This window comes from Dama dama, chromosome 24 (assembly GCF_033118175.1).
Source record: "Dama dama isolate Ldn47 chromosome 24, ASM3311817v1, whole genome shotgun sequence".
Classification (NCBI taxonomy): Eukaryota; Metazoa; Chordata; class Mammalia; order Artiodactyla; family Cervidae; genus Dama; species Dama dama.
Window position 1 is genome coordinate 23,043,544 of NC_083704.1, and position 144,179 is coordinate 23,187,722.

At 39.8% G+C, this 144,179-nt stretch overlaps 1 protein-coding gene across 1 annotated transcript; it reads left to right on the forward strand.

Annotated features, from left to right (window-relative positions):
* The first annotated feature begins 264 nt into the window (after positions 1-264).
* Positions 265-99,151, forward strand: RAD18 (RAD18 E3 ubiquitin protein ligase). The gene is made up of 13 exons (XM_061128038.1): positions 265-400; positions 4,140-4,221; positions 10,276-10,337; positions 11,963-12,033; positions 20,013-20,350; positions 25,625-25,724; positions 31,143-31,327; positions 39,311-39,387; positions 40,666-40,726; positions 61,912-62,049; positions 66,688-66,865; positions 90,738-90,800; positions 98,302-99,151. Exons 1-13 carry the CDS (start codon positions 350-352, stop codon positions 98,402-98,404), a joined length of 1,509 nt encoding a protein of 502 aa, XP_060984021.1. The 5' UTR covers positions 265-349; the 3' UTR covers positions 98,405-99,151.
* The last annotated feature ends 45,028 nt before the right edge of the window (positions 99,152-144,179 follow it).

Below are 144,179 nucleotides of genomic sequence, written 5' to 3' on the forward strand. Positions count from 1 at the left end.
GCCTAGACTTGGAAAGGTTTGACAAGGCCTGGATACGGTTTGATTCTAGGCTGTCTTTTTCTAAAATTCAACAGGCATTCATTTAGTAAGGGTACAGTACAAAACCCGCCTGTGAGCTTTTTAACCACACAGGTGCGCACAGACGTGTTGCCGGAGCCTGGCGCTTGAACAATAAGAGCATCTTTGGCTGCGCTCCGCCCACGTACTGCAACTCCCAGCATGCTCTGCAAACGTGTCGGGCGCGTCGCGGACTGATGACGTAGCTCTGTAGCGCGGGGAATTTCGAGTGGCCGAGGAGCGCCGGAGACCAGCGGGTAGCGGACCCCCCCTAGTTTCTTTAGAGGAGACCATGGATTCCCTGGTCGAGTCCCGGTGGCCTCCGGCCTTGGCAGTCATGAAGGTGAGTGCCTTGGGGAGTTCAGGGCCGTCTGGGCGACCTCGGGAGGCCAGCCCCACCTTGAGGAGGAGAAAGAACCGGGCGCCAGCGGCGAGCTGCGCCAGGGTACCCGGCTCTGCCCCGCTGCTTGCCAGCGCGTGACTCTGGGCCCTAGTTTCCTCCTCTGGCAAGTGCCGGGAACAGGCCTCGGTCACTGATGGTGAGCCGAGATTGGCCGTCGTATGGAACGGGATATTCTGCGGCTCAGCCACAACAACAACAATGATCTTGAGAGAAACATTACTCCAAACAGTGGAAATGACAGGGACACCTAGTCTTTTCTTAGGGCTCACTGCGTGTCAGGCATTGTGTAAACTCTCCCAGTACGTTAGTGGAGAATCTCCCACAGTGACACCGGACAGAGTTTGGCTGGATCTTGCATCAAAAAACATTTATTTAATCACCTAGCAAAGCAGGTAGTCTCCTTTACATTTTCTTTCATTTCTTTTAATTACGCTCAAGAAGCCTAGTGCTAATTTGCGTTAAGTCCTCCCTGACTGTGTTCTCTTAACTCTTGTGCATCTCTCTCTCAGACAAATCTGGATTCTCGCTTAGACCAGCCTTTCATTTTATTGAAGTCTGTTACTATTAAATAACATTGATTTTTGCTCCATGGACAATAGTGGTGAGTCCTGGATTCCTATAGTGTTTGATCAAGAGCGAATACACTGTGCTGTACCAGCTAAGAATCAGTTGCCTGGTTTTTCTCCTTGTTCTGTGATTATTTCAGGGTGTGATTGAGTAGGATCACGTTCTCCTTCTGTTGCTCCGTTTTGTTAACTAGGAATTACGCTGTCTGCCCCACTCACTCATAAGATGACTTTGAGGATTAAGTGAAGGGACTTGGAAGAGGTTAATATCTGCTGTCAGCGGTGTCATCTGAAGTGCTTGGTGACTTGAGATCTCCCCATAGTGAAAAGCTGACATCGTGGGAGGATTTTGGAAAGCTGTGGTTCTGCGTTTGTGGTGGCCTTGCCACCAGTGTACAGTGGAGAAGAGCATATATTGAGTTCTAGTGGTTCTGTGTTAGTCTTTGCCTCCTATTTAACTGTGTGACCTTGATTCAGTTACTTAACTTTTCTGAGCCTGAATTTCTTCAACTATAAACTGAAGACAGAAATAGTTCATACAGTTGGTTAAATGAGTTGATGTGTGTGGGTGGGGATCCTGTTTGGTTTATTCACAGTGCCTAACACAATGCCTGGCACATAGCAGGTGCTCAAAAATTATTTGCTTATCGATTGAAGGTTTTTTTGCTGTTTAGTCGCTAATTCGTGTCCGACTCTTTTGTGACCCCATGAGCTGTAGCCAGTCAGGCTCCTCTGTCCATGGGATTTCCCAGGGAAGAATACTGGAGTGGATTGTTACTTCCTTCTCCAGGGGATCGTCCCAACCCAGGAATTGAGCCCGCGCCTCCTACATTGGCAGGTGGATTCTTTTACCACTGAGCCATCTGGAAAGACCATCTAGAAGGTAGTAAGCATTAAATTAATATATCTTTATTATTATTATCAACACACAATGTGTTATTTCTCCCTCTGCTTTTTATTTGTTGTCATAAAGATTATAAATTGAATAAGGGAAGTGAAAGGTCTGTAACTTGTAAAGCTACCTGCTTTGTAGATTTAAGCGTATTTTATGTATTCCTACAAACTTCCCCAGTGTCCTTTAGTGGCGGGTTCCATGTCTCTGGGTTGGCTGTCGCATGACAGCCTGAGTGTAGGATTCAGCACCAGAGTGTTCAGTGGGGTAACTGACTGAGCCCATATTAGAATCATGGAATCTGCAGGGTGAAAAGCCAGCCCCCACCACTATTCTAGTTCCTTTTACAGTGTGTCCACCCATTTCTCTTCTGGTGTTTGCTTGAACTCCTCTAGGGACAAAGTATTAGCTGTTTCCAGAAGTAGCTCTATTTGGAGTTCTTTCTTATAATGAATAGAAATCAGACCCCAAATCCATAATTCCTAACTGAGGATCCATGGAAAAGTTTTGGTGTTTGGAATTACTGATATATTGTTTTCTGTATGTATGTTTTTTTTAAGAAGAGAATTCACAATTTTCATTTATTTTTCAAAGGGATCTGTGATCCCTAAAACTTAAGAACCATTGCTTGAATGATTCAGTCCTCTCACCTGTTCTGTACTTTCCCCTTCTACTTTCTGTAAGTTGAGGAAATCTTAGGGCATCCACTGAACTGGACGTTTGTACGGGAATGTTACAGCTCATCGCATGCGGTGTCACCTTCCCCGGATCTTGCTCAGCACATCTGGCAGAATCTGCCTCTCGGAGAGGATGGCAATCGTGAAAGAAGCAAATAGACCAGGTGCCAGGTCTTTGGCTTCTGATTCTGCCTCTGCTCTTCATTGATTTTCAGCACAGTCCTCTAGCTTTTTGCATCAGGGGTAGATTACCACTCAAATAATTGTAGATTTGGGCATTTGAATGTTTATTTCCCTGGTTTTACTGTACCAGAAATTTGTTTTTGACAGATTATAGGTGGATGTTTGTAGATAGTAGAAAAAATTAAAATTTAGAGTAGGATAAAGGAGAAAAAGTTACATAGCATCCTACTATCCAGAGAGAACCGCTGTTTAATGTTTGCTCTTATTGTCCTTCAGTTTTTCTCATATCTGCTTATGCACACACATACCCACAGTGTGTATCTGTATTTAAAATTTGGAATCACCGTGGAGTCAACTTCTTGGATTTGACTCTATTTGTAATCTCTATAGGTTTTATCTGTAAAATTGGCATACAGATGCTACAGACCTCCTAAGAAAATTAAACTACATAGTTCTGTTGCTATGTATTATTGTTGTAGATTTGTTCTCTGATTAGTCTTGTGGTCGGTACTTTTAAATTTGGGCTTTCCAGGTGGTAAAGAATCCACCTGCTAAGCAGGAGAAGCGGGTTTGATCGTTGGGTCGGGAAGATCCCTTGGAGAAGGAAATGGCAAGCCACTCCAGTATTCTTTTTTTTTTTTTTTTTGCACTCCAGTATTCTTGTCTGGGAAATCCCATGGACAGAGGAGCCTGGTGGGCTACAGTTCATGGGGTCACAAAGAAATGGACATGAATCAGCAACTAACAACAACTTTTAAATTTAGGTCAGACACTCACATGTTTCAAAAAGTATGTGAAATAGCACCTTGCCTGGTGGTGGAGCAGTTGAGACTCCGGGTAGTGCCATGCAGAAAGGCCTGGACTGACGGGCGGCAGGGAAGCCGGAAATTTCGTCCTGGTTGACCGATGGGCACTCTGCAGTAGCCCGCTCTAGATACATGTTTAATCGTTTGTGAAGCAAGGGTCTTAGTTGGATACTTTCTGATGTTTGTCTGTAGTATTCCTTGATTTGGGCACCTTTCACCCAGCAGTGACTGTAGGCCAGGGAGGGGGGTCTGAAGAGGAGAAGGCTGGGATAGAAGCTGGAAACACGTGGCAAGTGGAACAATAGAGTAGGCCTCTTTTTTGTGAAGGGCTGGCAATATGGAGTGGAAATCTGAATAAGTCATATGGGGGAGGTTTTTCTCTACCTTGCAGTTTACGTGGACTTAACTTTTAAATTTATATCTATGACACAGAAGTAGTATTAAATTATTTTTTTTTAGGGGATGGAGAAAGAATTCTGTGGCAGATGCTCCAATTGGCAGATGTTCCCATCTTGGTGACTTTCTGATAGGTATATATGTATTTTTATATTTCAGACAGTAGATGATTTGCTGCGGTGTGGAATTTGCTTTGAATATTTCAACATTGCAATGATGATTCCTCAGTGTTCACATAACTGTAAGTATGCATTGTTTCTCTGAGTTAGAAAAATGTGATTTTTACATAATGTGTTAATTTGACACCAAAGGTAAGTACACATATTTATTTATACCTTTAGCCCCTCTCTCTTGAGGTTTTTGGAAGGTCTTTCCACTGTCTCCCTCTTGGATACGTTTATGCCTTTTATAACATTTATGGGAATGAAGATTTTGATCACTATATATGGTTATTTGTCCAGCACTTTTTAGATTTTAAATTTCATAATTTTTGTTTTTGACAGGGTAAGAGATAGGTGGTTCAACCAACTAGTCCTTGGTGTAGAATTTTAAAGTTTAAAAATCCTCGTGGATGAGTTCTCCCACTGAAGACTATTACAGACAGTTTTATCACTTAACTTGCTTTGTGATGGTAGAAAGACTCACATATTGAAATGTGTCTGTACTTCACTTTGTGAGTCCAGTATGTATGCATTTTTATACTGTAGTTTGACGTATTTAGTACACAGGGGTGCACCTGTCCTTGTTCAGTATCTGGCTGTCCAGTTTATGGCTTATCTAGGCTTATGATCTTTCTCATTCTCTATCTTTGAGTTGATTTGTGTTGGAAAGTTAAAAAAAAAAATTAGGCTTAAAAATGGCTTTAGTGGGTAGTAGTAGCTTTGGTGGAAAAGTTTCCATAAAGAAGACATATAGTAGCAACATGGGCATGAGAGATAAGCTAAGATTGACATAGCTCTTCACTTACTAGGTGGGTGAGTTTGCAAAGGCCCATCATTTCTTCAAATGTGAAATTCTAGAGAGTAGTTTCTGCCTTAGGAGATGGTTGGGAGAGTCAGATGTAGCGAGTCAAAGGTCTGGCACGTTATAGGGCGTGAGTAAGTCTTAGTTTCCTTCTAGGGTAGATTCATATTAGGAACCAACAGAAGTTTTGGGGATTGTTTCTAAATCTGTGTTAAAAGCTTCTTGATTTAGATATAATTTACATGTAACGAAAGGCATCCATTTCAAGCAGCAGTAAAGTGTACAAGTGTCAGTAAGTTTCAACAAATGTTTATACCATATAACAATTATGGTTAAGCTTGAACATTTCTATCACTGGATAGAGTTCTCTCCATGTCAGTCAGTATGGCCCCAGGGAATTTACATATGGGTCTGTTTCTGGATTCTCCTCTGTTCTGTTGTTCTTTATGTCTATATCCTTCACACTGTCTTAATTATTGTAGCCTTTTTAGTAAGTCTTCAAGTCAGGTTTTGTTGCTACTCCAACTTTGTTTTTCTTTATCAACATTGTTTTGGTTCTTTTAGGATCTTTGCATTTTGTATGCATTTTCATATAAATTTTAGAATCAGTTTGTCAGTTTCTTTCCAAGAAAAAGCCTGCTGGGATGTTTACTGGGATTGTGCTAAATCTAGAGATCAGTTTGAGGATAATTAACATCTTAACAGTGTTGTCTTCAATATATAATCTTTTGCTTCTGATATCTGTGGTACTGCACAACCTCTGGAACTGCAGCAAACTGCCCAGCTGTCTTTTGTTCCTCGTGGCCCCCAGGCACCCGTCAGCACTCTGAGTCCGGCAGAGCAGAAGCAGTCCCTCAGCTTCTGGAGAGGCTGAGATACTGGTTGCTTCCTTCTCTCTTCTCTTTCTCGCCAAAGGAGAAGCTGCTGAGCTGTACGTGCCTCCATCTGTACTGCGGGTCCTCTGGAGCAGCGGTCCTGTTCTTTTCTGTTCTCGTTAGTCTCCCAGCTTCTAGAGTGAGTCTGTTCAGTGCTATGGGTTGGGTGAGATAGAAACAAGTCTCTTAGGCAGCCTGCTGAAAAGTGGGAATGTTGAATGCATGTTCTTCCCTAAAGAGAAGCTAAGAGGTGGGCATTCTCCTGTTTACTCCCAGGGGAGGAGTGATGGTGAGTGATTGGGTCCTCATCCAAACCTTTGTTCTCAGTGACTCCGACCTGGTTCCTTTTCTTATCAGTGCTTTGATTCAGGCATGGTGCCCCAGGCATGTTCAGTTCCTGGGGCAGCCCCATGAGAAGTCTGAACTTTTCATCTGTGATTGAGTCTTCTGTCTTTCCTTCCCCTGGGAAAAGCTGGGAGTTATGAGTCTCTCTCTGATTATGTGGTGCTGAGCCAGGGATAGGAACTCTGGCAAGCGAGGGCCACATATTTCCTCCCAACTTTGATGTGGCTGATTTTGTGCTTGTGTTGGGGTATGTGAGCATCTGAACTGGTATCCGTATTTCTCACAAAGGGAGTTGGTTCGTGTCTTGTTGATTTGTGTTACCGTGGGGAAAGCCCCAGCTGGCTTCCTGTTCTGCCATCTTTGTGACATCACCCACTCACTCTGGCTAATACACTGTCATACTAAGGTATGGTGCCCTGGGGTGTCTACTCAATGCCCAAGTGTTTAGTAAGGTTTCTCCAAACCGGCTGCTAGAAATTTTATGAACTCTTGGCCCTTTGTTACCACTCCAGTTTTGGTTCTTTCCCTGGAAGTTGCTCTTTATCTGGCCTCATGGATCCTATATATGTGCAGATTTAAGTTCAGTCATAGAATTGAGTAGATACTTATGCATGTTTCTGGAGGTCTTCGCATATGTGGAGCTTCTTTCTTTTTGGTACTCTGCTGTGTGAATTATAGCTGCGTGGATTGCCCTGAACTCTGATCTTTGTTTTCTCAACTAGCAAGACTGATGGGCCTTTGGCTTTCCTTCCTGTGCTGTGGTCAAGAAATTGCATATGGGCAGGTATCCTGGGCTGTGGTAGAACTTCTCTCATTTCTATAGTTGTCCAAAGTCTGAAAATAGAGAGTTTTTTCATATTTCCCCCCAGTGTTTTAGTTGTTTGTAGGAGAGTAACTTTGAATATTGGTTACTTTCTCTTGGACAAACATGGAAGTCTACTCTGTAGATTTTAATTATGTCATTTTAGGGAAGAAAGATGACTTTTTAAATTAATTTCGTGAACCCTACTTAGCTGAAAAATTGGTCTTTACTTCCATTCTCTTTTTTTCTTGTTTCTTTGTCACATACAGTTATCACTGATGTCATTATTTATCTAAGAAGTTGGTGGAGAGTACTTCCAATAATGATAATTTATTTTACGAGTGGCTATTTTTCGTATTCTACCTGTCATGATTCAGTATGCTTTTCTACTAATCACCCATTGTCACAGGTTCCCTCAAGACTAAAAGTTGCTCTGGGTCTATAACTGTGTTAATGACACAGAAGCCCCCAGAGCTTAGTAGGAGCGAGACTTAGCTGTCATACTCTTCTGTCATCCTGGATTGACTGGAATTAGTGACCCAGAATCCTAGCCACTTTGCTGGTCCTTAAACATTTCAGGATTTGTCTTTTTACATTCCTTCATTCTGTTTTCCTATGTTTAGATTTTTCAGTATGGGTAACAAACACTACATTTGCATATCTGCTGCTATTAAGGTTTGAGTGAGGTGCAGTGGCAGAATGTGAGGCAATTAAATTGATCCAAATTCATGTTGTTAAAGGCTACTTTTGTGGGGAGAGGGCCTGAGCTTACTCCCATCCATAAAACACCATTAAGTGAGAAATGTTCTCACTAATAGATTGATCTGCTCAAGTGCCAGTTTGCTTTGCATTTGCGCGGTTTTTCTGACTAGATAGAGGGAGATGCTCAAATATTTACTGCTAGATGAAATTATTGGCTTTTAGGTACTGTTGAATTACCACTATTTTAGAGATGAACCAGCAGTCATTTTTCTTTTCCTTTTGTGAATTTTGACCACTAAATTAATTGAGGCTTATGCTAGAATAAAAAGTAATTTAATTTTACTAAAAAAAAAAAAGAAATGTGAAGTGTTCCATTTATTGATGTTTGCTCAACTAACAGGCAGTGTAATATTCTTTCAGACAAATAATCAGTGTTATTCTTCTTTTTCATTCTTATGAGGCAGCATTGTGAAACAAGACAGGGAAGAAGAGAGAGTTATTATATACGGAAAGAACATGCAAATACGCACAACCGCACTTACAGAAATGCTGGAGTGCTGAAAGGAGGTTATTCTCTTACTAGCTCACTGGTCACTTAACACTGGAATTGGAGGCAGAGGCCAGCTTTCCTCAGCTTTGAAAGGATCTCCTATTCCTTTCAAACTTGGAACTGGATTTTCTCTATTTTAATTGGACCCTTCAGAATTATTTTTGAGATGGTTTATTTTCTCATAAAATCCTTAAGATCACATGCCAAAAGGTTTGGTTTAAGTTTTAGCAACTTGATTTTTACTGTGAGGATGCTACGCTCTTCTGATACATAAAAGCCAGTAGATGGCTGTATCCTGTTGGAGATGAGAAATACCTCCTTCCCTGGGCTTGCTTGTTTCTATGAAGCTACCCTTTATTTCATGGTTTTACTCTTCCTTCCCCCACCCTATACACATGGCTCACAGTTGAGCTTTGGGGGTGGAAAAACAAACTTCACAGGTGATTTAAATAAAGCCACGTAGGAATACATGGTTCGAAGGTCTTCCGCTGCTCTACTTTGAAATATGGTTGCTCACTGGAAAATAAATTATGCTGGTCTGCAGTTCACCAGCACATATTTGGTAGTAGGCTGGGAAGTTGAAAGTAAGCCAAGGGCTTGATCTGCTTTGGACTAGTGTCTGGTCTCCGTATTTCAGAAGAAAACACAGGTGAGATTATGCAGACGAGAAAGCAGTGGCCTCATTTTACATACCCTAGTACGTGTGGAGGTACTGATTAGATACTAGAAGTATGTTAAAAGCATGAACTCTGGTACTTCCCTTTGCCACCTATTAACTCCACGATCACGGGCAAGTTGACTAAGCTCTATGCTGTGTTTTCCTTCTCATAAAATGGGATTCAGAGCTGCTATAAGGATTGAAAGTGTTCATACATCTACCATGCTTAACACAGAGCACACAGTAAGTGCACAATATTATGTTAATGAAATTGCAATATTTGTCTTTTTTTTTTTTGACTTACCATAAAGTTTCTTATGGTTCAACCTAGTAACAAAAACATATTAATTAAAAAAAATAATTGTTATTCAATCAGAATCACTTATTATGGTTGTGATTTATTGGTCACAGTTCATTGGTTCAGTATGACTGGGGGTAGAGTCTGTTAGACCACTTCACTAAGGTGTGTGTGTGTTAGTCACTCAGGCATGCCTGACTCTTTGCAACTCCATGGACTGTAGCCCGCCAGGCTCCTCTGTCCATGGGATTTTCGAGGCAAGAATACGGGAGTGGGTTGCCATTCCCTTCTCTAAGGGATCTTCCCGACCCAGGGATCGAACCTGGGTGTCGTGCATTGCAGGCAGATTCTTTACTGTCTGAGCCACTGTGGATCCCCTTCACTAAAGTGAATTTGTGCTAATAGCGCATTAGCTACTAGTACAGTACCATTCTATTTGTCAGGTTTTAGGAGACCATTTTACACTGCCTTGGGTGTGCAGAATTTAGTTCATGCCAATTTCTACTTATTGTTAAAACTTAGTACATTGTCCTTAATACACTGAATTATATGTAATTGCCTCACTGCTTTCCTTGAGGTCAAGAACCTTTCCTTATAACAGCGCTTGCTACAAAAGTATTTGTTAAATGCAGGACGGAAGGATGTTATTTACAGAGTTAGGATGTAGAAATCCCTAATTTGATAATCTGGTATATATTATTTCTTAACACACATATAGATCTTGTTTCAAAATTTATATTTTAGAATGCTTGGCAGTGGAGAGATCTGACGTGTTTATATAAAACTATCCTAGTTCTTACTTTATGTTTCCTTCATTTTACAGATGGAAGATACAGAGAAAGATACATATTGCTTATAGAGTTGTGATGTGCTAGGGACTCAGGATTACTATTATTTGATACGTATCGCTTTCCTAAGAATGCTACTAAGTCATATTTGCAACTGTGTATAGTTAGAGTCCATGTACTAGAATTTTAAGATTATAATGATAGACCTTAGAGGGTGGAAATATTCTAGGGCTTAAAATAACTTGTTAGAAGTTAGGTTCCAATATTATTATACAGCTTAACTAATTGATTATGTTGCATTTGTGTTTTTGCAGACTGTTCTCTTTGTATAAGAAAATTTCTGTCCTATAAAACACAATGTCCAACTTGTTGTGTGGTGAGTTTTTTTCTTTTCCTTTTTTCCTTTAAAGCTAACTAATTGGTGCAGATATTTCTGCTTTATGTATGCACATAAGCCATGGGAAGATGCATGATTATTGAATTAAGCTATATAAAAAATATTTTCAGAAAAGACTTCTAAAATACATATATGGAGAACTGGGCTTTGTTCAACTGTTCATTAAGATTTCTGATAACCTAAATATTTCTTAGGAAGAAAAAGCTAATGTTAAGATCAGGATATAGCACACTTTAAATCTTATGAACTATGTTTGTTTTTTTTGTTTTTTTTTGTCTTTGATGGCCTTTTTTTATTATTATTATTATTATTTTTAAAACACTCTAAGTCTCCACATCAATTTAGCTATTCATGGGCGAGAAAGGGCTCAGAGAAGAGACCTCTAACAGTACAATGTCTTCTGTACCACGCACCTTCATGCTCAGAGTATCTGGTGATGGATAGAGAGAGGGTGAGGCACACGGAGCGCAGGGCTTGTTCCTGGCAGGGGATCACCGGCAGAGTCCTGGCCCCCGCTTTCCAGAGGCCTGTTAGCAGCCGAGGTGTCTATGGCCCTGATGCCAGAGGAGTTATCTGTTTTCAGGATAAGCAGAGACTGGCTGGCTGCTGGAGACTGAGTTGGGGACCTTTGACCAGTGCCTGCCTGTATTCAGAATAGCATCATGAGTGATGAACATTTTAAAAAATTTCTCAACTTGGGTAGAAAATCTGACGGAAGGATCATTTATTTGCAAAGGATTAATATTTTAGTATTTGTGCAGCAGGCAAAGATTCAGTTTAACTGGCCCCTTACCTCTTGCTCAAATGGGACCTTCAGGGGAAACACCAGAAAATTTGTTAAAGTTTTCAAAATATTTCATGTAGTTGAAATAGGTGAAAAGGTAGGTAAAAAGGGAAAGGAAATGGAGGAAGTAAAGAAAGAAAAAGAAGTGGTAGGGTCTGGTGGAAAGGACACTGGGGCTAGTTAAAGGGTTTCGGTTCTAGTTTGGTAGGTTGTTGGTGTCAGGATGTCATTGAGTTCACTCTGCTTTCAAGTCTAAGTTCTACAATAACTAGGGATGCTGCTGTCCTCAAGGTGGTATCATCACAGAGATTAACTGTATGCAAAATATTCATGCTGTTCATTCTTCATGCTATTCATTCTTCATGCTAAATAACTACCAGCTTTATTGCTTTCCTCTTGCATTCCTGAACACCGGTCTTGTTTTTAAAGTTGCTTTGAGCATCTCAGGCTCTTCCCGCATTACTGCTTAAAAGAGCATCTCTGTTCTTTGAAGGAGAAATTTTGAGGGAAACTTGTGTGCTGCCATTTTGAAGAAGGATTCTTGCTCATATTAGGTTTTATTTTAGGCTGTACAAAGGGCATATGTTTTTACCAAATGCTTTGGAGAGTTTTGAATCAGACTTCCAGTCAGCAGATAGTGATTCACTGTTTTAAAATTCCATATTAGTATGAGATAAATGAACTTTATTTTGAGGCTTTCCTGGAAGACTTAGTGGGATGGGGAGTCTCAGGAGGATGGGGCACACATTTTCAAAAATGAGGTTATGACAAGTTAATTATTGTTGCTGACCTTTTTCCATCTGTTGTTTTTCTTTTCTAGACAGTCACAGAGCCAGACCTGAAAAATAACCGTGTTTTAGATGAACTGGTAAAAAGCTTGAATTTTGCACGGTATGATTTAATTTTGTGGCTAATCCCTAACTGCTTTTGCCTTTGATATGTGTTCCCCCCTTTACTCTTTGAACTTTTAAGGGTTAGGGAATGCAGTGTTGCATATTTGGGGTAAAAGAAAGGATGCGACCACAGGCGTTAATCACATGAGAACAATCTGATCATAATAAGAGTCTTTTCCTTTACTTAACAGAAAATCTCCTGTATGAAAAACAAGTTAGAATGTAAATTTGGGAACTTTTGAGTAGTTCAGAAATAGTTCAGCTTCATCTTTTGTTTTTCCTGCCCAGCATTAGAATCAGCCATGTTCCCAAGGAGCCCTGGTTCCTTTCATTGGGGAATGGTATTTAGAAATCAGGATCTGGAGCTGGGGATGCTCATTATTACTGGGGTGTCATTGCTTCTAAACCCTCTCAGTGGACAGAGCTGGGTCGCACATGCATGTGTATGTGTACACACATATGTATTACGGTTTCTGTGTCTGTTATATATTAATCCACTAATTCTTACTCTGATTTGCTCAGCATGTATAAAATGATGTGTAACGTGAAATATGTAATTGCTGGTGCTTTATGACGTGTAGTTTTACTTCTTAACTGTCAAGTGCGTGATGGTATTAAGTGAGCGAGCAGTCACCCAGAGGGATTTAAAAAGATATGTTCTATCAGACAATATGTTGACTTATTTTTAGTTTTAATCATGCAAGCCAAGCAAGAATTTTTAGTAGGAATGTACTGTGTTTAGTTAATGGCTAGGTGGCTACATACTTAAGTGCAGTGACTTCCAAGCTTGTTGGAATATTCTTAGAGGTACATTACATTGCTCCCAAAACTGTAAAGAAAGTTCTTCCGATAGAATTGCAAGTTTATTCACTGGTTTGCATCCTAAAGATGATCAGATTTACTCCTTTGAACTTGCCTAATGTGGCATTCTAGAAATTGATTGGTTATTCCCTTAAGCAAAGTTACGAGAAGGTGGTATACTTTCCTAGATTAAGACACTCTGAGAGTCTCTGATGCTCATAATTAAAGTGACAGCTTTTCTCCTTTTTATTTATTTATCTTTAGCTGTGCTGGGTCTTCGTTGCTGCACGGGCTTTCTCTAGTTGTGATGAGTGGGGGCTGCTCTCTAGGTGCAGTGCGGGGGCTTCTCATCGTGATGGCTTCTCTTGTTGTGGAGTCTTTAGCAGTTGTGGCACATGAGCTTAATAATTGCAGTTCCGGGACTCTAGAGCACAGGTTTACTAGTTGTGGTGCATGGGCTTAGTTGCTCCACAGCATGTGGGATCTTCCTGGACCAAGAACTGAACTCATGTCTCCTGTGTTGGCAGTCAGATTCTTTATCACTGAGCCATCCAGGAAGTCCTGCTTTTCTTATTTCAGAGTCCTTCATCAGTTAGATTTTGAAGTCCATGAGAAAAGATGGAGCTGTATATTTAGAAAGGAACTGATTGGGGATTAAAAAAAAAAAGGAACTGATGGACTCTTTGCTTTTCTCTGATATGGTGAAACTGTATCTCATGGCTGCTTTTTTTCCTCAGCTGGTATTGAAAGCTTAACAACCTGCCTGCTAGGAAACAAGGAGTGTTACAAAGAACAGCATCTGTTTGTTGAAGAGAAGTTATCGGTATCTTTGGGTTCATAGATCCTTTGGTAACTTAAAGGGAAGCCTTGGAATGATTGCAGTCTCTTCTCTCCTCCCCGAAGAAACAGGGTATTTAAGTATTCTTTATAGTGGGTTTGGTGAGGTAGGAAGCCTTGTCTGTAGATTTGGGATGGATTTTATAATTTGCTTCTCCGTCTGCCTTGGAATTGCCTCATGGTGAACATTTCTTGGCTATTTGTCATATCTAAAGTGCTGTGGTACTTCATTTGCAAAAGTAATAGAGATAAAATTCAAGCTATTCAGTTTCATTACTTTTTTGAAATCTGGATTAAGATCAGTGAGGGAGGAAGTTTAATTTTATGAATAAAATATAAGATATTTATAGTTTGTTAATTTTATTTCTTCCTCTCTTTCCCATCTGTCATTGCCATTTTATGATATTATGATTTTTTAAAATGTAATCTTCTAAACCAAATACCGAAAGAGCATTGGAAATAATTCCAGAGGTTTTTGGGAACAGGGCTGACATGCAGATCTTATATTTTCTTCTTTCACCTTTTATTTTCAAGGAACAAGTTTGTCACCGCCCCCCCCCCCAATCAGTTTTATTTAAAATAATGTTCTTAAGAAACTGTTGTGTTTATATATAACATTTAGAATATATTTATTAGATTTTTAAATACAGATTTAGAATGTATTTATTTGGAAATTTATTTAGAATGTTGTTGTCTAAGTGGAACTTTATTCTTGACCTAAGTAAGAAAATGTTGTTTTTGTATTTTTGCATAGTAGCCAGTTTGCATGTGTATTATAATTTTTACAGCTTCAGCATGTAGAGCATCATTTATTGCTTTGGTTTATACATTGATGAGGTATGAATTTTTCTCCAGGTGCTTATTTCAAGTTTAAAAATTTAAACAAAGAGGATGTAGAATATAATTTCACCTTCCCTTATAGCACAGTCTAATGCAGACTGGGTTTGGGTTCAGGCAGAACTAGGTTTCCATCTTGACCCTACTTGATTTTTTTTTTTTTTAATTTTATTTTTAACTGGAGGGTAGTTACAATATTATGATGGTTGCACAGACTTCAGACCCTACTGTTTTTGATACGAGTGCGATCAAGATATTAATCCTTTTAAGCTTCTTTTCCACATTGAAAGACGGGAATAATATTGTGGACACTTTGAGGAATTGCTGTAAGGATTAGACATGAAGAGATATATTAAAGATACCCAGCATAGTACTGTATCTGGAATAGAGGATCCTAAGAAAATGTTCCTATCATTACTACCCTATATATTTTATGTATTGATATTGTGTTGCTCTGATACATGTATGTGCATGCCCTGTGGAGCTGACGAGAACTTGTGCTTGGTGGGCCTCTGCCTGTTTAACCAGATGGTCCCAGGTTGCATGTCCTGGGTTATAACAAGTATTTGCAGGGACTTTGACTAGTTACCAAAGTTCATGGACTTGATTGCATGGGTTTTATGACTGCCCATGTTTACCCAGAGACCTGTTTTCACTTTTGATTCTTAGCCACATTTTGAAAAGGTGAAGTTATTGTATAGTTAACGAACGGGCAAGATTTTCCTATATTTTATTGAGTCACAATTATTTTGAAAGTCCAGTTCATGCAGTTTGAATGTCTGATGAATGCTGTGAGGTGTTGTAATGCCAACTCAATTTAATATATAGCAGTGATGGAAATTGAAGGAAAGATTAGCAATTCAACTTTAAGTGTCAGTTTTGTAGTTAATATTTTCACACAGCTCATTTTTAAGTTATGTAAATTGCCATAAACAGTCTCATGGTTATACATACCAATTATTACATTCATGGCTTCCAGATTTATGGCTGGAAGCAATGAATGGCTTCTCAGCTAGATCTCTTTCCAAGATATCAGCCTTATGTATCCAACTGCTTGTCTCACTTACCTCTGCTTGGACCTCTTAAAACCAAAACTAAACTCTGGTTCCCTCTGCTGCACCCTCAAACCCCACTCCCAATCTGCTGCTCTGCGGTCTTCCTTTACTTAGTAAATGGCAGCTCCCTCCTTTCATTTGCTCAGGCCAAAAACCTTAAAGTCATTTTTGCCCCCTCTCTTTCGCACTCACTCTGTTGTTCCATCAGTAAATCCCATTGGTTCTATCTTTGCTGTCCCTGCAGAATCTGACAAGGGCAGCAACCTGAGTGATCCTTGAAAATAAAAAGTAGGTCATACTGCATGTTGTTCAGAGGTGGTTTCCTGTCTCATTGGAGTGAAACCCCTGTTTGTCTCTGTGGGAGTCCTCCCAGCCCTGCAGAGCAAGCTCCCTGACTTCTTCACCTGCTTCTTCTCCTTGGGTCATTCTGCTCCAGGCACAGTGACCTCTCTCTGCTTCTCAAACTGCTAATCACACTCTGATCTTACAGACTTTGTACTTACAAAGTGAAACAGTGTTTCCCTAGATGTTCACATCGTTTAATTCTCCACTTTCTTTGGACTCTGTTTTTCATAGGCATCTTCTCTGTGAGATCTGTGACCATCCTGTAAAGAGTATCTCCCCCCCCTTCATTGTTCGCTTCCTCCCCCCTCATAGTACTTTTTACCTATGTTGAGAGTGTCTATTCTCTGTTCCTTTACCATGGTGTAAGATTCATAAGGATAGAAACTGTTCTGTTCTCTGTGATATTTCCACTGCTGAAATTAGCAGGAACAGGGAAAAGTTAATGAATATTGACTTTAACATGAGGCACAACGTTATTATTGCCATGGTGCCACTCTCTGCCACGTTCTTTTTTGGCATGTGTTGAAGTAAGAGAGCAAATTGGAAGAGGAAGATGCATCTGAATTGTGAATAAAAATAAAAAGGAGTTCTCTCTAGGATAGACACTTTGCTGAAAGGTGTACCCTTGTAGTAGCTTGGAACTGATTTATCAATGACAGCTTTATCCAGCAATTGAATAGTGTGCCTTTTACTTTGTTATAATGAGATGAAAGCTTTTCTGAGAACCTTCTTTGAACCAAACCCAGATCCTAGAAGAGAAAGACTTGTAACGATTGCCGTTCTTTATTTTTACTTTATTTCTGTTTCCTCACAAAGATGTATTTTCTTTGTAGGAAAGTTTTTAATTACATCTGAATCTCTTTAATATGTAATACTACTCTTCAAGTTTCTGTTTTTCCTTTGTTGGCTTTGATGAGTAGTTTTTTTCAAAGAATTTGTCCATTTCATCTAAAATTATAACTTTATTGGTATAAAGTATCTATAATATCCTCTTATTATCTTTGAATTTCTGTGAGGATTTTAGTGATATCTCCTTTTACCTCTTTCTGTGTTTTGTATTTTCACTCATCTTTCTTGCTTGTTCTTGGTAGGGCTTTCCTGATTTTGTTCATTTTTTCACAGAACCAGCTCTTGGCTTTACTAATTTTCTTTTGTATGTTTACTTTTTCACTAGTATCTGTTATTACTATCTTCTTTGGGTGTAATTTGCTGTTAATTTCCTAACCTTTTATATGGAAATTTAGGACATTGATTTTCAGTTTTTCTATTAACTTCTAAATTGTTCACTAATGAACTGTTTTGGTGAACCCCAAAGCTGTTGTTCAATTCAGAATATTTTCTGATCTTCATTGTTGTTTGACTTAGGGAATTATTTAGAAGTGTGGTGCTTCATTTCTGAACATTTGGAGATTTTCTAGTTATTTTTCCATTATTGAGTTTCATGTGAATTCACAGTGGTCACAGAAGATATACTGAATTATTTCCTTCCTTGTAAATTTCTTGAGACATTTCCTACTTTATGGCCCAGAACATGGTCTGTGCTAATGAATATGCCATGTATACTTGAAAATATTGTATATTCTCCATTGGTGAGATGTGATGTTTTTAATTTGTTAATTGTATCAATTTGGTTAATTGGATTGGTTCAGATCTTCTGTATTCTTACTGATTCTTATCTGCTTTGTTAGAGTGGTGTGTTTAAATGCATATTCACTTTTATTTAAACCAACAATTATTGTGAACTGGCTATATCTCTTTTTAGTTCTGTCAATTTTTGCTTTATACATTTGAAACTATGCTATGAAATGAATAAAGTTTATGATTTTATGGCTTCTAATTAAATTTATCATTTTGTCAGAGTGAGATGCACCTCTTTCTCAATGCTTTTGCCTTAAGATCTGTTTTGTCTGTTGTTAGTGTTGTCACATTGACTTTCTTTTGGTTTGTATTTATTTACGTGGTATGTCTTTTCTCATCCTTTCTCCCCTAATCTTTCTGCATCTTTATAAAATGGTTTCTTTTAAATAGCATATAGTTGCATTTTATTTTATTTTTTAATCTAGTCTGACAAGTTTTGTCTTTCAGTTAGAGTATGTATCATTGTATTTAATTGGTTACAGTAATATTTTTGCATTATTTAATTCCTCTTTTTTACTGTTTTGAGTTATTTTACTTCCATATATGTTATAAATTCCCTAAGACATTGCTAGGGATGTCAATACTGTTGTATTTAGCCACATACTTTCTTCTTCTGGGGTTGTTGATTCTTGTTGATACTTTATATGCTTCTATCTATAATCATTTTCTCTACACTCAAGAACAGTTGTTACAGTATTTCTTGTCTGCTGATGAGGAATTCTTATAGTTTTTGTTTGCTTGAGAATGTATTTTGCATTCATTCTGGAAGAATATTTTCAATAGGAATAGGATTCAGTTTGTTTTTTTACCTGTACTTTTAAGATGTCATTCTGTTATCTTCTTTCTTCTATAGTCTTTGCTGACAAGTCAGTGGTATTTCTTACTGTTACTTCCTTAGAGCCATTGTTCTTAAGTGGGTGTGGTTTTGCTTTCTTTACCTCCTTCTCCAGGAAACATTTGGTGATGTCTGAACATGTTTTGGTTGTCCTAGTGTGAGGTTAGGGGTATTATGCTGTTGACATTTCTGTAAGGCACAGAACAGTCTCTACAGCAAAATATTATTCGACTCAGTGTTGGTAATGCCACGGTTGAGGAACTGTGCCTTAGAGGTAGTATATCTTATTTTACTCTGGTTGTTTAAAAAGATTTTCTCTGTCCATGGCTGATTCATGTCAATGTATGACAAAAACCACTACAATATTGTAAAGTAATTAGCCTCCAACTAATAAAAATAAATGAAAAAAAAAAAGATTTTCTCTGTATTTTTTTCAGTAGTTTGGTTATGTTTTGCCTAGATTTCATTTTCTTTGTTTATCCTTTGGGGATGGATTTTAATTCCCTCTTAAGTATACATTATTTTATTTATTTGTCTATTTTTTTTTTTTTTCATTAACGTATTGGTCATAGTTCTTTTGAAATTCTTCTAATGCTACTCAGATCACTTCTGGATCTGCTTCTAATGACTTTTTTGTCTCTTGATTAATGGCTAATGTCTTCTTTGCATGCCTAGTGATTTTTAAATGTGTGTTGAATATTATGAATGAAATGTTATAGAGGCTGTGAATTGTCTTCCTTTGAAAGATGTTGAATTTTGTTCTGACAGGCAGTTAAATTCCTAGCTCCTCACTTATTCCGTCAAGGCCTGGTTTGATTTCTGTTAGATTTGCTCTGCTTCACTTTTGTTTCTTTTTCTAGAGGAGGATCCTTCTTAAGGTGTAGCCTTTGTGGGGTTTCAGCTGAGTGTCTAGAATCTTTACTAGATCCTCTCAACTTTGGCCAGGCTCATGTTCCAACAGTTTCCCTGCACTGACCTTTAGACTCTCAGCTTCACAACATCTGCTTCCTGTCCGGTGTTCTGTGACTTTGTCTTAGGCCTCTGCAGCCCCGGAGATGACCAGTCATTGAGGAGCATTTCTCAGCAGATTTTTAGGGTGTTTGTGGCTACTCCCTGCTCAGCACCCTGTGCCTCCAGTCCTCGCAGCCTTTGCCCAGAGCTCTAATCTCTGTTCTCTCTACCCAGAGAGATCACTGGTCCCTGTTGACTTTAATGCCCCACTCCCAGAGCACGCTTCCATGGGAGATTCTTGTGGAAATGTTGGATCACCTCAAGTTTCCCTTCTGTCTCAGGGATAGTTGCCTTGTGTTGATTATAGATCATGCTTATAAATGGTTTTGTATGTTTTGTTGAGATTTTAAAGTTATTTGTGGTTGGAGAGTAAGTCTCATATAAGCTATTCTCCATGGCCAGAATCTCAGGTCCCTTTGTTATCTTTTATAGACAGATTAGCTGCTTTTAAAGTCAGATATATTGCTTTGTATTTTATTCTAGAAGAAACACTGGTTGCCATTGTGCAGTAAGTTCTGTATTTCACAGAAACAAATGTTAATTGAGAAAATAGCTTATGTCAGTTGTGTATATGTAAGCCGACATCTTTATTATCTGTTGTGTTTTCTGTGCTTCAAGGAATCATCTGTTGCAGTTTGCCTTAGAGTCACCACCCACATCTGCTGCTTCCTCCTCTTCAAAGAATCTGGCTATCAAAACACACACCGCTGTAGCCTTCAGACATTCATTAAAACAAGGAAGCAAGTTAATGGAGAATTTCTTGATCAGAGAAACTGGTGGTTCTGCGTCAGAGTTGTTGATAAAAGAGAATGAAAGCAAATCCAGCCCTCAGAACAAGCTGAGCTCTCCTGCGAAGACCAGAGGGATACCTTCTGCAGAAAAGTCAGCTCCAGGTTCCTCAGAGGATTATGTTCCTGAGACACCCTCTACATCAGCCTTGAAACAAGTTACTAAAGGTAGGAAATTATCTTCACGTGTTTTGTTTTCTTAGTGGAAGCCTTCTCATCCCACATGACATAATAAATAAGGAGGATTTTTGCGGGGAAAGGATGGGAAAGGGTAGACCAGCTCTTACCTCGTAACAGCCTCGCATGTGGATGGAGGCAGTGCTTCCAAATACATTCTCTTTCTCCTCATAGAATAGGAATTCAGGCTGATGGCAGGAAAAACTGAGCATTTTTAGTTGGTTTATGGTTCACATATGGCACAGCTTTCTGTTTTTCAGCTTTTCTTCTCCCCCTCATCCTTCATATCAGCTCCAGTTTAATATTGAAGAGCTCTTTCTGTCTTATTATATCATCATTTGAATACTTCCAAGCTGTTTTGACTGGCATTTACAGCCTTGGACAGTTTGACTGCTACCCTACCTGTCCATCCTTGTTTCTCATCTCTCCCGCTCAAAAATCCTTCTGCTCTAGCCAAGCTTTCTCCCCTTTATTCCTTGAAAACGCTCAGGGATTAAAAACCTATAGCCTGTCACCTGTTTTTATAAACAAGGCCTCACTGGAACACAACCATGCCCATTTGTTTACCTGTCGTCTACAGCTGCTTTCATCTTAATGACTTAGTTTGTTGATTGTGACAGAGGCCATCTGGCCCCCAAAAGCCTGAAATCTTTGTTACCTGAGCCTTAACTGAACATGTCGCCAACCCCATTCCACCTTTCCAGACTCTATCTAGGTCTAACCATTCTTCAGTTATGTTGTATAGTATCGGTCTCTCACATCACTAAAGCGTGGCAGCACTTGTTTTCTGGACAGTTTGCTTAGCTTTTTGATGACTAGGTCAACTTGTTCAACCTCTTGTTTCCATATCTTATTGCCAGTGAATTTCAGAACACCTTTTAGGCAGAAACTCTATCTTAGACATCTTTGGTATGCCCCACACCACACGTAGTGCAGGGCCATTAGTGGTTACTAAACTTAGGTTGGAATTAGTTCGTTATTACTTGCGTGTTTGCATTTCATATAGATATGTGAATTTTTCTCTTGTATTTCCTAGCATATCTTATCTTTGGTCAGTTTTTGATCAATTGACAGTTTTTATTGTACTGTTTTTAAGCGGATAACATTTTTCCCTGAGCAGAACCTGAAATTTTGCAATGAACCCATAGCATGTAAATTAGATAAAATTTGCTTTGCTCCATTAAAGTGGAGATGGAGGGCCTCACCTCCCCCATCCATGGTGGTCTCTAGGTCCTGAGGCACCTCCAAAGGTCCCTGGAACTGTATCAGTTTCAGAATGATTGTGTTTCTGCTTTTTAATGCTACACTTATATAGGCGTACCTTGGAGAAATTGTGGGTTCGGTTCTGCAGTAGGACAGATAGCACAGTAAAGTGAGTCATTTGAACTTTCTTGTTTCCCAGTGTGTATAAATGTTATTTTTATGCTATAGTTTGTTATGTATGCAGTAGCATTATGTCTAAAAAAAAAATGTACACACCCTAATTAAAAAATGCTTTATTGCTTAAAAATGCTGACCATCTCACTCTTCACCAAAGAAGGCAAGAGTAGGGGAAAAGACAGTCTCTTCAGCAAGTAGTGTTGGGATAGCTGGACAGCCACATGTAAATCAGTGAAATTAGAACACACCCTCACACTGTACACAAGAGTAATTTCAAAATGTTTTGAAGGCTTAAATATGAAACACAACACCATAAAACTCCTAGAAGAGAACGTAGGTAAAATGTACTGGTTTTCTTAAGTCAGTCTCCCAAGGCAGTAGAAATAAAAGCAAAGATAAACAAATGGGACTAATCAAACTTATGAGCTTTTGCACAGCAAGGGAAACCATAAACAAAGCAGACAGACAGCCTACAGACTAGGAGAAAATATTTCTGGGTGATGCAACCAATAAGAGCTTAATTTCCAACATCTACAAACTGCTCATAAAACTCAATAACAAAAAACAAACAACTGGATCAATAAATGGGCTGCTGCTGCTGCTAAGTCACTCCTGTCGCGTCCGACTCTGTGCGACCCCATAGACGGCAGCCCACCAGGCTCCCCCGTCCCTGGGATTCTCCAGGCAAGAACACTGGAGTGGCTTGCCATTTCCTTCTCCAGCGCATGAAAGTGAAAAGTGAAAGTGAAGCCGCTCAGTTGTGTCCGACTCTTAGCGACCTCGTGGACTGCAGTCTACCAGGCTCCTCTGTCCATGGGATTTTCCAGGCAAGAGTACTGGAGTGGGGTGCCATTGCTTTCTCCACAATAAATGGGCAGAAGAGCTAAATAGACATTTCCCTGAAGACATACAGATGGCCAATAGGCACGTGAAAAGATGTTCAAAATGGTTGATCACTCAGTTCAGTTCAGTCGCTCAGTCGTGTCCAACTCTTTGGGACCCCATGGACTGCAGCACGCCAGGCTTCCCTGTCTATCACCAACTCCCAGAGCTTGCTCAGATTCATGTCCGTTGAGTCAGTGATGCCATCCAACCATCTCATCCTCTGTCATCCCCTTCTCCTCCTGCCCCCAATCCCTCCCAGCATCAGGGTCTTTTCAGATGAGTCAGTTCTTCATATCAGGTGGCCAGAGTATTGGAGTTTCAACTGCAGCATCAGTCCTTCCAATGCATATTTAAGACTGATTTCCTTTAGGATGGACTGGTTGGATCTCCTTGGAGTCGAAGGGGCTCTCAAGAGTCTTCTCCAACACCATAGTTCAAAAGAATCAATTCTTTGACACTCAGCTTTCTTTATGGTCCAACTCTCACATCCATATATGACTGCTGGAAAAACGATAGCTTTGACTCTACAGACCTTTGTTGACAAAGTTAATGTCTCTGCTTTTTAATATGCTGTCTAGGTTGGTCATAATTTTTCTTCCAAGGAGCAAGCGTCTTTTAATTTCATGGCTGCAGTCACCATCTGCAGTGATTTTGGAGCCCAAGAAAATAAAGTCTCTCACTGTTTCCATTGTTTCCCCATCTATTTGCCATGAAGTGATGGGATGGGATGCCATGATCTTAGTTTTCTTAATGTTGAGTTTTAAGGCAACTTTTTCACTCTCCTTTTTCAGTTTCATCAAAAGGCTCTTTAGCTTTTCTTTGCTTTCTGCTGTAAGTGTGGTGTCATTTGTTTATCTGAGGTTATTGATATTTCTCCTGGCAGTCTTGATTCCAGCTTGTGCTTCATCCCGTCCAGCGTTTCTTATGATGTGCTCTGCATATAAGTTAAATAATCAGGGTGGTAATATACAGCCTTGATGTACTCCTTTCCTGATTTGGAACCAGTCTGCTGTTCCATGTCCAGTTCTAACTGTTGCTTCTTGACCTGCATACAGATTTCTCAGGAGGCAGGTCAGTTGGTCTGGTATTCCCATCTTTTTCAGAATTTTTCACAGTTGTGATCCATGCAGTCAAAGGCTTTGATGTAGTTAATAAAGCAGAAGTAAATATTTTTCTGGTCTTGTCTTGCTTTTTCAATGATCCCGCGGATGTTGGCAATTTGATCTCTGGGTCCTCTGCCTTTTCTAAATCCAGTTTGAACATCTGGAAATTCACGGTTCACATACTGATGAAGCCTGGCTCGGAGAATTTTCAGCATTACTTTGCTAGTGTGTAAGATGAGTGCAATTGTGCAGTAGTTTGAGCATTCTTTGGCATTGCCTTTCTTTGGGATTGGAATGAAAACAGACCTTTTCCAGTCCTGTGGCCACTGCTGAGTTTTCCAAATTTTCTGGCATATTGAGTGCAGCACTTTAATAGCATCATCTTTTAGGACTTAGGATTCTAGGCTGATTATTAGAGAAATAGAAATCAAAACTAGGATGAGGTACCACCTGACACCAATCAGAATGGCCATCATTAAAAAGTCTACAAATAACAAATGGTGGAAAGCGTGTGTAGAAAAGTGAACCCTCCTACACTGTTTGTGGGGAGTAAATTGGTGCAACTGCTATGGAAAACAGTATGGAGTTTCCTTAAACAAAAAATAAAGAGTTGTCATATGATCCAGGAATCCTACTCCTGGACATATATCTAGAGAACACTCTTACTCAAAAAGGTACATGCACCCCTATGTTCATATCAGCACTATTCATAATAACCATGAACATGGAAGACATGGAAGCAACTTAAATGTCCATTGACAGATAAATCGATAAGGAAGATATAGTACATGTATGCAATGGAATATTACACAGCCATAAAAAAGAATGAAATAATGTCATTTGCAGCAACATGATTGGACCTAGAGATTATCATACTAAGTCAAGTACATCAGAACAAGAAAGACAAATGCCCTATAATATAGTTTATATGTAGAATCTAAAATATGACACAAGTGAACTTATTTCCAAGACTCACAGATATAGAAAGCAAACATGGTTACCAAAGGGTGAAGGGAGTGAGGTAGGGATAAATTAGGAGTTTGGGATTAGTAGATACGAACTATTAAATATAAAAAAGATAAAGAACAAAGTCCTACTATATTGCACAGGGAACTATATTCAATATCCTGTAACAAACCATAATGGAAAGGAACATTAAAAAGAGTATGTGTGACTGAACACAACTGATACCCCTCAATCACTGTGCTGTATACCAGGAACTGACAACACTGCAAACCAACTGTGCTTAAATTGAAAAAAAATGCTGATCATCATCTGGCAATGCAGGGTTGCCACAAATCTTTAATTTGTTAAAAAATTTAAAAAATGCAGTATCTGCAAAGTGCAATAAAGTGAAGTACAATAAAATGAGGTATGCCTTTCATTACAAATGAGGGCTAAATGAACGAATTTGTAGTCCTTAATAATTTGAACGTAGTTGGTCCAACCGATTCATGTTTCTACATACCCTTCCCCCACTCTGTTCCCCTGGCAAATATTTTTATCTTACTCAGGTTGTTATGACTGCTTCAGTGCTACACATGAGTGGTTCCTAAGACTTGGTATAAACTCAAGATTAGTTTTATAGCTTGGTCATGCCTTGGTAGAAAAGATTTAACTAAAGCACTTTCTAATAAAACTAATTCCAGACGACTTTGAAATCTCTTCTTCGAGGCCAGGATTCTGATTATGTGATTTTCCACAGTGTAGCCCTTGCTCAGTAAGCAGTCTGTTCCACTCCTGCTGCCCTGAGATGTCCTTTTTCTCTTCTGCTTTTCTAAGTGCATGTTAAGGTTGGATTTCATTCTTTAATGTTAGTTGTTGAAAGATACCTGGTTATATTATTTTTACTCTTTCTACAAATAATAAAATCTTTTTCTCTTTTTGAAAAATACAGTGGATTGTCCTGTTTGTGGGGTTAATATTCCAGAAAATCACATTAATAAGCACTTAGACAGCTGTTTATCACGTGAGGAGAAGAAAGAAAGCCTCAGAAGGTAAGAAAGTGAAGCATAATTGTTGAGCCACTTTAGCCACTTTAGCTTGTGCTTTTAAAAATGTTAGCCGACTGTCCATCCTCTTTCCTTGCCAAATATAATTAACTTTACTATATGCTAATCAAATTTGACTTAATAAGAAATTTGATTTAAAATTCAGTTCTTTTTAGGCTTTTTTTCTTCTTTTGGAATTTTAGAACTACCATAAAGCCCTTGGCCCAAGAAAGCAAGGCTAGACTCTGAATATAGAACGCATCAAATCTTTTTTTGGTTCTTAGGAATCTTAGAAGTTTAAATTAGTAAAATCTAGCTTTTTCAAAAATTCTGAATAATTACTATATACACATGATATACTGTATACACGTGACATTAAATAGTACAGAAGGGTTTTTTTTTTTTTTTCCAGAAAATACAGAATCATTTATTCATTCAACAAATACTTATTAAGCACATAACCATGTACCAGGCTCTGTTAAGCATTGGTGAATGAAAATGAGATGCTCTTTCCTTAATATCCATTTTTTCCTGGAAGGATGCAACCAGTAGGCTTGCATTTTGAAGGCAGTGATTTTCTCTGGTGATTGCATATGTATAAACTTGAAGTTGTATACTTTGTCTGTGGGGCAGATTCAAAAGGGAATGTGTGAAATATAGTTTGTGTGTGTATGTGTGTGTGCGTGCCTATGTCTATGTGTATGTCCCCTGCCAACTACCCAAGTGAGATAATTTCATGCTACTTTGCCTCCCTTATGTATCAAAATATATATCAAATATATATATATATCAAAATAGGTTATTAAACTTGATCAATATTGTTACACATGTAAGTTAAGAATCAAATTTTAGTCAAAGTTACATTGCAAGGTGTTATAGAATTTGTGGTAATGAAGATAATAAGGAAGCTGAAGCCACAAATTAGATGAGTCTGATGATGAAGGGAGACGTGAGATGAGATGGAAGTTTGGGGAAGGAATAAGGAGCAAGATCAGGGAAGATTTCATTTTTTTAGAATGGAAATTATACAAGCCTTTAGCCTCCTTCTTTATACTATCTCCGGGGAGAGGGCAGATGATACAAGGAGCAAGAGGGCAAAAGTCCAGTAATGAAGTGTCTTTAACATGCAGAAAGAGCTTTTCTTCTGAAACAGGATGGAAAGAGGAGGGAATAGGTGATAATTCAGAGATCTAGGAAGGAGAGGGAGGAAATCGAAGAAATTAATGGGAGGTGGGAATGAACAGAATGATTGGTTCTCACGTCTGGTTTGTTTGGAAGAAGTTGGAAGAGTATTTGCAAGAAACCATGCTGATGAGGCAGGACTGTTTTATTGGGTTTTGCGCGCGCGCGCGTGTGTGTGTGATTAAAGATAAAATGGTGTCACTTAGATTTTATGAGTAAATCAGCAGTGAATGCAAGTTCCGAGGGACAAACTCTTGCTGTTATGATTTACAAAAGCTGACATATAATGCACAGCAGCGCTTTATTGATTTACAGTGAGGGGCATCAATTGACAGTTCTTACTGTAGTGTTTTTAGCATGATAGTTAACCTTTTTCCTCTGAGTAGAACCTTTTTTTCAAGTGAAAATGTACAGTGAACCGTAACAGATAAAACAGATAAAATTGGCCCTATCCATTAAAGTGGAGATGGAGGATTGTGCTGTCCCCATCCCCCATCTCTCCCTGCGTCCCTGTCTGATAGCCACTGTAGTCCTCAGCTCCCTGCGGCAGATGTATGTGAGGTCTTGCATGCACAGTACTCACCCCTAGTGGGTAAGTTTGTTGATGAGAATAGATTTTTAGGCTGCCTAGTTGAGATTTGGGATAAAGAAACTGGATCATTACAAGGATTATTTCCCATAAGCAGTGAGAATCTAATGGTCTAATGAAGAATATTTCATTCTAATTCATTTAATCTAATTAATCTTTTAATTTCTAATTTCTTTAGAAATTTTTTTCCCCCTAAAGACTGAGATGGGAATATAGAAGCTGGGCATTTTCTCTTTGAAGAGTAGGGAATCAGCACTGATAATTTTGCTTGGACTGCCCTTTTTCTAGATGCATCCATCATATTTCTTCTCACGCACTTAGCTCATCAGTTTATCCAAAGGTATACCCATCCATGTATAATTAAGTTCAAGTTCCAGTTGTGGTTCTGAGGAGCTCTGTGGAATTACTATAATCCTGCCAGTTACTCTAGCACAATTTAGGAGCACTGTTTTCTGTTTCTTTCTCTCTCTTAGAGGAAGATTCACTATATGAGTTAGTGTGTTGAAGTCTTTGAGAATTCCTACATCAAACATAAGTGTTGGATTTTGTTTAATCCCGTAATTCCTAAATTTTTTTAACCCTAAAATGTTTTTGTTCTCATAACTCATTTTGCAAAGTTCGCATTTGTGAAGGTACACTTAGGGAGACATTGAACCACCTTTCTCTTTAGTGACATCCTGATCTTGGACTCTGGTCACATAAAAGAGTATATGATATTTAAAAATATTTCTCCACAACATCCCAACAGGCCGTTTCTTAGTGTGGATGACAGCCCTTAACCCATCCTTTGTAGATTCATATTGGAGGTAATCAAAGAATACTTTTCCTTTTGCTGTCCTCAGATTTTGAGGACCCTTAGATGCATTACTGTTTCACCAAATCGTAGAAGAAAGATCAGTGTCATTTTCATGTTTTAGGAAACATTTATCAGACTTCATATTTAAAAAAATTTTTTTAACTTTTTATTTTATATTGGCGTATAGTTGATTACCAGTGTTGTGATAGTTTCTGGTGTATAGCAAAGTGATTCAGTTATGTATATACATGTATCTGTTCTTTCTCAAATTCTTTTCCCATTTAGGTTGTTACATAACAACTGAGCAGAGTTCCCTGTGCTACACAGTAGGTCCTTGTTGGTTATCCATTTTATTTATTTATTTATTTTTTGGTTATCCATTTTAAATACAGCAGTGTGTACATCATATTTTAAAATTCTTGACAGAAATTGTTGATTTCTGCTGGTGCTTTTCAATGTAAATGCCAGTGAACAAGTTGTTTTCCATTAGAATTTCACAGTCATAAGTTTAATCATGTATCCTTAATAAAATACATGTTTTAGGTACAGACTTAATGAATTGTCCTTTACAATATTCTTGTATAAACTCCTTCAAAATGTTTTCCAGGACTTGCTACCTCGTGTGATTTTTTACTCCGCTATAACGCGGTAAAGAATATGCCTGCAGTGCAGGAGACCTGGTTTGGTCTCTGGGTTGGGAACGTGTCCTGGAGAAGGGCATGACACCCGACGCCAGTATTTCTGCCTGCCCGAGGAGCCTGGCGCGCTGTCGTCCACGGGGTCCCACAGAGCCGGACGCGGCTGCGACCTGCACTGTCACCGTAGTCAGTGTCACAGAGTCCAGCAGGCAGGCTCATTATAGAAGAACACGCTTCAGAAAAGTGTCATCTCTTGAGGGTTTTCAGGGTTTTCTGCAATTAAACAGTTATTTCTGACTTTTAGTCTTCATTGATGGAGCATAAAAGAACTAATCTTGCCGGGAAATGGTGGTATTGGTTAATGGAGAAATGTTTGGTTGTCTTCAGTCTGTATTCGGCTGTTTTCTCTCGTATGGTCACTGGACCATTTGTATTAGATTTCCGTGTGGAACCTTGTTAGTAGAGATTTTAGATCTCCACTTAAGAGCTGAGCTGAGTCAGAATTGGTAGTTGCTGTGGCAAAGTGATTGAAAATTGCATTTTTAATAAACTCTCCAGATGGTTCTGAGATGCCTTAAAGTTTGAGCAGCATGGCCTTGTGCCCACTAGGTATATGCAAGTCCTTTGTAAAATCTTGTGGTTTTTTTGGATAAGCATATTATTTTCAAGTTTCTTTTAATTGTTACCTGAAATTTTGGTATTTCATTTAAAATGATTGCAGTTGTAGTGTCTACATTGAATACATATTTATTAAGCACCTAATTGCCGTAGCATTGAGCCAGGTGACGTACTCAGCTAGGTTATAATCAGATTAGATTGATTAAAATTTATCAGGGAGTTCCTGTCTATCAGATTTTCTCAAGTTATTAATATGCTTGACTTCTGCATATTCCATTGAAAGAAGTAATGTTTATTAATTGGTTTTTTGGAGGGTGTAGAAGAAAGTCATTTGATTGGGCTTTGTTATATTTATAATTGCAGCTTAGTGCTTATCATTGTGTTCATCATGAAAATACAATGAAGAGCCAGGTGGCAATTTAAAAAAATATATATTTATGGATTTTTTATTTGGCTGTGCTGGATCTTAGTTGCAGCATGCAGGATCTAGTTCCCTGACCAGGAGTCAAACCTGGGCCCCCTGCATTGAGAGAGCAGAGTCTTAGCCACTGGACTGCCAGGGAAGTCCCCAGGTGGTGATTTTGCTAAAACACTTATTCTTTTCTCTTTTTATTTTTTAATTGAAGGAAAAATTGCTTTACAGTGTTGTAGTGGCTTCTGCCATATAACTCGAATCAGCCATAATTATACATTTATCCCCTCCCTTTTGAGCCTCACTGCTGTCCCCCATCCCTGCTCTGCGTTGTCACAGAGCATCAGCCTGGGCTCCCTGTGTTACCTCTGCTAATACACTTTTTATAATGCCTATGTATTTGTTAATGTAACTAATTGAAGTTGAAAAAAAAGAAAACACTGCTCTGTTTCTTGCTGTTGTTTTCAGTTGTCTTCTTTTGAAGATGATCCCACAAGAATACTACGCACACATCAACTCTCTGAATTCTCTCTTTCATTGACATAATAAGTTTAGTAAACCTAACTATCCCATCAGGTCTTCTTTTATTTCATCTAGTGCTTTTGCAAAATGATTGATTGCCTTGGGCTTAAGAAGGCAGTTTTGCCTATGCATCAGAATTTTTTCTAAGAAAGTTGTGTATGATAATATTCTAAAATCTATAGCCTGACCCTTGATAGCATTTGTACTCTTAATTACCTGAGATAGCTAGCTTTTTATGGAGATTTTCTCTGGAAACCATGGGCAGATTTTAGGGAAAACATGTTTTAAAGAGGTGAAGAATTGAATGATTTCACATAAGTGTGATCCTACGTTCTCATAGCATTTAGTCCATAGCCTTCTGCATGAGTCCCAAGTCTGCATCTTTAGGCCTGATCTCTGTCTGAGACCTGATTCTCCACGTATTGGCTGCCACCTAGACCGTTCTGTCTGAATGTCCCACCACCACCTCAGATGCATCACTGTCATGTGAATACTGTCAACTTGATTCACAAATTTGATCCTTCTTCTCTTTTCCATTTTTATCCTAATGTTTCTACAATTCTCCCAGTCACCTTGGTATTGAGCAGAAGATAAATTACTGTTTTACGTGAAAAGCATTTGATAATTCACAGTAATCCTCAGTGATCTCTCTTTTTCTCCTTTTCAGTTCTGTTCACAAAAGGAAGCCGCTGCCTAAAACTGTATATAACTTGCTCTCAGATCGAGATTTAAAGAAAAAGCTAAAACAGCATGGATTATCTGTTCATGGAAATAAACAGCAGCTCATTAAAAGGCACCAAGAATTTGTACACATGTACAATGCCCAGTGCGATGCTTTGCATCCTAAATCAGGTAAAGTAATAAAACAATGAATTTTATTTACCCTCTGGATAAAGCAGTTTTGTATGACTCAGGGGTTATAAACCACAGAGAAAATTTTAATGCATTTTTGATAATAGCTAAGATGTTCAAATACACTCCTTCGGAAGATATCTAGAGTGTCCTGTGATAAGCCAGCCTTTCTCTCAGCTCGTCTCTCTGTCCCCCTTCTCTTCTCAGAGGCAGCCACTGCTACCAGCTTCTCATATATATGAGGGTTGCTTGAGAGAGCACGGCCTGTAATATAATCCTAGTTTTGCAGCTTTATGACTGGGTGACTGTGGGCAAGTTACTTATATCTGACCTCAGCTTTCTCTCCTATTTAAGTAAGAGTTGTAATACTACCTAGTGCATAGTGTTTTTGTCCAGACTGAATGATAAAATGCATGTAAAGTGCTAGCATTGTACCTTAGCAGGTAGTTAGCATGGAATAGATGTTACCATTAGATTATTAAGATTGTTATATACCCAGAAATATATGTGATTATTATTATTTAGTCAATATTTTGTTTTACAGACATACTACTTAATAGTTTGTTCTTTCCACTTAACCTCACACAAATTTTGGAGTTCTTTCAGTTATTAACATATGGATAGAATTGCCTGATGTAAAAAAAATTAAGGTATAATATATAAACAGAAAATTACACAAGTTATAAATGTCTTCTTTGGTGAATCATCACAAAGTTCAGGGAAGGTGCCTTTGTAACAACTCCTCAGAGGCCTGCCAGAATCCTAGAAGGCCAGCCCACCCCTCCCAATAGTTGCTGCCTTTATCCTCACAATTGACCACCTTCCTGACATCTAAAACCATATATTCATTTTGCCTGTATTTTATCTTAAATATGGAATAATAAGTAGCTTATACATTCTTTCGAGTCTGGCTTAATTTTCTACGACATTATGTTTATAAGATTTGTCCATGTTTTTGTGTACAGTTGTGATTTTTAAAAAAATTTTGTTGCTGTAGCGTATTCCATTATACAAATAGGACATGTTACACAAATGTCCATGGTTGACGGATGCTTGGGTTTTTCCACTCTTTGGCTCTTAAAGAAGAATGCTGTTATGAGTAATCTTTTGCAGGTCTCTTGGTAATCATGGGCACACATAGTTAGGCATTACGTATACCTACATGTGAAATTGTTGTTTTTGCAGACATTTAGCTTTCCTGGGTACAGACAGAAACCCAGGTGCCAGTGTATGCTCTCATCAGGAAGGTATGAGAATTCCAGTTTTTCCACATCATTACCATCATCAGTATTGTGAGTTTTCGTTTTTGGCCATTCTAGTGCGTCCATGGTAGTATCTCATTATGGTTTTAATTTTTGCTTCCCTAATGGCTTATAGTGTTCACCATATTTTTATATAATTATTGGCCATCTGGATATTCTCCTGGGTGAAATATCCATTTAAGTCTTACACCCAATTTTTCTACGTTGTGGATCTATTGCTTCTTAATTTATTTCTGGGATTACATGAATTTTTCTGGATACAGATCTTCCTGGGTGTATATTTGCTTAATCTCCTTTCATCTTTTCACTCTCTTAATGGCTTCATTTGAGAGGTAGAAATTTTAAATTTTGTATTCAATTTGTTGCATTTTTCCATGGATACTACTTTTTATGTCTTTGCCTACCACATGATCTTTTTTTCCCCTAAAAGCATTATTCTTTTTGCATCTACCTTTCAGCCTACAATTTATCTGGAATTGGTTTAAGCATATGTTGCATGGTAAGAGGTGAGATTCTTTTGTTGTTTCCATATGACCAGCTAATTGATGTAGCAGCATTTATTGAAAAAGCATCCTTTACACATTGAATTGTCAGTACCTCTTGTTTGAAAATCAGCTAACTGTGTTATATGTGGATCTGAACATTGTGTTGTTTCATTGGGTCATTTATTAATCCTTGTGCCACTAGTGCAGTGTCTTAATTATTTAATGAGTGATTTATAGTAGATCTTGCTGTCTGGTAATGTAGTTCCTCCAGCTTTGTTGTTTACTGAGATTGTCTATTAATAGGTGAGTGGTTTTATGCAAATTGTGGTGGAACCATACAATGGAACACTGCTTAGCAATAAAAATGAATGAACTACCGATAAATGCAACAATGTGGATAAATCTCAAAAGCATTGACATACAAAAGACTACATGCTGTATACTTTGAAAACATTTATCTGGCATTTTAGAAAAGACAAAACTTTGGGGGCATAGAAGAGATCAGTACGTCCCAGAGCTTAAGGGTAAGAAGGAGGGAACTTACTGGGCAGAAGAACTTTTGAGGGTAAAGGAAATGCTCTGGACTTTGAAATGATGAATAAATGACTACTAATAGGCAACTGGACTTGTCTAGTTTTTGGCTCTTCTGGGTAAAGCTGCTATGAACATGGGCTTATAGATTTGTATGTAGCCATATGCTTTATTTCTCTTGTGTTTTCCTTTTCATTCATTTAAAATATTTTCTGATTTTTGTTGTGGTCTCTTCTTTGACCCGTGGATTATTTGGAAGTGTTTTCAGTTTCCAAATATCTTGAGTATTTCTTAAATATCTTTTTTTATTCATTTCTAATTTGATTCTATTGAAGCAGTTCTGTATGATTTGGGGCCCTTTACATTTATTGAGACTTGTTTTATAACTCAGCATTAGGTCTTCCTTGGTGAGTGTTCCTTAGGCACTTGAAATTTTGCTTTATTTATTCAATGATCTCTAATGTTAATTATGTAAAGTTGCTAAGGTATTATACTCAAGTCGTCTATATCATTACTGATGCTGTGTTTAGTGATTCTGTCAGTTACTGAGAACATTATTGAAATCTCAAAGAATATTTATAGATTTTTAATTTTTCCTTTTAGTATATTCTGTTTTCTTTACATTTTTGAATGTCACCAATTAGGTGGATGTGCATTTAGTATTGGTATGTGTTTTTGATGAATTAATCTAGTATAATGAAATAGTTGTTTTAGTCTCTGGTAATATTCTGTGAGTAATAACCTTATTTTACTTTTTCTTTAATATTGTGTTTAAACTATGGTTTTTGGTAAGCAGTATATGGTTTGGATCTGCTTTTTAAATTTAATTTGACAAGGTATGCCATTAAATTGTAGAGTTTAAAACTTTTTCATTTCATTTAATCTGTTTGGTGGAGTTTAAGTCTACCAACTTGCTCTTTTCTATTTGTCTTGTCCATTCGTTGGTTTTTTCCCTTTATTTTCTTGCTTTCTTTTAGATTATTTTTTAGTTCTATATTTTATCTTCACTGTTGCTTTATTAGCTATATCTCTTTTCTTTTAGTGATTATTCTAGAATTTACCATTTGCATCTTCAATTTATCATAGTCCACATTCAAATAACATTATGCTATGTGTGTTACAGAAGGACCTCACTCCTCCCATCCTTGGTTTTAGGTGTCTGAGGTCCTCTACTAGTGTTCAGCAGGTGCTCTGTGCGAACTGTTCCACTTGTAGATGTATTCTTGATGGACTTGTAGGGGAAGAATGGACCCCAGATCCTCCTGTTCCACCATCTTGACCTTGATCCATCCCGGTTTTATTGTCATAGATATTTCTTCTATGTTATAAATCTCATTATACTTTACCATTTTTGCTTTAAGCTGTCAATTTTCCTTTAAAGAGGTTTTAAAAATTGAGAAGGAAAGTCTTTATATGCCTACACTTTCACTGTTTGTGTTATTCTTCATTTCTTTGCTTAGAACCAGATTTCTATCTTATGTCATTTTCTTTTGGCCTGAAAATCTTCATTTAATCTTTCTTGTAATGCACACATGTTTTTGAGACAAGTTCCTTCAGCTGTTATTTGTCTGAAAGTCTTAATTTAGCATTTAAAAAAAACAACTTTATTTTGAAATAATTTTGAATTTATGGGAAATTTGAAACATTATCATGAAGAACACATAGATACCCTGCACACAGATTCACCTATTAGTATTTTGTCCTATTTACTTTATGTATTAATGTATATGTGTTTGTGTGTGTGCTTCTTTATATACACATATTTTTCTCTTAAACCGTCTGAGAATAGGGCATATAATCTTGTCTGCTAAATGCTTCATTGTGTATTTCCTAGAAAAAGAGATGTTCTCTTTTATTGTTGCAGTACAAGTATCAACTTTCATCTCTATTCTAGTTTCAACAGTTGACCCAATAATGGCCTTTATAGATTGTTTTCCCCCTCCAGTACATGAACCAGTTTTGAATCACAATATTAAATTTAGTTGTAATGTCCTTTCAATCTCTTTCGTTCTGGAACAATTCCTAAGCCTTGCTTGTTCTTTTATGACATTGGCATTTTAAAAGAATACAGTCTTTGTTATTGTTGGGTTTTTTCCCAAATAGAATGTTTCTCATTTTGGCTTTGCCCTGTGTTTTGTTATAATTACATTCAGGTTGGCATTTGTGGCCAGAATACTATATAAGTGATGTTTTGTCCTTCTCAGAACATCTCATCTAGAGGTATTTGACATCTTTGTGCCCTTCATTTGTGATGGCAGTTTTGATCACCTTGTCAGTGTCTTCATTGTGTAGTTTCCTCCTTACTCCTAGTAAGAAATCTGAACTCCTAGTAAAAGTCAGTTCATTTCAGTTCAGTCATTCAGTCGTGTCCAACTCTTTGTGACCCCTTGGACTTCATGTAGCATGCCAGGCTTCTCTATCCATCACCAACTCCTAGAGCTTGCTCAAACTCATGTCCATCGAGTTGGTGATGCCGTCCAACCATCTCATCCTCTCTTGTCCTCTTCTCCTCTTGCCTTCAGTCTTTCCCAGCATTAGGGTCTTTTCCAGTGAGTCAGTTCATCTCATCAGTGGCCAAAGTATTGGAGTTGAAAATAAGAAAAATATATTTCATATTTACCTTCATTTTTACCATTTCTAGCACTTTGTTTCTTCTTATAGAGATGAATTTCTGGTTTTATATTTCTTCTGCTTGAAAAATGTCCTTTAACTCTTAATGTGGTACAGGTCTGCTAATAATATATTCTCTCAGTTTTTATTTCTCTTTTACTTCTAAAATTATTTCCATTGACATAGAATTCTGGGTCACTGGGTTCTTACTCACTCCCAGCACTTCAAATTTTTCATTCCATTTTCTTCTGGCTTGAATAGTTTTTGATGAGAAACATGATGTAATACTTGGCCTTTTTTTTTGGTATAGTAAATCCCTTTTTCTGACTGGCTGCAGGATTTTCTCTGTCTATATTGTTGTGTTTTTGTTTTGTTATTTTTTGTTGTTGTTTATTTTGCTTTACATGCTTTGAGCTTGTTGCATTTGTGGTTTGATATCTTCATTATATTTAGCAGATTCTGGCCATTAGGTCTTCAAATATTTCTTCTTCCTTTTTTATTATGGGATTTCTATTACATGTTTATTAGACCATTTGATATTGTCCCTCAGCTTTTAGATACTCTATCCTGTTTTTTTGTGTGTGTTTCCCTCTCCCCCTTTTTTCTGTTTCAGTTTGGGTAATACCATCGATCTCATTTTCAAGTTCACCAATTCTTTCCTTAGCTGGGTCAAGTTATCTCTGTTACTTTTTTTTTAAATTTATAACATTTCTATTTTATTCTTCTTGATGGTGTCATCTCTCTCCTGAAGTGACCCATCTGTTAATGCATGTTCATCTTTTCCACTAGATATTTTAGCATATTATCATAGTTATTTTAAATTTCATGGCTGGTAGTTCTAAAATCTGGATGATATCTGAGTTTGATTTTGTTATTGTTATTTGCTTGCTTGTTCATAGATCTTGTAAATTTTGGTTAAAAGCAGACAATATTTGAGATGCTAAATATTGAGATGTAAATAGTGTGAATGACTGAAAAATGGACTTGTCTCCTCTTCTGCTAGGACTTTACTGTGTGTGGTTGATTGGTTTGGGTTTTTTGTTGCTGTAGCTATCTATAGTTGACCACCAGTTTCATATCTCCTGTGCTTAGGTTGGTGCCTGAGTTACCAGAAGTTTGTTTTTAAAATGCTCCTGCCTCACTCGCACTTAGGTTTTCCCTGTGAACCCGTACCTGAAAAAGTCTCTTTGCATGCTCACTTCTCCCCCAGTGGCTGATCACAGCTACTTGTCGCATGGAGTGCCCTGGCTTCATAGTAGGGAGCATGAGGTTGTTCTAGCTTAGCCTCTGTCTTAGGCAGGCCCTTGATCTCGGGTCTTTGTGGGGCTCTCAGTGACCCTGTGCCTCCCCAGGTGGCCAGGGCCCTCTAGTGATCTGGGCCGGGGTTTCCTGATCTCTCCACCCGAGTAGAGGGTTTTGTTTCCTGTCTCCATCTACCTGTGCTCTGGGGTCTTCAGTTTTGTTGACCTTCCCTCAGTGGCTTAACGGTTTTGTTTCCAAAGGGTTAGAGGAATGGGGCTTCATGTCCTTCCTGCAGTGGAGGCTGTTCTCCTTTCCCAGGCCTGGACATGGAGGGATACTTTTTCTGATTCTCACCCTTCCTTTAGTAGTTCTTGAGAATACCCAGTAAAGTCTATAGAAAATAACCTTGAATTTGGTGTGAGCCCTGCGTCTACGCTTCCCAGGATTTTTATACAGTTATGATGGTTCACCGTTGGCCTTTTATTATCTGTCAGAAAGATTGTCTGAAATCTTCTTACCCAGCAGTTGGATGATCTTTGTTTTTATTATGTCAGCCAATACTCATGACCCTCCCCTCGAAGGCATCTGACTTTCCTTAGATTTCAGGCTAGTTGGTTTCTCTGTGAACTTAGCTCTGATGGATTCAAGAAGAGTTACAGTTTTATAAGTTATTCAGGCTTTTCTTGTTACTAGGGTGTAAGTGACACTATATCCAGGTCTTTATATCATAAACAGAATCAGAAGTTCCCCTGAAAGATTTAAGCTCTTGAGTTGCATCTACTCCTAATACAGTCTCCTTAATATCTTAGAAGAGAATATATGCCAGATGTTCTCTGGGCAGAATGCAAGTGGTCCCTTTGCTTTTCTGTTATACCGTGATTCAGTAAATTATGTTAGCTGTTCAGCTCATAGAGATTGTTTACTTTGTTTCTACTGGTTTTAATGATATTAGGGAGGCAAAGGGTATCTCTCAGTCCTTGAAAAATAAACTTTGAATTGAGGTAATTGCATTCTTAAATGATCCTCTCAAGGACTGTGGGTTTTATAAGAAACTTTTTAAATAGGGATTTTGTATAAATTTATATAGAATTTAAATTCTTATGGTGAAGAATATGATGATTTCCCCTGTTTACCAGTTATCCAGCTTAAACAGTGTCAACCATGCCTAATGGTTTGTTGTCTGTCATTTACACTCCTTTCTAGACATAGTATCCTTTTATATATAAATGTGTGTGTGTCAGGGCTTGTGGTTTTTTCCCCTACACTATATGTATGTTAGCCTTAATATGTTGGCCTAGTAGGCAGAAAGATATCATTGGTAAATTTCATGGTATTTGCAGTCAAAGGTACTTACACATGAGATGGAGCGTATTCCAGATCTCTCTGATGTATATGATTGGTAACTACACCTACAGACAAAACTTCTGGAGTCTGGGTCAGTTCCCTCCCTGCTATTTATAGACCTTTGCCTTTCTTTGAAAAGTAACTTCTTATAACATTTTGTACATTGGCATTAGAGTGGATATCCCCTAAGAATAGAATTCACACTAACAGGTTAATTTTCATATTCTATTGTTAACTTAAAGGAAAGAGCAAAATGACTTTGCTGTCTCTTCTGGTTATTTTTTAAACTGTAATTGCATGTGTAAGAGTTAAATGTTTTAACTCTGTGTTCTTTTTTTTTTTCCCTTTTATTTTGAAATAACTTTAGACTACAGAAAAATATTTAGAAAGACCAAACCGGGAGTTCACGTATACCCATCATCTAGCTTCAGTGTTAATAGTTCGTATAACCAGAGTACATTGAGCAATGTCATGTAATTAATGTTGGCTCTATGTCCTTGTTTTAACAGCTGCTGAAATAGTTCAAGAAATCGAAAATATGGAGAAGACTCGGATGCATTTTGAAGCTAGTAAACTCAATGAAAGTGTATGTTGATGGTCTTTTTAAGTGTCTTGGTAGAAATGAAGGAAAGAAAAAAGTTGAATACCCTACAAATTAAAGCAAACTGGTATTGAATCTGTTCAGTGGGAAATGTACTAGAAAACTTTTCCATTTAATGTATTATGATTTACTTGCAGCTCATTTTTAGTACAAAATTCTATTGTATTTAGCAGTCTTCTGGCACAAAATCAATCCAAAGTAGAGTTTATTAGTGAATTATAGTTTTTTGGGAAAGTCATGTGCCTGTACATCAGGTAACCTTGGTATTGACCCTTTCTCTGGCAGTTGCATATAATAAGCTGTTTACCATTTAGCCTGTGTGGCCCTTAGTATCTTCATCTGTAAGACTCAGGGGTTGATCTGTATGGTCTCTGAGGTCCCCTTTTAGCGCTGGCATTCTGCAATTCTATGATTGTACTGGTTGAGAAGTTAAGTAATTGTAAGAGTTGACGAGGATTGAGCATCTGTTGAGCTTGTTGAGGGAATCAGAAACCTAAATTCCTTCACTATTGCCTTCCTGTAGCTTGATGGTCCAAAACTTGAGGAAAGGGTACCAAAGAAGAAAATAGTCACTGTGTCCTTTGGCACTAGAGGAAGTGTTTTGGGCTCTTCCATGTAGACATTTTCTAGGCGTGTTTGTAAGGTAGCAACAACTTTAGGCAAGTAAGTTTATAATCAGATAGGAAAAAAACGAGATTGTTGTTGATTTCATTATTACCCGTGTGCTGACTATAAGATGGAGACTATAATGAATTGTGTCAGTACGTTTCTGATCTTTGAAGTTTAATATTTTAAAGAGTAAACTAGAAATTTAACATACGAAGTCTTGTATTGCATTTTCTCTATATATTACCTTTGTGGTAGACTTGGGAGTTAGATTGGGAAAAGATAGAAGACAAACAGGGAGATGTGCCTTATTAATGACCTGCTAAATGTCTATTCGGTCTTGTGTAACCTGTTGTACTAATGAATGTGAAAAATTCAATATTGAACATAGGAAGCTTAATTGATTTTTGTGTTAATACTTTATATATTCTAATAGAATCAATGTTGCATTTTCTACTGAGGTAAGTAAAACATATATTAATTACAGTATTAAAAGAAGTAAATAGGAGTTAATCTTCTTGGTCTATATAAAACAGGGATGAGAGATTATTTTCCTCAAGTTTAAACATCCACATTAGAGACTTTTAAGTTTATTGTACTAATTTCGTTTTTTGTCATTTTTTTGAATTTTTAATTGAGAATATTTCATTATTTTAGATAATGGTTTTTACAAAGGACCAAACAGAAAAGGAAATAGATGAAATTCACAGTAAATATCGTAAGTTATACGACACTTTCTTTATTTGCAAAAGACTTGGCTTGCAGTTTTCCATCTTAAGTAACTTTTTAAAAATATGTTTTGCATACTAATGTTCAGTGCAAACTTTCCTGTTACTATTATGTAAGAGACTGACTTTTGGTTGAATGTTTACTCAGACAGTGACTTTTGTTTTTGCAAGTATGTGCCTGCTCTTTTCTTTTTTTGATGAGTTACAAATTTTGTTTTGTTTTTTTAATTTATATTTTTATTGAAGGATAATTCCTTTACAGAATTGTGTTGTTTTCTGTCAAACCTCAGCATGAATCAGCCACAAGTATACATATGTCCCCTCCGTTTTGACCCTCCCTCCCGTCTGCCTCCCCACCTCACCCTCCAGGCTGACACAGAGCCCTGTGTGAGTTTCCTGAGCCACACAGCAGATTCCCGCTGGCTGTCTGTTTTACATATGGTGATGTAAGTCTCCATGTGATTCTTTCCATACATCTCACCCTCTCCTCCCCTCTCCCCATGTCCATAAATCTATTCTCTGTGTCTGTTTCTCTGCTGCTGCCCTGTAAATAAATTCTTCTGAACCATTTTTCTTGATTCCATATATGTGCGTTAGAATATGATATTTATCTTTCTCTTTCTGACTCACTTCACTCTGTATTATAGGTTCTGGGTTCATCCACCTCATCAGAACTGACTCAAATGGATTCCTTTTTATGGCCGAGTAATATTCCATTGTGTATATGTACCACAGCTTCTTTATCCATTCATCTGTCAATGGGCATCTAGGTTGCTTCCATGTTCTAGCTATTGTAAATAGTGCTGCAATGAACAGTGGGATACATGTGTCTTTTGCAACCCTGGTTTCCTCAGGGTATATACCTACAAGTGGGATTGCTGGATTGTATGGTGGTTTTATTCCTAGTTTTTAAAGGAATCTCCATACTGTCTTCCATAGTGGCTGTATCAATTTACACTCCCACCAACAGTGCAAGAGCATTCCCTTTTCTCCACAGCCTCTGCAGCATTTGTTGCTTGCAGACTTTTTGATGATGGCCATTCTGACCGGTGTGAGGCGATATCTCATTGTGGTTTTGATTTGCATTTCTCTAATAATGAGCAGTGTTGAGCATCTTTTCATGTGTTTGTTAGCCATCTGTATGTCTTTGGAGAGGTGTCTGTTTAGGCCTTTTCCCCACTTTTTGATTGGATTGTTTGTTTTCCTGGTATTGAGTTGTATGAGCTGTTTGTATATTTTGGAAATTAATCCTTTGTCAGTTGTTTCATTTGCCATTATTTTCTCCCATTCTGAGGTTTATCTTTTCACCTTGCTTATAGTTTCCTTTGCTGTGCAAATGTTTTTAAGTTTAATCAGGTCCCACTTGTTTACTTTTGTTTTTATTTCCATTAATCTAGGAGGTGGGTCATAGAGGATTTTGCTTTGATTTATGTCATCGAGTGTTCTACCTATGTTTTCCTCTAAGAGTTTTATAGTTTCTGGTCTTACATTTAGATCTTTAATTCATTTTGAATTTATCTTTGTGTATGGTGTTAGGAAGTGTTCTAATTTCATTCTTTTACATGCAGCTGTCCAGTTTTCCCAGCACCATTTATAGAAGAGGCTGTCTTTGCCCCACTGTATAGTCTTGCTTCCTTTGTCAAAAACAGGGTACTCATAAGTGCATGGGTTTATTTCTGGGCTTTCTATCTTGTTCCAGTGGTCTATATTTCTGTTTTTGTGCCAGTACCATACTGTCTTGATGACTGTATCTTTATAGTGTAATCTGAAGTCAGGAAGGTTGATTCCTCCAGCTCCATTCTTCTTTCTCAAGACTGCTTTGGCTATTCTGGGTCTTTTATGTTTCCGTATGAATTGTGAAATTTTTTGTTCTAGTTCTGTGAAAAATGCCATTGGTAATTTGATAGGGATATCACATTGAATCTGTAGATGGGGTTTGGTAGTATAGTCATTTTCATAATATTGATTCTTCCTACTCAGGAACATGGAATATCTCCCCATCTGTTTATGTCCTCTTTGATTTCTTTCATTAGTGTCTTATAATTTTCTGTGCAGTTCTTTTGTTTCCTTAGATGAGTTTATTCTTAGATATTTAATTCTTTTTGTTGCAATGGTGAATGGGATTGATTCCTTAATTTCTCTTTCTGATTTTTCATTGTTAGTTCATAGAAATGCAAGTGATTTCTGTGTATTGATTTTGTATCCTGCAACTTTGCTAAATTCACTGATTAGCTCTAGTAATTTTCTGATAACTATCTTTAGGGTGTTCTATGTTGAGTATCATGTCATCTGCAAAACATGAGAGCTTTACTTCTTCTTTTCCTATCTGGATTCCTTTTCTTTCTCTTTCTTCTCTGATTGCTGTAGCTAGGACTTCCATGTTGAATAATAGTGGTGAAAGTGGACACCCTTGTCTTGTTCCTGATCTTAGAGGGAATGCTTTCAGTTTCTCACCATTGAGAATAATTTGCTGTAGGCTTATCATATATGGCCTTTACTTTGTTGAGGCAGGTTCCTTCTATGCCCATTTTTTTAAGAGTTTTAGTCATAAATGGGTGCTGAATTTTGTCAAATGTGCCTGCTCTTTGATTTGTGACTCATATTATACTTTGAGCTCATCACTAAGCATCTTGCAAATATTAATTAGTTGCTCTCAAAGCATCTCTGTGAGAAGAAAAATGGGATTCAAATGGAAACATTCCTGACTTACCATCCTGTCCTCAGGCCACTCAGTGACAGAGTTTCTGTAAAGAATTTCAGTACTCTGTAGCTTGCAAATTTGTGCCGAAAATAGTTTTCATTTTATTCATTATTACCAGCTTCCCAACTTTATCACTTCATTTTCCTTAAAGATGTTTCTATGTATCTTTCCCAGTGCGAGCACATTACTGTTTTGTCAGTTAGGTAGCTGTTTATTCTTTGGTTGTTTGGTTGGTTTCCAATTTAAATTTACATTTAAAGTGCCCGGCCAATGGTGGAGAGTTAGTATTTGCTGATTGAGTGTCCCACAAATGGAATGTCTTAGTTGTGCTGAGAGAACTGTGTTTTCTTTTTTCACTTTTTAAGCTTTGAAGGGACAGATCCAACTGTCATCTGTGGGAAGGGAGGATGAAGTGCCCAGGTACCAGATATGAGCACCTGGTACTCATATTTTTGTCAATTAGGTAGCTGTACCTGTGTACACAGGTACAATAGTTGTGGTGTTTCGAGCCTTCCCAGAGTGGGGAAAGTTGTCTGGAGGAGTCACAGGCCAGAGGGTGAACCCCAAGAGTCACAGCTCTGTTGCTCTAATGATAAGTAGGTGTAATCAATCTTCTTTGATCAGCCTTTGGGAAGCAAAGTAATTTTTCTTGATACTGGAACTAGACAATATCAGATGATCACTGAAGCAGCAAAACTAAAGCCTGTAACAATAAGGGCATCAGAAAATTTGTACAGTACAAAAATAAGTCACTAAAGAATGGCATCTAACAATTTATGCTACACTAAAGAAAATGTGGGTCAAATACAAACAAGAAAATATACAAATATCTATTGCCCACCATTTCAGTATCTTTAAAAAGTTTAATATTACTAAATAGGTCATGTTAAATTAATTCACTTAGCTCTAAAATAAACCTCAGTATATACTTAAAAAAAAGATAAAAAAACCTTTGGGGCACTTCCTAAAGCTAAAGTGCTTATTATCATTATAGTTTTAGTCAGTTTCATTTAGTATCAGGATCTAAATATGCCGTTGATAGCTCTTCTTGATAGATCACATTTCTATAAGGCTTATATAAAAAAATATGCCTCCTCCACCACCAACCTGTCTCTATTTCCATTTCCTTGAATTAACAACTGTCAAACCTTTGGGCTTTTGTTTTAATAATTACCTTCATTTTTATAAAAGATTATTCTTTCTACTATTTCTTGGAGAATTTTTCAGTTTTCCATGTTAACAATTGATTGAAGTCCTAATTTGAAAAATGAAAATTTAGCTCCATTTTATTTTTATTTTATTTTATTTTTTTGGATTTTTTTTTTCTTTTTTTTTTTATTATTATTATTTTTTTTTCCCAGTGGGTTTTGTCATACATTGATATGAATCAGCCATGGATTTACATGTATTAGCTCCATTTTATATCGTGATTCTTCACCTTCCTCTCAATCTCTGAATATTGTCCTAATTTTGAATCAGGCAGCATACATACTGTGGTTATGAAGGGTAGCAGAATATGCCACTTCCCAAGAATATGTCACTGTGGCATATTTCTTTGAGGAGAAGGCATTTGTGAAGCAGCAGAAAGAAAAGCTCTCTGCCTCCCCTCCATTTGGCTCAGACGGTAAAAAATCCACCTGCAGTGCAGGAGACCTGAGTTCGATCCCAGGGTTGGGAAGATCGCCTAGAGGAGAGCATGGCAACCCACTCCAGTATTCTTGCCTGGAGAATCCCCATGGATGGAGGAGCCTGGGGGGACTACAGTCCATGGGGTTGCACAGAGTCGGACACAACTGAAGTGACTTAGTACAACACAGCACAAAGGTGTCTGTCCCTCCTCCCCTCTCTTTCCCTAGAAGTAAGTTAGTTTCCTGTTGATGGAGAAGGCTTGGACTTAAATCAGCATAACAGATTTCACTCTTGGTTACTGTGTTTTTCCTTGCCATCTCCCCATATCCGGCCTCCCCCATACCTTTTTTTTCTTTTTTTTTTTTAATCAAGCTGAAGATGATATTTAAGCCAGTGTTGTAAATCACCTCTGAGTGGCTTAAGAGTTTTTCTCTGGGTGTCTTCCATAAACACATGAGGTATACATGTTAATAGGCATCTGTTTTGTTTTTCTTATATAAGTTTGTCTTTTGTTATAACGTCCCTGCTAACTACTGAGAACATTAGAGGGAAAATTATTTTTTCCGTCCTTACACTTGAAATTCTTTTCTGGAAAACGTTCTGCTTTTCCTATAATTAATCATTTCATGTACTTAGTTTTCTATTTATCTGGTATTAATTTATCTCTAAACTTTCCATCAGAAATGTGAATCACTTTACAGTGAACCTCATAGATAGTTTATCAACTCACTTTTATCTCAGGAGCCTCTTGCCTGAAGCAGCCTGAGTTCTTTTCCAGTCCACTGTGGCTGCTGTCTCTGGGCCTCCTATATGGCTGCCCTGGAGCTGCCTGTCACCAGTCTTCTGGGTATCCTAGCCTCCCTCCTATGGCAGCTGACTTATTTCGGGATCCAAATCCACCTCTTCTTTTTTCTTGTTTCGGTGGGATACATTTTCCAGGAAACTCCCCGGGAAAGCGGGTATTGCATCTGTACATAATTGGAGATATTACTTTTACTCTTGATTTATTGTTTGGCTTGGATAAATTGCCCACATAACTATTAGTAAAAAGCAGGACTGGAAATTAAACCCATACTCTCCCGATACTCAACTTGAAGCCCTTTGCCTGTGCTGTGCTTTGTATCTGAGTAAATAATTTGTGTCTTGGGAACTTCTTTTTGAGGGACTAGGCTTTAGTTTCAGGTTATAGTGCTTTTACAAAGCTTAATTTTATGAATGAGTTACTTTGGTGGTTTTGTGATGGTATATCTTATTTTCTTTAGCCCTTTTTGGGATAGATCTGTATTCATGCCTTCCTCTTTTAGAAGAGGAGAAAAATAGTGAAATCATTTTGAGCCTTAGTTGCAGATCTGTAGAAAATATATTTTGATATGGGGTTGAATGAAATGAGTTTATTGAATTACCTATGGATTTCAGATTGCAAATACTTTTGATAAGTCTTCTTAGTTAAGACTGAATTGCTTCAGTAAGAGGTGGAATCTTAGCCTGACAGAGAATTACTCTAATTGCCTAACTGCCATAACAGACATATTTTGGGAATGTTCATGGTCTTTACCTTGGTAATAGATAGTTTTATATTTTGCCAAGAAAAGAAAAACTAACCTCTAATGAACACTCTGGGATTATCTCCTGAAACTTTTCCTGAGAGTACCAGCTTAATCTTGTTAAGTAGGCAAGACATGTTAGCTTTATTTGTTCCTTTTTTTTAATTAGGTTGTTGATTAATTCACTAAATGTTTATTGAGCATCTGCCATGTACCAGCTGCTGTTCTATATACTGAGTATAGAGCAACGACAAGACCTCTTGTCATAGAGATAAGACCTCTTGTCATATTCTAATAGCAGACAGATTAAAAACAATAAATCAGCTAATAACACAATTTTAGATGGCAGATTCTATAAAGAAAATAAAACAGTAATTTGATAGGAATTATGAGGCCTATCAGGAAAAGGCTTTCCTTAAAGAGTTGACATTTGATGTGTGTATGTGTGCATGCTTAGTCACTCAGTCATGTCTGACTCTGCAGCCCCTTGGACTGTAACCCACCGAGCTCCTCTGTCCACGGAGTTTCCAGGCAAGAATACTGGAGTGGATTGCCTTTTCCTCCTCTAGGAGATCTTCCCAACCCAGGGATCCAACCCACCCATGTCTCCTGCATTGGCAAGCTATAAAAAAATAAAATGGAGTAATATGATAGAAATTATGGAGACATTAGATAATGTCATCAGGAAAAGGCTTTTCTTAAGGAGTTGACCTTTGAAATGAGGTAACAATTAGAATTAAAAGGTGAATCATTACTTTAAAATAAAAGTAAAGCTTCACAGAGCTGGCGGAATAGTATTCCAGGCAGAGAGGATGTCAGAGGCGGAGGCCCTGAAGCAGACACAGTGAGGGTGAGTGTGAGCAGAGTGTAGGGAGTGAAGGGGAGGGGAAGAGTGGTGTATGGGGAGGTGGGGCAGACCCCAGAAGACCTTTTAGGAGTGTATTTTGGGTTTTATTCTTACTGCGATGGGAAGTCATCGGAGAGTTTAGAAAGACAAGTAATATGATTTTATCTGCATTTAAAAAGATGATGTCTGCTGACTAGAGAATAAATTGTAAGTTGGCAAGAAATAGTAAGAAAACCAGTCTGATGGCTCTTCACTCAAGTAATATTTATTGGTTACCAGTTACTGTATCCCAGACAATAATCTAGATATTGGGAATATAACATTCAAAAAGCAGATAATGTCTCAGCTCAAGTGGAGCTTACATTATATTGGGAATAGTCAGACAGTAAACAAGTGAGTAAGATGTGTCAGATTCGTGATATGTGCTATGAAGTGACTTCAGGTAGGGATAGAAAGTGATGGAGCTGCTGGTCCAGGAAGACTCCTTTAAGTAGGTGAGTGACCTGTAGGAAGTGAGGCTGTTTTAGGCCTAGGCCTGTTTCTGGCCTAGTTTAGGCCAGAGATGTGGCATTTCTAGAGTGGCTGTAGAACTAAAATCAACAATTCAAGGTAAACTTTTGAAGTGGAGCCAGTAGTACTTGCTGATGAATTTAACATACCCCTGTGACTAAAAGAGGGAATCAAGAATGACCCCTACATTTTTGATTCAAGCAGCTGGAGAAATGATGATGCCATTTACTGAGATGGAGACCAGGGCAAGGATTGTGGATAGGGAAAGGGATTGAGAATTCCTATTTTGCTATGTTAAATTTGGGTTTCTAGTGGATATTCAAGTGGGAAAGAGAATTAGGTATGAATGGATGAATCTACCTAACTAAAAAGATGAGTGATTTAAAACTGTATACTTAAATTACCTGGGAGGAGGGTGCTGTGGGGAACAAAGCCTAAAACTAAGACCTGGGACACCGCACAGTTTAGAGCAACAGTTCTCTCAGTTCTCTAAGCCTTTGTACGCTCTTAAAATTTGTCTAGCGCACCAAAGAACTCTTGTTTATGTGGGTTATAGTTGTCAATGTGTATCATATTACAGATTAGAGTTTAGGGGAGTTCTGCTACTGGCCAGGACAGAATAATTGATGTACACCCCTCTCTACCCTCCCAATAAAAACATCCACCGGTAAATGGGCAAAACACATGAAATAGTTTTCAAGATGTTAGGAACAACGATAACAAAGGACTGGAATCTCTGAGAGATGAAAAAGTGAAACGAACACTGTAAGTTTCTAGGCTGAGAGCAGGGGTTCCCAGGCAGAGCCTGCTGGGCTCTTGAGTTACGGGGAAAGAAAGACCAGGGAAGCTGAAGGAGCTGAAGTTTGCAAGATAGAGAGTGGGGAGGGGAAAGTAGCACAGAGAGCGAGCCCCGGGGATGTGCGGAAGGTTCACCTTGTGAATGTGTTCAGTACAAAGAGTCTGTTCTCCACCGAAGATGAAATCAAATTAGAAATCAGTAACAAAGCCCTCTGTAAAGTCACCAGATAAATTGGAAACTAAATATATACTTCCAAATAACACATGGGTCTAAGAAAAATTAAAACCAGGAAATTTCAAAAATATTTAACTCACTTATAAACAACAGTAAATTCACTATATGTTAACATCAATCATAAGTAATGTATTTTAATCCTATATTAATGCATTTGTGTTGAATCTAGAAAAATGATGATAGATGATCTTATTTGCAAAGCAGAAATAGAGGCACTGCTGTAAAGACTGAATATGTGGATACCAAGAGGGATGGGGGGTGGGATGAATTGGGAGATTGGGATTGACATATATACGCTATTGACACTATATATTAAATAGGCAACTATTGACAACCTGCTGTTTAGCACAGGGAAGTCTACTTAATGACCTGTGGTGACCTAAATGGGAAGCAAGTCCTAAAAAGAGAGAATATATGTATATTTACGGTTGATTCAGTGTATGGATAGACACACTGACAATGTGTGGATTGACTGTATGGATCACAACAAACTGGAAGAATCTTAAAGACCACCTTACCTGCCTTCTGAGAAACCTGTATACAGGTCAAGAAGCAACAGTTAGAACTGGACATGAAACAATGGACTGATTCAAAACTGGGAAGGGAGTACATCCAGGCTGTATACTGTCACCTTGTTTATTTAACTTATGTGCAGAATACATCATGGGAAATGCCAGGCTGGATGAAGCACAAGCTAGAATCAAGATTGCCGGGAGAAATGTCAACAACCTCAGATATGCAGATGGTACTACTGTAATGGCAAAAAGTGAAGAAAAACTGAAGAGCCTCTTGAAAGGGAAAGAGCTTGAGAGTGAAAAAGCTGGCTTGTCAACATTCAGAAAACTAAGATCATGGCATCTGGTCGCATTACTTCATGGCAAATAGATGGGGAAAATGCAGAAACAGTGTCAGATTTCATTTTCTTGGGCTCCAGAATCAATGCGGACACTGACTACAGCCATAAAATTAAAAGATGCTTGCTCCTTGGAGAAAAGCTATAACAAACACCAGTTCAGTTCAGTTCAGTTCAGCTGCTCAGTCGTGTACGACTGCGACCCCATGGACTGCAGCACGCCAGGCTTCCCTGTCCATTGCCAACTTCTGGAGCTTATTCAAACTCATGTCTATTGAGTCGGTGATGCCATCTAACCATCTTGTTCTCTGTCGTCCCCCTCTCCTCCTGCCTTCAATCTTTTCCAGCATCAGGGTCTTTTCAAATGAGTCAGCTCTCCTCATCAGGTGGCCAAAGTATTGGAGTTTCAGCTGCAGCATCAGTCCTTCCAATGAACATTCAGGACTGATTTCCTTTAAGATGGATTGGTTGGATCTCCTTGCTGTCCAAGGGACTCTCAAGAGTCTTCTCCACGCTTCAAAAGCATCAATTCTTTGGTGCTTGGCTTTCTTTATAGTCCAACTCTCACATCCATACATGACTCCTGGAAAAACCATAGCATTGACTAGATGGACTTTTGTCAGCAAAGTAATGTCTCTGCTTTTTAATATGCTGTCTAGGTTGGTCATAACTTTCCTTCCGAGGAGCAAGTGTCTTTTAATTTCATGACTGTAGTCACCATCTGCAGTGATTTTGGAGCCCCCCAAAATAAAGTCAGCCACTGTTTCCACTGTTTCCCCATCTATTTGCCATGAAGTGATGGGACCAGATGCCATGATCTTAGTTTTCTGAATGTTGAGCTTTAGGCCAACTTTTTCACTCTCCTCTTTCATTTTCATCAAGAGGCTCTTCACTTTCTGCCATTAGAGTGGTATCATCTGCGTATCTGAGGTTATTGATATTTCTCCCAGCAGTCTTGATTCCAGCTTGTGCTTCATCCAGCCCAACATTTCTCATGATAACAAACATAGACAGCATATTAAAAAGCAGAACCATCACTTTGCAGACAAAGGTCCATATAGTCAAAACTATGGTTTTTCCAGTAGTCTTGTATGGCTGTGAGAGCTGGACCGTGAAGAAGGCTGAGCACCAGAGAATTGACGCTTTTGAATAGTGGTTTTGGAGAAGACTCTTGAGAGTCCCCTGGACTGCAAGGAGATCAAACCAGGCAATCCTAAAGGAAATCAACCCTGAATATTCTTTGTAAGGACTGAAGCTGAAGCTCCAATACTTTGGCCACCTGGTGCAAAGAGCTGACTCACTGGAAAAGACCCTGATGTTGGGAAAGAGTGAAGGCAGGAGGAGAAAGGGACAACAGAGGATGAGATAGTTGGATGGCATCACTGACTGAATGGACTTGAGTTTGAGCAAACCCAGGGGGATAGTGATGGGTAGAGAAGCCTGGCATGCTGCAGTTCATGGGGTCACAAAGAGTCAGACACAACTTAGCAACAAAAGCTGATTCACCTTCTGTACAGCAGAACCTAACACATTGTAAAGCAACTATAGTCAAAATTTTTTTTAAAAAGTCATAACATATTTTGTTAAGAAAAAAAAAAAAAAACTTTCCCAATGCACAAAAATCAAAGTAAATGGAGATTTCTACTCCTAGCCCAGATGGAATAACAGACTGTACTTACTTTCCCCCCTTAGAAGCTAGAAAACCAGATGAAATCTATAAACTAATGGATTTTCAGATATGGGAAAAAAAGGTAGCACAGGACTGTTATCCCCGAGAGAAAGAGAACAAATAAAATGATGAGCTCTACAGCTCCAGCAACTGGCAGGCAGTTTTATGGCCCCGGGTGGAGGGAACCCAAAATAATCTTGTGGTATCACTGAATAGGTACAACAGAAATCAAAGTTGTGGAGGCCAGGGTGACAGGACAGAGTCCCAGAAAGGAGGGACCCACGGAGAGAACAGAGCTCTTAAAGATCTATAGAAAGATCTGGGCAAGTCTTTGGCTACCTAGCCTTCTAGCCTTGAATGAGAGGAAACTGCCCAAAGACCAGAGAAAAACTTGGAAAGGTTAGTTCCAGAACAATTTCTGGAGTTCACGCAGGACAGGAAACAGCTTGAATTCACCACCAGGCACAGTTGAAAAAACTTCTTAGTATGTAAGGCATTAGGCAGAAGCCTCAGAAAGGTGTTACTGCTTTATTAGTAAAGCTTAACTACCTTAAGGCCAGACAATACATAGTTTAGGCTTTGCAGGCTCCATATGGTCTCTGTCAAATGTTCCTGTTTGTTTATAATTCTTTCTAAAATATGAATACCAGTCTTAGCTTGAGGACCATACAAAAATTGTCCTTTGGTTGCATTTGACCATTGGACTATTATTTGCCGATCCCTGCCCCAGGCGACTTGCTGCTTTAATTTTCCTTAGTAAAAAGGTTTTTTTCATAGACTGTTTTTTAGCCCAGTTTTAGATTCACAGCAAAGTTGTGTGGAAAATATTGATAGTTCTGTGTTTCTCCTGATCTGACACATGCACAGGCTCTGCTACTCTGAACACTCCAAGCCAGAGTGGTACATTTGTTATAACTGGTGAGCCTACATTGACACCTTGTTATATTCAGAACCCACAGTTTACCCAGAATTCACTCTTGGTATTATATATTCTGTGGGTTTTGACAAGCATCCAGTGCTATATTCTACTGTTGTGGTACACAGGAATAGTTTCATTGCCCTAAAAATCCTATGTGCTCCACATCTTTATTCCTAACCCCTGGCAACCACTTATCTTATTCCTGTCTTCATAGTTTTGTCTTTTCCCGAATGTCATACAGTTGGATTCAAATAGTATATCTTCTTTTCATTCTTTTCCTTAGTAATGCATTTAAGCTTCCTCTAAGTTTTTTCATGGCTTTATAGCTCATTGTTTTTTGGGAGCTGAGTAATCTATTTTCTGGATGTACCAAAGTTCAATGACCAGTTCCCTTACTGAAGAACATCTTGGTTGCGTCTTTTGGCAATTATGAAAAGAGCTATAATTAAATATTCATGTGCAGGTTTTTGTGTGGACATGAGTTTTCAGTTCATTCGGGTAAATACTAAGGAATGTGATTGCTGGGTTATAAGGTACCTTTAATTTTTTAAGAAACTGCCAAGTTATCTTTGGAAGTGTCTGTGCCATTTTGCATTCCCACTGCACATGGTGGTGTTAGTGTTTGGATTTTTGCCATTCTGTTAGGTATATAGTGGTGTCTCATTGTTTTAATGTGCAGTTCTCTAATGACATGATATTGAGCATCTTTTCCTATGCTTACTTGCCATCTATATATCTTCTTTGGTAAATCTTTTTTTGCTCAGATCTTCTGCCTATTTTTTTAATTGGGTTCGTTTTCTCACTGAGTTTTAAAGTTCTTTGTATATTTTGAATAAGTCCGTTACCAGTTGCGTCTTTTGCAGATGTTTTTACCCAGTCTTTCTTTGGCTTGTCTTCTCATTCTCTTCTCTTGATAATTTTGCCCTGATAAAATTTGAAAGCAAAGTGTGAAATGATTTTGTTGACTCCAAGTAGTTTGATGTGCTCCAGAATAAACTACAATACAGTTTAAGGATAGAATAAAATTTTGCCACCAACAATATAAAATTAACAGTATCCTATTGAAATTACCAGGAATTCAAAGAAACAAACAAACAAACAAAAAAGATCCCAGAAAACACAAAAATCAATTAATAGAACCAGAGCGCCTTTGGTAGCTCAGACCGTAAAGAATCTGCCTGCAATGCAGGAGGCCTGGATTCGATCCCTGGGTCAGGAAGATTCCCTGGAGAAGGGAATAGCAACCTCCTCCAGTATTCTGGCCTGGAGAATTCCATGGACAGAGGCGCCTGGCGGGCTACAGTCCATGGGGTCACAAAGAGTGGGACATGACTGAGCAACTAACACACAGGAATGACGGAACTGATAAAACTGGTAGATAAGAATGTTAAAACAGCATTTACAAATCCACTGTTTATGTCAAAAAGGAAGAATCAAGGAGAGTGCTGCTGAGTTGAGAAGTAGACCCTTTAAAAAAAAGACCAAATGAGATTCTTTAGATGACAAACATACTTGAATTGGAAAATGTACTGGATGAAGTAAAAACAGATTAGGGAATAAATTGAACTGAATGAAAATGCATCATATCACTGTGGGTTGAAAGCAGTGCCGAGGAGGAAATAATGTATTATTAAAAGCAGATACTAGAAAAGAGAAGAGGTTTTAAATTCATCATGAATACTTTCATCATAAGAAACCAGAAAAAAGAAGGGTAAATTCCATCCAAAGCAAGCAGAAAGAAACTAATAGTCAAGATAAGAGCAGAAATCAATGCAATTGAAGACAGAAAAATAACAAAATCTATGAAACCTCAAGCTGGTTGTTTGAAAAGATCAACAAATTTGAGAAACCTCTAGCAAACCTGATTAGGACTAAAAGAGAGAAAACACAAATTGTGGGTATCAGGAATAAAAGAGGGAGGATACTAAGTATCCTATTGTAATTAAAAGATAATAAGAGTATTACAAGTAACTTTATGGCAATGCATTTGGGAACATATACATAAAATGGACAAATTTCGTGAATGACACAAATTACTACACCTTAGTCAAGGAAAAGTAGATAAGCATGAATATTCCTTCATCTGGGAACTAAATTGGATTTGCATCCCCAAGAAGAAAATTCCAGATCCAAATGGCTTCAGTGGTGAATTTTATGAATTTTAAGGAAGGAAATAATACTAATTCTACAAAAATTCTTCTAAAAAATCAAAAAGGAAGGAATACTTCCTACTTTAAAGTTCTGACCAGTATTCTTCATGAACATAGATGCAAAAATTCTTAACAGTGTTTGGTAAATCAATTCCAGCATTACATAAAAGGATAATGCATCATAACCAAGTTATAAAACCAAGGGATTTATCCTAAGAATGCAAGACTGGTTTAATGTTAGGAAATTAATCAACATAATTCAGTGCATTAATAGACTGAACAAGAAAAACACTGTATAATGTTTTAAGTAGATGCAGATAAGCGTTTGCAAAATTAAACACTTAATAATTAAAAGAACTCTTACTAAACAAGAATTTCTTTAATCCTGTGTGCGTTGTTCAGTCACTAAGTCGTGTCTGACTCTGCGACTCCCTGGACCACAGCCCGCCAGGTTCCTCTGTCCTCGGTTAACTCCTGGAGTTTGCACAAATTCATGTCCTTTGAGTCAGTGATGTTATCTAACCATCTCATCCTCTGCTGCCCCTTCAGTCTTGCCCTGCATCAGGATCTTTTCTTGTGAGTCTGCTCTTGGCATCAGGTGGCCAAAGTGTTGGAACTTCAGCTTCAGCATCAGTTCTTCCAGTGAATACTCAGGGTTGGTTTTCTTTGGGATGGACTGGTTTGCTCTCCTTGCAGTCCAGGGCATTCTGAAGAGTCCAGAATTCGAAAGCACCAATTCAAGTTAGGAGATCTGAAAGACCTACAACTAATGTCATATTTAATGGTGAAATAGTGAGTGACTGCTTCTTTTCTGACTGGAGACAAGGTAGGGATGTCTGTTCTTACCGTTGAAGTGTGGATTCAGCATAGTTACTGTGGATTCTTGCCAGTGTGATAAGGCAAGGAATAGAAAGAATACTCAGATTAAAAGGAAGTAATAAGACTTTATTCACAGTAAACATGATCACCTTTCACAAATAGTATGAATTATAAAAGAAAAGAAAAAAAGTGATAAATTCTATCTCATTAAAATAGAAACTTTTAATCTTCAGAAGACATATGAGAATGAAAAAGCAAGTAACAGATTATGAGGAAATATTGTAAAATTTGTATTTGACAAAGTGTTAGAATCTATACTTTATCAAGAACTCTTACAATTCAATAATATGTCCTAGGTGGTATTTTTTATTTTTTTTATTTGGCCATACTGTACAGCTTTTGGTATCTTAGTTCACCAACCAGGGGTCAAACCTAAATCTTCAGCAGTGAGAACAGAGTCCTAGCCACTGGACTGCCAGGGAGTCCCCAGTAGTTTTTTAAAGGGCAAATATTTCAACAGATTCCTCAGAGAAGAAAATACTCATATACCAAATAACTACGTAAAAATATATCACTTGTCTTGTTAGTCATTAGTCACAAATCTTTGGAAAAATAGAAATTAAAATAACAGTAAAATAATACTACATGCCTATTTTAATGACACAAAAGAAAGAACAATACCAAGTGTTGACCAGGTGTAGAGCACATGGAACTCTTATACATTTCTGGTGAGAATGCAGAAAGATACAGTCGCTTAAGTAAGCAGTTTAGTAGTTTGTTATAAATTGACATATGCACCTACTTACTCCTAGCTATTTACCCAACAGAAGTGAAAGCATATAGCCACACCTAGATTTTTAGAATCAAATTTATCAAGATGTAGTTTACAAAAAATAAAGTTCATTAGTTATAAGTAAATAATTGATGAGTGTTACAGATAAATGTTACAGCAGGTTATTCATACTATCTTAAACTGAAAACAGTCTCAGTATCCATAGACACATTGCGATACATTCAAAAAAGAATTAACCCCTGACATTTGAAACAACAGGATGAATCTCAGAAACATTATGCTAACAGATAAGCCAAACTGAAAAGGTAGCACCCTGTGTAATTCCACTTATGTACCCTTCTAGAAAAGACAAAAGTATAGTAACAGAAAGCAGATTGGTACTGCCGGGGGCTCCAGGTGGGAAAAGGTGGGGACTGACTATGAAGGAAGTCTGTGGATAATTTAAATCTGTTTCATGGTTGTGTTGGTAGATAACACAACTATACATTCTTTTAAAATCCATCAGATTGTCCACTTAAAAATTTTTTTGTGCAAAGTATTTCTCAGTAAGTCTGATCTTAAAAATTTAGTGAGAAGAATAATACTGCTTTCTATTTTTGCAAAGCTCTTTAATGTCTTGCTTACTAGAGACATCTTGACTCTCACATTAATTTCTGCATTTAAAGTGTTGTCATGTGTTGTTTTAGTTAAAATATATGAAAAGTATCCAGTTTATGAGACAGGTAATTGATTTCATGACTCATGTTTCACAACACACTGTGGCAAGAGTGGTTTCATAGGAGAGGAGACATCAGAAGCACTTAGAATTGATTAGACCAAATTTGAGGTGAGGAAGTGGAGCTATGAAGGCAGACAACTCTTAGGGCAAGTTTCGCTGTGTCAGTAGGAGAGGGAATGAAGTCAAAGCTGGAGGTGGGTGCTGGGTCCAGGGACGGTTTTGTTTGTTGATAGTTCAGTTGGTAAAGAATCCACCTGCAATGCAGGAGACCCCGGTTCGATCCCTGGGTTGGGAAGATCCCCTGGAGAAGGGATAGGCTACCCACTCCAGTGTTCTGGCCTGGAGAATTCCATGGACTGTAGAGTCAATGGGGTCTCAAAGAGTCAGACACAGCTGAGCAACTTTCACTTTCACTTTGAAGTTGGAAGATACTTATCCCAATGGTTATCAGATCTGTTTTTATTGCAACTCACAGTGAAAAATTTATTTTATATTACTATTAACTGTATGCACACATATTACTGAAATAAATTTTGCAAAACAGTTTTTAATCTTTCCATGTTTTTAAAAGGTTATATTCAGATATTTTCAAATGATGTTCGTGTGTACCCTCCTTGAGCTTGACTGTCTCCAACATTAGAAAAAATTGTTTTCTGTCATTTTTTCTCAGAATTTCTTTAGTGACTTTGAAAAAATAAAAGTAGTGAGATAATTGACTTCCAAAGCCAGTTGGTTATGCTTATCCAAACCATGACTGATCTTACTTTTTTTTTTTAAAGTGGGGACAAATTACAGAATTCTTGTGTGTTCCCTGCCTCCACACTTGCATAACCTCTGCAAATACCAACATTCCCACACTTGAGTAGTGCATTTGTTACAGCTGTTGAACCTACACTGACACTCATAATCACACACAGTCTAGTTTACTTCCAGGTTCTCTCTTGGTGTTGTACATCCTATGGGTTTTAACAAATTTGTGTCGTGTATCTACCAATACAGTATCATACAGAGTGTTTTCACTGCCCCGGAAGTCCTCTGTGCTCCATCTGTTCATCTCCCTTCCCCACCCCCAGCCCCAGGCACTGATCTTTTCACTGTCTCCATAGTTTTGCCTTTTTGTGAATGTCCTGTATACAGCTGGAATCATATAGTGTGTAGCCTTTTCAGATTGTCGTCTTCACTTATGTGCGTGCCTGGTCAGTCTTTTCAGTCATGTCCAGCTCTTTTGCAACTGCAGGGGCTGTTGCCTGCCAGTCTCCTCTAACCATGGGATTCTCCAGGCAAGAATACTAGAGTGGGTTGCTGTGCCCTCCTCCAGGGGAACTTTCACACACAGGGATAGAACCCACGTCTCTTACATCTCCTGCTTTGGCTGGCAGATTCTTCACCACTAGTGCCGCCTGGGAAGCCCCTTGTGTCACTTAGTACTGTTTGCTTAAGGCTCTTCTGTCTTTTCATGCCGTGATAGCACATTTCTTTTTAGAACTGGTTGGCACTCCACTTTCTGGATATACCACAGTTTGATTATCTGTTAACCTACTGAAGGACATCTTGGTTGTTTTTTCTTTGCATTTGAATGCACTCTGGCACTTTTCATCCTATTCCTTTAATTTTATTAGGAAAAAGATGCTGATCTGGACCTACTAAGTTTATTCACAACCCACACTCTCACTTTCAAAAGCACAGTCCCATCCCAAGCTTATTTGTATGCAGTGGGAAAGATTCAAAAGAGAGGAGAAGTTGGTGATACAGGAAAGGATAATTGCATGTATTATATCCTCGAGAAGTCCTTAATGGAATTCAGAGCATAAATTAGAGCTTGGTCCTTAAATGCAGCAAGGACAGCCTTTGCATGCTGACTGCTAGGAAAGATAGATCATGTGTGCACAGATGAAGTAGTAGTAGTTGTAAGATGTCAGACTTCCTGTTAGAACTTATCTGTATTTTCAGAGTCATGTGAGCCCAACTGACAAGGAAGTGTTGCAGTTTTGGCGAAAGTGTGAAGTTGACATTTTGGAGAATTGTAAGTTTACTGGAGAAAGGTAGAAAAGTTGTATGATAGTGCTGAGTGCTCGTTTGAGACTTATGATCATAAATTTAAAGTGAGGCTAGTCGGTTCACAGTTGAATGAATAATCCCATAGTGAGTGTTAGCTTTTACTGTTCTGTTCTTAATCCATGTTTCATTGCATGAATGTCATAGCTAGTTGGTGAAAAAAAGACATGAGATTTTATTTTGGGAGACCCTGACTTCAAACTCTTTCTGTGATATAAAGTAGATGAGTGTGTATTTCAGTGGTGTCACTGTACTGGCTTGACTATCCCACTCTTGGATCCTGATTTTGGTATACGCCTGGTTTCATGGGCAGACCCAGAGATACTCTGGGTGTAAAATATGCTCTAAAAAGAGCAGTGAAGGTGGTCAGGGCATGAAGGACTTGACTTGGCACTGGAGAATATTATATTTCCACTGGCAAGGCAGAAAGGTATGATTCAAGGACTAAAAATCTTGAAGAATATGACTTGGTTGCATGTGAGCTTATTCATCTACTCCTACCACTATCTGATCCACTTAAAATTTTTAAGAGGTAAATTCAGGGCATTGAATTTAAACTGAAGTTTTCCTTGCCAAATGGCAGTACTCCTAAAATGAGGTGGAGAAATGAGTAGGAACGATTTTATCAGTCATAATCTCTTGGCATTGTTCATTTTTTGAGCAGGAGTTGTTGGACCTTTGGGCCAAAGCTGGAGTAGTGGTTGCCATTTACTTTTGTTTCTAGTCTAGCTCTAGGGGTAATTAGATTTAAAAAGAAAATCTCTTTTTTAAACCTGGGATTTTATTCCTAAAGAAGACAAAGTCATTAAGCCTTCTTAACTGTTACGAGATTACATTAGGAAGTTTCTTGAGTAATTCTTTTTTTTTTTTTGATATATATATTTTTAATTTTTATTTTTATTAGTTGGAGGCCAATCACTTCACAATATTGTAGTGGGTTTTGTCATACATTGACATGAATCAGCCATGGATTTACATGTATTCCCCATCCCGATCCCCCCTCCCACCTCCCTCTCTACCCGATCACTCTGGGTCTTCCCAGTGCACCAGGCCTGAGCACTTGTCTCATGCATCCAACCTGGACTGGTGATCTGTTTCACCATAGATAATATACATGTTTCGATGCTGTTCTCTCGAAACATCCCACCTTTGCCTTCTCCCACAGAGTCCAAAAGTCTGTTCTGTACATCTGTGTCTTTGAGTAATTCTTAAATCCATAATCTGTAAGTAAACAGTGGGGGAGACTTGTTAACAGAGCTGAATAGATTATGTGGACCCCATAGTGCTGTTACCCTTGCCTAATCATAGGATCTCACCTGTTTCTGAAGAGCTCAGTTTTCCTAATAATCTTTTTGGGCAACTTATATGTTCCTGAAATTTTAGCCAGTCTCTTATTTAAAAACTACCAGACACTTTACATTGGTTTCACTGGGAGTTTGCATACACATACCATACACATAGTATGTTGGAATTAGCAACAGTTTCTCCCTAATGTCCAAGGAACAGTCACATGTATAGATTAGGGAATACTGAAATGAGTGTGCAAATAGAGGCAAAAACTAGCTTCTTCGACAGTAGAGGAGGGAAGAATCCTGTCACCAGACAGGATTCTGCTTGTCTATAGACAAGAATTATTTTCCATTGCCATTAGTTATTTACAATTTACAGAGCTGTAACATTAGCTCATAGGCAGGGGATGACTGGAAATCTGGAAGGGTAGGTTTAGAAAATGCATTGTTTTTCAACTGAAGCACAAATTTCCCCCTAAATCCAGTTATTCATGATATTTCACTATAGAGAAAATGGTAGTTATTGGATGAAAACAGTTTAAAAACTTTTAACCAATTGCAGTATGACTCTAAAATTGTATAGAATTTGCAACATCATTTTAGACCATGGCTTCAGTGTTTAAGGTTGCTTCAGTGTTTAAGTGGAGAAGGGAATAGCAACCCACTCCAGTATTCTTGCCTGGAGAATCCTCTGAACAGAGGATTCTGGTGGGCTGCTGTCCATGGGATCGCACAGAGTCAGACACAACTGAAGCAACTTGGCATGCATGCATGCATTGGAGAAGGAAATGGCCACCCACTCCAATATTCTTGCCTGGAGAATCCCAGGGACAGAGGAGCCTGGTGGGCTGCTGTCTATGGGGTTGCACGGAGTCTGACATGACTGAAGTGACTTAGCAGCAGCAGCAGTGTTTAAGTGCAACCTCAGCTGTTTGAACCTTAGTTCAGAATCAAAAATAGATGTCCCCAGATCCATGCTTTGACAATGAGTGGCTACTCTTTATTGAGTAAATTAATGTACATTAATAGTGGTGACCTGGAGGTCAGGCTTAAATTATCTTCAGAAGTGTTTGAAGTAGTAGTAAATTAAGATTGATTAATTAGAATATACCAAGATAGATTGATGGTGGTGAAGGTCTTAGATTATCAAAGGGGTTCTGTTAGAAAACAGGTAAGAAATGTGAAGGAAAGGGGGGAATTAAAGTGGGTATTCTTTGTTTTTATCCATCTTTCCAAGAAGCTTCTACTTTTAAACTCAGTTAATATTCTTCCTCCTAGTACTGTTATGTCTTAGAAGTTAGACTAGTGTCTTTCAGAAATATTTCAGAAAACATCCTCTTTCACGCTCTAACAAAAAGCCTTTTTAAAAGAGTATGGGACCTGGGGAGAAACCTGCAGATGTAAACTAGGAATGTTATGTTTCAAGTCTGTATCTGAGAAAGGGAGAAGATACTAATTTAAAAGAAGGTTGCCACAGCACACACCACGCCTCCCAACCCCGTGCCTTTTAAATTTATTTTAAATGCGTTCAAAGGGTGCTGTTCTTGACCACCTTTGTGCGCTTCTTGATTATTCTTTGTGTTCACTTTGTCGATTGTAGACGTATAGCTTTTATAGTCCTGATTTACTGACCTCTTGAATTTCAGGTAAAAAACATCAGGATGAATTTCAGCTTCTGGTGGATCAAGCCAAAAAAGGATACAAAAAGACTGTTGGAATGTCCAAAAGAAAAGTAACAAAAGGAGAAGATGAATCTACAGAAGAACTATCCTCTGTATGTGTGGGTAAGAGACTTTAATTAAAAACAGAAGTTTATTGAATTTTACTATTTTTAATATAAAAAAATAAAATCAAAGGACTTTACTTTTGGACTTATTAGTATATTTAGACATGTAGCAGTTATTGGATGTAAACTAGATTTATTACTCCAGAAATAAATGAGTGGGGAGGTGTCCTGAAGATACAGTTTCTAAAAATCTCTCTTCCTTTCATGGTAAATCAGACATTTCTTAGTTGTTTAAGCTTGAGGTATAGGATTTATTGCTGCCCATCCTCAGGTAGGCTACAAAGAGAATAAATTATTTTTACTATAGTTCACTGGTATTTACTTTGGATGGAATGTTTTGCTAAAATATCTAAAGCTAATGCATAGCACATTCCTTAATTTTAGCCCATTTAAAAATTTGAGATTAATATTTATATTGCCAGGACTAAGTGAAGTGAAAGTCTCTCAGTCGTGTCCAACTCTTTGCAACCAGGCCAGAAGACTGGAGTAGGTAGCCTTTCCCTTCTCCAGGGGATCTTCCCAACCCAGGGATTGAACCCAGGTCTCCCACATTGCAGGCGAGTTCTTTATCAGTTGAGCCACAAGGGAAGCCCAGGCCAGTGAACAAAACAATCATAATACAGGAAAGTGCGCAAGAAAATTCTTTATTATTTTTTTTACTGTGGTAAAAATATGCATAACGTTTATCATTTTAGCCGTTCGTAAATGTACAAGTCAGTGGCTATAAGTACATTCACAATGTTGTGTCACCATCATCGCTATTCCACTCAAAATGAACCTATGAAATAATAGCTCTTCCTCTTTCCCCACTGGCCCTTGGTAATCCCTGGTCTACTTTCTGTGTCTATGAATCTGCTTCTTCTGGGTACCTCATAAAAGTGGGATCATGTATTATTTTTTCTTCTGTATCAGCTTATTTCATTAAGCATAATGTCTTCCAAGGTCCCCATTTTATAGCATATATCAAAATCTGTTACTTCTTATGGCTGAATAATACTCCATTGCCTCTGTAGACCATGTTTTGTTTATCCATTCGTTTGTGATGGGTTTTCCCACCGTGTGGCTGTTGTGAACGATGCTGCTGTGTGCACTGGTGTTCACGCATCTGCTCAAGCCTCTGCTCTCCGTTCTCTTGGGTGAATACCTAGCAGTGGCATTTCTGGTGTCACAGTAATTCTTTGTTTCCCTTTTTAGAAACCACCAAACTATTTTCTGTAGTGGCTGCACCAGTTTACATTCCCACCAGCAGTGCTTGAGAAGTTCAGTTTCTCTGTATGCTCATCACTTGTTATTTTCATCTTTCTTACTGAAACCATATTGGTAGATATGAATTTGTATCTCATTGTGGTTTTGATTTATATTTTTCTAATGACTAGTGAGATTGAGAATGTTTTATATGGTTATTTGCCATTTGTTTTTCTTCTTTGGAAAAATGTCTGTTTAAGCTTTTTGCTCAATTTTTAATTGGCTTGTTTTTTTGTTGTTGCTGAGTTTTAGGAATTCGTTAAATATTCTGAATATTAATTCCTTATATAAACTTTTTCTCTGTTGTCTTTCTGTTTCCATGATAGTATCTTTTGATGCAAGAGTGCTTTGTTTTGATGAAGTTCAGTTTATCAGTTTTTTCTCTTGTTGCCTATGCTTTTGCTGTTATATTCATGAAGTTGTTGCAAAATCAGTGTCATGAAGTTTTCCTCTTTTTTCTCCTAAGGGTTTCATACTTTTAGATCATGTTTAGGTCTGTGGTCCACTTTGAGTTAATTTTTGTATATGGTATAAGTAAGGGTCCGGCTTCATCCTTTCACATGTCAGTAATCCAGTTTTCTGAATACCATTTGTCTAAACATTATACTTTCTCCATTGAATGCTTTTGGCATCCTTTCTGAAAATCAGTTGACTGTATATGTGAGGGTATATTTCTGTACTGTGTGTTCTGTTTAATTGGTCTGTATATCTGTTCTTACACCAGTGCTATGCTGTTTTAATTGCCGTAACTCTGTAATAAATTTCAAAGTCAGAGGATATGAGTTCTCCAGCTTTATTCTTCCTTTTCAGGGTTGTTTTGGCCTTTTGATTCCTTTAAGATTCCATGTGAATGTTGAGATGGATTTTTCCATTTCTGTCAAAAAAAATAATCCATTGGGATTGCACTGTATTGCTGGATTGCTTTGGTTCATTGACATCTAAGTATTTTATCCTTTTGGTGCTATTGCATTCTTTATTTTTGTGCTCTGTTCTGGTGTTATGTAGAAGGTTGCTGACTGAGTGCAAGGTTTTTTAGGTATATTCTTTGTGGTCCTTGTCAGCAACTTAGTTCATGCTGTTGTTAAAATATGTTGCCAGAAAGCAGTTTAATCCCTGAGAAAATCCAGCTTAATATCTCAGATAAAGAGAATATTTTTGTTTATTGGTTGACTCTCTTTTGAAGATGATTGATTGTTTACTCTCAGGAGTTGTATGTTCTTTGTGTGTGTGCGCATGACTTTTACTCTCTCTAGGGTTCAGAGATGAGCACTGCTGGTAGATTGCTGTGTGTGAATGCGTGTGTCTGGGAGCGGTGGGGAGTGTGAGAGAGAGCGAGAGAGAGAATGGAACAGGCTGAAAGGTTGGGCTTTGTACAGTGTCATACAACCAGTGTAACATTTGCTCTTTACAATACCTGGCTTATCAGAGTGCCAGCATAAGTGCATGAGATATGTGTCCTCTTAAGTAGAACCTTCATCTGTTTTTGATGCATGTCTTTGGAGAAGTTTAATGTTGGGGGCCTGATGCATTTGGCTTTATTTGGAGTTCTCTCCTGAGATCCATGGACAGGTAAGTAGGATAACTGACTTTGACTGCCCATGCTTGTTGAATGGTACTTGCCTGCAAGAGGAAATTTATCCCATAGAAGCTTACATAAGAGTGGAAGGGGCTTCCCTGGTAGCTCAGTGGTAAAGAATCTGCCTGCCAGTGCAAGAGATACAGATTCCATTCCTGGTCCAGGAAGATCCCACATGCTGAGGAGCAGTGAAGACCATGTGCCATAACTATTGAGCCTGTGCCCTAGAGCCCAGGAGCCACAAGTACTGAAACCTGCATTCTCTAGAGCCTGTGCTCTGCAACAAGAGAACCCACTGCAAAGAGAAGCCTGTGTGTGCTACAACTAGAGAAAAGCCCACAGAGCAACAGAGACCCAGCATAGCCAAAAATACATAAACTAATTAAGATTTTCTTTAAGTGAAAGAAGTAAGAGAAGAGTGTAAATCAGGTGTAAAAATAAAAGATAGTCTTATGTTAAATTCCTTCTCCCTGGATGACCAACTTGATTGTATTCACCCAGAAAGTTGAGTGATAGTCACCTGGGTTCAGTGGGTCATTGTGTTCTCTCAACCTGGTCATAGGTGTCTGTTTGCAAGAGAAGATCCTAGAGATCCTGTCTTGGTTAGCTGCTCATTTCCATTTCTCAGATAAATGTTAGAGGATATGGCTTGTACTGGTAATGAGCAGGCTTAGTGAAAGCCAGACAACATCAGGAGCTTAGTTTTAGAAATTATATTCTTGTGTGATGTATGCTGTTCTCCAGTGTGACAAAAACTTATAATTATTTCTGGAAAAATCTTGATCATATGGAGTTGGGAAGGTTTGTTTGTCTGAAGAATTGTCTTACTCCCTTTCCATAATTTTTGTCTTTATTAACAAAACCTTGACAGTTCTTGTTGGTGTCCTTTGTGAAAGGTCACTTGTCTCCACAAGTGCATGAGTGGTGTGTAAAAGCTCTGCTTCTCTGTGAGCAAACACGTGGAAGGAGAGTCTGTCCTCATGGCCCATGTCAAGGGGGTCAGGTGCTGACTCAGTCCCTGATGTTAAAGCCAGCGCAGCTGAAGTCCCAGCACAGCCCTGCCCTGCGTGGCGAGGGAGGGTCTGCACAGTCAGGACTCCTGCGCGGAGATGACTTCCTGCCCTCGTGTCTGCAGACCTTTGTCACGCCTGCAGGTCACATTCTGGCAAACACTGCCTGCATCCCCTCAGCTGTCCTGGGCCTTGATCTGCAGTAAGAGACCTCAGGAAGCGAGAGCATGACAGGGATGAGTGGAAGTGTGATGTGTGTTGGATCAAACAGATACCTTGGTTATGTCCGATTAGTTTTTCTTTTCTCCAGTGAATAGTAGATTCTGTGTAACAGATTTAGGAAAATGACTGGAAAGATTCACTACCATACAGCAATCAGTGACAGAGATTGTGGTTCTCTTATTAATTGAATCTTTAATCCTTTTTTGTAATTTTTTTAATGTTTATCACTATTCTCTGATCTATGAAATAAGCAGGAAATCTTTAGTAATACTGTAAATAAAAGCCTCATTAGAATTATAAATTTCTCCCCACTCCTAATTTCAGAGAAAATTTTACTTTTGAATTAATGAATATGGAAATACATGGGTGGACAGTATAAGCAAATGACACAAGTGTAGTGCTTGTTCTTTATTCTCTGGCTCCAAAACTAGAGTTTTCAAGTCAATGTTACATAAAATTCTATTTTACCAAGTACAAATAGCAATATTAAATGTGGTGGAAATAATAAATATACAGAGGTTATAAATTTTAAGCTACTCTTAAATGTTTCATTTTTTTCCTTTCTTTCTTTTTTCTTTTGTAGGAAAGGAAGATAATAAAATGAAATTCTCAGATACACCCTCGGTAGTAACAAATCACTTCCCTCAATCAAAGCTGGACTCCCCAGGGAAATTAGAGCCTGACAGACAAGATCATTCTTCCAGGTGTACTGATATTGAAGAGGAAGTTCTTTTTTCCTCAGAAACAGATTCGTTCAAAAGGTAAGAAACTTGCTATAGTTGATTATTTTAGATTTCTGTTTCCTGTGCATGCTGAGAGACAGGCAAAATTAACCAGAAAATAGCTCTGAGGCCTGACGTCGTTCCCACTCTCCTCCCATCGTCTCCTGCCACTTTGTAAGGTTCACAAAGGGAGCAGGGCAGGATGTGGAGGGTGTGTATTGCGGTCACAGGAGACTTTGTTTTCTGCTCTATAACCTTTTCTTTTTTAATTAAAAAAATTTTTTTAAATTTTTATTGGAATATAGTTGATTTACAATGTTGTGTTAGTTTCTGCTGTACAACAAAGTGAATTGGTTACACATATACATAAATCCACTCTTTTTTAGATTCTTTTCCCACATAGGCCATTACAGAGTATTGAGTAAAATTCTCTGTGCATTACAGTAGGTCTTTATTAGTTATCTATTTTGTATATTATAATATGTATATGTCAGTCCCTATCTTCCTAATTTATCCCCCCTCCCTTACCCCTTGGTACCTATATGTTTATTTTCTAAATCTGTAACTCTTTCTCTCTTGTGAAAGTGAAGTCACTAAGTTGTGTCCGACTCTTTGCGATCCCATGGACTGTAGTCTACTAGGCTTCTCCATCCACGGGATTTTCCAGGCAAGAATACTGGAGTGGGTTACCATTTCCTTCTCCAAGAGATCTTCCCAACCCGGTGATTGAACCCAGGTCTCCCACATTGTAGGCAGACGCTTTACCATCTGAGCCACCAGGGAAGTCCTTCTCTCACTTTTGTAGATAAGTTCATTTTTATGCTTTTTTAGATTACACATATAAGTGATATCATGTGGTATTTGTCTTTGACTTACTTCACCCAATATGACAATCTCTAGGTCCCTCTATGTTGCTGTAAATGTAGCTTTTATATAGATATTTTCCCTAGGGTTAGAAAAGAAGGCATGATTGACAGTAAAATTTTTATCAAGAGAGTGAGTGAAGGAGATAAAGACAACTATACTAGAAAGTAGAGATAACAAGAAAGACACAAAGAGAAGAATTTAATTAGGCAAATAAAATGGATGGGAAACCTTTAAAAATGAGAGATTTGAAGGCGAGTCATTTTTCCAAGTGGTTTTTTAAAAGACAATTTAAGATGATGTGATTTTGAAAGATGACGTAGTGTTAAGCTGCGTATTGTTAGCATTTTGTGTTCAAGTGCGTGCAGCATTCTCTTGGGTTTCTGTGCCATGATTGGTCAAACTTTTCTGTTTCTATTGGATTTCTACACTTTCCTCAGTGTTTGTTACACACCTGAAGCTGTGGTAGAGCTCTTCCTAAGAAAACTTTTGTTTCTAATATCTTCAACATCGTTTTGACAGTGGTAGGTGGTGTTGCCTTTTGAATGAATCCTACCAATCTGAAATGCTAATAGCAATGTGACACTGTGAACACATCTTGGAAATTATTTGATCTTTGCTGTTTGTTCATTTAAAAATTGTTAACAGTACTCTAGAACGGTAAATTCTATCTCACCTAAAATACCAAATTAAGAAGGAAATTTTTATAAGAAGAATATACCCTAAGATCCTCTATTTTCTTTTTTTTTTTTTTTTCAGTGGGTTTTGTCATATATTGATATGAATCAGCCATAGAGTTACACGTATTCCCCATCCCGATCCCCCCTCCCACCTCCCTCTCCACCCGATTCCTCTGGGTCTTCCCAGTGCACCAGGCCCGAGCACTTGTCTCATGCATCCCACCTGGGCTGGTGATCTGTTTCACCATAGATAATATACATGCTGTTCTTTCGAAACATCCCACCCTCACCTTCTCCCACAGAGTTCAAAAGTCTGTTCTGTACTTCTGTGTCTCTTTTTCTGTTTTGCATATAGGGTTATTGTTACCTTCTTTCTAAATTCCATATATATGTGTTAGTATGCTGTAATGTTCTTTATCTTTCTGGCTTACTTCACTCTGTATAATGGGCTCCAGTTTCATCCATCTCATTAGGACTGGTTCAAATGAATTCTTTTTAATGGCTGAGTAATATTCCATGGTGTATATGTACCACAGCTTCCTTATCCATTCATCTGCTGATGGGCATCTAGGTTGCTTCCATGTCCTGGCTATTATAAACAGTGCTGCGATGAACATTGGGGTGCACATGTCTCTTTCAGATCTGGTTTCCTCAGTGTGTATGCCCAGAAGTGGGATTGCTGGGTCATATGGCAGTTCTATTTCCAGCTTTTTAAGAAATCTCCACACTGTTTTCCATAGCGGCTGTACTAGTTTGCATTCCCACCAACAGTGTAAGAGGGTTCCCTTTTCTCCACACCCTCTCCAGCATTTATTGCTTGTAGACTTTTGGATAGCAGCCATCCTGACTGGCGTGTAATGGTACCTCATTGTGGTTTTGATTTGCATTTCTCTGATAACGAGTGATGTTGAACATCTTTTCATGTGTTTGTTAACCATCTGTATGTCTTCTTTGGAGAAATGCCTGTTTAGTTCTTTGGCCCATTTTTTGATTGGGTCATTTATTTTTCTGGAATTGAGCTTCAGGAGTTGCTTGTATATTTTTGAGAGTAATCCTTTGTCTGTTTCTTCATTTGCTATTATTTTCTCCCAATCTGAGGGCTGTCTTTTCACCTTACTTATAGTTTCCTTTGTAGTGCAAAAGCTTTTAAGTTTCATTAGGTCCCATTTGTTTAGTTTTGCTTTTATTTCCAATATTCTGGGAGGTGGGTCATAGAGAGATCCTCTATTTTCTTAGGGCTCTTGGGAAACAGCTTCAGGTTGTTTAGAATCAAGTATCAGGAATGGAGAATCTTCTCATTTTGCCCCGAGCATTTTCAAGGTCAGAAACATTGTATCCTGAGTTGGGTAAGGGCAGAACGCCTGAGTTTCTCCAAGACCTGGCACTGATGGACAGTGCCAGGTTAGACACTGACCAGGCACTGGGTCAGGGCATTCCTGTAAGTTCAGTGGGTATTGTTTGTTTTTAAACACAAAACTTACCAGAATACAGGGTAAAAATGGAAGAGTAACGGAGTCCAGGAAAAGAAGAGTAAGTTTTTGAGCATAGGCGTGAGATCACGCAGAGAAGGCAATGGCAACCCACTCCAGTATTCTTGCCTGGAAAATCCCATGGACAGAGGAGCCCTGGCAGGCTGCAGTCCATGGGGTCGCTGAGAGTCAGACACGACTGAGCGACTTTACTTTCACTTTTCACTTTCATGCATTGGAAAAGGAAATGGCAACCCACTCCAGTGTTCTTGCCTGTAGAATCCCAGGGACGGGGGAGCCTGGTGGGCTGGCATCTATGGGGTTGCACAGAGTCGGACACGACTGAAGCGACTTAGCAGCAGCAGCATAAGATCCCTGAAAGTTCTGGAATGCCAGAATGCAATGGGACATTTTTATAAATTTGTAGTAGGGCAAATGGAGGAGAGTGAAAGGAGAGACATGGTAGCCAGGTGGATTTTTATCTGTTGATGAGAGTGTGGGAAACAGGATGAGTTGGTTGGCGGTCTTGGTCTCAGACAAACTTACTCATGTTTGTCTGAACTGTGAGAGGGTTATTAAACCATTTAATTTTTTTTTTAAGTAAGCTCTTATATTCTTCCATATTTTAATGCATGTATGTATGTCTACACATTCACCCATACACCATGACCAGTGAAACTGCCTGCTAATTGCAAATTTTTACCAACTTTATTGAGATAAAATATACATACCATACAGTTCACTCATTTAAGTGACAATCAGTGGTTTTTAGTATGTTTCCAGAATTATACCACCATCACCACAATTTTAGAGCATTTTCATCACCCTCCAAAAGGAACCTCATCCCCATTAAGCCGTCACTCTCCATTTCCTCCCAACTCTCCTGGCAATCACTGATCTACTCTCTGTCTTTGTGGATTTGCCTTGTCTGGACATTTCATATATATGGGATCATATAATATGTGGTCTTCTGTAGCTTGGCTTCCTTTACTTAGCATACTGGCTGCAAGGTTCACCCATTTTGTATCGTGTTTCAGTACTGTGTTCCTTTTTATTTCCATAATATTCCATTTTATGAATTTGCATTTAATTTCTTCTTTTATTAGTTGATGGACATTTGGGTTGTTTCTAATTGCAGCTCTAACAAGGAAAAAAATTCCCGACTTTTACTTGCAAACTTTGGAAGCTTAGTTCTAGAGACCGAATATAAGGATTTGCCTGGCTGACCTTGAGAACGCAGTGTCTGTTACTCCTATCTCAAGTATGAATGTCTTTCTTTTCATTTGCCCTTTATTTTGTCAGTCTAAGATTTTTAAGTTTGAAAGATTGAGTCTGTTCCTTATATACGACCTACAAACTAAAGCTAAGAGGAGAGTGTGAGTGAAGAGATATTTGGTTTGATACCAGGGCAGGCCACTCAGGCAGCTGAGACCAGAGGAGATTGTTAAGGAGGAAGTGAGCAAGGGAAGCCCCGGTGGTGCAGCTGCAAAGGACCGGCTTCGAGTCAGGATCTGCTGGCTGATTTGGGAGTCCATCTTTGAAGTCTGTTTCCATAGCTATAAAAAGCATATGTAAATAGCATCTATCTCAGATCTTTTGGGAAGATGAAATAAGATAGTAGATGTGATAAGAGTCTTTGATAAATATATGGTTATTATTTCTAGTTTTATAAAAATCAAATCAATTGAATTTTCTTCAGTAATACTGGAAAACTTGAGCTTCTAGGACTGAATATTTCAGAAATGCTTTCATACTCCCCAATTCCTTCATTCTAATTCTTAAGCTGTATCATAGGAGTAAATTCCACAGTTTATCTTTTTTTTCCCCTACTTCTGTTCTGAACTTTAGAAAGTTATAAGCTTGAGCTAATTAGTTTATTTGAAAATTCATTTAATTGGCCTCAACTGGGCACTCACCACGGAGGCACAGTCTTCTTTTTATTCCTTGTTGCATTTCCAACCCATTTGTCCATGTCTGTTTCCTCACTTTGTTTTCTTTGTTTTGTTTTGTTTCCTCACTTTGAATGAATACTCTGTCTCCCAGCTCACCAAGGCAGGTCTTCTGACCTGTCTCCAGATCTTCCTTTCCATTTTAAGTTTTCTTTCTGACCTCTTCTTTCCTGTTAATTGTAAGAGAAAGATATATTTCTTAAGACATTTCTAAAGACATATTCTTTCTTAAGACAAATTCATCCACCTCCTCTAAGACATTGCTCCATCACTTGTTCCCTAAGTTTGCTCTCGGCTGTCTCCTTATTCTGAGCCCTTCTTATCTCTCTCTTCTCTTATTTTTCCCACAATGCAGAAGTAATTTCGACTTCCTCCGTTAGAACCAGATGCCTTTGGTGGAATCAAAGCATTTCAGAGATTAGTGGTCTTTGTCTGGTCCAACTTTTATTTTCCTTAATATTCAGACATCAGTTGGAAGGAAGATGGGGCACAACACTCAGTGACTTTGTTCAGATCTTTTCCAACTGAAATTCTGTAATACTTTTATTTTTGACAAGCATAATAATTGTTGGTACATATCTGTATTTTTTTTTACCACTTGTCCATTTCAGACCATGAATCAACCTTTTAGAATCAGACTTATTCCTTGCATATGGAAGTGTTCCTATCTTTATTTCTTTGACATTTTGCAAAAATTTTCTCATTTTTTTCTTTTTATGAAAGTTTTATTGCTTTTGTTGTAAAGTACTAGGTTTTCCAAAGTACTTTTCATTTAAATGTTATGCATATTTATCATGAAAAATAAAAAATTTAAGCAAATAAAAAGTAAAGTTCCATAATTTTATCAGCCAGAAATGACTTTTCATATTAACACCTTTGTATGTACTTCCTTCTTAAGATAGTGGTATAGATGCATTGATAGATAGAGGAGCATTTTTAAAACAGAGGGCCTTAGTATTTTATAATTTTTTATGCTTTTTTTCTCTTTTGAAGAGACAAGACATACTGTGTTAGGTTTAATGTGAGTGTAAATACATTGTGACTTGTTTTTTAATTCATGCAGTAATGCTGTTACACAGATTATAGATCTTACTATTATATTGTTGAATAAACTATCGCTTTTCTTTCTGTTAGAGCAGTATTTAAACTTAATGTAATAGCTGGGCTAACAGATGAGAATAATCTTATTTTAAGTTCCAATAGATGTATCCAATCCACATAATTATTAGGATGTTGTTTGTTGCTAATTTGATTCTTAGCTCTTAAATAAGTACTTCTCTTAGAGTTTGAATTACCAATGTTGTATTGATTCTTTCTTGCCAATATGAAGAGAGAGGATAAGTAAGTTGATAAGAATTTTAGATTTTTGTACACTTCTTGGACAGTTTCCAGGAGTTCAAGAGACTTGTCCAAATTTCTGTCAATTAACTTATTGTTCTTCTTAAGGAGAGAGGGCCCTTATTCCCTGAGTTTTGGCAAGCAGAGAAAACTACATTTTTATTGAGGGCTAACTTAAAAGATGCTTTTGATTGTGACCCTAGAGATGAAGCTTTATCTTCATGGAGAGATAAATAGTGCTCATGCTATTCTTTGGAAGAACCTTTAGATCATTATTTAAAAAAGAATTTTTGTGCACTTGAATTCTAGGCAGTGTAAATTAAAAAGAGACTTTTTTATTTAACTGGAAAAACTTGAATCAGGTCATAAATAGTATCATTTGTTATGTCAGCATTCAGTTTCCTGATTTTAATAATTTTATGAAGATCATGTAAGTGAATATATTTGTTCTTAGGAGATGCACACTAAAGGGTTAAAGGGACATGATGGCTGAAACTTACTCTCAGTGCTTAAAAAAATAACTTACATGTATGTGGGTACACACGCACACTCACAGACACACACACACACACAGAGTGAGAAAGCAAATGTGGCAAAATGTTAGCAATTGGAAAATCTGGATGATTGGTCTGAGTCATTGTTTTTTTTTTTTTGTAAGTGTGAGATTTTAAAATTAAAAAAACTATTGAAAACACTTGCTGCCCATAGTCAAAAAAGTTTATTTATACCAGAAGATTTTCTAAAGGAAATTTGATTTATAGTTATGATTTATTGACTAAAGATAGTGGTAGCCAGGAGTCTACATGGGATGCCAAGTATGGTTTTCCATTGCTGAAGCCATATTTATTTCAGTCTGTTCAGGACCAACCCAACATGGTTATCTCAGCTTTGGTGTGTAGGAGAGTGTGGACTAATGAAACAGGCATTGTGATTTCAGTATAAAAGAGTATCACAGAGACCAGCTAATTTTACTGCTTGGTAACAGTAACAGAGAAGAAGGCAACAGAGGATGAGATGGTTGGATGGCATCACTGATTGAATGGACATGACCTTGGGCAAACTTCAGGAGATAGTCAGGGACAGGGAGGTCTGGCATGCTGCAGGGGTTACAAAGAGTCAGACACGACTTAGCAGCTTAACAACAGCAACAAACGGTAATTTACATGAAGCTTCTTGCAGATGCCGAGTGTTGATCATAAAAGAACCTGGGTCAGATAAGGTGTGGATGAATGTGTTTTAACTTTTCACAGTTCCTGGCCAAAACCATCACTTCTCTAATGCTAAGTCAAAGCAGCATCTTTATGTAGAAGCCCAACACACACACAGGCACAGACCAGTGAAAACTTTGGCAAAAAGGCTTATTAATTTTCAACCATGCACTTGATATATTTTGGTATAACTTTTCCTCACTTTTCAAACATTTTCTGGAGAGCTATCTGTCCAAACTTCTTAAGAGCAAGAAAGCCAAAGCAAAACCCACAAATATGTGAAGAAATCTTGACTACCATTTGTTGGAAATTTTAAGGAGTAGTTCAGTTTCGTCCTTTCTTAAATTGTATGTAAATTGGAGAATGATGGGTAAATCCTAAGAGAAAAATGCCACTGTGACACTCATCCAAGGAATGTAGAATGCTGGCACCATCTGCCTGTTGAGAAGACCATGCTGGACTTGTTTTGCTTATTGAAAGGAACCGGAAACATGACCTGTAGCAGCAAAGTAGTCTCAGCCAGAGGGACTCGGCTGATTTGTGTGTTAAGATTACCGTTTTGGTTTGAGTCCTTTCTTTCAGGGCAGGTCTTGGTTGTTGTTGTTTAGTCACTAATTTGTGTCTGACTCTTTTGCATCCCCATGCACTGTAGCCCGCCAGGCTTCTCTGTTCAAGGGATTTCCCAGGCAAGAATACTGCAGTGGGTTGCCATTTCCTTCTCCAGGAGATCTTCTAGACCAGGGATAGGACCCACATGTTGGCTGGTGGATTCTGTACCACTGGGGCACCAGGGAGGCCCACGGGTCTCAGTTAGGATTGGGTAAACCTCACAGTTCAGGACTGGTGGAGAGCCAGGTGAGGGTTTTGAGGAGAGAGGCTCAAAGAGTTCTTGGGGGTATGTCCTTTGATACTTTCTTTTGAAAAGCTGGTGGGTTTGGTAAGAAGTTTTTGGACTCAACAGAAAAGTTATTCACAACTTTTATCTTCTTATCCAAGAGTCTCTTGGAACAGTCAGGTTGTGTTAATGAAATAGTAGATGGTAAAATCTTGTTCCTGTGGGCACTGTGGTTTCTACAGTTGTTATGTGAGTGCTCGGAGAGTTCAGCATCACATCACTCAGTCCACAGGGAAACCCATTGTGGAGAAGTGGAAATGAAAGGTTGAAGGAGTCACATAGGTGGCTTAGGGTTATATACGTGGTGGATGGCAGTACCAGGATTTGAACCTAGGTCCAGATGACCTCAGAGCCCAAGGTCTCCTGACTGACAATAATTATGGCCAAGCCAGCTAGATCTTCACATTCTTGAAAGAGTGTAAACTTGGAGTTCTTGAAATGGTTGGGCTGAAAAGCAGACAAGGATCTGAGTGGAAGTGGTTAATTTGGAAGGCGAAAGAACAACTGTAAGAAGTGGGAAAGTGAGACAGAAAGGGGAGGACAGCATTTAAGGGGCGTGTTATCAAACCACAAGTCACTGTGAGCAACTGGGAACTGCTTTAAAACACTCTCCTGAGTTGTCCCACCCAAGGCAAGGGCCAAGGATATTAGTTATTTGGTTGGGGGCTGCTCACTCCTGCTTCCAGCCTTTCATGCTGGTGACAGAGCAGGCTTTAGCACGGCAGGCAGAGGTGCTGACAGCTGACAGTTGGGGGTCTCGTCAAGCATATCAGGGGCCAAAGGCAAGCGGAAAGGGACGGAGCACCAGTGGGGTCTGCCAAGACAGTGACTCCAGCTGGAGTTGGAGATGGTCTGGTGTTCCTTTGGCTTTGCTAATAAAGGGTATGCTGTGGATGTCTGCCTGTATCTCTAGCCTGAGAGATGCATTAGTTGGTGGGGGAGACCCAGAGCTCATTGCCTCTCTGTGCCCCTTTTGCCAAGCTCACTTGCCCATTGCTTCCCAGAAGGGATGTGGGAAGGATGTCTGAACAAGTGGCAGACGAGTAGATGCCGGGGGAGGGCGGGACAGATTATCTAGAAAGCGCTGAGACAAATGGATTGATCCTCAAACTGATGGGAGAAAATGTGTTTATTGATGAGAAACAGTTTGCTTTTCCATCTTGTGTTAACAGATAATGAACTGAAATACGAAGTAATCTTTCATCAAACTGAAATTCACCAACATGTTAAATAAAAATCTCTGGGTCTCAGGCAGAAAAATCACAAGCCCAGAACCTGGAATTCTTTGTCAGGAATATTTCCTAACCGTCCTGGTTTGTTTCTCCTTGGCAGCAACTAGAGCATGCTGTGAATGGGCTTTGAGGTACATGTGGACGTCCTCTCCCCGGTGTGGTGGCTTGAACCTACTGGTCTTTTGGGGGAAGGTCTTTAGAAGACCCTCATTAGTAGGTGACAGTCGTGTGTGCCTTTGAACCCTTTGTGGACATGAAGGGGAGAAAAAGCCAACCTTCTATTTGGCACGCTTAATGGTAATTATTTTTAAGTGTTTTTTACACAGAATTGCTTCATGCTTAAGAATTAAAAAATATTTTCATGTATATGTCTCTGAACTGCTTAATTTGCACAGATGTGTGAACCTTAACTTAACCTTAATTTGCACGGATGTTTCTCTAATATATCTTTGTGGAAGTTTCTCCCTGACTTATTTCAGAAGACTTTGGTCTAATCCTAACCATCTGTAGCTTAGTGTAAAATATATATATATATATATATATATATATATATATATATATGTATGTATATAATGTGCCCTTGTTTTAAAATGGATGACAAATGGGATTCAGGTTTCTCACTATTGGAGGGGAGATTACAGGCAAGGCTAAAACTATTCATGTGATACTAGATTAAAATTAGAGACCTTAAAATTCCTGTTCAGCTTAACAGATTCAGATGGATACTTACAGAAATACTTAGAGATCCCTGTGGCTAAGTGAGCTAGTTTACATATATGTTTCCTTTCTCTGTGAGCTGCCAGAGCCCAGAAGCAAGGTGGCACAGTTTCACAGGGCACACTTGATGCCCTGATCTTGGTTTCTAGTAACATTCTCCAGTAGAAGGAACCAATGCTTCTTGGAGAAATGGTTGAACCAGGGCTGGGGCAGGGAGCTAGGAAGTGCTAGAAGGAGAGAGACAGAAAGCAGGAAGAAAAGTGGGGGGAGAAGAAGGAAAGGAAAAAGGAGGGGAGGAGAAGAGAAAACGAGAACCTAACACACATCCCTCAGCAGGAGATCAAAGTCAACATCTACAGCAGTGTTACGATGAGAGCGTGTGTTCTCTTAGTGGAATGCCCTGGGAATGACACATTACCTCTGTGCTCTTTTCTCCCAAAATTCAATGACCTCAGTCAAATTGTGAGGAAAAAAAATCAGATAAACTCCAGTTGAGAGTCATTGTGCAAAATAATCTGACCACCAGCACGCCTCAAAACTGTCAAGGTCGCCACAAACAAGGAAAGTCTGAGAGATTGTCACCATCTGGAGGCGCCTAAGGAGACGTGACCACTAAATGTAATGTGGTGTCCTGATTGGAATGCTGGCACCGGAAAGGTTAAAGAAGTAAAATGAAGCATGAAAGGAGATTTCTGCTTTCCTTCCTGTTGTCTTACTTGTTTTACCAGCTTTGCTTTCTTGTACTAATACTTTTACTTTATAGAGTGATTTCCTCAGAGGATGTAGCCCACCCAGCCTTTACATTTCATCAGAAGAGAAAACATGGATGATTTGCAATAGGCCTCATCTTCTTCAGTTACCGTTTCTTATTAGTGAATATATACTTGTACAAGTGATTTGAATAGTGATCCTCCTAGAACAATGTGAAAGTACAGGTAGTTTTTATCTTTTCTCCGGTTCTCACTGGCAAAGGATATTTGCTGTTACATAATGAGGATTTCTTCTACTCTCAGACACTTCATATTGACACCTTTTGGGTTTTTTTTTAATCATGCATTTTCATTGGATGATCTGATGGACTTCTTTGTAGTAGCCTTTCACATTTTTGCTTTATAATACATTCATGTGTTTTCAGCATTCTGAGTCAGTCCTAGGTGGCAAATATTCTTCTCTGTTTTCACCAGATTCATGAGCTGCCATGATATAAAGGTCTCTGTAAAAGGACCTTTGTGCCTTCAGTTTTCTTTCTGAGGAGAGAGTTCTTCAATTCCACAATGGACGATAACTTGTGTATCTAAACTGCTTGTAGGGATCGGCAGTTCCTTCCGGGTTCCACACTTACCACGTGATGCATCCATTGTCATAGCTTATATAGTATCTGATTATCACCCGGGGTTTGGTATGATGACTGTAATGCTGAGAGTTTGAGTTGGCATGATGCAGTAATACTTGCAGTTTGCTTAAGGTTGAAGTTTTTTAAAGTGTGTTTCCCTTTTTAGTTTTTCAGACATTTTCTAAAGTATAGAGGAATTCTTGTCTCATATGCTTCTGTGTGTGTTTGACTTGATTCATAAAACTCCAGTATAAAACTCAAGTTTAATCTTGACCTGTTCAGAATTTAGTTCTTCATTTAAAAAAAAAAAAAAAAAAAAGGAGTAGATGAGAATGTATTTTTCAGAATGCTTGGTGCAGAGTAAGTATGAGGCCTTGAAGGAACTACCATTTCCTTCTAAATGTTAGACATGCAATCAATAATTACTTTGGATCAGCATTCCAAGACCCACCAAATGTAGGCAGCCAGTTAGGAGCTTTCTCTAGTTTAAAACAAAATGTCAGAATCAGAGTCCTTTGGCCTTGTTGTGGTGAATGAAATTGGATGGACTAGAAATGATACGTAATGTTCACATCAAGTTATTGGAATTTTGTTTTTCAGTGAATTGATCAAGTTTACAATTTGTTATAGTCAACTTGAAAGTTAAAGTCAGAGTGTTTTTCCTGCTTTCTTATTTTATACCATCTGTGCCTTTAAATCAGCAGAACAGATGTTTTGGGATCTCCCTGGAGACCTTTGGAACCTGGGAAAAAGGCATGTTAGGATAAAATACAAACATTTTCAATTTCAAAGGTACATTGAGAAATCACTCAATATAGTAGCTTCATATCACAGGTAAGGAAACGGAGGCCTGGAGAGGTGATGTGACCTATCTTGAGTCATTCACTGAATAGAGGTGAAGTCAGTAATTCTCAGTCCAGATTTTTGCCCATTACAGCATGAGTTGCATCAGAATTTTTATCTTGGGCACCATTGATTCCTTCGTTAGTAGAATAGCACTTTAAGGGAATTATTTAAAATGTGAGTTAGACACAGAATGGCAATATGTTCTGGTTTCTCTGAGAGCAGCTGATTTCCACTTCTTGTCTTGGTATCTATTAGAAGTATTCTCTACCACTCTCCCAGGTGACTGGGTTTAGATGCTGGATTATATAGTGGCCCCGTTAGGAGGACATGCAGTGTTAATTTGCACTTCTTCCCCTGTTCTCTTTACTCCCACACAAATAGTCACATTCTAGAACATGGGTACATATTGAATTGCTGATTTTGCGTACTCCTATTGATTTTACCACATAAGTAGTACACATTGTTCTTGTATCTCAGAGAGAGTCAGGCCTTAAAATATGATGGGCCTCAAATGAAGAGGCTTGTTATTTGTTTTAGATAATTTTGCAGAATTCAGTTGTAGAAGCCTTAAGATTTCATTAATATGTGCTTCTTACTATGCTTCCCTTGCCCTGGTAAGCACGTTTTGTTAGAGCTATTTACATCTTGTTATTGGAGTATGGATAATAATACAATAAAAAAATTAAAAGTATGTATCAACATTAAAGTTTGGAGTAAATATAGTTGCGGGGATAATTCTCATACACTATATCATTTGGTCTGATATCTCATTTTTGTGGGAACTGAGACACAGGGCAATTCAGTGTCCACTGCCTGAAACCCTGTGGTATAAAGTTTTCCTCCCCCCTAAGCAGATTGTAAGACTAGTTTTATGGCCTGAACTTTGACTTGGTACTGCATTTCTCTGATTTGGTGGTTGGTATTGGCCAGACACCCCATGTTTGCACAGTTGAACGTGGGTCTTCAGGATGGCCAGCCAGGTAGATGATGTAGAGGTTGGCCTGGCCGTGCGGAGGACATGCTGCTTCTGTCATGAGCTTCACACTCCGCCTCTTACTAGCAAAGAAACTTGTAATCAAATGAATGCTTCTTAAGTGCAGAGGAAATTTTCGTCTTTGAGATATTGTCTTGTAATTTGTTTCTCCTTACAAGACTGAGTATTGTAACCTGTTACTATATGATCTCCTTGTCTTCTAGTACTGGGGTTTTATTTATGTTGGTCCTTTATGCTGCTAATAGTTGAGTCAGAACAAAATGAAACATCATGATTTTGGCCCTGTGCCCCTTAACTTCAGAGTTTGACTCTGTATCTAGCTGTAGCTGTGGAAATTTTGCTAATTAAAAAATGTTTCTCCTTACATTAGACTCACAATTGATGTCTTCATTTTTCTTTTTCTTTTTTTTCCCTTAAGTTAAACACAAGCACACGTTTGATTATATTTTGAAATTGAATTTTTTTCCATAGGGTCAAGAGGACTCCAATGTTTAGAATTAACCTAATTTCTGTTCCTTGAAGAAAAAATATGTGGTACTTTTCTTTACTTTTTATGAGAATTTAAAGTGATTGACTTAAAAAGGTATGATTCTCTCTTTAATACTACATTTCCTAACACTTTTCTTGCCACATAAGAGAAGATGCTATCTGTTGTCACACACTTTTATCAGCAAGATGATTGATGCTGGAGGCCAGAGGTGCTGCCATGGGCTTAAAAGTTGTTTTGGCTATTCCAGGTCCTTTTGCATCTCTATATAAACTTTAAAATCAACTTAGCAGTTGCTAGAAAAGAAAGAAAAATTCTGCTGGAATTTTGATTGAGGTTAAATTCAATCTATAAATTACTGTGGGGACCAACTTGATTTATCAGTATTGATCTGATACAATGTGGTCTGGCTTCTTTGGTTTAAAAGAATAACTCTAGATGCTGTGAAGAGCGGACAGGGATTAGAGGTGAAACAAGTGGCAGCAGGGGGACCAGTTAGGCTTTTGTCCAGTCCTTTCCAAGGTTCATGGTAGAGTGGATTGGGACAATCATAGTCAGATTAGAAATAGGTGGGATTGGGCCTATATTTTGGAGATTGGATAGACAGAATGTGTAGGTGGTTTAAGACAGGAAAAGCTCAGCCTTGAGAATGAATGCTACATTTTGGCTTTGGCAGCTGGGTGGGTGGTGGTACTTACTAAGTAAAATGGGAAATTTGAGAGAGGGTAGGAGAAAGTTTGTCCAGAGGTTGGGGTGGAGGGAGTGTTGGTAATCAGGGGTTTTGTTTTGGGCCTGTGAGATAACCAAGTAGAGATAAACAAGGAGGTGGAGGTATGGGAAAAAATCAGGGTTCGAGATACACATAAAGGCATGGTATTGGCTGAGAGCCAGTAGTGCGGGTGTGCAGAAAAAGAAAAAGGAACTTCAGACTGAACCCTCTCTCACCTCTGACTTAGAAAGTAGAAACGTTTAGAAAAGACTGAGCAAAGGAGATTCAGGGAGAAAAAGACTATTGGGGGATGAAAAGAACTAGGACATGGTGATGCCATGGAAGCTGACAGAAGAAAACAGATGAGAAGTCAAATAAGACAAAACTGGAGCAGGGACTGTGGGCTTGGGCAGCGTGAAGGTCTTGGCAGTGGTCTTGAGAGAAAGGTTCCCTGGAAGCCTGACTCATGTACATTGAGGGGAATCTTGGGGATGACTGCTGCCAGCTCTCAGGAACTGCTGCTGTGCAGGGTGGTGGAGATTAGGCCTGGATGTGGAGGAACCACAGAGGAGTCAGTGGGAATGTGTGGCTGAGAAGGGGACAGTGATGAGGAGTGGGAGCCAGTTGCCTGAGTAAAGTCCTGAGGGGGCATGAGGTGGGAGCAAGTGGAAGGGTTGGCCTTTGTTAGGAGCAGGGTTGATTCACCCATAGAAACAGCAAGGAAGACAGGATAGCTTCAGATGCAGGTGCAGCAAGTTCCTGCCAGATTGCTTTTATCTGTCCCCCTTCCCTTTTTTAAATTTTTGGCTGCACTGCATGGCTTCTATCTCAGTTCCTCAGCAAAGTGTTGAACCCCAGCTTTGGCAGTGAAAGCCCAGAGTCCTAACCACTAGGCCACCGGGGAACTCCCCTGCTTTCATCTTCTTAATATGGTTGAGGCAGTTCCACCAGCTGAGAGTGGGGGTGGGTTGGCAGGTGGGCAATTTGAGGTGTGAGTCTTTGAGAGTGGGAAACAGAACATTTCGATCCTAAGTTTTGTGGCATCACCTGATAGTGAGGATTGCCCATAGAGTAGATGCTTGCTTTGGAATTCTTATTCATCAACTAAGAAAAACATCAAACATGTGTAACTTTCAAAGATTAACTTAGAAATGTTTTTGACAATGAAAGAAGTCATGCTAATATATTTTCTTCTCATGTGTAGAAGTTTAGTAGAAACTTTTAAAAAACATACAAGATTTTTATATTCTTTTTGAGCACCTAGAGACTGAGAAGGAAAGGACCACAAACTCAAAAAAGAAGAATGGGCAAAAGTCTTGAACAGACAGTTTGCCCAAAGAGTAGTGCAAATTATATTCATTTCTTACCTGTTAGGTTGGCAAACATCTTTTTTTTTTAATTTTTTAAATTTATTTTTAATTGAAGGATAATTAGTTGACAAAATCGTATTTCTGCCATACATAGACATGAATCAGCCATAGGTATACACATGTCCCCTCCCTCTGGCTCCTGCCTCCCACCTCCCACTCCCTTCCACCCCTCTAGGTTGTTGCAGAGCCCTGGTTAGAGTTCCGTGAGTCATGCAGCAAATTCCCGTTGGCTGTCTGTTTTACATATGGTGGTGTATATGTTTCCATGCTACTGTCTCCATTCGTCCCGCGCTCCTTCCTCGCGCTGCTCGTGTCCGTATGTCTGTTCTCCATGTCTGCGTCTCCATTGCTGCCCTGCAAACAGGTTCATCAGTACCATCTTTCTAGATTCTATGTGTGTGTGTATATATATATATATGTACCACAGCTTCTTTATCCATTGATCTGTTGACGGGCATCTAAGTTGTTTCCATGTCCTAGCTATTGTAGATAGTGCTGCAGTGAACATTGGGGTACGTGTATTTTTTTCAATTTTGGTTTCCTCAAAGTATATGCCTAGTAGTGGGATTGTTGGGTCATATAGTAGTTTTATTCCTAGTTTTTTAAGGAATCTCCATACTGTCTTCCATAGTGAAAGTGAAAGTGAAGTCGCTCAGTCGTGTCCGACTCTTTGCGACCCCGTGGACTGAAGCCTACCAGGCTCCTCCGTCCATGGGATTCTCTAGGCAAGAATACTGGAGTGGGTTGCCATTAAGTTTCCCTTTTTTCCACACCCTTTCCAGCATTTGTTGTTATTATGGATTCTTTGATGATGGCCATTCTGACCAGTGTGAGGTGATATCTCATTGTAAGTTGATTTGCATTTCTCTGATAATGAATGATGTTGAACATCTTTTTGTGTGTTTAATAGCCATCTGTATGTCTTCTTTCAAGAAATGTCTGTTTATATCTTTTGCCCACTTTTTGATTGGGTTGTTTGTTTTTCTGGGATTGTGTTGTAAGGTTGGCAGACAAGTTAACATTTGCTGATAATAGACTCTGCAGTAAGGCTATGGGGAAAGACACATTCTCACTTATTACTGGTTGAAATGCTGCATAATACAGTCCCTAAGGCGAGGAATCTGGTGAGATCAACCAAAGGTCCTGTTGTTTGGCCTTTTACACAGTATTCTCATGAATTTGCCCTATGGGTATACTTGCAGCGTACAAATGACTACATGCAGGGTATTCATCAAGTCATTGTTTATCATAACAGAAGGCTGGAAATCCCTTTGAGTATTCATCATTGGGGCTGGTTGATTTAACTCCAGTACATCCACACAATAAGATCCTATGTGGTAGTTCTAAAAGGAAAATCTGCTGCTGACGTGGAGAGATTTCCAGGGTATGTTTGTAAGTGAAAAGACCAGAATTCAGAATGGCATAGATAGCATTCTAAAGGAACTGGATATACTTATGTTTGTTTGGTTTTGCATAAAGAAACATCCGAAGAAAAAACAAACTATTAAGTGATTATTTGTTGGAAATAGAGGGGAACAGATTGGAAGGCACAGAGACCTCCCTGTGAGACCTCTCAGTGTACATATTCTTATGTCATTTTGATTTTGAAACATGCAAAATTATTAATCTACTTTAGTAAAAAAAAAAAAAGAGTAAGTACTTTACGGTAAAGTTTTGGAAATCATCGTCTTTATCAGTATCATTATTATAAACTGGTTAATGAAGTTTGGTGATGCAGGCAGTAAGGTAAGACAAATATAGTAATGGGATTTTGTAATTTAGAAGGCATGGGGATTATTAGGAAAACTGTTGAATAGGTTCTGTTCAAATTAAGAGAAAACAGTATCTAAGGAAAACATTGTCAAAGTAACTGATCCTAAGAAGTATCTTACTATAATTCACTGATAGCTTTGCTATTTAAAAAAATTTTTTTAATTGCTTTGGAAGGTTAACCTATTTGGTTTTTAACTGTAATAATGTGTTGTAGAATGAATTTAATGTTGCCACAAAATATGCATTTTTGTTGCTACAAAATATACTTTTTCCACTAATATGCATTACCGTTTTGTATTTTATTACAGCCTTCCCCCTGAGGCTCCCTCCACCCCCACCCCGGGAACATTTCTGAACTTCAGAATACCCCAGAAAGTTTAATGGTTCATCTTGTTCCAGGTGGTGAATTTTGATTGTTGAAAGTTTCTAGGCAAAATGTGGGAACCTGGAATCATTTTCCCGTACCTTTTGCTTTTTCACAAGGACTTAAACTGAATGGTACATGAGATCTGCAGTCCTTCAGGCGTTGTTCTGGGGGCAGTGCTATCTTCTCCTCAGATACTATGACATCAAGTCCTTGAAATTTACACGTGTCCATCAGGTCCCGGTACCTAGCTGGGCATCTTCTTTGTTCATCAGCTCAGTCATGGCTTTGTTCCTTTAGCAGGATGCCTGGCACATAGTAGATTATTGAATCATTGTCCCTGGGGTTCAGTTTCCTTGTTGATAAAATGGAATGATAGTGTTGGTGCCTGCCATTCTCCCTAGGTGATTCTGAAAAGCAAATGAGGTGATTAAAGATTGTGAAGTCTTTGTAAATTGAACATAAATTTAGTTATGGTTTGGTTTCATCTCTTATTAAGGATTTTCCATGTATTTCGTGATAAATAAATTCTTTCTGGTATTCTCTTTTTCTTGTATTTGAATTTGAAGCTTTCTTCATTTTATCTTTTTCTAGATCTGGTAGAGAGCATGAAAACATCCCTCTGTTCTCTTTACTTTATCTGAGCCTTTGTCCACCTGTCAACTGGACGTGAAACCTATGGTTCTAATATGAATTAAAGCTAATTATATAATCTAGTCATCACAATGATTTGTAGAAGTAATAATGCTGCTGCTGCTACTGCTGCTAAGTCTCTTCAGTCGTGTCCGACTCTGTGCGACCCCGTAGACGGCAGCCCACCAGGCTCCGCCGTCCCTGGGATTCTCCAGGCAAGAACACTGGAGTGGGGTGCCATTTCCTTTTCCAATGCATGAAAGTGAAAAGTGAAAGTAAAGTCGCTCAGTTGTGGCCGACTCTTAGTGACCCCATGGACTGCAGCCTACCAGGCTCCTGCGTCGGTGGGATTTTCCAGGCAAGAGTACTGGAGTGGGGTGCCATTGCCTTCTCCGAATAGTTGCTAACAAAATAGTAATTTTTGGTTTTGTCACTGAGTGATTTTTTTGTTTTTTGACCTAGAATGTTTACTATTCTAATATTGTCAGCCAACTGCTCAAATATTCAGCACATAAGCTGTTGCTTACCCTACAGAACAGATTATTTGGAAAGGGAGTTTGAGAAAGGATTCGTGGAGCTGGTAGCATTTATTTAAGTTCTGTTGTCTGGTAAGCTTTTATGGTCCTCCAGTGATTGGCCCTTAAAGAGGTTTTTGTTTTTGTTGAATGTACTCAACCATGCTCAAATTAATGCCACAATTATAAGCAGAGACTTGGAGGGGGAGGTGGGAATTGAGAGAGACTAGCTATTAGATAATAGAAAAATTCTACTTGTAATTAATCTCTAATCCACAGGACTTTTATAGCAGATGTTTGCATTTTATCTACCCCACAGTATCTTGTGTACCTGCCATGGTGGATAAACATCAAGTTTTGATGAATTTGCACCCTGATGTCATAGAAACAGTAGAAATCAAAGATTAAAACAGCACACGGTTATCTGGTCTCCTAGGGCAAATTGAAGCATGGTGCTGAGGCAGTTATTTAGGTAATTCAGACCCACATCTGGTTTATGAAAATGGATGCAATATTTATTGAACACTTAACTATGTGTCAAGCTGTATACTGAACATTCTATGTATTATATTGGTTAATCTTTACAGTATTCCTGTGAACTGTATATGGGCTTCCCTGGTGGCTCAGTTGGTAAAGAATCTGCCTGCAATGAAGGAGACTCGAGTTCAGTCCCTGGGTTGGGAAGATCCACTGAAGAAGGGAATGGCAATCCACTCCAATAGTCTTGCCTGGAGAGTTCCTGGACAGAGGAGCCTGGTGGGCTGTAGTTCAAGGGGTCGCAAAGAGTTGAAACTATATGTTTTTTTGATCCTGACTGTAGAGATGAGGATATTGAGGCAAGATTAAGTAACTTGCCCAGGATTACTTGCTAAGTGACAGAAATAGGACTGAAACCTTAACTTTGTCTAATATGTAAATCTGATTTTTTTCTTCTGTGTAGTATGACCAGTCATAATATTGCCAGAGGTATTTGGTATGTCACTTTTCAGCTTTAGTGTAAAATCTTCACAGGTAGAATGAAATAAGATGCTGCAAGAAAAATAAGCAAAGAAATTATTTCCTTCACCTGGTAAGATGTTATGCCACTTCTTTTGATCAGAGAATGACAAGAATAAATTATAGGAAGACCAACTAGGACAAAGACCAACCACCAGCCAGCAAATAAAAAATAGCTAAGCTTACACTTTTGAAAGTTTGAGCTGAAAATGAAATCTAAATGGTATGAAAAATTAAGTGTGGGTGTTTCAAATAGATCTACTAGGCTCTTCTCGAATAGGGGGTGGGATTCCATAAAATTCAGGATTCACATTTTTTGCCTGTGAATCTTTGTCTTGTGTATTAGTTTGTATAATCATATCCACTCTAGCCTTGTCTGGATGGTGACATCAGAGAGCATGATTTGAATACCCTTCCACAGCGAGCTGTAACTTTCAGGTTCCAGACTCCACTCTTAAATCATGATCTGTTGGACTGTTTCAAATTCAAATTGTAGGGAATCTGAAATTTACTCTGAAAAAAGTTCTTGTCTGAGAATTAAGAACTATAGCCTGTGTAGGCTTGTGCATGCCCTGACTCTGGGTGTTCCAGAGTGAGTAGTTATTTTCTCTTATGGAGGATTGTTTAGATATCTTGAAAGTGTGTGAAAGGAATTTTTGATCTCCAAGCCATATTAAAATGACTAAGATTTTAAAGATACTAATTACTGCTGTCCACAAGGAGGAGATCTGAGAGTGGTCATTTTAGTAACACTGAATGTTTTACCCAGTAGTCTCTTTGTAAAATCCTGTTTGTGAAACTTGGTGTTTAATTTCAGGAATGTGGCTTTTGAGTAGAATATAGTAAGTACATTACCTTAAGAGGCTTCCCAGGTGGCACAATGGTAAAGAATCCACCTGCCAATGCCAGGAAATGTGGGTTCAATCCCTGGGTCAGGAACATCCCCTGGAGTAGGAAATGGCAACCCATTCCAGTATTCTTGCCTGAAAAATTCCATGGACAGAGGAGCCTGGCGGGCTGAAGTATATGGGGTTGCAAAGAGTTGGACAGGAGTGAATGACTGAGCATGCATGCACATTATCCTCAAAAGGGATGGACATTTCTGTCTGCTATTTTAGTTGTATTAGTCAGCATCAACTCGAAGTTTCTTAGTAGTGGTGACTTGAATACAGCAAAATATGCTGAAACTTCATTTTAGGTAAACGTCAGACCTCCCAAACTTTGTATCATTCAGTTTAGTGATTTGATTATCATCAGGTTAGTGACAAGCTGGAATAGAAGGAAAGGTATGAGAATTGAGGAATTCAAGGAGCCATGGATGATGTTGGTTGGTGGTCATGAAGTAGCAGAGGAAGAAGAGATTGTAGACCACTTCTGAGATGTGTGTTTTGTATGCCTCCTCCACCATCTGTTCTCATTGAGGTAGTGTAGCAAAAACCTGTTAGGTTTGTGTCATTAATACACTGCAGATATTTTCCTTCAATAAATCAGTTATTTGTGCTAGTGATTTGAAAGCCCAGAAGTAAGTTGATCTCAGACTGGTATGTTATTTGACAGGCTTGGCCATCCTGCTTGCTTAGCTGGAATAGTGGGGATGCTCTGTAACCTTCCTGTTTAAAAAAAATTGTATGTGTCTACTGGGGAGAGGATGTCAGCAAGAAGCCGACTTTACTTTTTCTAGTGATGTGATACCTACAAGGACCCACAGCCGTATGACCACCCCTTTCCTCCATTTCCCCAGGCTCGTGAGTTCTCAGTAGGAGCAATTTTGCCACCTAGTGGGAGGGAATTGGTTGGGGGATAGTGCTGGATGACAAATGATGGTCAGGGGCGCCCTGTGTGTAGCTCCTTGAGTGTCCTGAATTGGGGAAACCCCTTGAGTAAAATATTTGGTACAGAGCTGTGTTTATTGACTGTTGCCCTTTTTATTTTTTTGTTCAGGAGTCGTAGGCAAACACTGCTTCAAAGCAGTTTGTCAGAAGTGGGTGAGAATGATTCATTGGTACTTTAAATCTTCATAATTTTTAAACTTTTGTTGTCTGTGAGAATATCACTAGAAATAAGACTGGCACTAACAGTTCCACACCTGTTGTGTCTTGCCTGAGACAGAGTTATTCCTTTGTTTGAACCTTCTCCACCCTGGGGATTGTGATCACTATTTATAATTTGTCTCATACAATGCCAATGACAGTCTGTGTCTTGGATGTCTAAAGAAATGCTTTTTTTGTATTCACGTACATTTTATATATATTTGGTAGGCCTAAAGCCTCAAAGCATTTTTCTTTTAAAGAAATAATACATGCCCTCTGTACTCTATTGATTTGGCCCCTTTGCACAGATTGGCCAAAGATTACATAGCACTTTAGGTTGCATTATAACAAATTACAGTATAAGTACAGTTCAAATTAATTACATTATACTTTATTTGATTACTTAAGTACAGTTCAAATTAATTATATTGTACTTTATCTGGTTACAAAGGGACTAACAGCCACTAAGGAACTTAATATCTCTTGTGAATTTCATCATTAAAATGCAGTTTTTAAGACATACTTTGATCTCTGGTTACCATAAATTGAAATTGAAAAGGCTCATGATTATATTCCTTTTGAATTCAGGTTTTTTTATTAAGGGATTTATTTAAGCTTTAGTGATTTTTTTCATTATTATTACTAATTAAGTTTTTTTAACACAGCTTCATTGAATTGATGTATAATAAACTGCAAATATTTATTTATTTTGTTGGTTAACTTTTTATTTTGTATTGGGATATAGCCTGTTAACGAGCAATGTTGTGATAGTTTCAGGTAAATGGCAAGGGGCTCAACCATACAAATACATGTACCCCAAACTCCCCTTTCATCCGGGCTGCCTTATAACATTGAACAGAGTTCCATGTGCTGTACAGTAGGTCCTTGTTGGTTATCCATTTTAAATATAGCAGTGTGTACCCGTCCATCCCGAACTCCATAATTATCCCTTTCCCATCCGTCCCCCCCAGCAACCATAAGCTCCTTCTTGAAGTCTCTCAATCTGTTTCTGTTTTGTAAGTAAGTTTATTTGTATCATTTCTTTTTAGATTCCACATATAAGGGACATCATACGGTGTTTCTTCTTCTCTGACTTATTTTTCTCAGTATGACACTGTCTAGGTCCATCCATGTTGTTACAAATGGCATGGTTTTATTCTTTTAGTAGCTGAGTAATATTCCGTTGTATATATGTACCCCATCTTCTTTATACATTCTTCTGTCAATAGACATTTTAAACTGCAAATATTTAAAGCACACAGTTTGATGAGTTTGTCACATGTGTACTGTGATGTCATCTACTCAAGAAAGATGATGATGACTGTCCATCACTTTCAAAGTTCTCTTGTGCCATTTTGTAGTCCCTCCTTGCCCACCCTCCGCGGGTAACCACTGGTCTGCTCATTTGCTTTCTGTCGCCTTTGATTAGGTTGCATTTTTTATAATTTTATATAAATGGAAGCACAGTCTTTTTATTATCAGGCAATATTGACTTACATATCCTTTTAGTTCCAGTTCAGACATCATAAGAGATCTTCTAGAAGATGAAGAAGCCTGGGAAGCATCACATAAGTGAGTTCTCGTCATCACTAAATACTCATGTACTTTAACCTGATAAATTATGGTTCTATACAATTGATTTGCAAACCAAAGAATATTTGTGCTTACTGACTTAAGAAAGTAGTAATTCATGCATCTCAAGATAAAGATTTCCGGTTCACTACTTGTTTCTGTATATTTCTGCGTAGAAATGGAATCCTAGCTTAATAACGCTGGTTACTTGTCAGAAGTTGTTCTTCTAAAGGTAAATTGTTCCAGTGGGCAACATATAGTCCGGACTTAACAGTCAGGCCTTAAGCACTGGTTTAGAGTCTTTAGAAAACTTCTAATACTTCCCTAAATGTTACTAGTCATAAGATTGTAGTTCATCCAGGCAGATTTGTTCCACTGCAGTTTCAGGACGATCACGCCCCAAGTGGGCCCTCACAGCTGCCTAGCGCTTTTACTGTTTCTGTGATTATTTCTTTGTCTTGTTCTTCACAGAGATTATTCGCACCCTTCTCAGGTCTCAGTGACTCGAGCCTCCCTGAAGACCTTGTCTCTTCTTTGGTAGAGGAAATAGAAGCTGTTGTGTGGGAATCCTTACCCTTCAACATCGAATGTATAAATCTGCCTGTTTTTATACATATTTTATTCCTCCTTTTATAATTCCTTCCTTTTATAATAAAGGGTTATCCCTGTATTATAGAGTCCACTTTTTCCTACCTCATTCCTGCCCTCTTGTCAGGAACATTACCTCTTCTCTCTGCTCTTGTTGAGATACTTCCGCTTCTCTCCTCCACTCCTCTCTCTCTCACTGTTTTTTTTTTTTAATTAATTTTTTAATTTTTTAAATTTTGGCTGCACTGGGTCTTCGTTGCTGTGTACAAGCTTTCTCTAGTTGCAGCGAGCAGGGGCTCCTCTTCATTGCGGTGCTTGGGCTTCTCATTGTAATGGCTTCTCTTGTTGCAGAGCACAATCTCTAGGCACACAGGCTTCATTCCTCCACAGCACATGGGAATCTTCCCAGACCAGGGATCGAACCTGTATCCCCTGCATTGGCAGGCAAATTCTTTTTCTCTTTTCTTTTTTTTTTTTTACATTGTAAAAGAACTGATACTTTATTACAGAACATAATTCAAACTATTGTTGGTATTTCAATATATTCCTAAAGAAATGTTGGAATTGGAACAGCACTTATAATTCACTTTATGGCTATGAAAAGGCAGTCGTCTTCCACTTAAAACTGTAACCAATGATGAAATACACTTCAAGAATATAAACATTTGGTCTAACAATCTTTTCATATTGGTTAAAAACAGACTGTTGCTGATGGAAATAACTTTAATCCAATGTGCAAAAAAAGTACAGTTTGTACTTATAATACATAAGACCAAAGAGGCATACCTATTCTTGTCCTAAACTTGATCCTAAACAAAAATTCAATTTCAGAATCAGTTGGGGATTATTTTATTCTAGGAAATCTTGGAATTTTTGCAAGTTTGCAAACCTTGTCTCTGAGAGCCAGATTCCTACATTTCCTTTTCTAACCCTGTCACCACTGGTCCAGCCCACAAATCCCATCGGCTGCAGAGTAGCAACACCCAAAATAAGAGGAGTGAAAAAACTCAGCCCTCAGGCCACCAACACGGCAGGTGGATTCTTATGCACTGCTCCACCAGGGAAGTCTTTTCATTGGGTTTTCAGCGAGCCTGAATCTTTCCCAACTTGAACCCAGCCAACTAAACACTTAGCCTTCCCTCTCACTCAGAATCCTCCTGCAGCTGCTCTTGTGTCTCTCCTGCCTTTCTCAGTAGGCAGCCTCTACTTGCCGTTTGCATTCCTCATCTCGCTTACTCGTCAACATCCTCAGCCAGGCCTCTCGGTTCTTCTGAAATAGCCTTTACTGAAGTCACTGAAGACCATGTTGTGCTGTGCTGTGCCTAGTCACTCAGTTGTGTCCTGCTCTTTGCGACCCCATGGACTGTAGCCTGCCAGGCTCCCCTGTCCCTGGGATTCTCCAAGCAAGAATACTAGAGTGGGTTGCCATGCCCTCTTCCCAACCCAGGGATCAAACCCAGGTGGCCAAGTCCAAAGAACAATGTGTTAGGCCGCATCTCCTTTGACTTCTTAGCAGAATCTGATGCTCTTGATGTCTTCATGTTTCTGAAAGCCTCTCTGGGGCTGAAAGAGGTAAATCTCTACCCTAAGGTCAGTTAATAATAAGTGATAAGTGATAGAACAGAGATTTCAATCTAATATGTCAAAATTCAGCTTTTTTTGACCATTAAGCTAAATTGTCTGTCCCAAGAATGAAGCTCACTGTGCTGACATTTTATAGTATTATAGCTGAATCACTGGGAGAATGGAAAAGGTATTTGGTGGCTCAAACAGTAGTGTTTTATGAATGTTTGAGATTGTGGCTGCCTTATTTTCACCTGAGCATTTCTGAACTTTGAATTCTGGAAGAAGAGACCACTCATTAGCTAACTACTTCCTCTTGTGCCATGAATCACCCTGTTCATGCTAAACTAAACCCTCACATCAATGGCTGTGACAAGCTTAAACGCAGAATTCCTGAGTCCAAGCCCATTTTTGGCAATGGTAACCAACCTCCTAAAGTCATTACTATGAGAAAGCACTTAGAAAACAAATCCCATCGCTGATCCTCACAGATAGGCACTGTTAAACCTGGAAGGATGTGAGTGCTCGTCTAGTCCAGTCCCTTCATTTTATAAGGAAAGAGACTGAGCTCCAGAGAGGTAAGTTGACAGGGTTAAGGTTCACAGCTAGGTAGTGGCCTGCTGGGGTAAGAATCCAGGCTTCCTGGTTTCAGCTGAACGTGGAGCAGTTTGAACCAGCTTATGCCACAGTCCAGCTTTAGAAACAGAATCAGGAAAGGACCACACAGCTTTACTTCTCAACAAAATAATAGCTCTGCAAATACGCATCTTAAGCTTACAGGCCTTTTCATACTGTTCATGAGATTCAGAAGAGATTAAGAAGAGGTGGCGAGAATACAATGAACTGTACAAAACAGGTCTTAATGACTCAAATAACCACGGTGTGGTCACCCACCTAGAGCCAGACATCCTGGAGTGTGAAGTCAAGGGGGCCTTAGGAAGGATCACTATGAACAAAGCTAGTGGAGGTGATGGAATTCCAGCTGAGCTATTTCAAATCCTAAAAGAGGATGCTGTTAAAGTGCTATACTCCATATGCCAGCAAATTTGGAAAATTTAGCAGTGGCCACAGGACTGGAGAAGTTCAGTTTTCATTCTAATCCCAAAGGCAGTGACAAAGAATGTTCAGATTACTGTACAGTTGCATTCATTTCACATGCTATCAAGATTTTGCTCAAAATTCTTCAAGCTAGGCTTCTGCAGCATGTAAACTGAGAACTTCCAGATGTTCAAGCTGGATTTAGAAAAGGCAGGGAAACCAGAGATCAAATTGCCAACATCTGCTGGATCTTAGAGAAAGCAAGGGAATTAAAAAAAAAAAAAATCTACTTCTGCTTCATTGACTATGCTAAAGCCTTTGACTGTGTGGATCACAACAAACTGTGGAAAGTTCTTCAAGAGATGGGAATACCAGACCACCTGACCTGCTTCCTGAGAAACCTGTATCCAGGACAAGAAGCAACAGTTAGAACCGGACATGGAACAATGGACTGGTTCCAAATTGGGAAAGAAGTACATCAAGGCTGTATATTATTTATTTAACTTATATGCAGAGAACATCATGCGAAATACCAGGCTGGATGACTCACAAGCTGGAGTCAAGATTGCTGGGAGAAATATCAACAACCTCAGATACACAGATGATACCACTTTAATGGCAGAAAGTGCAGACAATCTAAAGAACCTCTTGATGAGGGTGAAAGAGGAGTGAAAAAGCTGCCTTAAAACTTAGCAGTCAAAAAACAAAGATCATGGCATCCGGTTCCATCACTTCATGGGAAATAGATGGGGAAAAAGTGGAAACAGTGACAGATTTTATTTTCTCGGGATCCAAAATCACTGCGGATGGTGACTGCAGCCATGAAATTAAAAGACGCTTACTCCTTGGAAGAAAAGCTATGACCAACCTAGACAGTGTTGAGACATCAACACAAAGCAGAGACATCACTTTGCTGAGAAAGGTCCTTATAGTCAAAGTTATGGTTTTTCTGGTAATCATGTACGGATGTGAGAGTTGGACCATAAAGAAGGCTTAGTGCCGGAGAACTGACACTTTCAAACTGTGGTTGTGGAGAAGATTCTTAATAGTCCCTTGGACAGCAAGGAGATCAAACCAGTCAATCCTAAAGGAAATCAGCCCTGAAACTCACTGGAAGGGCTGATGCTGAGACTCCAGTACTTTGGCCACCTGATGTAAAGAGCCAAGTCATTGGAAAATACCCTGATGCTGGGAAAGATGGAGGGCAAGAGGAGAAGAAGGCAACAGAATATGAGATGGTTGGATGGCCTCACTGACTCAATGGAGATGAGTTTGGGCAAGCTCCAGGAGATGATGACAGGCAGGGAAGTCTGGCATGCTACGGTTCATGGGGTCACCAAGAGTTGGACACGACAGTGACTGGACAATAACAACAAAGCTTATAGGTATTTTGTGGTACCGCAAGTGACATGTTTGAGATATTAGTCCTAGAACATGCTGTTTCAGTCACAATACATCTCCTAATTCCATAAATGATTGAGAGGTTCTTTTAGTAACACAGTGCCCCATATAAAGCAGTATTTTCATAAGCAGCAAAAAAAGGAAAAAAAAGAAAAAAAACCCACCCAAAACAAAACCCTACTTTCTGTAGGTTGGTCTGAGGTTCTTATATCTATGATTATTGGTTCATCTTACCAATTTGAGCTACAGGATATATTTACATTGAATAGGATGAAAATAGGAAGAAAAATGGTCCAGGTAAATCATTTCACGTTTCATGTTTCCAGCTTTCAGTTTCCACATGAAATTGTGGAGGAGATGTTTCTGCCTCCAGGAGTCTGAGTCCCTTCTTCAGACCTGCTCCCCCTCCACTCTCTCCTCCCTCAGTGGGCAGTGGTGTCAACAGTCTTCCCCACTGCTCCAGCCAGAAACCTAAGAATCATTGTCAACTTCTCACTCTCTCTTACGTCTCAGATGCAGTTGATTGCAAAACCCTAAGGATAAGTTGTCCTCAGACTTAAATGTACATCAAGATCACTTGGAGGACTTGTTAAAATAGATTATTGGGCTCCACTGAACCCCAAGATTGAGATTTTGGAGATTTGGGCTGGGGTACAGGAGTTTGCATTTTGACACACTCCCCGGGGTTGCTGATGCTGCTTCTGGGGCCCCCTCATTGAGGAGCGGGACTGTGGATGACCCCTGAACTAACTCTGTCAGCCCCTCTGTGCCACAGTCTGCATAAGACCTTGTTTTCTCTCTGGCTTCCTGCCACAGCTGTCCGCCTGGCTGGCTGTCTCTCTGCCTCTAGTCAGTATGCTTCATTTTGCCAGTGAGACCTGAAAGACACCGTGTTCTCTGTGGTAGTTTAAAGTCCTGTGGGGACTCGTGAGCTACGGCCCCAGCCTGCCCGCTGGCTCCTGGACCGTCCTTCCCCACCCCTCTTTCCTCGTTACAGCCAAGCTGAACTACTCATCTTTGCTTCAGAGTCATACTGCCTTAAACTGCTGTTGCTTCCACCTTAGTTGCCTTTTCTCCTTTCTTCATCCACACAGGAGTTGTGGTTCCTTCCTGGACAGCTCTGCTTGGAAGCCCCTGACTACTCCCTTGATCTTGCAGCACTCTGTCTGCACTTAAACCCCGACTCGCTTCCTAGAGAGGATGTTCATTAGGCCCCGCACCTTGCACGGTGCCTGGGGGAGGGGAGTCCCAGGGTGGGCACTCAGTAGGCATATGAGATTGAATATGCCAGTCCGCATTCTTTGGATGGAAACACACTCCCGGGTGGATAAGGATTGCCACTTATAAATCTTTTTTTAACTCTTTATCTCTTGTGCTTTACCTTTTAGTGCCTTAAAAATCCTTTTTTAGGAAATAGCTTTTTCTAATGTTATAAAATCAGAAAAGGAAGAATCATTTTCTCTATTGGCAATCTGCGTTTCATCCTAACCCCATGAGAAGTCATTTGCAGTACACTAATGATCCCAACATATTTTCTGGTTGAGACTTGATAATTTGGCTGTCTCTTTTTGGAGGAGGGGACTTTATTAATTGTTATTTATTAAGAACTATTATTAATGTGAACACATCTTAAGTGTACAGCTTGATGGATTTTTCCAACTGAATACACCCAGGGTTAGGGTTAGTTTGGTGGGTGCAGTGAATCACGCCCCCTCAGTACTCACACTCTCAAGGCCCACATTGATTCTGCACTTGGTCATGTGATATGAGAAGCAGCTTGGTTAGTGTTTGCACAGTGGGGCTTGTCCTTCCAGAATGCTCACTTTTCGGATTCTTCCCCTTGGACCCAGCCCTTCCGCTGTGAGAAGCCCACCTTGGGCATGGGGAGAAGACAATTGGAGGAGGATGGGGCAGCCCTCTCACCAGCCAATTTTCTAGTCAGCAGCCAGCACCAACTTGCCACCGGACGAGTGAGCCTTCCTTGAAGTGAATCCTCCAAACTCAGTTCAGCTGTCGGTTCCAAGCCCTGCCCAGATCTGGAATCATGACCAAATAAACAATTGTGCTGTTTCCTGAGAATGGTTTGTTATGTAGTGGTAGATAAGCAGAATGAATTGAACAAAAATAGTTTCTGTTTAGTTTTTTAATTGCCATATAACAAATCACCCTGAAACTTAGAAACTTAAACCACAGCCATTTTATTTGCTTCTGATTTCTCAGTCCGGGCTGGCCTCAGGCTGCGGGTGGTCATTTATGTGGCATATAGCCCACTCGCAGGGCAGATAGAAGCCATGTTCTGCTGAGATGTCTGGACTTCTCTTTCCATGTAGTCTGGGAGCCTGTTCTCCATGTAGTTTGGTCTGTGCATGTGCTCCAGAATCCAGAGAAAGTTCGCTTTTGTCTTCCCACTTACTTGAATGGCAGCCACCTCTTTCCCCCAGCGCTCTGCCCAAAGTGAGGGGATGGGCATGGCCCATCTCTGTTGGGAGGGGGCTTTGTTTTCTTGGTCCCTTTACAACCTCAGCTCTCTGACAGGATTGAGATAAATTTTGATTTTGTTAGACTCTCTGGCTTCATCTTGTTGTAATGGAAACATTTTTTTTTTTTTGGCAGCTTTCTGCATGTGAAGCAGAAGCAAAAAACTGCTAGATTCTGATTGAGAAGGAGATTCAGTTCTTAACTCTGTCATTTAGGATCTGTGAACTGTGCTAAGTCACTGTTTTCTCAGTTGTAAAGTGGGAATAATAATAAAAGTAGTAATAATTATCATAGTAGACTTGTCAGTGGAATGGAAGGCTATTTGGAGGATTACAGTAAAAACACATGGGAAAGCACTTATAAACCAGAAACTGCTGTAGAATAATAACGATCATCATTTTCTAAGCTGGAATTTTCTTTTTTCCATTTTCAGAAATGATCTTCAAGACATAGAAATAAGCCCCAGACAGAATCGTCGAACAAGGTCAGCTGAAAGTGTTGAGCTTGAGCCAAGAAATAAGCGAAACAGAAATTAGTGTGGGTTTGCCAACTTTGCCAGTGCAATCATCAGAAGATGGTGTTTTGTTGCCGTGTAGATTCATATTCATAAATTTCCCAAGTGAAGATGTTACATTCTAAATGTTATGTTTAACTGATTTTCAGTCTTTTCTGCCTTTCCAGGAAAACAAAAATCTTACACAGCATCCTTGCTTAGTCAGTTACCCACTGCCCCTAAAACATCTCACTCTAAAAACACTGGCATCCACATGTTCACCAGCTTTGCAGAAGACACAGACTTGTTTTTGTTTCTAAGTTTCAGGGTGTATTAACATTTAAGCCATTCTCCTGTCTCTTTCATGGAGAAGCCAAGTTCAGAAAAGGATCCTTCAGTCCCTCTACCACAGGGACCGGTTGAGGTGTCCAGAGCCTCTGTGTTTCTGGAAAGGCAAGCAGGGTGTCCTAACTCACGAGGCCTGGAGGCCAGCTCCCGTGTCACAGCTGTTACAGGAGGGTTTGTTGCCCAGGTTTCATGTGGTCCTTAGTTAGACCCGTGTCTCACACTTGGCTGGAAGGAGGACGTTGGTACTGTAATCTAAAGGCACAGAACAATAAAATACTGGCATATTCTTCAGAAAATAGCTCCTACGATGATTGCTTGATCTTTTTTTTCACTTGAGTGAATCGAATCTTTAACACTTTGAATTCCAGCTATGAAATGGAGACAATGCAATAAATGGCTTTGGTAACTGAACAGACTCTATATCAATTTAAAATAAAGTCCTTGAAACAGTCTGCTGTGAATAGTTGAGTACAAGCTACACATCACTGGGATGGGTTGATCAGAAATTGTTTTCTCTGTGCAAAATGTCCCACAGTTCCCAGTTGCTTCCAGAACTCCTAACGCCTGTTTTGGCATTTCCGAGCCAGTCCCCTCTCACGGGTGCCAGCAGCTCTGGGGCTGTCACTGTCCTGGTGACAGCAGTGTCACTCACCAGAGTCCAGGGAGACCCTGGTGTTGGTTCAGGGCGGAGGGCCTGCCCTGGGCCAATGCTCCATCATCTCAGGGCGGAGGAGGTGCCGGAGCCCTGCTGTATAAAACAGCACCTAAAATCAGGAAGGACTGCGGGGGAAAGTGCTCTCCCATCAGCTCCCAGATGGCCTGGTGTTGCACGATTTCTTCTCTGCTTACCCACGAGGCAGGGCTCTTGTCTGGAAAGGATTCCAGGTAAGGTACCTGGAGGTACCATGGGCTCCCCGCTCTGCTCTCGGCATGTTGGGGGCAACACTCCATCCCCGCCTCCCTCTCAGGTTTCTCCACCCCACCCTCTCCCAGGAGCCACAGACCGGCTGGCAGATGTGCTCCACTGTGTGTAATGGGGGCCGGGGGCCTTCCCTGTAATCTTGGCTTGGCAGCCAACACTACGCACCAGATGACTGGCTCATGGGGAAGGAGAGGCGTGCGATTTCCTTGCCTATCCTCAGAGAATCCCGCTACATCACTGGACTGAAGTGGTTGGTTCCTGCCCTGCGAGCATCTGCCAGCAAGTTCCTTTGATACACTGTGCTGAGGAGGATCTGAAGCTGCCGCCCACCTTCCTGAGGGCTCAGGTGGTGAGTTACTAACACCTAGGCTTCTGAGGCTTGTCATGGAGGGAGAAGGAGGGATGGGGAGGTTGAAAGGGGAGGAGGCATCACCTGGGGCTCATCCATGGCTTCCAAGGTGATTCCCGGCTCAGGACCAGTTCCTGGGAGTCCTGCCCCTTGGAGACAACAGCGACTTCATTTGCTTGTTGCTTTAACAACTTCATTGAGCTATAGCTCACTTTACATACAATTCACCCATTTACAACTTTCAGTTCAATGGCTTCTGGTATATTTTGAGTCCTGCAACCATTGCCATTAATTAATTTTAGAACATTTTTGTTGGTTTTAGTCCCTTATTCATTATCCCCAGCTCTCTCATCCTTCCCAGCCCTAGGCAATATCTACTTTTGCCCTGTATTTCCTTATTCTGTACATTTCAAATCAGTGGAATCATATACCCTGTGGCTTCTTTCACTTAGCATAATGTATTTAAGGTTCATCCATGTTGTAGTATGTACCATTCCCTCATTTCTTTTAATTGCTGAATAATATTTCATTGTGTGGGATATACCATGTTTTGTTTATCATTCATCAGCTGATGGGTATCTGGGTTGTCTTGATTCATTCTGACTATTGTGAATAATGTGCTATTTTGCCCATTTTAAAATTGGGTTTTTAGAAAATTATTGCATTGTAAGAGATAGTGTTTAAAATTTCAGTTTCTGTGCATTGATAGGTTAGAAAGATTTAATTGAGTTTTGCATATTAATCATGTATCCTACAACCTTGCTAAACTAACTTTTTAGAAGTTTGGTAACTTTTTGGTAGATTCCATAAGATTTTCTACATAGAGAATCATCTAAACATGTTATCATGTAAAGAGTTGTATTTCTTACTTTCCAATCTGGATTCCTTTTATTGTGGGTATGAATTCTCTTATCAGATGCATGCTTTGAATGAGGTTGGAATATTTGCTTCTATCCCTAGTTTGCTGAGAATTTTTAAAAAATCAGAAATGGTTATTGAATTTTGTCAGATGCTTTTTCTGTGTTTATTGAGGTGATCATATAGTTTTTCTCTCTTTTGGTTGTTAATATTATGAATTATACAGATTGATTATAAATGTTAAAACAGTAGTAGGAGAGACCCTACCTGGTTATCTTTTTATTACTGTTGGATTTAATTTAGAATTTTTTGTATTTATGTTCAGAAGAATATTGATCTGTAGTTTTCTTGTGATGTCTTTATCTGGTTTTGGTATTAGGATAATGCTGGCCTCATGGAATGAGCTGGGAACTATTTCTCCTCTTCAGTTTTCTGGAGAAGTTTGTGTAGAACTGGTATTATTTATTCCTAAAGTGTTCAGTAGAATTCATCAGTGACGCCATATGCATTTTCTTTGTGGATAGATTTTTAACAATACATTTCATTTCTTAACTAACAGATATAGAACTATTCATGTTACCCATTTCTTCTTAAGTAAACTATAGTAGTTTGTGTCTTTTGAGGAATCTTATCCGTTTAATTTAAATTGACAGATTTACAAGCAGAAGTTGCTCATAATTTTCCCTTTTGTGTACAAGTTTTGTGAGACCCTCTCTCCCTTTTCTCATTTCTGTTATTGATAGTTAATGTTTTCTTTCTTTTTCCTCATCAGACGGTTTAGAAGTTTATTATTTTCATTGGTCTCAGGGGACCACTCTTGGTTTTGTTGAATTTCTGTAATATTTTGCTCTTTTCTATTTGATTGATTGCCACTCTGATCTTTATTATTTCCTTTCTGCTGCCTACTTTGGATTTAATTTGTTTCATATTGTTTTTTTGTAGTTTCTTAAGGCTTAGGTCATTGATTTGAGCCCTTCTTTTTTAAGATAGTCATTTAATGCTGTAAGATTTCCCCTAAGTACTGCTTTAACAGCATTCCACAAATTTTTGTATGCTGTGTTTTAATTTTCATTCAGTTCAAAATACTTTCCAGTTTCCCTTTTGATTTCTTATATGACGCTGAGTTTTATATAGCTGTGTTAGTTTCTAAATGTTTGATAATTTTCCAGAGGTTTTTTTTTTATTGATTTCTAATTTAATTCCATAACTTTTATGACTTGAACCCTTTTGTATGTATTGAAACTTTTTTTTTAATGCCCTAAAAATGGTCTTTTTTGGTAAATGTTCAGTGTGCACTTGAAAAGAATATATGCTCTGCTGCATCAGGTTGCTTGACAGTGTTACTCAAGGCTACTCTGTCCTTGCTAATTTTGTCTGCTTATTCTATCAGTTTTTGAGAGTTACTGAAATTTTTGAATGTAACTGTGGATTTGTCAGTGTCTCCTTATAGTTCTTCAGTTTTGCTTCATGTCTTTTGAAGCTTTGTTATTAGGGGCATTAACATTTAAGATTGTTACGTCCTCTTGATGAATTCATCACTTTTTTTCCACAAAGTAGACCTTCTGTTTCTATATTAATATTCTTTGCTCTTAAATCTACCTAGTTTGGCATTGGAATGCTCCTTCCAGCTTGTTTTTAGCTAGTGCATTTTTCCATCTTTACTTTTTAAAATTATTATCTTTTTAATTTTCATTTTTTAATTGAAGTAAATTGATTTACAACATTAGTTTCAGGTATACAACATAGTGATTCAATATTTTTTTGTATTACACTCCATTTAAAGTTATTATAAAATATTGGCTGTATTCCCCATTCTATACAATATATATAGAATTGTAGCTTATTTATTGTACATAGCTTGTACAATATCCTTGTACATATCCTTGTAGCTTATTTATTTTGTACATAGTACTTTATACCTCTTAATCCCCTGACCTTATCTTGCCCTTCCTCCGTTCCCTCCCTTTAGTGGTAACCACTAGTTTATTCTGTATATCTGTGAGTCAGTATCTGCTTGTGCCTTTATATTTAAATTATGTTTGTTGTAGGCAGCATATATAGTTGAGTCTTATTTTATTAGCCAGTCTGACAATCATATTTTCTGCCTTTTAACTGATATATTTAGAAGTTTTACATTTTATGTTGGTGTGGTTATATTTAAATATATCGTTGTGCAGTTTGTTTTCTATCTTGTCCCATCTTCTTTATTATTCCCCTTTTCTTCTTTATTTGGATTAGTTATTTTTATTCCATTTTATTTATTTGATGATTTATTAGCTATAGCTCCATATTTTGTATATTTTAGTGGTTGAATTAGGATTATGGTAATCACTTTTAAGTTATCACAGTCTACTTTCAAATGTTACTATATTACATCATGCATAATTCAAGAATCTTCTGGTGCTTCCATTTAGCCACCCCCATCTTTGTATTATTGCTTTTATACATTTTATTTTTATATATGTTATAGACATCATACTACGTTGTTATTGTTGTTTAGACAGTAAATTATCTTTTAAAGAGATTTATATAATAAAAAAAAATCATGTCTACATAGTTAACCATTTTTTGTGCTTATTGTATCCACGTTTCTATCTGGTATCATTTTCTTTCCACTTGAAGGCTTTTTGACATTTCTTCTGCTGGTGATGATTTTGTTCAGCTCTTGTATGTCTTCATTTAACCTTCAATTTTGAAAGAAATGTGTTTAAATATAGAATTGATGTTTGACACTTTTTTTTTCTTTGTCATTTGCTTGTGAGAAAGTTTCTGTCATCCTTGTCTTTATTCTTCTATTGGTAACATGTCTTTTTTCTCTGGCTGTTTTTATGGTTTTATCTTTTTTTTATTAGAGTTGAACAGTTTAATAGTAATAATACTATTGGTGTCATTTTCTTCATGTTTCTTGTGCTTGGGGTTTCTTGAGCTTTTTGGATTTGTGACTTTATCATTTTCATCAAATTTGGAAAATTTTGACCATTGTTTTCTTCTGTCCTCTCCTCTTAACTCCTCTCCTTTGAGGGTTTATTCTATTTGCATGTATGTTAGGCCATTAAGTTATCATGTAGTTCACTGATGCTCTTTTCATTTGTTTAAAATGTTGTCGTTCTGTGTTTCATTTTGTATAACTTCTATTGCTATACCTCAAGTTATTTCATCTTTTTTTATGAAATGTCTGCTCTGCATTTAATCACATCCACTGTGCTTTTTATATCAAACATTGTAGTTTTCATCTCTCAAAGTTTGGTTTGGATCTTTTATATCTTCAATGTCTCTACTTAATTATCTGAACATAGAGAATGCAGGTAGAATAACTGTTTTAATGTCCTTGTCTGATAATTCTAGCATCTGTGCTAGATCTGGGTCAATTTTAGTAGATTAATTTACTCCCATATTATGAGTTGTGTTTTCCTGATTCTTTGCCTGCTTGGTAATTTTTTATTGAATGCCAAAGGTGAATTTTTCCTTGTTGGGTTCTGTATATTTCTCTTTTCTTATAAATAATATTGATCATTGTTCTGGGAACAGTTGAGTTATGTGGAAACAATTTGATTCTTTTGGCTCTTGCTTTTTTTTTTTTTAATTACATTGTAAGTGTTTTTTTTTTTTTCCCAATTATTTTTATTAGGTGGAGGCTAATTACTTTACAATGTTGTAGTGGTTTTTGCCATACATTGACATGAATCAGCCATGGATTTACATGTGTTCCCCATCCTGAACCCCCCTCCCACCTCCCTCCCCATCCCATCCCTCTGGGTCATCCCAGTGCACCTTGGCTCTTGCTTTTAAGACATCTCTGGTGAGCACAGAACAAAGCTCAGTCCAAGGCTAATTTTTTCATACCAATGAGGCAAGACCTTCCTGACTACTCAGCTGAATGCCCTGTGAAGTTTGAGTTTTCTAGTCTGACTGATGAGAATAGGCTGTGTCCAGCTGTATGTGAATGTCGGGCACTGATAGGGCAGATCCTTCCAAATGGTTCTGTGCCAGCCTCTAGTGGTTTCCCTACAAGTGCTAATCAGTATTCTCCTAAAGACTCAAGATAGACCCTCTGTAGGTCTGCAGGGTTTGTTCTCTGCAGAAATCTCCTCTCTGTGTCTCTGTCTAGTTGTCTCCCTGGACTTCGGCTCCACCTTACTCAACTCAGGGAGCTTGTCGAGCTCTGCTGGGGTCTCCCTTCCCTGCATGCCCTGGAAACTCTCCCAAGGCAATTACCTGGGGCAGCTAAAGGGCTCACTTACCTGGTGCTTTCCCATCTCTCAGGGATTGTCGCGCTTCATTGCCCAATGGGAGCTTTTGAAAATTGCTGTTTTACAAAACTTCTTTTTTTGTATGTGCTGCATGTTTTCAAAATGTTTTGCATGTTTTTAAAACTTTTTTGTGGGGGTAAGAAAATTCTCTGATTCCTATTACTCCACTTTGGCTGGAAGTGAAAATTGTCTAAATTGCCTTGTTATTTAAATTGTAAAGTAATTTAAAAAAGTAATCTCAAGATCATCCATAGGGGAATAGTTAAATAAATGTGGCACATGCATACAATGTCATATTTTAAAGCTATTAAATGTTTAGGAAGAATATTAGTAGATATAACTTAATTCTATAGTGTATAAATAAAAGAGATTACACATCCGTACCTATAGTAAATTCCAATGCCTCAACATGTATAAATATGTATTTTTCATGTATTATGTGTATGCACAGAGAAAGTGAAATACCCCAGCATAAAATTTCTCCATTTGGGGTGAATTTTCATTTTCTTCTTTGGTTTCTTCATTTTCTAAATTGTCTCTAATGCATTCATTGAGAATCCTAACATGTATATATGTGTCTATATGTACCTATGTATGTGTGTATGTGTACACACACACACAGGCACACACATTATGTGGGGGTGGGGGGTTAAAGAGGAAATGCAGAGGCTTGATTACAGGAAGCAGAGGAGACTTTGGCCAGAAGCCAAGCTCTGCCACAGTTTGTGATTCAGGGCAAATCATTTTCCTTCACTGGACCTCCAGTCTTCTCAGTGGTAAAATGATCTTCAGACCTACCCCCCTCACACTAGAACATTCTGGCAGCCAGTGACTGATTGAAAATACATGTGGCCTTGCTAGTTCTGCCCTTTTTGTTTCTTCTCCCATGGCGTTCTGAAGAGCTAGATAAAGTGCTCTCTGTGAGTCCAGATGGGGGCACCATTCTCTCTGGTCTGTTTTTCTAGGCCAAAGACGCCTGGAGTAGGGAACTGCAAGGAATTTACACTTTTGAAGAAGCATCTCCCTTGGCTCCTTCCTGCTAGTCTGAAGTGATCAGCGAGCCCTGGGTTGGTCAGCAGCCAAGGCACTACCCGTGGTAGGAACTGGGGGGAAGTACGATCCTGCCTGCCATGCCCACCCCTTACCCCCCACCGCCCCTCACCAGCTGGTGCCCTCCCTGCTCACTTCAGGATAGCTGGTCTCAGCTTCCCTGGGGCACCTCCCTGTCCCTGCCAGATGTGAAAGCACAGCTTGCTCCTGCTGCACAGTTCTTCCAGCTTCTGTCTCTAAGTAGTCAGGGTGTTAGTTAGCCCTGAGAAGTAAAGGATGACAGCGGGAATTGGCAAGGGATGCCCCATTAGAGAGGCGATGGCCACCCGAGCATGTTCTGCATCTGCAGTCCAGGACAGTGAGGGGACTGAGAACCATGGCAGGAATCAGGGATGTTTAACCTAGAAAAGAATATCCTTCAAAACATCGGTGTCTTTGAATAATAAAAGCTAGCATTTACTGAGTACTCTGTGTATGCCAGGTATTGTGCTGTATTAAACATACTTTGTTTTTAAAAATTTCGCAGGTTCTGTATACAGATGAGAAAACTGAAGCACAGGTAAACAGAAAATCAGCATTAGTGTACCACAGTATTAATTCCTACAGGCAAGATCCACCAGTGGATGCTAAAATGGGTGGGTAAAGAGCTAGGCCACAGAGCTAGGAGTGGCAGGGCTAAGATCTGAACCTGGGTCTAATTCCTGCAATATTTACCACATCTGGAGAATTAGATTTTCCCTCCCTGGGACCTAGAGGTAAAATTGAAGATTATAAGAACACAGATTTCAACTCAATATAAATAATTTCTGTTTCCACTATTCAAAAATGGAATCAGCAGGCAGCCTTAACAGGTAGTGAGTTCACCATCAGTGGTTGTAAACAAACCAGATATTTGGCAGGGACACTATAGAAGTGATTCACGTATTGAGTAGATAATGTGCAAGCTCAGGATCACAGGGTGACCTTTCTAAGGTCACTAAGAAGGTATGTGGGTGTAAGTTGGAGGGAAGAAAGTGTCAACCAAGAGAAAATGTCCAGGATTTGGGAACAGAATACCAGGAGACATTAGGATCAAAGTCAAGAATCCTTGGCGCTGCCAAAGATGACGGCCTGTGAAGTGGCAGTAGGTGTAGAGTAGGCAGGTCTGGGACCAAGATCTGGAGGTGTGAAGTATTTGGGAATCCCTCACAAAAGGCCTGCCCAGAAACATCACATTTTATTTTATTTTGGTATTTTTTCTTGACCCACTGGCCTTGAGTTTAGGGCTCTGTGTGGCCCCCAGTGCTTCCATATGGGCTAAAACATAGCTGGAACTTACACCACAATTGTTTGCCGAATGAACACCACGCCTGGTCCACTGGTTCCATTTTTAGAAGTATGCCCTGAATGCCTAAGCAGACCGTGAGCTTCTAGAATTGGGGGTTGGGGTATCCCCGTTTCAGCACCAGACTTAGCTTAGTAAAGACCCAGAGGCTGACTTAGGCGGGAAAAAACAGGTACCATACCCAAACATCAAGACAAGAATAAAAACATTGTAAATTAACTATACTTAATTTTTTTTAAAAAGGGTTTAAGTAAAAACATAAGAAAAGAAGAAAAAAAAAACAACTCTATTTTGGCCATAACTCCTTGCAATACACTAGCCTCCTCCAGCACCAGCCAAATACCCAAGTCCACGTTGCCCAGCTAAAGTCAGCCAATCAGCAACAGCTTCAGTCCCGCACCCACGCTGCTCACGCGAGGGTTCAGAATCCATGATGGCCGCACTTCCATAGCCGTTATTTCCACAGCTGAAGAGGAGCCTTTCCCCAAACAGGTGCGTGTCTGAGAGTCTGCCCCTCTGAACTCTGCTCTTCTAGACTAGCTCTAGTTTGTCCAGTGTCTGCCTCCCCAGTGGTTCTCCCCTGTTTAGCAGATAGTCGGGCCTCTGGTTGTAGGTGCTGAGGGGTGGCCTCTTCCTGGGACACGTTAGAGACGAGTCGTTTGCCCGCTGGCCCATAGGTGCTCAGCGAATAGGCCTTAAATTGTTTAATGTTTGGGGGAGGGGTCCTGGCAGGGGATAAGGCCCTAAAGTAGGAAACAGCCAGAGGGAAGTACTTTCTTGCTGGGAGAGCCAACTTGCGCTGGCCGTGAGGGAGCTGGGTTGGGACGCGAGGACAAGGCTCTGAGCATTCTGGCGGCGGTAAGTAGCCCTCTGTTTCTTATCCCTGGAATGTTGCCATTCACCTTGCCTGTCTCTGCCCTTCACACAAACCCTTCAAGATAAGACAAACCCTGTCTGCACGGAGGAGGGCTGGGTGATGGTACGGAAGACAAGCCGTTCACACATGTTGGCTGGAAGTGATCCTGCCATTGGCTGATAGAATAAGTCCCAGAGATGTTATGTTTGAAACAGTGGGCTGATTCCGCAGTCTCACCCTGGAAAAGATCCGTGGGAAAAATCACCTCACCTTTCTGCTGCCTTCCCCTGTAAAGTGAGGAGTCTGGTCCAAGAAAACTGATCCCGCACCCTGTCTGCTGATTTAATTGGTCTGCAGTTGGGCCTGTGATATGGTAGATTTCTTCCCAATGGGATTGAGAACCGTGGAGCTAAGTTGGTATTTGAGAGCAGCTCTGGTTCTGAAGTTCCTTGGTACGGGCTTGGTGTGGTTTGTACAGGGCAGAGGCACAGTATGTTGAAAAACAACACAGGGGTTAATGTTTTTAGTGGTAGTAGGAGTCATGGCTCCCATTTATTGAGTTCCTATTCTATGCTGGTTTCTTTGAATGCATTATGTTTTAATTAAATCGTCCTAACAATCCTTTGAGATCAGTATCATGATGTCTCTTTTAGAGATGAGGGTACTGAAGCTCAGAGAAGTGATTTGACCAGCTCAACGTCACACAGCAGTCGGATCAGTGGCTGACCTGGGTTTTGAACATACCTCTGAATTGCCTTCTAAGCTGGTGCTCTTTCCAAACTGGGAAGTTCAACATACACGGTCATTTAAATAATTGCTTGGACAGTTAATGCAGTTGTGGGTTTCTTTAGTAGCTAACTGGGGAACAGAAAGTCCCCCGTTTTCTGCTTTGCCCACACACCATCCTTAGAGTGTCAGGTTCTGCTCTGTTATTTTCAGATGACACTGACGAGCTAGAGTGCTTCAGAATGAGTGCAGCCAGCCAGGCAGCTGAGAGAATCCCCCTGTTATGTGGAGAACCATGCAGGAGTTCGGGTCTTAGCTTCAGAAGCAAGGACAGGTGATAGGAGCTCTGTTTTCAGTTGTTATCACAGGCCATTGTATGCAAGAAGAGAGAAGAATTCTAAAGCAAGGAGTCTGGCAGTCCTGAACTTTCCTAGAGCAACACTCACCAAGTAGGAGTGATGAGTAACTAACTTAGTTTGAACTTAGTTTTTAAGATAAGCCTTCTGCCTTGCTTCACATTAAATTAGACAAGTTAAATTAACTAGGAGCATAGGCATTGGCCTGATTAGCAACATGAATGTGCAAGATGGATTCCTGAATCTCAGCTACTTGATGCAGAACTCTGGTGGATTCGGCGGGCCAGGTGCAGAGCACGAGGTGGAGAGCTGGACCCTGTGGGGACTGAGACATGAGTCAGACATAGTGTCTGTCCCAGGAAGCTCATGATCTAGTTTGGGAAAGACAGAAGCCACTTGACTGACTAGTACAGAAGGAGGACATTGGTGAGCATAAAGATAGTGATGTAGGACCCGGGAGAGGAAGGAGTACTGATTGAAGCAGGATACCACCCAGCTCCACAGAAGCTGTGATGCTTTCCAGGTAAGACCTGTTGAGGAAGAGAATTTCCAATGCCCAAATAGACTGGAAAACAGGCCTGTGAGTCAGAGACAGTGGAAGAGGTCAGGGAGGTGTTTTTCTGATGTAGGGAAATGGGGCAGTGTCAAGAGCATGGGCACCTAGATGTAACTGTGCTGAGGTTCATACCCAGGGCGTCTCTCTCCCCCTTTCTAATGGAATTGCACCCACATCTGTATCAGCCTTTCCTGGGGCCCCATGGTAGGCTCCCACCGCTGGCTGGTCATTGGTTTGGGCTTGAGCACTTGATAAAGCTGTGGTCAAGGAGGTGTGAGAGGAGTGTGGCAGGGGCTTCTGGGAGAGGCCTCCTCACTGTCAGAAGGAAACAGACACAGAACAGAAGGTTGTCTTTTCTTCTGGATGTTACTGTGTCTGTGTGAGAAGCTTTGCTGGGGATGCCATCTTGTTTTCCGCAAGGGTATGAGTCTGAGACCAAAGCCCAGGCTAAAGGTAGTGGAATAGAAGGATGAAGAGAATCCTCATCCTTGAAGGTGTAGTTGAGCAGCTGCCTTTGCTCGCTTGGCTCCGGACTCCTTATGTTAAATAATATATGTCTTCAGTAGTAGCACTTTGAGATGGGGTTGTCTGTTAGATGCAGCTGACAGCATCCTTCCTGAAACAAAGGAAAGAAGAGAGGACAGTCTGAGGGGTGTCACATCCAGAGCTTTCCTGAGTGTGGTTGTCCCTACTGGGAACAGATTGTTGTTGCCAGTGTGGATCAGCCATTTCCTGCTGTTCAAGCTTTTCCTGAGCCTGGGTCCACATGGGGACCGTTCACTGGGGACCCCTCCATTTTAGACAAATCCCTTTATATTCTAGGACCAGCTGGAATCTTGTAATATTCTACTTACCCTGGAGTCTTGCTACAGAGAGTTGCCCGAGTGAGAATCAATACCTACAGGCACAGTACCTTCGCTTGGCACTTGAGGTTCTTCGTTGATTTTTGAAACTCCTGTTTGTCTCTCCCACTGGGTAGCACTTGGGCCTCAGACTTGGTTGCTCTGGAGGATCAGCACTTGTCTTTTCCAGTTCCTCCTGGGGTTCTCAACAGTGGATTCTGGGTGGACTAAGTGTGTGTGTTTAATATCTGACTGCCCACCCAAAACATACATATCCTTCACACATAGTTTAAATTCATCAAGCTTTAAAAAAAATGCTATAGTTAATATAAAAGACAAGCTTCATTTTATTTACAGAGATGCCTAAATGCTCAGAGTTTCACCTTGAAAAATCCTCCCCTCCAACACAGTCTGTGGCTCTTCGAGTCTCTCTGAACCTGACCTAGACTAGAATATCTGCATGCCCTGTTTGCTTTCAGTATCTCCATCATAGCTAAGTTCAACTGATAGGCTGGGTTTTGTTTTATTAATTATTCACATTCTTACACTTAACATAGTCTAACATTACAGGATATTTGGGAAATTGAAAAGTTAAGTCAGTCTCAATCCCTCCGTCCAATGTGTCTCTAAATTAACTTCATTCTGGCACATGATTTCCAGTATTAGCCACATACAGACACATTTGTATGCTGCAAACCTCATACATGTACATTTTTGTCCCCTGCTTTTTTTCATCTTATTAAATTATAAGATTTAATCATGCTGTCCCATAATTATTTTAATGGTTGCATAATAGGATCAGCAAGTAGTGGGATAATTTAACTTTGTAAGAAATACCAGTAGTGGTTTACAGAACAATTTTCCTTTCCTCCTCCTCCTCCTCTTTTGCTTCTTTGTGCATCTTTCCTCCAAGGACGAGGATTCAAGAATCAGTGAGCTCATCCCTAGCTCCAGGGACAAATCCTGATTCATCTAAGTCAATCATAGTGGTTCCATGTCTCTTACCAGAGATTGGTTTAGGCCCCTGCGTGTGTTGTCATTCTGTGAAGGGACGTGAGGGGATATCTCTGGAAAACTTCTTGGAAAAGCTTTCATTTTTTAATAAAGCACCAGGAAGAGATGTTCCTTGTGCTTCTTCTGGATGTTGTTTTACCTGTAGATGATGCCTGCAGATGTAGCAGGAATCATATCCCATATCCAAATTCAGTCAACCTTTGTCTCCTGTTGGTAAATATTAAAGCTATTTTTGGGTGCAGCCCAGAGGCCTATTCTATTATTAGAGCCCATATAATGTTAGAACCTATAGTTACTGATTGTCAGAAGCCTATTGCCAGGCATTTGGAGTGTTCAGACCTGGAGTGTTTCCTGGGCAGCCTCTTTCTCACCTTAGCTAATGTCTTCCCCAAACTCTGGGGCACTTCCGGGGTCTTACAGTGAATGTCCTGCTTGTCACTGGTGTGGAAGGTCAGGGACTAACCCGGGTCAGCCCAGTTCTCTCCTTTTCTATGGTCCCAAGTGAGTCAGGGAACTGACAACTGACAGAGCCAGTGTGATCTGACCACTGGGAGCAAGCTGACAAGTGTGACTCAGAGCTGGAGACAGAGAAGGAGGCAACAGGACACCAGGCTCTTAAAGATGCCTTAGAAAGAGCTTCAGGGCCAGGAGCCCATAGGAAGTAGTTCTCTTGGGCTTCTCAGGTGAAGGTTCCTCGCTAAAGACAGAGGCCTGCAGACTTGGACTCCTGTCATCCTTGAGTGGACTGAAACTTCGGACCTGCTCCATTGAGACTCTGTCCAGGAATCTGAGGTGTTTGCAAGAGTGTATGATTTAGAGGGAATTCCCTGGCAATTCGGTGGTAAGGATTCCATGCTTGCATTGCAGGGTTCATGAGTTCAGTCCCTAAGATCCCACTAGCCTCAGGGCATGGCCAAAGAAAAAAAAGAGTGTAGAATTAAGATGGAGACTTGGGTTAAGATTCTGATCCTGTTCCTGGTTCCATTTTAAACTAATTTTAATTTGGGGCATCATCTGCCCTCTCAGATTCTCAATTTCCATAACTGCAAAGTAAAGTTGATGTCAGTAGGTAGCTCTGTCATAAAGTTGTTGGACTATGAAGTGACATAGGAAATAGAGTGAAACAGCACTGATTTATGGGCCATCTATTATGTATTAGGCTCTGGAAATACAGTCTTAAGTAAGTTTTTATCTTCTCCTGAGCAGGCTTACAGAGTTTGAGTAAACTCTGGGAGTTGGTGATGGACAGTGAGGCCTGTTGTGCTGCAATTCATGGGGTAGCAAAGAGTCGGACGCAACTTAGTGACTGAACTGAGCTGATGTATTAGCAACAGAAATTAAAACCAAAGATCATCTTTTCATCTTACTCTTAAAGAACCATAGTAACTGCCCAGCAGGACAAGGGTGCCTGGTGGGCACCTCCTCACACTTCATGATGCAACTGGGCACTGCCACCTTCCACGCCCTTCACACTGATTGTCGCTGGGACTCCCATCCCTACAAACACCACAAACCCCACTTTGCAAAGACATGACATCATCTAAAGGAAAGCAATGATCCACTGACCCCTTGCACATGGGGTTGCTTTGCTTCCCTCAGACATTCAAAATAAAACCGGCTGAGCCCTGAGCTCAAGGCAGCTCCTTCGCAGGCTTGGCAAAGCACAGGACCCACAGTTCATACCTTGGGGGGTGGGTAGCAGGCAGCAGGCAGACACCAGGGCCTTTGATAACACAATATAGGGGTGGGGCCTGGGAGGCCCATGGGACAAGGAGGTGTGGGAGTGAGTAAGGGATGGGGTGACCGGGGAAAGGAGGACAGAAGAGACTAAATATATGACTTAACCTCTGCAGGGTCCCCTCCCCCATTGGTAAACGGGACATAATCATAGATGTGTGTTGCCTCCTTTAAGGATTATCATGAGCTCAAATAAGACCTCAGGCTTAGAAATGTTTTGCAACTATAAACCTTGGAACAAATGGTAGATGTTGCAGCCATGATACTTCTCATACCCAGAGATGACTGGAAGGGTCCTTTCCTATGGATGAATCAGGTACTTCCACCACCTGAAGGAAATGTGGCAGATTCCAAATGATGCCCACAGCTCTTCCATCCTTTTAGATAACACCTGGCTGGTTATGTACAGGTCTCTGCAGGCTTCGGAAGGAGCAGTGACTATTTCAAAGACAAGGTTAAAGTAGATTCCCAAGGGAAGGAAGAGTCCAATCCTGAATTCAGGCAAAGCACCAGGAGCACTCAGAAACCTTGAAAACAATTCCATAAATTGGAATTGGATGTCCTGGGCTTCCAGCTGGACTACAAGGCTTCCCATGAAATATCAGTGAAGGGGAGCTTCACTGTATTACAAAATTAATAATGTAGGATGGTAGATGCCAAAGCCATTCATAATCATAATTGCTTCTGCATGCATTTTCTTGAAAGCTATTTCATGTTTGTTAAGAACTAGGAATGAAGTCTCTTCTTTAGATACTTATATGGTCAGGAACCAAGCAGGGCTATACTCTCCTGCACACAGTAATTGTGGCTCTGAAAATGCGTGTGTTTAAAATCTTATAAACAGCTTTTATTTTTCCAGCAGACTCAGGAGAGTCTGTATCCCTTAAAAAGAACAATTCCCCACTCTTTCACACTATATTTTAGTTTAGATTTTCATAGAAGGCTGCCAAAAGCACTTGAATCATGTAAAATTTCAAACTAAAGGCAAATATTAGTTCACTTCAGTCCTCAGTCATGTCCAACTCTTTGTAACCCCATAAAATGCAAAATGCCAGGCGTCCCTGTCCATCACCAACTCCTGGAGCTTGCTCAAACTCATATCCATCGAGTCGGTGATGCCATCCAACCATCTCATCCTCTGTCGTCCCCTTCTCCTCCTGCCTTCAATCTTTCCCAGCATCAGGGTCTTTTCTAATGAGTCAGTTCTTCACATCAGGTGGCCAAAGTATTGGAGTTTCAGCTTCAGCATCAGTCCTTCCAAAAAATATTCAGGACTGATTTCCTTTAAGATGGACTGGTTGGATCTCCTTGCAGTCCAAGGGACTCTCAAGAGTCTTCTCCAACACCATAGTTCAAAAGCATCAATTCTTCGGCACTCAGCTTTCTTCATGGTCCAACTCTCACATCCATACATGACTCTTGGAAAAACTATAGCTTTGACTAGATGGACCTTTGTTGGCAAAGTAATGTCTCTGCTTTTTAATATGCTAGGCTGGTCATAGCTTTTCTTCCAAAGGGCAAGCATCTTTTAATTTCATGGCTACAGTCACCATCTGCAGTGATTTTGGAGCTCCAAAAAATAAAAGTCTGTCACTATTTCCATTGTTCCCCCATCTATTTACCATGAAGTAATGGACCAGATGCCATGATTTTAGTTTTCTGAATGCTGAGTTTTAAGCCAACTTTTTCACTTTCCTCTTTCACTTTCATCAAGAGGCTCTTTAGTTCTTCTTTGCTTTCTGCCATGAGGGTTGTGTAATCTGCATATCTGAGGTTGTTGATATTTCTCCCAGCAATCTTGATTCCAGCTTGTGCTTCTTCCAGCCCAGCGTTTCTCATGATGTACTCTGCATATGAGTTAAATAAGCACGATGACAATATACAGCCTTGACGTACTCCTTTTCCTATTTGGAACTAGTCTGTTGTTCCATGTCCAGTTCGAACTGTTGCTTCCTGAGCTGCATACAGGTTTTTCAAAAGGTAGGTCAGGTGGTCTGGTATTCCCATCTCTTTCAGAATTTTCCACAGTTTGTTGTGATCCACACAGTCAAAGGTTTTGGCATAGTCAATAAAGCAGAAATAGATGTTTTTCTGGAACTCTCTTGCTTTTTCAATGATCCAGCAGATGTTGGCAGTTTGACCTCTGGTTCCTCTGCCTTTTCTAAATCCAGCTTGAACATCTGGAAGTTCATGGTTCATGTATTGCTGAAGCCTGGCTTGGAGAATTTTGAGTATTACTTTGCTAGTGTTTAAGATGAGTGCAATTGTGTGGTAGTTTGAACATTCTTTGGCATTGCCTTTCTTAGGGACTGGAATGAAAACTGACCTTTTCCAGTCCTGTGGCTACTGCTGAGTTTTCCAAATTGGCTGGCATATTGAGTGCAGCACTTTCACAGAATCATCTTTCAGGATTTGAAATAGCTCACCTGGAATTCCATCACCTCCACTGGCTTTGTTCATAGTGATGCTTCCTAAGGCCCACTTGACTTTGCATTCTAGGATGTCTGGCTCTAAGTGAGTGATCACACCATTATGGTTATCTGGGTCATGAAGATCTCTTTTGTATAGTTCTTCTGTGTATTCTTGCCACCTCTTCTTAATATCTTCTGGTTCTGTGAGGTCCATACCATTTGTTTCCTGTATTGTGCCCATCTTTGCATGAAATGTTCCCTTGGTATCTCTAATTTTCTTGAAGAGATCTCTATAGTCTTTCCCGTTCTGTTGTTTTCCTCTATTTCTTTGCAGTGATCGCTGAGGAAGGCTTTCTTATCTCTCCTTGCTCTTCTTTGGAACTCTGCATTCAGATGGGTATATCTTTCCTTTTCTCCTTTGCCTTTAGCTTTTCTTCTTTTCTCAGCTATTTGTAAGACGTCCTCAGACAACCATTTTGCCTTTTTGCATTTCTTTTCCATGGGGATGGTCTTGATCCCTGTCTCCTGTACAATGTCACGAACCTCCGTTCATAGTTCCTCTGGCACTCTGTCTATCAGATCTAGTCCCTTAAATCTATTTCTCACTTCCACTGTATAATCATAAGGGATTTGATTTAGGTCATACCTGAATGGCGTGGTGGTTTTCCCTACTTTCTTCAATTTAAGTGTGAAATTTGGCAATAAGGAATTCATGATCTGAGCTACAGTCAGCTCCCGGTCTTGTTTTTGCTGACTGTATAGAGCTTCTCTATCTTTGGCTGCAAAGAATATAATCAGTCTGATTTCGGTGTTGACCATCTGGTGATGTCCATGTGTAGAGTCTTCTCTTGTGTTGTTGGAAGAGGGTGTTTGCTATGACCAGTGCGTTCTCTTGGCAAAACTTTATTAGCCTTTGCCCTGCTTCATTCTGTACTCCAAGGCCAAATTTGCCTGTTACTCCAGGTGTTTCTTGACTTCCTACTTTTGCATTCCAGTCCCCTATAATGAAAAGGACATCTTTTTTGGGTGTTAGTTCTAAAAGGTCTTGTAGGTCTTCATAGAACTGTTCAACTTCAGCTTCTTCAGCATTACTGGTTGGGGCATAGGCTTGGATTACCATGGTATTGAATGGTTTGCCTTGGAAATGAACAGAGATCCTTCTGTCATTTTTGAGATTGCATCCAAGTACTGCATTTCAGACTCTTTTGTTGACCATGATGGCCACTCCATTTCTTCTAAGGGATTCCTGCCCACAGTAGTAGATATAATGGTCATCTGACTTAAATTCATTCATTCCAGTCCATTTTAATTTGCTGATTCCTAGAATAGTCGACATTCACTCTTGCCATCTCCTGTTTGACCACTTCCAATTTGCCTTGATTCATTGACCTAACATTCCAGGTTCCTATGCAATACTGCTCTTTACAGCATCGGACCTTGCTTCTATCACCAGTCACATCCACAGCTGGGTATTGTTTTTGCTTTGGCTCCATCCCTTCATTCTTTCTGGAGTTATTTCTCCACTGATCTCCAGTAGCATATTGGGCACCTACCAACCTGGGGCGTTCCTCTTTCAGTATTCTATCATTTTGCCTTTTCATACTGTTCATGGGTTTCTCAAGGCAAGAATACTGAAGTGATTTGCCATTCCCTTCTCCAGTGGACCACATTCTGTCAGACCTCTCCACTGTGACCCATCCGTCTTGGGTGGCCCCACACGGCATGGCTAAGTTTCATTGAGTTAGACAGGACTGTGGTCCATGTGATCAGATTGGCTAGTTTCCTGTGATTATGGTTTCAGTGTGTCTGCCCTCTGATGCCCTCTCGCAACATCTGCCGTCTTACTTGGGTTACTCTTACCTTGGACGTGGGGTATCTCTTCACGGCTGCTCCAGCAAAGCACAGCTGCTGCTCCTTACCTTGGATGAGGGGTGTCTCCTCATGGCCATCCCTCCTGACCTTGACCGTGGAGTAGCTCCTCTCGGCCATCCTGCCCCCGCACAGCTGCCCCTGACCTCAGGCGTGTGGTAGCTCCTCTCGTGGTAGCTCCACTCTCGTGTGGTAGTATGTATCATGCTAATACACACATGACTACAAACTCACGAGTGGCTTGGACCTGACTCAGTTATGAATGGGGCTGATGGGTGTCTCTAGGGGCCCAGGGGCATCACGAAGAAACTGGTGCCGTTCATGAGAGTCTCATGAACCTGGAATATTCAGACACCTCTAGCGTAATTAAAGCCGAGGGCGTGGCGCCTCTTTTCCCAGGGAACTCAGAGGTTTGAAAAGCTTTTCAACCCCAAGACTAGGGGCTGCCAGGGGCTTCTCTGCTCCAATGAGACGCAGCGGAGACTATTCTAATGGGGTCTTCCCAGCCCTCCTGAGTCACACCGTGGTGGGGAGGGCAGTCCCTATTGTGCAGGTTGGCCTAAGTCAGTGAAATAATTAGTTGCTCACGCGTGGGTGGAAAACAGTGGGGATGTTTGTCATTCTATGTCCAGGGGACAGGCTGACCATCCCAGGCAGTGTCTTGCTGGTGGAGGGCTCAGCATCAGCTTCTGTTCAGCCCCTTTCCTCAGGATTTTAGTCAGTGTCCTTCACAAACCTTTCCCCTCCCACCAAGGAAAAATGTGGGCACCTTGGTATAGTGGGCCTGGAGTGTGGGTCAAGTGTTTGTTGAGCTCATGGTGACATAGAACTTAGCTACCTCTGGCTTCCAGACCCCCAGCCCCCAACCCACACCAGCTTTGCCCTGCCTCCCTTCTGGAGGGTTCACACTGGGGGATCTGAAGGGGCCAAAGGCAACGATGCTACCTGGTGTTAAGAGCTGTGAAAGGCAGAATTGGAACCAAGGGAGAGCTTTCCCTAAGATGAAAAGCACCCAGGGAATTCCTTAGTGCCTGCCCTTTCCACATTTCCATGCCAGACTGGGAGTTGCTCATAATCCTTGTGCCCCAGCCACAGTTGGTGGAAATCAGCCAGTTACTCTGGGTCTTCCCTGCTAGCTCATATGGTAGAGAGTCTGCCTGCAATGCAGGAGACCTGGATTTAATCCCTGGGTTGGGTAGATCCCCTGGGGAAGGGAATGGCTACTCACTCCAGTATTCTTAACTGGAGAATTCCATGGACAAAGGAGCCTGGCGGGCTACAGCCCATGGCATCGCAAAGAGTCAGACACGACTGAGCGACTAACACTTTCACTTTCTTCTTTCACTCTAGGAGGGACCAGGGCCAATAATCAGATACCCTGGTTCAAATCCTGGCTCCACCATGTACTAGTTATATGACTTTGGGAAAGTTGTGTAACTATCTAGGATTTGGTTTCCTCATCTGTAAAGTGAAAGTAATACTAAAGTACCTTCTAAGGTTATTGTGACGATTCGTTGAAACACCCTATGTTAAGTCATAGGCACGGTGCCTGTTCCTTCTCATGGAAACCACAGTAGAGTCTCCTGGCTGTCTTCTTCCTGCTCCCTCTGTCCACTGACCAGCCGCCCCTGGTGCATCCCCATGTGGCCCCTGCAGCCTGACATGCCCTCCTTCTTGGGAACTGTGAGGAACAAACTATTTTTCTCTCTACATTTTAAATAAAATATTGGTTTGGATGGCTCTACCTGGTTTCTTACCATCTGGGGAGCTAGCCTGGTCTTCTCCCTGAGAACTGTTCCAGCAGCAGGAGAGGACAGACCTCAGTGCTTGGACACTGTCCAGCTTCTGCCAGGTGTGTCACATGGCCACATCCAGATTCACAGGGTGGAAAGACAGAGTCTTCCACCTCCTGCTGAAAGTTTCAGTAGTCACATTAAAGGGTGTGCATACAGGGATGGGAAGAATTTATTCCCATTTAAAAAAATCTACCTCATGAAAAAATGTGCCATATGCTCTGCTCGGTGTGTTCGGGCAAGTGACTTCTTTTCCTTAACCCACTGTCATCCCCTTTATGATGGAGTGGAAAATTCCTGTTCCTTACAGGGCTGCCTACACTATAAAGTACTGAGGAAATGTACTAGTTTGTTGATATCTGATATCTCTACCATGAGTGTCACATTTTGAGTTGAGAAAAATCCAGGTGTTTGGATCTTAAGAAATGGTTTTGTTATCACATCTTGGACAGAAGGATAGTTTCCTGAGACTTAGGTTGGTATGATCCTGACAAGTACCTGACAAGACGCCATCCCATTCTTCTTATGTAAAACATATGTTATATATATATGGTCTTAGTTGAGGTTCTTGATCCTTTCAATCAGTGTCTCACTTTTGGATCCTGGGAGAGAAAATCTTTGTGGCCGAATTTGAACCAGGTGTACATGCCAATCAGAGGGACATGGTTGTGGGTAGCTGATGCTGTTTATGTTTGTCTGGACCCTGCTTCTTCAAGCCAACTGGACACAACCAGTCCTCAACAACCAGTGGATCATAAAAGCCAGTTGTGAGCGCCTGCCAATGAGTCATGTTGCAGACCTTTCTTGCTTATTCCTGACTAGTTTCCATTTTCCTCTGGTTCCTATAATTGCCTCTTGCATTTATTACCTTGTTCTTGCACTTTTCCCATTTGATGTTTTTCATCTGAAATTGATGCATTTCAATTCTTCCAGAAGAGTTTTGGCCTGAGTATACATTCCAATCCAGAGCAACAGGCCAGTGATGGATTTAGTCGAGAGTTAGTTCTTCTGGGTTATGTTGAGACTTGGGGTGCAGCAGCTATGATGGCTGCCTCATTGGGACTCAGCTTGCAGCCCTGGTCCACCATCTCCACTTTGTGATGTGGGGATTAGCGATCTCTGTGCCTCTTTCTCTGTCTAGAACACAGTCCTCAAGTACCTACCTCTTGAGGGTAGGTACTGTGTTTCTAGATGTTATTTGTCATGGTGTCCCTTTTAGGACCATGGGAATCAAGAGGGATATGCAATCAATAGAGAATAGATTTGGGTTGGACCCTTGTAATAGACATGTGTTGTTTTGTGGCTGTCAGCATCTAAAACTTCCTTATTTGGGGGAATTCTTCCCTGACAATAGGCAGAGTCCTGTTTCCTTAGTCAGAGCATCAAGGGGACCAGACGTTCCTTTTCCTCAGCCGTTGGCCTCCCTGGCATGTGTGACCTGTGCTCCCAGCTACTCCAGTGACCTGACCTGGGCTGTGTCTTCACCACCTGGCCCTCTTGGTTCTCTGTATTTTTTGTGCTTGGTTCTCCATCTTTTTGTGGCAGACTCAGAGAATAGTGCAGTTTCTCATTAATAAATTCCTACTTTTTTTCTGCAAGTCAAAGTACATTTTTGTGTTTTTGGTTTTGCAACTTAAAACTAAATTGATGCAGCCCATGAATAATAATATATAGTGGCTTCCATCCACTGTGTACATGCCAGGTGCAGTAGTGAACTAAGCGCTTCATACAGGTGACGTTTTATCCTTACAGCCATCTTGAGGGAGTTATTATTTTTCTCATTGTGCATATTAGAAGGCTTCTGTGGGTCGTGCTACTGTGAACATTCTTGTATGTGTCTTCCTGGTGATCCCACGCACTCATTTCTATTGGGTGTATGTGTAGGAATAGAATTGCGGGGTCATAAAGCACAGATGTGTTCATCGTCATTAGCTGATGTTCCACTGTTTTATAAAGTGAGCTTATGCATTTACACTCCCACCAGCATTTGTATGAGATTGTGATTTCAGCATGTTAATGAATCTTGGTCACCATTTGATGTTGTGTGTAAGTTTTCTTGGTGTGTAGTGGATTTACAGTGTCGTGTTGGCTTCAGGTGTACAGCAAAGTGAATCAGTTACACATCAGCATAGAGTCACTCTTTTATATTCTTTTCCCACATAGAACATTACAGAGTATTGAATGGAGTTCCCCGTGCCAGGCAGTAGGTCCTTATTAGTTGTCTGTTTTACATATAGTAGTATATATATATCAATCCCAGTCCCTTAATTTATCACTCCTCACCTTCCCGACTTGGTAACCATGAGTTTGTTGTCTATATGTGTGACTCTTTCTGTTTCGTAAATAAGCTCATTTGTACCTTTTTTAGATGCTTTGTATAAGTGATATCATACAGTGTTTGTCTAACTTATTTCACTCAGTGTGACAATCTCTGGGTCTTATTATAGCTTAACTTGTATTTCCATCAGGTCCAGTGAGGTCAAGCACCTTTTAAAAAGAATTGTTATTTTTTATAAATATTGAGCAGATAGTACAGAGAATTTCCATACACTATCCATGCCGCTCACACTTACACACACATAGAGAGTTTCCAGTTATTAACATCTTGCATTTGTGTCATATATTTGTTGCAACAAATGCACTGATATTAACACAATATTATTAATGAAAAGGCCCACAGTTTATATTAAGGCTCCCTGTTTATGTTGTATAATTCTGTTAGCCTTGGAAAATACTTCATGTTATGTATCCACTATGACGGTATCATATGAGATAATGTTAATGCTCTAAAAATCTGTGTACCATCTACTTATCTCACCCCACTTTCCCTGTACCTCTGGTAATCACTGCTCTTTTCATTGTTGCTATAGTTTTGCCTTTTTCATAGTCATATTGTTGAAATAAAATAATGCATAGACTTTTTAGACTGGCTTTTTTCACTTAGCACTATGTATTGGAGGTTTCTCCACATCTTTTTGTGACTAAGTAGCTAATTTTATCATTAATATTCCATTTTTTGGATTAATACTCAAAATGTACAGTTTGTTTACCCATTCACATATTGAAGGGAGTCTTGGTTGTTTCGACATTTTGACAGTTGTTTTTAAAGCTACTATAAGTAAACATCCATGTGCAGGGTTTTTGTGGACATTAGTTTTTCATATACTTAGTTAAATTCCAGGGGGTGCAATTAATGGATAGTATGTATGGTAAGAGTGTGTTTACTTTTGTAAGAAGGTACCAGACTGTCTTTCAGAGTGGCCATTTTTCATTCTCCAAGCAATAAATGAGACTTACTGTTCCTTTACATCCTCCTTAGTATTTGGTGGTGTCAGTTTTTGGATTTTAGCCATCCCGATACATAGATAAATATAACTCATTTTCATTTGCAGTTCAGTAATGGCATAAAAATTTGAATATCTTTTCATATGCATGTTTTCCACCTGTATATATTCACTGATGAAGTGTGTGTTCAGATCTTTGCCTATTTTTACATTGGATTCTTTGTTTTCTTATTGTTGAATTTAATATTATAGTTTTTTGTATATTTTGGATATATCTTTATCAGATGTGTTTGTAAATGTTTCTCCCTGTCTGTGGCTTGTTTTTTCATTCTTTGAATGGTGTCTTTCACAGAGCAGAAAATTTTAATTTTAATGAAGTCCAACATGTCAGATTTTCTTTCATCATGCTTTTGGTGCTATATCGAAAAATTCATTACTGAGCCTAGATTTTGTCTTATGTTATTATCTCTTAGAATTTTTGTAGTTTTGCGTTTTACTTTTAGGTCTGTGATTTTGGAAATACATTTTGTGAGAGGTGTAAAGTCTGCATCAGATTGGTTTATTTTTGCATATGAATGTCCAGTTGTCCTGGCATCATTTGTTGAAAACCTATCCTTTCTCCCTGGTGGGTCAGATGGTAAAGAATCTGCCTGCAGTGCAGGAGAACCAGGTTTGATCCTTGGGTCAGGAGGATCCCCCTGGAAAAGGGAATGGCTGCCCACTCCAGTATTCTTGCCTGGGAACTCCCTTGGACAGAGGAGCCTGGTGGGCTACAGTCCAAGGGATTGCCAAGAGTTAGCCATGACTGAGCGACTAATACCAGCACTATCCTTTCTCCATTGACTTGCCTTTGCTCTCCTGTCAAATATCAGTTGACTTTATTTGTATGGGCTCTCTGTTCTGTTGCATTGATCTATTTGTCTTTTTTTTTTTTTTTAACAAGTCCACACTGTCTTGACTACTGTAACTTTATAGTGAGTCTTAAAGTTGAGTAATGCCAGCCCTCTGCGTTTGTTTTTCAGTAGTGTTGGCTATTCTGGGTCTTTTGCCTCACCATAGAAACTTTAGAATCAGGTCGCTAATATCCACAGAATAACTTGCTGGCAGGTTGTTTGGGGGATTGTGTTGTATCTGTACACTAAGTTGAGAAGAGCTGACATTGTTAAGCACCTTTTGATACATTATTTGCCATTTGGATGTTCCTTTTTTTTTTTTCTTGGTGACATACCCCTTCCAATTTCTTGTTCACTTCTTTTTCTTATTGATTTGTATAGGTTTTTAATATATTCTGGAAAAGAGGTCTGTCTTTATGCATTTAACATTGTTATTATATGACTGACCTTCTTAGTCTATTAATGAAGTTTTCTGATGAATAGTTCTTAATCTTAATTTTGTTCCATTTAACAAGTTTTTGTTCCATTTAACAATGTAACAAGGTTATATTCTCATGACCTGTTAAAGAACCCAATATTATTAGTAAATTTTCCTGGATTAGCTTCTAGAGCAGAAGTCTGCACAATTTTTGGGAAAAAGTCAGATAATAAGTATTTTAGGCTTTGTGGGTTATATGTACTCTGTCAAGACTGCTTGGTTCTGCCATGTAGCGCGAAAGCAGCCATATGTGTGTATGCTCAGTCGTGTCTAATTCTTTGAGATCCCATGGACTATAGCCTGCCAGGCTCCTCTGTCCATGGGATTTCCCAGGCAAGAGTACTGGAGTGGACCGTCATTTCCTTCTTGCCAGATCTTGCCGACCCAGGGGTCAAGTGTGCATCTCTTGTGTCTGCTGCATCAGCAGGCACATTCTTTACTATTGTGCCACCTGGGAAGCCCCTGAAAACAGCCATAGCAATATGTAAATGGTTGTGTGTGTCTGTGTTCCAGTAAAACTTAATTTACGAAAACATGTGATGTGCCCAGGTTATTCCATGGGCCATAGTTTGTTGACCCTTGTTCTAGAGATGCACTGTCTGATAACACTTTCTGTGATGGTGACAGTATTCTATCTGTGCATTTTCTAATAATGTAGCCACAAATCACATGTGGCTATTGTGTGCTTGAAAAGGGCTTATGCAACTGAAAAACTGAATTTTAAATTTTAATTTTAACTAATTTAAATTAGCCACATATGAGTAATGGCTACTGTATAGGAGAGGGCAGTTCTAGAGGCTTATTGTTCTGTCTTTGTTTTTTAGATCTGCAGTCCACTTGGAACTGATTTTATAAATAGTGGGAAATAGGGGATCAGCAACCATCCACTTTACACAAAAACCAGTTACTTAGAACATTTTCTTTTCCTCGTGGCTCAGCAGTGCCATTTTTGTCGTATATTAGATATCTTTGTGTGTGAGTCAGGTTTGGACTCTGTCATGTCTCATGATCTGTGTGTCTTTATCCAGCCTGGCACTCATATCATAATGTCCTATATCCTAAAGCTGTCTGGTAGATTTAATACTCCTGTCTTTTTCTTCTTCAAGAATGCCTTAGTGATTATTAACCCATTGCCTTTTTGTATGCATTTCATAATGAAGTATCAATTTTTATATCAAAAAAACCTCTTGGATTTTTTTTTACTGAAATTTCATTAAATTTATAGATCTAACTGGAGAAGATTGGCATCATCAGTCTTTCAATCCAAGTATCTAGTATAACTATCCACTTACTTATACCTTCTCTAATTTTGCCCAATAATATTTTTAGTTTTCAGTTTTATCCTTAATAAATTTTTTAAAGGGTTTCCATTTCCTTTGTTAATTTGTTAATGCTGGAGACATGGATTCGATCCCTGAGCTGGGATGATCTCCTGGAGGAGGATATGGCAACCCATTCCAGGATTCTTGCCTGAAAAATCCCATGGATAGAGGAGCCTGGTAGTCTGCAGTCCATGGGGCTAGTAATTCTAGTTTATCTGAAAGTTCTTTGTAGGTAGTTATATCATCTGTAAGTAATGATAGTGTCGTTTTTCCCCTTTACATGCCATATAGTTTTGTTTTTTTCTATCTTTGTATGCTGTATAGGACTTCCAGCAAAGTATAGAATAGAAGTGATACTACTAGACATCCTGAGCTTGCTCTTGATTTTTACATGAATGTTCTCAGTATTTCAACATTAATTATGGTGTCCTTTGTAGGTTCTTACAGAAACTGTTTATCAGGTTAAGGAAGTCTCCTTCTGTTCCCAGGTTTTTGTTTTTAACCTGAAAGGATGTTGAATTTTTTCAAGTTTTCTTACTACATTAATTTTGAGATTATCATAGGAGTTTCCTTCCTATTGCATTTGAAATGGCCCAATTTCTTTTTTTTTTTTTAATTTAATTTAATTTTATTTTTTATTAGTTGGAGGCTAATTACTTCACAACATTTCAGTGGGTTTTGTCATACATTGATATGAATCAGCCATAGATTTGCATGTATTCCCCATCCCGATCCCCCCTCCCACCTCCCTCTCCACCCGATTCCTCTGGGTCTTCCCAGTGCACCAGGTCCGAGCACTTGTCTCATGCATCCATCCCACCTGGGCTGGTGATCTGTTTCACCATAGATAGTATACATGCTGTTCTTTTGAAATATCCCACCCTCACATTCTCCCACAGACTTCAAAAGTCTGTTTTGTATTTCTGTGTCTCTTTTTCTGTTTTGCATATAGGGTTATCGTTACCATCTTTCTAAATTCCATATATATGTGTTAGTATGCTGTAATGTTCTTTATCTTTCTGGTTTACTTCACTCTGTATAAGGGGCTCCAGTTTCATCCATCTCATTAGGACTGGTTCAAATGAATTCTTTTTAACGGCTGAGTAATATTCCATGGTGTATATGTACCACAGCTTCCTTATCCATTCATCTGCTGATGGGCATCTAGGTTGCTTCCATGTCCTGGCTATTATAAACAGTGCTGCGATGAACATTGGGGTGCACGTGTCTCTTTCAGATCTGGTTTCCTCAGTGTGTATGCCCAGAAGTGGGATTGCTGGGTCATATGGCAGTTCTATTTCCAGTTTTTTAAGACGTCTCCACACTGTTTTCCATAGCGGTTGTACTAGTTTGCATTCCCACCAACAGTGTAAGAGGGTTCCCTTTTCTCCACACCCTCTCCAGCATTTATTGCTTGTAGACTTTTGGATAGCAGCCATCCTGACTGGTGTGTAATGGTACCTCATTGTGGTTTTGATTTGCATTTCTCTAATAATGAGTGATGTTGAGCATCTTTTCATGTGTTTGTTAGCCATCTGTATGTCTTCTTTGGAGAAATGTCTGTTTAGTTCTTTGGCCCATTTTTTGATTGGGTCATTTATTTTTCTGGAATTGAGCTTCAGGAGTTGCTTGTATATTTTTGAGAGTAATCCTTTGTCTGTTTCTTCATTTGCTATTATTTTCTCCCAATCTGAGGGCTGTCTTTTCACCTTACTTATAGTTTCCTTTGTAGTGCAAAAGCTTTTAAGTTTCATTAGGTCCCATTTGTTTAGTTTTGCTTTTATTTCCAATATTCTGGGAGGTGGGTCATAGAGGATCTTGCTGTGATTTATGTCGGAGAGTGTTTTGCCTATGTTCTCCTCTAGGAGTTTTATAGTTTCTGGTCTTACATTTAGATCTTTAATCCATTTTGAGTTTATTTTTGTGTATGGTGTTAGAAAGTGTTCTAGTTTCATTCTTTTACAAGTGGTTGACCAGTTTTCCCAGCACCACTTGTTAAAGAGGTTGTCTTTTTTTCATTGTATATCCTTGCCTCCTTTGTCAAAGATAAGGTGTCCATAGGTTCGTGGATTTATCTCTGGGCTTTCTATTTTGTTCCATTGATCTATATTTCTGTCTTTGTGCCAGTACCATACTGTCTTGATGACTGTGGCTTTGTAGTAGAGTCTGAAGTCAGGCAGGTTGATTCCTCCAGTTCCATTCTTCTTTCTCAAGATTACTTTGGCTATTCGAGGTTTTTTGTATTTCCATACAAATTGTGAAATTCTTTGGTCTAGTTCTGTGAAAAATACCGTTGGTAGCTTGATAAGGATTGCATTGAATCTATAGATTGCTTTGGGTAGAATAGTGAAATGGCCCAATTTCTAATTGCTAAATTCATACCTATTTTTCAAATTTTACTCATACCCTAACTCTCCCTGTCATAAGGAGTCCCATCTCCTTGCTTTTCACTTGAAGATTAACCTCTTTGAGGTTGGAGCCCATATGTTACTTCTCTATCCCTAATGCCCAGCACACTGATACATAGTAAATGCTAACAAAATGTTGACTGAGTTATCAAGTCAGTCAAGTCAGTGAGCCTGGTCTCTGTATGCCTTTCTTCAAGCTCTTAAGATTTTTGGTTTTACAGTCTCTCTTCTCCATGTATTTGGTCTCCTTCTAGCCTGATGCTTTCTATTGTATGGTCCACATCTGATTATTCCCTTGGTCCCTCCGGTACCCAGCCCAGGGCTTGATTCAGAGCACTCGTCACTGACTGCCTGAATTCTAACTCTCCTAGGGAAGCTCTGTCACTAGAATGCTTCAGTCAGACTTTCAAGAGTAGCTGATCCTTCTTCACAATCCCTGCTTTGCAGAGAGAGATTTGATTTTCTCCCACCCTCAGGGAACCTGGCCAGGCCCAATGGCTGAGGGCAAAGGAATTTTCTCCTTTCCTTCAGATTAGTTTTTAAAAGGTAATTTTGCAACAGTATGGAGTTGATTAGCCAAGAGTGAAAGATGGGGAAAGCAAACCATAGACAACATGTCTTCCATCTAGTAGAAATTGAACCAAGGACAGGGCAACAGTGTCAGAGTGTTGGCTGTTCGTGAGTCTTTACTCTGCCTAGCTGGGCACTATGGAGGTGAGTAGGACATATAGCCACTGTCTTGAACCCTTAAATTTGTTTTTCACTGTGGAAACAGAAAACTCGCATTTGCTAAGTTAAGCATCACCTCCAGGCTATCTGTCCACTCATTCATGCACATCTCCATCTGTCCATTTGAATATTCATTCACTTAATATTGTAGAGTCCCTACTATGCGGCAGGCAACATTGTGCTAAATAGCACTAGTGGACTCAGGGATGGACCCATGTCCTGGACAGTGGTTCTCCCGGCACAGAGGGCATGGTCGGGAATGGATTAGCAGAGGACATGAAGTTGGTGTGGATATCTTTTTCCCAGAATGAGATAGAAGGATGTAGGTAGAGTCATGGAGACAAGAAGAGCATGGCAAGCTTGGGGAATGATGACAGACTGACTGGAGTTTAGAGACAGGATGGAGGATGGGAGAGGAGGCAGGAGGAGGGAGCGTGATGTGGGACTGGAAAGGTAGGCATAGACCAGGCTCACAAGGGCCTTGATTCACAGAGAAGGTGTGAAAGCCATATCCTCACGATATTAGAAGCTGTTTAAACCTTTTAGAAGTGGGTAATGTGATCTGGATTGCTGGGAGAAATATCAATAACCTCAGATATGCAGATTACACCACTCTTATGGCAGAAAGTGAAGAGGAACTAAAAAGCCTCTTGAGGAAAGTGAAAGAGGAGAGTGAAAAAGGTGGCTTAAAGCTCAACATTCAGAAAACTAAGATCATGGCATCTGGTCCCATCACCTCATGGGAAATAGATGGGGAAACAGTGGAAGCAGTGTCAAACTTTATTTTTGGGGACTCCAAAATCACTGCAGATGGTGATTGCAGCCATGAAATTAAAAGATGCTTACTCCTTGGAAGGAAATTTATGACCAACCTAGATAGCATATTTAAAAGCAGACACACTACTTTGCCAACAAAGGTCTGTAGAGTCAAGGCTATGGTTTTTCCAGTGGTCATGTATGGATGTGAGAGGTAGACTGTGAAGAAAGCCGAACACCGAAGAATTGATGCTTTTGACCTGTGGTGCTGGAGAAGACTCTTGAGAGTCCCTTGGATTGCAAGGAGATCCAACCAGTCCATCCTAAAGGAGATAAGTCCTGGGTGTTCATTGGAAGGACTGATGCTGAAGCTGAAACTCCAATACTTTGGCCACCTGATGCGAAGAGTTGACTCATTGGAAAAGACCCTGATGCTGGGAGGGATTGGGGGCAGGAGGAGAAGGGGATGACAGAGGATGAAATGGCTGGATGGCATCACCGACTCGATGGACATGAGTTTGAGTAAGCTCCAGGAGTTGGTGATGGACAGGGAGGCCTGGCGTGCTGCAGTTCATGGGGTAGCAAAGAGTTGGACACGACTGAGCAACTGAACTGAACTGAATGTGATCTGGTTCATGTTTTAGAGTCCAAACGGTTGGAGTGGAGAGAACAGACTAGAAGACTAGTGAAGAAGATTGTCTGAGCTGAGCCTTGAAGAATGGGCAGGATTAACTAATAAGGATGGAAGGAAGACCATTTCAGGCAAGAGGAGTGGCAAAACCTCTGGTGTAAAAATAAGAAGGTACTTGTAGTGTCAGGGGACCAGTGACGTGATCTGGCAGAATGGAATCCCAGGAAGGTCATAAAGTTGGAAAGCAGTTGGAACATGTTAGGAGCATGTCCAGGGCTCAGAAGGCTGGAGAGCCACGTGAGAAAGAGTCTGTCACAGACTCCAAAATGTTAGGGGTTGGAGTTGTAACAGAGGGTACTGGGAAGAGATCAGTTGGAGATGAGAAAACTTAGTTCTCTCTACCAGTAGCACTGCAAAGGGCATGGACAGAGGAAGAAATGAAGCATTGTGGATATTTCTTCATTCTACTGAAGTGCATCCTCTGGTCATCCATCCTCTCAATTTTGTTCATATTCCTCCCACCTGAAAAACATATTCACTCCCATCCCAGAATCCTAACAACTTCTTATTAAAGTATGGCATCAAGCTTGGAGTCCAGGATCCCACGATCTGTATCAGGTTACAGTGAAACTCTGCAGATATGGCTTCTCTTAATTTGGAGACCCACAAACCAAGAAAATGAGTTATCTGATGTGCACACACCCAACATGCATTGGTGAGACAGGCAAAGTGTCAACATAAGGGACATGCTTATTCAGAACGGTGAAGAACTGGGAGCACATAGCAGTCACTGGTCATAGCAGTGTTCAGTCCAGCTGGGCTTGTGTTCACAGGTCTTCCCCCTTGAGAACAGGAAATATTCCTTGGTTAGGGCTGCCTCTGGCGAGTGGCTCCTGAGACAGTTTTTCTTTCTGGCTCTTGGGTCTACCCTCTGAGACGTGCATTTCCCAAGAAATGATCTGCATTTGCAGCTGAGTAGCTTCCTTTGTCTGCTTCCTGTCTTTGAAAATTGGGACCTAGAGGCCTTTTTACAGTTTAAACCATTTCAGATCCCAGTTCCTTTTTAATCCAGGCTGGCAGCACCTTCACATGTTCAGCTCCCTTAAAAACCGTGTGGACTTCCTATGAATATGATTGAGTTCATTCCATTTTAAAAAGGTCACACCCACAGTTGTTTTTGAAATACGACCCTTCTTTAGATTTATTCAGATACTTTGGGCCTGTCAAGCAACCATAGGACAATGTCCTTAATATTCCTGGGAACCCTTTTGTCTAGATAAAAAAATCTCCTAGGATGCAATAATGTTATTCTCTCACAGGGTTAAAAAGAGCCTTTCAATCAGATCTGCACATTTGTAGTGAAAGTTACACAAAGCTTCCACTGGTCTGTAAGTCTCCTGCCTGGACAATTCCAGTTCCTCTGGTCAGTGGGGTCTAAAGCAGGCTACTTCTGTGGGCAAGCCAGGTAGCCTACAGGGGGCACCAGGAAGATTCCATTTTCAGATTGAAAAATCTTTTTTCTTTCTCCCATGCCTGAATTTCTTCAGCAGAGTCTCATGGCTTTGGGTGAGGCATTAACCAGTCAAGAGGACCTGCCGTGTTTAGTCATCATCATGAATGCTACTGCTGCTGCTCAGTCACTTCAGTTGTGTCTGACTCTGTGCGACCCCATAGACAGCAGCCCACCAGGCTTCCCCGTCCCTGGGATTCTCCAGGCAAGAACACTGGAGTGGGTTGCCATTTCCTTCTCCAATGCATGAAAGTAAAAAGTGAAAGTGAAGTTGCTCAGTCGTGTCCGACTCTTCGCGACCCCATGGACCGCAGCCTCCCAGGCTCCTTCATCCATGGGATTTTCCAGACAAGAATACTGGAGTGGGGTGCCATTGCCTTCTCTATCATGAATAACATGTACTAATTTCCAAGTTCAGTGCCCAGGCCTTAGTAAGTGCTTAGCAGTCCCTAGTCCCTTCCTCCTGGTCTTGCTCCTTCCTTCCCTAAAGATCTGTTCTTAAGTTTTATATCATACCACCGGAGGAAACATGATGAGGCGCTGTCACCTCAGTGTAAGTGAGTTTGTTGGTTGATCCATGGAACAAATATTTATTGAGCACCTACTCTGTGCCAACCACTGTTCCAAGGCACTGGGACCATAGTCCTGGGTAAGTCAGCCATTGTTCCTGCCTTTTGGGTGTGTACAATCCAGTGGGGGAAGCTGGGTGGAAAGTAAGTCAACAACCCATCATATGATGACAGAGTGTGGGGACCCCATGATGGAAACAAGGTGAGGGGGCTGCAATGGGGTGGCTATGGAGTTCTTTCTGGGGAGAACAGGGAGGAGGACTGGCAAGGCTGAGAAGGGAGGCTGAGGACAGACCCAGGCCTCCTCCACAGTTCTGCCTGATGACTGCAGAAAGGATACTTTAGTTCAAATAAACAAATAAATCTAGAGAAGTATGATCTGTCATGGCAAACGCAACACCATTAGTCATGATTCCTTCAAGGCTCAAAGCAGTAGACTTGAGTGTCCCGAGCCCTAGGCTCTAATGCCAGCATAACCCCCAACCCTCTATGTGTCCTTGGCAAGGGCTCCTGGATCCTGGAGTCTGCTAAAGGGTACGACTCAGTGCTGTCTGACCACCCATGGCTTTATGAAATGACCAGCTTTTCCATGGGAGTTTAATAACCCCAGAAGGGCAGACAGCTGACTGCCACCCAGTTCCTGATTGTCGGAGTTCCGCCTTCTGTGCCCAACTGTGCAGTTTCCCCGCCTTGCTTCACTGACTTCCAGCTCTGAGCCATCTTTTCTTTTAAGTGTTTCGTCATAGTCCAGACAGTTCGCAAATCACAGTGCCCCAGGCATGGTGATAGTCTGGCCTGGATATTTTTCCAGAAAATCATCACTTTTGTCTTCGTTCAAACTAAATGCTTGGGGCGGGGGTGCCTGCCACATTCTGTGCTTTTAAAACTTCCATCTCCAAGAATCAGAGCAGATAATAAACAGCACAGCAAGGGCCATCATTTGTTGAGTACCTCCTATGTCCTCAGTGATTAGATTACCGCATTTAATCCTCACATCATACTTGAGAAGTGGGCACTGTTGCCACAGTTTCATGGACGAGGGACTTGAAGCTCAGAAAGGTGGAGCCAGCTCGTTGTGGAGATGCGATCCTGATCTATGAATGTCTAACTCCAGAAGACCAGTCTTTGCCACTGTGCTGTCCTGTAGTTCGTTTTGCCAGCTGCAAGGAAGAGTAGCAGGAGGGCCAGGGCAGTGTGGGGTCTGCCTTCACCAAGGACCCTGCTTGTCTGCATCTCCCACCATGGCCAGCCTCCACCAGCAAAGGGTTGTGGCTGTTTTAGAGTGACTTGTTTGCACTCACCCCACAAGACCCCTTGGGATGGCTTTGCCAGCTGTAGCTCTGGCCTGTTTCGAAGCCCAGGCCTCTTTTCTATTCCCCTGAAGTCACAGAGGAAGTAGAGATGCTGGTTGTCCCACATCTGTGCAGAAGTGGTGACAGAAGTCATTCTCCTGCCTGGTCCACTTCCCTTGTCAATAGCACGGAACACACAGACCCAGCTGGGTGTAGATGGTACATGGCAAAGGAGTCCAGAAGTAGGAGGCACCATGGCAGGTGTGTTTGTGCCAGGGCCTCTGAGAAATATACCTCCCAGGATGAGGATGCTGGGCCCAGCTGTGGGCCCTGTCTCTGATGTTGCATAACTCAAGCAACACGATTTTATTCCTCCCTGTGTCCTGTCCTTCAGTCCTCATGCCATGGGACAAGCCTCATGACTCATTCCAGATGAAGTGATGGATCATCAGGAGGTTTCGGTTACACATCCTGACATTTAAGGCAGTTGAGGGGCTGTGAAGGCTTTGGGAGGGGCCCGGCAGCTTCACAGTGTCCTCAAGTCCCTGACTTTCCCCATCTCTCTAACTCTGGTACCCAGTGTCAGCTTCATCCTGGGCCACTTCTGCTCTTGTTTGGAAAACAGCTGCCAGCAGCAGGGGCTACACCTTTGTAGAGGAGCCGCTTTCTGCCTCTCTCCTGCAAGGGAGAAGCCTCTTCCCCAGAAATCCTCGGGAAGCCTTTCCTTGAACCAGCTGGAAGGGGATTAGGATGCTCACTGTGGCTTAGATGAATAAGGGCCCGCCCCCTTCTTTCCTCAGTCATTTGTAGGTGGTGCTGGGGATAGTGGAGAGCTGAGCAAATTCAGGTTCTGTGAGGTTGGAGAGCAGTTGTCTAGGTGTCCAAAAGTGTCCATCTTTTTGGGACTCAGGGAGGCCCCAGGTAGCACCAGGAAGCCAACTGCGTTTGTGGTTGATTCTTAAAGAAATCATAATGTACTAACAGCATGGTTGAAGTAGAAACCAGTGGTGCAGAAAGGGCAAAGAGAGCTGTCTGCATTTCTTAAATGTCCTGTTACTGTCAGCCCAGTGAGGTAAACCTCTTGCCTGAGTCATTTGCTGCTTCTGCCCTTCCTTCTCACAGAGGTTTTGAGAAATTCCGAGACTCAGGTTGTTAGAGCTGATACCTGGGTGAGGACTCTTGAGTTCCAGAGGGTAGGAGTTCTTTTCATAGGAGCTGGGGAAGACACCAGGCTTCTGAGGGCTCCATCCATCAGCCTCGAGTGCCCCCATTAGAGGCCACCACTGTCTTCTCCAGGGTCCAAGCTCTGGTGCTAAGACAGCGGTCACAGCTGTCAACAATAATGTACCATTTTGTAGTCTTATGAAGTCCTTTTCACATTCATATTCATTACTTGTTCAATTCCCCAAACACATCAGAAAATTATAGAAAAACCCTATTAAAAACTGAGAAATCTATTGAGAGTTGCTGGGCACTTTCAGAAGGGGAGTGGACCTCCCGCAAGAGCAGGAAAAGGGTCACTGACACAGATGACTCCCCAGTTTTGTGCTGGGCTAACTCTGGGTGCTCTGAAGAGCACAGTGTTTTGATGTAGCTGAGGACACATTTCTTGACCTTAAGAAATAAGCTTTCAACTTAAAAAAAAAAAAAGATCAAGTGATGAGTACAGCAGACATCACCCCATCACTGAGGTCTGTTCTGTCCTTCCCTGAGGCTGGGACCGTCCATCTCTGAGCCTCCCCTGGGGCCTGACCACTCTTTGCCCAAATCCCTCACTTCAGCCTGGTGCTCACACAGACTCCTTGCTTACCCCTGCCTGGAGGTTGAAACCCGATTGCCTGTCCTTCATCCCAGCCCTGATTTGTCTCTCACCCACTTCCAAGCCTTAGCCCACTCTTCATCCTTTACCCAAATACACTATCCCACCCATTCCCAAACCTGCCACCAACCCCAGCACCCCACCCAAACCCAAATACCAAATGTCACCTGATTATAGGAACCTCCCTGCTGGTCCAGTGATTAAGAATCTGCCTTCCAGTCCAGGGGACACAGATTTGACCCCTGGTCTGGGAATCCCACAGGCTGCGCAGCAACTGATCCTGCACGGCAATGGAGCCTGCGCCCTTCCAGTGCAAGAAAGAGTTTGTGCACCACAGCTGAGACCTGATGTAGCCAAGTAAAGCTTTGACCCCCTGCATCCTCCACTTTGTTTTTGAACCCCAGGTCTAGGAGCAAAGGCGCATGCCCAGATTTTTCACTGACTTGTTTTTCCTCTGGGTCATTGTTAGTATTTGGTCTTTTGCAACAGAGATCCAAGTGCTTGATACCTGTATCTCCTTTGGTTCTTGAAATAACACTGAGATGTGGATGTGCTGGTCCCCACTTTACTAAGACATTAAATAATTTGTCTGAGCTCCCCAAGTTCCAGGGCAGACCTGAGGTATGACCCAAGATCTAGATTCCTCTTACTTATTTCAGCACCTGCTTCTCTGTAAGTCAGAAGGAATGGAATTTTAGTCTAAGCTTTTTTTCTTTTGAGTTCTGTGTCCTCAGATAGGTTAACAAAATTCAGTGAATGTCTACTGAGTGTAGACTTTGTCCAGGCCAGGAGCTAAGGGGAAGGGCAGGGCAAGTAATGCAAAGACCTGTCAGGGTCTCTGTCCTCAGTTTTAACATGGATGAGTCGATGAGTGAATAACTTCCTTTCTCTAGTGGATGAGAGTGCATCCATAAATGAGTTAGGCTGGGTTTTCTGGAAGGTTCCTTCCAGAGTTCGCATACCATTTATTCTGTGATAGCAGTAGTCTAGTCATGAGAGGCAGGTTCATCTGGATTTTCATGGTGTCACAGAGTTCCATACTTCAGAAAGGTTCTCTGTATTTCACCATCTGTGAAAGGGTCTTTATCTCCTCTAAGCACTATTTTTTGTATGATTATCTGATTTATCATACACCAACAATTAGAACTTGGTGTTATTCTTATCACCATTTTAAAAATGAAAAAACTGGGACTTCCCTGGTAGTCCAGTGGCTAAGACTCTGTGCTCCCAAAGCAGGGGGCCAGGGTTTGATCCCTGGTCAGGGAGCTAGATCTCCCACATGCTGCAACTAAGAATCCCTCATGTTGCAACTAAGACCTGGCACAGCCAAATAAAAATAAATAAAAATCCTTTTAAAAAATGAAAAAACTGAGGCTCAGTGATTTTTGCGACTTGCAAAGTGTTGTAGAGCTAGCATGAAGCAAAGCTTGGACTTCACATGGAAGAGTCAGCACAAAAGCTATTGCCTCCTAATATAGCCTGTGGAAGTAGCTCAGGCTCTGAGCAAAGTACTGAGACCAGAGCTGTGAAAACACCATCCAAAGATGCTCAAGGCAGAGTCACAGGTCATCTGCTTTCCCATAGACCATTTGGCATTTGTCACACTTGATCTTTTTCATTCTCCTTGGGACCTTGTCTGTGAGTCAGTCCTTGGCATGTGGTAAGACAAACTATGGGAAGTGGAGCCATCGAGGTGATCTCTTGGAACCTCTGAGATGTCTGTTTTGTGACACAAGGGTATTTAGTCTCCCTGAAGCCTGTCTGTTTTGGGCTGGGAAGTGAGTGGAGCCTTTGGCCCCATCTGCAGAAAACACATGTCCTCACCACTCGGATGATGTCACTGGAAATTCCTGAACCTTTACAACCTCTTGTCCTGACAGCTGGTCAGGTGGTTATCACACCTCATCATGGGCTACCATCCTCCTCGGCAAAGAAACAAAGTTGAGGCAGGGTTCTTCATTCCCCAGCTAAGCAACATTAAAGTGGGATATTTGCATTGAATAAAATAAAACAGGATAGATCTGGGGGGGACCAAAATAAGACTGGGTTTGTTAAGAAGTGAGTTATTGAAAAAATAGTGGAATATATCACACTACTAGTTGGTAACCAGTTCTAGCTGGTTTTTTTAATTAACTTTTAAAAATAATATTTTAAAATGAAGTATAGTTGATTTACAGTGTTGTGTTAATTTCTGCTTTACAGCAGAGTAATTCAGGTGTATGTATATATATATACATTCTCTTTAAAATACTTTTCCATTATCATTTATTACAGGATATTGAATGTAGTTCTTTGTGCTATGCAGTAGGACCTTGTTGTTCCTCCAGTCTCTAAATAAAAGCTTACTATATCTGCTAATCCAATCTCCCACTCCATCCCTCCCATACCCTCCTACCCCTTGACCATCACCAGTCTGTCCTCTTTGTACATGATTCTGTTTTTGATTCATGTGTGCGTGCTCAGTTGCTTCAGTCGTGTCCAACTCTTTGTGACCCTGTGGACTGTGGCCTACCAGGGTCCTCTGTCTATGGGATTCTCCAGGCAAGAATACTGGAGTGGGTTGCCATGATCTCTTTCAGGGGATCTTCTCTACCCAGGGATTGAACCTGTGTTTCCTGCATTGCAGGCAGAATCATTTTCTACTGAGCCACCTGTCTTAGATAGATTCATTTGTGTCATATTTTAGATTCCACATGTAAATGATATCACATGGTATTTGTCTCTCTTTATGACTGACTTCACTTAATATGATAATTTGCATCCATGTTGCTGCAAATGGCAATATTTCATCCTTTTTATGACCAAGTAATATTCTGTTGTGTATATCTACTACATCTTCCTTATCCTTTCATCTGTCAGTGGACATTTAGATTATTTCCATGTCTTGGTTTTTGTGAATAGTGCTGCTGTGAACATACGGATGCATGTATCTTTTTGGATTAGTTTTGTCTGGATATATACCCAGGTGTGGGGTTGCTGGGTCTTTAGTTGGTCATCTGGATTAAGATGGTGGTGTTTCCTTTTTGCAGTGCTGGGGCATTGTGGACATTACATCATTCTCACATCTCTTGTACCCAGAGCCCATGGGGAGGGCCCTGGGTCCAGGAAGAGAGGATGCTGGTAACCTTGGCATCACTCAGAAACTAATGGAAAGATGGGTATTATTCTCACTGCTCACCCCCTTTTAGCTTTTCTTCCAGCTGCCCCCTGTTTTCCTCAGGAAAGGCTTTCTTTGTTGTTTCATTCTAGATCTAAAAGCAGTTCTCAAAGGCAGTGTCTTCAGGGCACACACTAATCAAGGAAAGGAATGGGGTGATTTCCAAGTGAAATCAGATAAGTCCTGAAAGTTCCCAGATATCCTCATCAGCAGTTGGCAAGAAATCTTACTCTTTCTCATTCTTTAATTATGTGAAAAACAGTTCTTCATCAAGTAGTAACAGAAATAGAAAATAAAATCATTTTCAGTGTCTTGTTTCTTACCAATTTAGTTATTACTCTGGTAAGAGCTTTGCTTTGTAGACATGTTCTAATGCAGTTAGATGATATTTTGACTCCTTTTTTCTTGTGCTTAGAGAAACTACATTATCTCAGTTTCTTAGATGTGGAAACTAAGGAATCAAGTCTGGAGTGCTTTAGCTCTCCCTCCAGTGCACTGGCAGCCACTGTCTTTCCTTTCTGTTTGTGGCAGGGAGGCCCTCCCCCCCATCTTTGGGGTGGGCCCTCAGCCAGTTCTCATGCAACCTCACTGGACTTATCTGAGATGAGCCAGGGTTGGAGGGGGAACATCCTGCCCTCTCACTGTTTCACAGTTCAGATGTAACTTACGTACAAGAAGGTGCATCAGTATGATGAGTACAGCTTAGTGAGATGTGCATCCTAGAATACTTGTGAAACCACCTCTGTATCAAGATGTAGAACAGTCCGGCGCTTCAGCAAGCTCCGTATCAATTGTTCCTGGTCAGTTGCTTCCTGCCCACCCTCCAGAGTTAACCACTATTCTGACCTCTTTTACCATAGATTAGTTTTCAGCCCACTCACTTAGAAAGTTTTCTATGGTGAGGTGTAATTAACAATAAATTGTACATATCTCAGATATTAATTTCAGTGCATTGCAACAGTATCCATCTGTGTAACTGGCACCTAGAACTAAATCCAGAGCATCTTCACCAGCACAGAACGTTCCTCCTGATGAACCCACTGCCGGATGCCTGTAAATACTTCCTGATTCCTGGCACTACAGAGTAGTTGTGGTTGTGCTTGGATTTCCTTTGAACGGAATCATAGAGTATGTATTCTGTAGTGTCTGTCTTCTTTCACTTGGCATAGTGTTATTTTAAAATTCATCTAGATTGCTGCTTGTATCAGTAGTTAATTTTTTCCTACATTAAGTATTGCTTTATTGGCTCCATTTCTCAGATACAGAAGCTGACACTGAAAAAAAAAAGATTTGAATACATATAAATTGATGTGTTTAATTGTTCGAAGCGCACACACACATTCACACACCACACAGACAGATACAGGAAAAAATTTTCCAAAAGCATGTTACTGATAGACAAGATAATAAGAGATTATGAATGATTAGTTTTTTCTTTTTAATATCTGAATATTCCAAAGTTTCTATACCAACAAATATTTCTGCTTTGCATTTAAAAATTGTGGTAAAATATACATAACAAAAAAAAATTACCTTGTAAGCCATTTTAAGTACACAGTTCAGTGACATCGTGTACATTCACAGTATTGTTCAACCATCAACACTGTTTTCAGAGCTTCTTCATCATCCCAAATTGAAACTCTGTCCCTGTTAAACATCAACCCTCATTACCCTCTCTCCCCCAGTCCCTGTTAACCTCTAGTCTACTTGTTGGGTCAGTGAATTTGTTTATCCTAAGTACCTCATGTTAAGTGGAATCATATTTGTCCTTTAGTTGCTTACTGACTTCAATTAGTATAATATTTTCAAGGTATATGCATGTTGTAGTGTGTCAAAATTTAACTTTTTAAAAACTGAATAATATTCCATCATATATGTATAGTATGTTTTGTTTATCTGTTTATCTGTTGATGGACACTTGGGTTGTTTCTTGCTTTGGATATTGTGAATAAATAACTGTTGATTAATGGATCATCATATGAATGTACTATGATTTGTCCATTCTCCTCTTGATGGACATTGGAGATGTTTCCAGTTTTTTATTTTTGTGAATAGGGTTACTATGAATCTTCTGTGAGTCTTTTTGTAAACATTTACTTTTACTTGTCTTGGGTAAATACATAGTAGAATTGCTGGATAAGAGGGTATAGATATCGTGCTTAACTTAATTAGAAACTTCCAAACAGTTCTCTAAAGTGGTGGTACCTGTAATACACCACATTAAGAAATTGAAAGATAAAAGCCATATGATTATCTCAATAGATGCAGAAAAAGCCTTTGACAAAATTAAACATCCATTTATGATAAAAACTCTCCAGAAAGCAGGAATAGAAGGAACATACCTCAACATAATAAAAGCTATATATGACAAACCCAAAGCAAGCATTATCCTCAATGGTGAAAAATTGAAAGCATTTCCCCTAAAATCAGGAACAAGACAAGGGTGCCCCCTCTCACCACTACTATTCAACATAGTTTTGGAAGTTTTGGCCACAGCAATCAGAGCAGAAAAAGAAATAAAAGAAATCCAGACAGGAAAAGAAGAAGTAAAACTCTCACTGTTTGCAGATGACATGATCCTCTACATAGAAACCCCTAAAGACTCTACCAGAAAATTACTAGAGCTAATCAATGAAGAATAGTAAAGTTGCAGGATATAAAATTAACACACACAAATCCCTTGCATTCCTATACACTAACAATGAGAAAACAGAGAAATTAAGGAAACAATACCATTCACCATTGCAACAAAAAGAATAAAATACTTAGGAGTATATCTACCTAAAGAAACAAAAGACCTATACATAGAAAACTATAAAACACTGATGAAAGAAATCAAAGAGGACATAAATAGATGGAGAAATATACCGTGTTCATGGATTGGAAGAATCAATATTGTCAAAATGACTATATTACCCAAAGCAATCTATAGATTCAATACAACCCCTATCAAGCTACCAACAGTATTCTTCACAGAACTAGAACAAATAATTTCACAGTTTGTATGGAAATACAAAAAACCTCGAATAGCCAAAGCAATCTTGAGAAAGAAGAATGGAACTGGAGGAATCAACCTGCCTGACTTCAGACTATACTACAAAGCCACAGTCATCAAGACAGTATGGTACTGGCACAAAGACAGAAATATAGATCAATGGAACAAAATAGAAAGCCCAGAGATAAATCCACTTAACTATGGACACCTTATCTTCGACAAAGGAGGCAAGAATATACAATGGAAAAAAGACAACCTCTTTAACAAGTGGTGCTGGGAAAACTGGTCAACCACTTGTAAAAGAATGAAACTAGAACACTTTCTAACACCATACACAATAATAAACTCAAATGGATTAAAGATCTAAATGTAAGACCAGAAACTATAAAACTCCTAGAGGAGAAAATAGGCAAAACACTCTCTGACATAAGTCACAGCAAGATCCTCTATGACCCACCTCCCAGAATATTGGAAATAAAAGCAAAAATAAACAAATGGGACCTAATGAAACTTAAAAGCTTTTGCACAACAAAGGAAACTATAAGCAAGGTGAAAAAAGAGCCTTCAGAATGGGAGAAAATAATAGCAAACAAAGAAACAGACAAAGGATTAATCTCAAAAATATACAAGCAACTCCTGCAGCTCAATTCCAGAAAAATAAATATGACCCAATCAAAAAACGAGCCAAAGATCTAAACAGACATTTCTCCAAAGAAGACATACAGATGGCTAACAAACACATGAAAAGATGCTCAACATCACTCATTATCAGAGAAATGCAAATCAAAACTGCAATGAGGTACCATTACATGCCAGTCAGGATGGCTGCTATCCAAAAGTCTCCAAGCAATAAATGCTGGAGAGGGTGTGGAGAAAAGGGAACCCTCTTACACTGTTGGTGGGAATGCAAACTAGTACAGCCACTATGGAGAACAGTGTGGAGATTCCTTAAAAAACTGGAAATAGAACTGCCGTATGACCCAGCAATCCCACTCCTGGGCATACACACTGAGGAAACCAGATCTGAAAGAGACACGTGCACCCCAGTGTTCACCACAGCACTGTTTATAATTGCTGGGACATGGAAGCAACCTAGATGCCCATCAGCAGATGAATGGATAAGAAAGCTGTGGTACATATACACAATGGAATATTACTCAGCCATTAAAAAGAATACATTTGAATCAGTTCTAATGAGATGGATGAAACTGGAGCCCATTATACGGAGTGAAGTAAGCCAGAAAGATAAACACCAATACAGTATGCTAACGCATATATATGGAATTTAGAAAGATGGTAACGATAACTCTATATGCAAGACAGAAAAAGAGACACATGTATAGAACGGACTTTTGGACTCTATGGGAAAAGGCAAGGGTAGGATGATCTGAGAGCACAGCATCGAAACATGTATATTATCAAGTGTGAAACAGATCGCCAGTCCAGGTTGGATGCATGTGACAAGTGCTCGGGGCTGGTGCACTGGGATGACCCAGAGGGATGGGATGGGGAGGGAGGTGGGAGGGGGGTTCAGGATGGGGAACACATGTAAATCCATGGCTGATTCATGTCAATGTATGTCAAAAACCACTACAATATTGTAAAGTAATTAGTCTCCAACTAATAAAAATAAATGAAAAATAAATAAATAAACTGGTGGTACCATGTAGCCTCCTACAAGCAATGTATAAGAATTCTCGTTGTTTCTTATGTTTGCTCAACATTCAAAAAACTAAGATCATGGCATCCAGTCCCATAACTTCATGGCAAATAGATGGGGAAACAATGGAAACAGTGAGAAACTTTATTTTCTTGGGCTCCAAAATCACTGCAGATGGTGACTGTAGCTGTGAAATTAAAAGACACTTGCGCCTTGGAAGAAAAGCTATGACCAACCTAAACAGCATATTATAAAGCAGAGACATTACTTTGCCAACAAAGGTCTGTCTAGTCAAAGCTATGTTTTTTCCAGTAGTCATGTGCAGGTGTGAGAGTTGGACCATAAAGAAAGCTGAGCACTGAAGAATTGATGCTTTTGAACTGTGGTGTTGGAGACTCTTGAGAGTCTCTTGGACTACAAGGAGATCAAACCAGTCAATCCTAAAGGAAATCAGTCCTGAAGATCCATTGGAAGGACTGATGCTGAAGCTGAAACTCCAATACTTTGGCCACCTGATGTGAAGAACTGACTCATTGGAAAAGACCCTGATGCTGGGAAAGATTGAAGGCAGGAGGAGAAGGGGACGACAGAGGATGAGATGGTTGGATGGCGTCACTGACTCAGTGGATATGAGTTTGAGCAAGCACCAGGAGTTGGTGATGGACAGGGAAGCCTGGCGTGCTGTAATCCGTGGGGTTGCAAAGAGTTGGACACTACTGAGCAACTGAATGGAACTGAATATTATCTGTCCTTTGGACTTCAGCATTCCATTGAACATGAAATGATAGTTCATTGTGGCTTTATTTTTAATTTTTTGATAATTACTGATATTGAATGTCTTTTATGTTCTTATAGTCCATTTCTTCATTGATAAAGTGACATCTCAAATTATTTGCTCATTTAAAAAAATTGGGTTTATCTTTTAATTATTGATTTCTTTATTTATATATTATAGATACAAGTTTCTATTAGCTATTTAAGCTGTAAATACTTTTCCCCCCACAGTTTGTGGCTTACCTATTCATTTTCTTAATGATATCTTTTAAAAAGCAAA

Coding starts and splice junctions, on each gene's coding strand:
- RAD18 (XM_061128038.1), top strand. CDS start 350: ATGGATTCCCTGGTCGAGTCCCGGTGGCCTCCGGCCTTGGCAGTCATG. Junction 40,727..61,911: donor TGAAATTCACAGTAAATATC/GTAAGTTATACG, acceptor CTTGAATTTCAG/GTAAAAAACATCAGGATGAA. Junction 66,866..90,737: donor GAAACAGATTCGTTCAAAAG/GTAAGAAACTTG, acceptor ATATCCTTTTAG/TTCCAGTTCAGACATCATAA.